At 39.6% G+C, this 144,179-nt stretch overlaps 2 protein-coding genes across 13 annotated transcripts in view; both read left to right on the top strand.

The window, feature by feature from the left end:
* Positions 1-25,344, top strand: part of BICD1 (BICD cargo adaptor 1) — a 169,841-nt gene extending 144,497 nt beyond the window's left edge. For 2 of the 7 annotated variants that reach the window (XM_042051288.1, XM_042051292.1), the window contains 2 exons: positions 13,616-13,691; positions 19,639-19,740. In XM_042051288.1, the coding sequence (XP_041907222.1) occupies positions 13,616-13,691; positions 19,639-19,726 (164 nt within the window). In that variant the 3' untranslated portion in view covers positions 19,727-19,740. Of the gene's footprint in view, positions 1-13,605; positions 13,692-19,638 lie in introns of all 7 variants that reach the window. The other 5 variants (XM_042051290.1, XM_042051291.1, XM_042051287.1 and 2 more) reach the window with 3 other exon arrangements.
* Positions 25,345-35,602: 10,258 nt separating this feature from the next.
* FGD4 (FYVE, RhoGEF and PH domain containing 4) lies at positions 35,603-140,939 on the top strand. Of its 6 annotated transcripts, none has more exons than XM_042050606.1 (17): positions 35,603-35,816; positions 99,368-99,532; positions 108,312-108,483; positions 111,442-111,928; positions 117,437-117,526; positions 119,477-119,622; positions 122,886-123,042; positions 124,143-124,281; positions 125,206-125,264; positions 125,888-126,034; positions 127,289-127,461; positions 129,634-129,664; positions 129,835-129,930; positions 130,332-130,457; positions 132,447-132,587; positions 133,739-133,879; positions 134,058-140,939. In XM_042050606.1, the coding sequence occupies exons 1-17, from the start codon at positions 35,705-35,707 to the stop codon at positions 134,313-134,315; spliced, it is 2,640 nt and encodes an 879-aa protein (XP_041906540.1). In that variant the 5' UTR covers positions 35,603-35,704; the 3' UTR covers positions 134,316-140,939. The 6 variants fall into 6 exon arrangements, with proteins under 6 accessions (XP_041906540.1, XP_041906544.1, XP_041906542.1 ...); XM_042050610.1 differs by lacking the exon at positions 35,603-35,816 and adding an exon at positions 64,781-64,852; XM_042050608.1 differs by lacking the exon at positions 35,603-35,816 and adding an exon at positions 73,032-73,347.
* The last annotated feature ends 3,240 nt before the right edge of the window (positions 140,940-144,179 follow it).

The following is a 144,179-nucleotide window of genomic DNA, read 5'->3' as shown; positions in this document are numbered from 1 at the left end:
ATACAAATTGAGTCATGAAGTTTATCTGTGCAGGAAGCTTTTGCTCTTAATTTCCTGCCAAAATGTGGTATCTGCTTTGAACGAGGCGTAGAAAGGAAATGCAAACTGGAATGGCATTTCAAAGGTGTGATAGCTTTCTTCTCCTGAGAGACCAGCTAATAATTTCTTATCTTCTGCACCTGAGCAGAGCCTTTAGCCTTTAACTGTGCACAGTCTTGTCTGGTGGTAATTTTGTTCATTCCTTGTTTTGAAATATGTTATACACAAAAAGCATAAGTAGAAAATATGAAAGCTAATATCCATAAGAGTAGTTTTTGCTCAAGTAAATGTTTATTCTGGGAAGCTGAGCAGTACCCTGTTATAGGTTATATTTCTCACCTAGTGCCATCGGTGTCAGAGCTGCCTTTGAGTAGTGCCATGCAAGTAACACCCACTCAGAGGACAAGTGTAAAAACTGCAGAGAATCTGAAGACATTTTGCTAGGGTGTGTTGCAGTAAATAAATCGAAGAGCTGTCTCCTGAGGAGAAAAACATGGGAGTGGGGGAAAAGAAGCATCTGATATCTCATGGAACATCATGGATGGGTGGACCACAGATTGTGAAACACTGGCACAGTCTTTGTCCAGTAACAGACCAAAGGATGAAGCAGCCTGAAAGGTAGAATTGTCCAGAAAATTATGTTTGTCTGGAGCCTTGCCTGTCACTTCAGGTACATCTCTACATATTTAGAGTATAAGGGTCTTGAGACAGAGTCACTGATGTATGTTACAGTTGTCCTTATGAATCTACAACCATCTCAGCTTTCTGAATGCATTTGTCAGAATTTTATACCATCACATGGCATCACATCACTTTAGTCTCAGCCTGTGAGACTGACAGGTCCAAACCCGAGATTTTTTTGAGCATTCAGATTCCAGTGTTGGCAGGACCAGGTTAGAACCAGGCTGAGGATTAAGCAGGGAATTATTCATCATTGTTTTTACCAGTTTCTGGAAGATTTCTTACAGTTGTTAATAGATAAAAGGAATGATGCACTAAGTAGGATTTTTTTGCCATCTGTCTAATTATCTGTTTCCTAAAAGTAAGGAACAGCGAAGAATGTTATTCTGCTGCTTTTACTGAAAATGTTTAAAAGCCTTGTCTCACAAAGAGTTTCTGTTCTCAGAAGATTTGTGCAGTCAAGCAAAGCAGCAAGAAGTGTAGCAACCCACACCTGCTTCAGAGAGGGTGCAAAAAAGCAGCATCCAAAGTCAAACAGTATGGAATGAAGTGTAGCTTGGCTTGAGGCTAAGGCCTCAGGAGTGGAGTGAGAATGAATCAAACCTATATTGAATGGAAACACGTTTTGGTGTTAGGGTTTTTTTTTTTCCCCCCTCTCTTTTAAATTTGTGAACTATTTCCTTCACAAGAATTTTTCACCCATGTGATGTGAGAGCTTTCATTAGCTCCCAGGGATGTGGGGACTGGGAGGCTGTAACTGGGAATGTGTTTGATTGGAGATGGAGACCAAGAGCCAAAATAGCTGAACTTGGTGTCAGGAGAAACAGGACAGGTTCCTCTGCCCCATGAGCCCCATGCAGTAGCAAGCTGTGCCTCTGTTTCTCTTGCACCTTCCTCTGCACTTGGTGCTTGGCGGAAGAGGCTGCTTTTGCTTTGACTGTTGCCGCATACCTGGAGAGGGAAAGCCTGACTGTTTTTGGCAGCCTTCTTCAGAGGAAGGCCAGCTGAACTGAAGACCTCTGAAGCAAGAGATTGTCATTTCCTGCTCAATTGCCATTTGAATGCCCTCAGCTCTAGATCAGCATGCAGGCACCCCTGACAGGAAGCTGTGACAGCACGACTTGATCTGGGCTTTCTAATTGAACTAATAGCTCTTAACTGCCTGCAGGGTGCTTTTCCAAAGTATCATGTTCCATTGCTCCTAGGTACTGGTATGCATTTAGCTTTGTTGCTTGTTTCTTCTTTGCTTCTGTTCTGCTGACATGTATTTTTACACTTTCAAGTCTTTATTCTTCTGATAGACAGAAGCATCCAGTTTGTGCCCAGTGCAATTCCAGCCCACCTTTGGATGTGTTTGTGTTTGTTTTCCTAACTACATGAAAAGGTCAGGGCATATAGAAAGCCTACTGCTGGATTTGACAGTGTGTAAGACTGAAAAATGACCTTTCCTTTGCAGTTGTATTCTCCTCAAATATGAAGTCACTAGGTGCCTCTTAATATACCACAGTCCCAAATATGAAATATGGTTCTCTCAACCTCTTCAAGGAAAAAACAAGACTAAAAAGGTCTCCTGTAGTATCTGCCTTGACAGCACTCTTTTCTCTGCTGATGCCTAGAGGTGGCCACCTAAAAACAGAGGCTAGAAAAAAATAAAGAGAATAAAAGTAGGTATTTATTTGAAGAGCCTTCAAAGGTACACCCTGGACAGTCAAAAGGCTACACCCAAGATGGATGCTGAGTCATGAGTTCTTCACACTTCAATAAGTTTGGTTCATTTGCATATCAGGGTTAACTCTCCAATTATAGCCTCAGTTGATGATGTGATTGCCCCAAGTTTGCTGCCTGCCCCCCCCTTCTCTAGGCTTTAGTTTACACATTTTGGGGCCTGCTGTCCTTGAACAGCAAACCTAGAGAGGCTTGTTATGTCTAACCAGCATGAGAGAACAGTAGTTAATAGGCCACACGAAACTTCAGAGTTACCCACTAAGCAGTGCAGGATTTGAAAAATACAAAAGTTAAAACCTAAGGCATCACTGTCAGATACTTTAACATGGAAATTCCAGAAGCTGAATATCAAGTTCTGCTATTTTAGCTTAAAATTAAATCAAGATCCTTGTGTAGAAGATGTACCTGAAGTAAAAGGTTTCCCAACAGGTTATGAGAAGGACAGTAATCAATCAATGGCTGCAGTGTTCTCACTCAAACAGAGTCAACAACAGACCACCTGAGAGTCTCCTTTGCAGGAGTGCCCTCCAAACAAAATGTGGTAGATGCTTCTTTCCCCTATTGTTTTTGCTTGGTATTTAAAATCCCACACAGGAAAACACTGTAAAAAGTATTTCATATTTTGAAGGAATACAGATCATAATGAGTAATCCTTTTCCTTTTCGAGAAATTTTTACAGTCATATCTATTTTATTGTATTACAATAGTAAAAGGAAGGTAGCAGCCTTAAATGTGACACATTTCTCTCAAATTCCAAGCCCAGCTGAGGTCAGATGTTTGGTTGACCCAAGCCGGGATAGACCGGATTTCAACAGAACTATACTAGTTTGCTTCAGTCCCAGATTTGTGTTCTTGTGGGATTTAGATTTAATTGTTCTTCGTTGTTACAAAGAACAATTAAATCCATTTCATAAAATAGCTCTTCTGAAAACCTGTAAAAAAAAACAAACAAAAAAACAAAACCAAACTTGCAAAATTAAGTAATTTTGTAGTGTTGCTCCTTTCTGAAAGCACACTAACCCTGAAAGCACACTTGCTTTTCAGCTGACTTTCAAGAGTGATTTACAGCCTGGCATTTAGTTCCCACAAGAAGATACTAATGTGGAAGATAAAGACAGCACAAAGAAAGCCACATAATAGTATAGCAACTGCTCAGGCACTAAGCTCACCACCTACGATATGTAATTAAGAGTATGTAATAGTTACTCTTACTAAAACATAATCCAAGATTTATTTCTGATGTACCCCTATGCTTACAGGCAAATCAAACATGAATCACAATATGATACAAATAACTAGCTCTTGTTTGTTGGTTTGCATTCTTACCATAAAATTTAACTTAATTTATAAAACCTCTGTCCCAAAGGAGATTCCTATAGTGTCACCAAGAACTAACTTACAGCTTCTGTAGGTGGAAAGTATTTTTTAAAGCTAACAAGGAAAATGAAAATAAAAAATCTCAATGACCCAAAGTTGAGGTCCTAGGGAGTCTTATAATTAAATCTTTAAGCTGGAACTCAAGGGAAGTTGCTTAAGAATTGTCTTTGCTACTTGCCTTTGCACTGAGAGTGGTTTAAAATGTGAAGAATAGGTAAGAAACCTGGGAATGCTTTGATCTGTTTGATGTAGCACAAACACAGTTTAGCACAACAAGGAGTAGAAGGTCTTCTGAGGAGGCTGGCTCTTAGTGTTATAGGGAATCAAGGGCTTTTGGTAGTCCGTGAGAGGTATCGAGTAACCCGTTTTGGCTCAAGGGTTGAAGAATACACTCTCATGCTATTTTAAAATTTTTTCTTTCTGGATTTTGAGCTTTTTTTTAAGTGCAGTGTTTTAGATATGACTTGAGAAATACTCTATAAAAGGTTATTCTCAGTGTAATCAGAAGCTCATGTTCCTTCTGTATTTTTCTTTAAATAACCTTAAAGTGGAACTTGGCATGTGGGGCAAGATTGTTGGTTTTGGCTCCTCCTTCTTGCTTCTTCATCTTGTTTAGGTAGTGTGAAGATATGGGAAATCATCTTCAAAAGGTGTGTTGTGAGTAGAAGCTGCCTTGCCCTACCCTGTTGAATGCAGGGGTTGGGAAGCTGAGCAGAGGTTTTCAGGCTGACACCACTCTGCACAGAGGAGGCTGTCTGGAGAGGTGTGCCTGTGTAAAGGTCAGGGAAATACATTTTTGACAGCAGGTTTGTGTCTGCTTTCTTTGTGTCATGAAAAGGGTTTCTGTTCAAGGTCTTTAATTGTGCACGTTTTTTGTTTGTTTAGGAATATTTTGCCAAAAACAGTTTCAGCTTTGCTTTTGAGCTGAAGTTCCAATGTTAGAAAGCTGCTTACAAATTTTTTAGCCTGGCTGCTATAGGCATTACTTTAGTATCTCAACTTTGCTTCTTTATGTACTTCTCAATTTTGAAACAGCAGGACTGTTAGAAATCTGAGCACAGAAGAAAGCACAGCTTCTTTTGAAAATGGTTGTGGAAGAAGTCCTTTGAGGAACGCCATCAGCTCAGAAATGAATTTTGCAGGAGGGTGCTTTGTAGATCTTTGTGATTGCTCAGGTCACACAGTGAAGAGTTTTAAATATTTCTCATTTCTCCTTTGTGGACAAATTTTATAGACTGATGAAGAGGAAAATCAACATGACTAGGATCTAGATACCTCTATCTGTGCTGATTTTAACTTAGATAATTTTATACTGAGTTCTGAACAATGTGGATTTTTCTGTACATTAAGTGAAAGAATTTATTCTTGAAAAGCAGGACAGGTGGCTAACCAAGCCACCACTATTATACAAGATCTGCAGCCATATAATATTTAATTAGTCAGGCTAGTCTACTCTGAATTGTTCCCTCAGGAAAGTTTGATTTGCTTCGTCCAAGCAATCCAAAGCATGTAAGTTCTTCAGAATCATTATTTCTTTAAAAAAACCTGCAACTTTATTCTGGCAACACAAATTTAGTCTGAGTACAAATTGCCCTTTGCTTCATTAGAGATCCATGGATGATTCTTCTGAGAAGGCATGGTATATTTTTATCTGCTGGGAATTTGCTTGTGTTGATGATGATCCTGTACCTGCAAGGTGTCTCTGAGCTTGTGCAATCAGACAGGCTACTGGCTGTTGTAAGACTCATGCAATATTGGTCTAATCTGTCTCTGCTCTTCATGAAAAATGGATTTTATATGTTTTTAGTAGGCTTTTTAAAAACAAAAATCATGTGTAAGGGTTTTTTGATGCTCTTCACAAAAAGGATAATTCAGTCATTATTTACTTATTATCTGTGTTCTCTCTTTTTGTTCTGCATTGTCCTATTTTCTGTGGGTTCTGTAAACATGCCATGTTTGTGTCTGTATGTGTTCATTGTTTGATGAGTGGTATCAGTGCATATATACAGATACATGTATATATCTTCCTGCTCTCAGGGCCATGTCCTGCATCTGATATGCTCATATAGCTCAGCTTGATGAGCATTGCATATTTATGCCATTTCAAGCATGGTGTGTTGTCCTTGTGGAGGCCGTTTTGAATTTGAAGAACCGTGTCCTTGCCAAGGACATTGGTTGGCTGTAACTGATGAAGAAGTCAGCTGGCTAAATGTACTTTTACCTCTTGGTGCCACTGTGAACAGGACCTTTTCACTCTGTGCTTTTCCTCTCTTGCATTTAGCTTTACAGTTGCCACTGATGAGACCAAACCCATACATTTCATGCTGATCAATGTAATTTAGCTACTTCAATATGCTTTAGCTATTGTGGCATGAATTCACTGCAGTTCTACAAGTTTAATTTATTTTTTATTTATGTTTTTTGACTATATGAAGAAAAAATCCTGAAATAAAATCTGTTTTTAATAGAAGCCCTAATTTGATTGATAAAACATAAAAAAAAAAAAAAGATTGCAGTGAAATCCATGCCTTACTGCTGTATATTTTCATTAAAAGGTTATTGACATTTTTTTCTCTGTATCTAAGCTATGACATCATTGCTGGATGGAATGGTTTACATTAGCATCATTTGTTGAAGTTCTCCAGTAAAGTCTTATTTAGACTTATTTTTCTAGCTAAACAGGTATACAGGTGACACATCAAGTCTTTAAGGCATATTACCAGATATTTGTTGCTTTCTATGAAAATTTTTGGGCTTTGGAATCCAGTCCTACCAATTAACTAAAACAGAGATTGAAATATCTTTACAATGTTGGTAACAAAAGCCATCCCTCTCTATCTTCTTTTATGACAAGGTTTAATGTGGTTTCATGACTTGCTGATTTTTGCCCTCAAATACACAGGAGTATTCAATATTGTGCTTTTTGCCTCATAAAATAGGCAAAATGGAACTGAGTCTCTGTTTAAATTAGACATGCTGATATTTTAGCTCTCTAATCGAGCAGTTCCTTGGGTTGTTGTGGTGTGTGGAGTAAGCTCACAGCAATTCTTTAAACAAGACTAGTGTCCTTGGTTGTAAGTATCTCCCTGTCTGCATTTTTTAGGGGCCTAGAACCTTATAATTGTAACTTACGTTGTTTCTTCCAAAGCCTACTAAAGTTACTCTTCCCACTGACTTCAAGTTTTGGATCAGGCCCTTCTTTATCCATATAATAGTGCAAGTATTTTTGCTCTGGATGATTTTGTGACCTGAAATGTATCCTTGTTATGTTTCCATGGTAAACAACAAGATCAAAGTGTGATGTTTTCTGTAATTTTAAGACCTTTCTTTTCCTCTTTTGAAATGTTTAAAATGTGTGTCTTTTAGTGAGTGTTTCATGAATCATCAGACCTTTCTAAATGTGCTTTTTATGAAATGTATATAAAAGAAAGGAACTGAAGATAATTTTTTCAGCTTATGCCATTTCCATTTCTGTTGTACTAACCCATTATTTAGCTTCTCAGTAGATTTAATGAGGAATTATTTAAAGCATTCACAGAAACCATTCAAGAAATAATATAATGTTGTGATATAGAAAGTGCGAAAAAGGCTACAGAGCTGACAAGAAACCTCTTAATGTTCTGAGCCTGTAACTGAAGAAAAATACATTTCACTAATTTTGTTAATGACAAGATATTATTTCTGTTTTAAAAGCTATTCTTAATGTGAACTACAGGAAAAGGCAAGGCTGGGATATAGCTTTATCACGCTACTTGGAGCTAGCAGGCACATCACCACTGAAACACATGGACTGATGGGGGAACAGCTCTCTAGATTTGGGATAACTCATGTCTAAAAAGAAAATACAAGTGAAGTCATGCAGAAGAAGGAAATTAAGGGTAAAAGCACTCCATGTAGTGTAGCTGTTGTATAGTGTAGCTGTTGTATAGATGAAAGAACTCACTAGGACATACCCAAGAAACCTGACATGCTTTGGAAAGCCTCTGAATCAGTGACCTACTAAACCATGGCTGTCTGTGCTGTGTGCCAGGCAGTGCATGAAGTTGTTAGTGATGCTCCATGAGTGCGTTTGTGGAAATCACCAAGATAGATAGCATTTCCCTAAATGCCATAAGAAAATAGCAGTTAAACTCCATACCTGCTCTTACTCTTGAGAAGCATTTAGCAGCAAGCCCTCTGTTAGGTTAACTCTGTCTGACCTTGTCCTAAAGTGCTCAGAGGAGGAGCAGAAGGAGGGCCTGTGTCAGGAGCTTGTGATTATTGTAGTGACAGTGGGACATTCCTGGGCCTGCTTTGCAAGAGAAAAGAGCATGGGCATGGGGAGATAGCAGCTGATGAGGATTTTAGATGTATCCTACAGCTGGCCTACTGCATTTTAGGGCAATATATGGATACTGGTACTTAATGGGAGGTCAGCAGCATGCTCACATCTCTTATTCTTCAAACAGTTTTTAAGAAGACTAAGAAATAAGTAGGGGAAGAATTAATTGTTGTTGTAACTTCTCCAATCAAAAGTAATCTGAGCTATTAAGGTTCTTGAATAGCAAGCTTAAAATGTGAGTTACCTGTGTACTTGCACTCTCAACACAGGAATTTCATAGTAGATTACCTTGACCGTGTAGAAAGCTGAAAATGATAGTTGGTTGACACATTTCTCTATCTCCTATCAATGATCCACTGTTCAGTGGATAGAAGAGAGGTAAAATTCAGACAGTGGGAAATCCCAGCTAATGTGGCTGCTGGAAAATGTGCAGGAGCTAAATTGCACTGTGTGCTGCTGTGCCAGGATGGGGCTGGCAGTCACGGAGTGGTAGAATGTATCAGCACAAGGGCCAGTCCTCCTACACTGCTCCTTCTGCTCACAGGCCAGGACAATCTGAATCAATCCTGCTCTGAGCAAGCTGGGGTTAATTAGGCCAGCCAGGATCCACATGGAACCCCAGTGGCTGCTCCACCATAGCCCTCTCATTCCAGGGCAGCTTGCAGAAACATGGAACTGTGTCCAGTTTTCAGTTGAGAGACTGATCTGCTGGGCTGTGTGTGTAGGGCAGAGGTAACTGTGTAATTTACAGACTCAAACTGACCCTGGAAGCAGGAGAAGGGAGAGACTCTTCTAATCTTTGACCTGTACCATTGTTTGTGGCTCTTTCCGAAGGTAAGTCACAGCTGTCCTCTCACCAGCTGTTCTTTGTGATAACTGTTACCTCTTAAAGTTCCTTTTGGCCTTGAGGAAGGTCAAAGTTTTCTTGGCATTTGTTAGAAAAATGAAGATAAATTATAAGTAAACCAGCTGTCAGCTGTATAAACTTATGTCCTCATCACCCCTGTATATAAACAGTTTGGGGACTTTTCTCATCCTGTCAGATTGCAGCTTGAAAGCATCTCTATAAATCTCAGCAAGGAGGGCAAGCATCTTAGCACCCTCTGCCCCATTCTCCTTGACATCTCACATTTGTCTTTTGGTTTGGAAATTTTCCTTGTTCTTCACCTTTGAGCAGAGAGGATTGATTTATTATCTTTATAGGTCTTGCTCTGTGATATAACACGTTTTTACATCTGGACAACCAGGAGGCTACTGATCTGTTCTTTGCCCAATACTTTCAAGTCATGCTATTAACCATTCATTCTTTCCCATTAAATTGACATTTCAGGGATGAAAACAATTCATTACCATATTAATGGAGACAGCTTCTCTTTTCAAGTAAATTGTCAATTAACAGCTTCATAGACACGTTACCAAATTCCTCAGACTTGGTGGAACAAGTTCCATTGACATTGGGTAGCATAACACAAAGTCAGATAGCCTGAAAAGTTTTAACTAGCAAAGAAGGAGTGTCTGTTGGCCTGAAGTGATCAGTGAGATGCCAGGGAAGCTTTGTTTTAACAGGCTGAAAAAGCCTCAGTCATATTATTTTATTATTTATTTGGTCATAAACATTTACTGACAGCTTTTCATCTATCAAGAACAGATTTTTCCCAATGTTTGCATATCAGAAATGACAAATCTGTAACAGTACCTGTGGATCAGTTTGCTGTTTGACTCTCAATTTTACCCTTTCAGATAAAGGGGGAAAATTTTTTTTTCATTGATTAACTGAACTAAATGCAGTTAAAAGTATGTTATGCTTATCTTGGGATTCTGAGTAGTCTCGGTATTTGAGAGCGCTGTGTGGAGATTAGGAATTTACTGAGAGTCAAAATGTGCTGAAATGTTCATTGCAGTGTGCTGAGTCCTGAGCAGGTGGGACTGGAAATTCTTGCATGTAGGTTTTTCAGTGAGGACATTGCTGATGTCAACAGAAGGCAAGCCCATCTCAGACACAAATAACCCAGTAAAGCAGACCTGTGTTGATTAGTCACCCAGTTCATGGACTGGAGGGCAGAGCACATCTTGTGACACAAGGGAAACGTGTTGTTTTTGTGGCTGAGCCAAAGGGAAGCATAGGAAAATACTCTTTTTTTTGGTGATATTTGCTCCCAGCAGATAATTTACAGCAGCACATTCAGTGCTCATGTGAGCAGATGTAGTTTCTCTGAGCCTGGGTATTTTTTTAATGCTCTTACATCAGGAGCTGATTAGCTTGATTAGGACTAGGCCTTAGGTTCCAAAGGAAAATCAGCAGTGGCTAATCTGTGAGAGAGAAAATCTCTGAGCCCTTTACATCATCATTGTGCAAGTGGCTAAAATGTCAGGAACTGAAAAATTGAAACAAAACTAACATATAGCAAGAATCAAGCCTCAATTCCAATGGAGCCAGTGGTAAGTGCTGTTGGATATTATCACAAGGCTCTGCAGGCACAACTCCTGCTGAATTCAGTGAAAACTGGCATGTGAATTTCTGCGTCCAGTAGCTCCTCTTTGCCATCTGTGGTTGAAATGATCACTAAAATTCCTTTCTTTGTTATAGGTTCATAGAATTGTAAAAGGACTTGAGATCAACCAGCTCATCCCCTGCCCCAAAGTGATTTATTTCCTCACAGCAAGTGAAGATGATGGAGGAATAAGATAGTCTGTATTTAATAACTTTATTCATGATTTCCTTGGTGGTAGTCTTAGAAGACACACCAAAAAGTGTAATCTGTGTCTGTACCCCAAGTACCTTCTTCATAAATGACAGGATGTCCTTTTGCTCTGTAGCTTGACTGACAGGCCCTCAGATTTGGAAAATACAGGTAACAGGCTTCTTCCAATGTGATTTTAAAATATATTTTTACTTTTTTTAGTAAAAGAGAGCATGTCTTTCTTACCTCGTCTTCATGGCATGTGACATTGACCACAGAATTAGTAAAGACTTTTTTGAGACTTTTAACCTTCAGCAGAGTATTTCAGAAAGAAACAAACATTTACTTGATACAGGCAGGAGTGCCTTACTAGAAAGAAGTCATTTTATAATTGTCATGACATTAGAGAAGGGTGTTACAAATCTTCCAAAATACTTAAAAGGATTAAATATAGAAGGAATAAAGTTAGCTCTCGCACAGCTACTTGGACATAAGTAGATAAGAAGGTTCTTTGAATTTGAAATGTGTCTATGTAAGCCATATGCATTCTGCTTAGCTCTTTCCTAGCATAATCCTCAGAAACTTCACTCCTGGAGGATGTAGGAGGACGATTCAGTCATCTTAAGACATGTGGATCACTAGATCTGCTCCTGATGCAAACGTGAGCCGCATTGCATGAGCTTTGCTGACACCAGCTAGAATTGTGTTTCACACAAAGTCAAGGGAGTGTGCTCACACTGAAATAGTTATTACCCAGCTTGCATAATCCTCCCAGAATCTGGCTCACTGTTCGTGCACTCTGCCAAATGTAGCAGATCAAGATGCATCATAAAATATTTGCACTGTGTTTGAGATATTAGAATAGGATCATAAATTGGGCATTTGTGTTGTTCTGGAAAAGCCTGTCAGAACAATTTCTTCTGTATTAATGAAACCTGTCTGCACCTTTTCATCACACAGCATTCTGTTCTGTATTTCTTTCCTCACTGACTACCTTGTATAACCTGTGGGGCATGACTTTGTTTTGGACTTCTGCAAGCTATTTTGTTTAGAATAAAGCATTAATTAAAAAAATTTTTTTTGCTATCATTTTCTGCCTGAAGTTATCCTGATCTGTCTGTTCCTCAGACACCTCTTGTTTTAGTTGAACTTTGTGCTGAAATGACAGACCCTTCTATTCATGACTCAAATACATTGCCAATTCTTGTACTGCTCTGCTAGAAGATGCACTGAGGGCTATAGTGACAGTCCTGGTAAATGAGAGTGGCAGAGTATCCTTTCTTACTCCATTTCTGCTTCTGGACACAATGGTGCCAGCACAAACTGTGCATGTATTTTTCTAACCTGTGTACTAGAAAATAGGTCCAAACCCTTCTCCTCTTTGCTGAAGCAGGAAGAAACCAGTGATTTGGGTGTACTTGCTTCTTACCCACTGGAGGTCAGCACAGATCTTCACAGGAACTAGGGAGAGGCCCTGTGGGCTGGTATGCAAGGGAAATGTTGTAATAGTGGATATGATGCTCAGTGTTGCTATGAAGGTGTGTTGCTCTGCAGTACCTGATGTCATCTCAACACTCTTGACAGCGAATTACTTGCATGTTCTTCCATTGATTGAGACAAATAATAGAAGGGGGTTTTGAGAAACGTCTGCATTGTAAAGAAAAAGTATTACTCGTGTTGAGCTTTAAGTAGCAACCAGTTGAAGAAAAAACAAAAAAGAAATTCTTTCCAACTACGTGAAGTTCCCTTGTCTCATTTTTAAGGTTTAGGGGAAAATAACCCCATTCCACCAAAGAGGCTGAGAATCAGATTGAAGCAGTCAGGAAGGTCTGCAGGTCTTACTGGAGACAAAAGGTAATCTCCAGTAGTTTTTCATAAGATCAGAATTTCACCCATAGATTCTAATGTTTGAAAAGATCCTGATGACTCTGTTGTGTGACAGTCTGAATCACACAGACAGTGGAGTGAAAAGGCCAGAATGCCGCAGGGAAAACGCGCAAATCTGGAGATCTGGAAATCTCAGTAGACACTAGTGACTTAGAAAGCAGGGTTGTCTTGTTCCACTACTTTCATGAAGCCCCACAAGTATTATCCAGTTTAAAGCTGTCTTCATATTTTGAATGTCACAGGAAAACATAAAAATGAAGGATTATTTGGCTTTACTGTTATTTAATAAATTAAGAACCATAATACAGCTTTGCAAGTGATTAATGTGGAAACTCCTTTGGCAGGGAATTGATAAAATAATCTAGACAGAACAGTGAAACTGACTGTATCAAGTTTTCCCTTTTTCCTACAAAAACCCCAATCTCACAAGCACTGTTCAGAAACTATAAAGACTTTCTTACGAGCTTTTTCTTGTATGTTGTAATGAGATGACATAATTGTTTTTATATGGATATAAGTTCCTTGGATAAACTTTGAGTAGCTTTATTGGCCCTTTTCATATTAGATGTGAGCAAAACAACTTCATGTTGAGCAGAAGAATGAGAAGTATAAGGTTTTAACCCAGGTCCTGAATACAGCCCATTATTGTTGTCTGTTTAAACAAAAGTTTGCCAGTGCTAAGGGAAAACAAACAAAAACGTTTCCAGTGCTTCTTCTGAAAAGGCGAAAAAGGCAATAGCCAATGTCACTGCAATCAGAAAAAAGGTGTTTCTGTCAGATAAGGCACCAAGAGCACATTCCTCACTAAATCTCTCCCTGAGATGCATAGCCTGTGTACTGCCATTACTAACCCCTTGCTCTGTAGTCTCTCTGTATATATGTCTAATTTATCAGTTTCTTGTAGATTGTCAGCAGCCTGCTGCCTCCATACCGCCACACGGCTCACAACTAGCCAGGGGGCCAGATTGCCAGACTGTCAGGTAAACTCTGCTAACTCTCTTCTCTTTGCACATAGCTGCATGCACGCCTGCCACCCCCCTCCTCTTCCTCACACAGAAGCTCTTCACTTTTCTATAACAGCAAACTTTTAACAGCTTGAGGTACAGTGGTAATTTTTGCAGTGACAGTACAAACATGAGTCACAGCATTCGTGTGCTTGTTTCCCTGTAAAAATATGGAAAAAATGCAAAGCTGGATCTTGCAGCCCTCATTAGATATTTTTATGCAGTTTCTAAATGATGCCAAAATAGTAATGATTTTAGTTTGTTGCTAGAAAGATTTACTTAAATGGGAGACTTTTAATTTCAGGGGTAGGTGTAGGCTTCCCTTTTGTAAGGTGGCATTTTAAAGACATTTTTGAGATTTTAGCGGACACTTTCAAGTTCTCCCTGATTGGAAACTCAGACCCAACAGAATCAGTTTTTAATCTTGTTTTTAAAAGTAAACTCCTGGTGTCCTTGCTCACAGGTGGAACAAAGGCCAAGTTATGCTTCTGGGATGGCTGAGTTAATCAAGGCACAACCTCAAACCTAAGCAAAGCAAAATGACATTACAATAATTTTCTTTATCTGTTCATGGTACATTCTGTGCAGATATTTATTTATGTCTGTGCTCTCATTTGAAATAGGTTACATTTTTAGGCCTTTGCTTGAACTGTAGTGACCAAGTTAGTGCCTCTCTTTTATTGCCTACAAAATGGAAGTATTATTATCTTCTTTACTATGTAAGAGTAATATGAAAATTTTACTGAGAAGTTGGTGTAAACTCATTATAACTGAAAAGTGTCATTTGCTGATTTGCAGTTTAGATTTTTACAGCTCACTGAAAAAAAATTGCAAGTTACATTTAAAATCCTTAAAATGCCAGTAAAGTGATGCTGCTGTATTTTAGATGTTACAGCAATTTGAGATTATCATTAAGTGCTTTGGATCAACGAGTCTTACTTTAACCCCTTTTAATTTACTGTCACAAACTAAAGTCTATTCTGTTCCTTCCAGAGCGACTCTCTTAGTGGAGAATATGCTCTACTACCATCCCTTTCTAAATTCTAACAAACAATTGCTTCTGTAATTTTAAAACTTCTTCTCAGAATGGAAAACCTACCTGATTTGCTACTGGTGTACGTTTATTTATCTGCAAGCATTACCTTCTTCTAATAATTAAAAATATGGTTAATATTTTAAAAACTTCAGGTCAGTCATCCTACAAACAACACACACCTTACACACTAAGGTGAAAAATTTACTTTCAGATAGCTGTTGTTTTTACCACTAAATTGATACTTGTCTGGTGAAGTCAAAACAACACTGTTTTTGATATATTCACACTGCTGCCTTGCTTGCCTCAGCCACATTACCTGCCCAGCCTTGTAAAGCCGTGAAGTGGAACAATAGATTTAAACCTAATCAGCACAATGGCACAAGTTGTTGAGTTCTTTAAATAAGGTAATTGGAATCTGGACTAAAATTTGAGGGCATTTAAGGAACCAGTTGGACTTACTGAGGTTTGGATTTTCTAAATGCAGCAGAGAAGGAAAACAGGAGCTTGTCCCACCCTTCCTTGTCCTCTGACTGTCCCTATTGGGATGGCACATATGATTTACACCACAGGGTGATGCCAAATGAGGCTAATGAAAGCTCTGCCCAGCCCTGAAGTCACCCATTTTAGGAGAGAGCTGGGCTTATTTTTTAAAGTCTCCAATGCAATTCTTGCAGTAATGTGACCTCTCAGTGGCACTTCGCTCAGGACTAAACAAGAGCTTGTTAAGGCTTGTGGTTCACACAGATGTTTTCCACATCCTGCGATGTCTAATCGTGCTCAAACCAGTTAATATGCCTGACCATAAGGCAGGTAGATTCACAGATTTCCCTCATTCATTATCTATACTATGGTTTTTAAGTGGGACTTGTATAACTCTGGCCTTTTTGTAATTGTGGTTCCAGTGCATAGGCTTTGGTAAATCTCACTAGATAAGCTACGCAGTTTCAAGCCAAATGAGACTCCAGGGCAGATCTAGTCAATTTGTTTTAGCTGTACATTGGTCTTTTTGCTTGAATCTGCATGTTTCAACTGAAACTTGGTTGGAGAACTTGCCTTAAGAGATCTTTTTAAGTAAACTGATGCAACAATGCGTGAAAATCTTGCTCTGCCTTCCACTCATCACCTCAGTTTCTAGGTCCAGGGATATGGGGCAAGCAACCAAATCCAGGCCTGCCCGGAAAATTACTGGGTGCTGTTCCCCCTTCCCAGCACCTGTAGCTCTACCTGTCTAATACCTGGACAAGACTAAAATATTGCCATTATCCAATATTAAAAAGAGTGTGTCTGTCTTTGGATTGTATTCAGGTTTCTGTTGAATACAGTGAAAACCTTACTTTCATTATCAGAGGCCAAAACTCTAGACCCAAATTATCTATTAATAAAAAAACAAACCACAACTCCCCAATGCCTCAAAATAAATTAATATTGCCTTTTAATATGAAATAATGCTTTTATTTATATAAAGTAGGAAATAAATTTAAAATAAGGTAAAATATGCAACCTAATGCATGCAAAACTTTTGCAATCTGAAGATATCATCGGTCTGTTAATGTTTTCCTTTGCTGATTTGTTACAGTTACAATCAATGCCACACAATGTTGCATGTAAATGACATTTTTAAGACAGAACAGAGTGCTTACAAACACTGAAGGGCTTTGCACACTATTTTCCAGGAAATTTTAGAAATACATGATTAGCATTTTGAGTGCTAGGGAAAAAAATAAAAGAGCTGCATGAAGCCAGACAATAATACTAACACAAAAAATTGCACAGGCTTTATTCATCAATTGAATGAATTCATCCCCAAATGATACAGGCATTTAAAGAGATGTTTACAAAAATGTCTGTGAAAACCAAGTGTGTTAAAAAGTACACATATCCCATGGGGTGATTGTGACAATGTTCTTCCTTTTTCTCTGTTTATAGTCAAAAACTCAGGTCCTTCCATGTCTCTCTCTTGCTTTGTGTTATTAATCTCCCCTGCCATCCTCTGCTGTCTGTGACTGTCAGTGTGTCTGATAGCTCAGCTCCAGGACCTGCTGCCACCAGCACCTCTACTGCCATAAAAAGCACATTGAATGCCGTGTGTCACTGCTGATTCTGGTGTATTTTTAGTTTATGTATTGCTACAGTAATCTGCATTAATGAACTGGATGAATTGTGTTTCTGAGGAGAGGAAGGTAAAACAGCAGAGTTTTAGAAAAAAATTTAAATCTATTGGAGCTGCAGGTGATGTGGTTATATATGTTGCTATAAAGGTGCCTGATAGCCTTGCAATTTTATTTTCCTCTTCCTAATGCCCCTAATAGTTATTATTTGTTGAAAAAGAAACAATAAAACAAATTTTTCTTTTTCTTCTGTGCACAGAAGTGTGCTTGTATTTCAAAGTAAGAAGCAATGCAGAATTACCAGGAAGAGAAAATTAATATAATTCTAATCTGAGCATAGCCTGGGATAATTTGTATTAGTCTTTACTGTCATGGCTGTCTTTGTACTGAAGGTCATGCCATAATGTTATTATAATTGTTTCTATTTGTGTAGAGGAGAATCTTATGTGTCTCAAAGAGGTTCTTGCAGGCCACTGCTGTACGTAACTCATTGTAACTACAGCCATTTCCTCACCAGCTCTCTCCCTCAGAGTATGAGCATCTTTTGTTGCTTATTTTTAAAGTTAGGAAGGAAGCCCCAAAAGACAAACACATCTCTGCTAACAAGCAAGGAATGTGTGTGTTGAGTTTCTGTTCCTCTCTGGCAATTATAGGAGTCCCATTTAAAAAGAAACAAGGCAGCAAGGGAGAAGAGTAAGCCAGTCTTTGTAGGGTCATGTAATTACCTCCTTGTTTATCTTCCCCAAATGTGATGGTAAGATTCTAATTCAGTTTTCTGTCTCTGAAGGAATTAAGGCTAGGGCTTCTCCTAAGCCTGTCTTGAAAACTTAGGAGGTGCTGAAGCCAGGAGCTGGGTCTTGATGAGTGGATAAGTTTGAGAGTAAATACAGACCTTTTGGGTCAATCTGCAGTCCCTCCTGTTCATTGGTGTGGAGCAGGCAAAGATCTCAATAAGATCTCTCTGTGGATGCTGTATCTGCATCTGCATGTGGCAGAATATGGCAGAGGGAAAGGATAGATATGGCCATGGAAAGAATTACTTAGAGAAGGAAGGTTTGATGTGTTGTCAGGGTGTTTGATTAAACAAGTCCAGCTACTAAAGCTTCAAGAAAATATTTTAGATTAAATATTTTAGATTAAATATTTATGCCTAGGTGCTTAGATTTAGACTAAATCAATATATAAACTGAGGTGTCATAGTCCATAACACTACACACTTTGAGACTGAGCTATTAAACAGCTGAGCACAAAACAAAACTTGTGAGATCCTGAGCTTCTATAGCCCCCTTCACCACCCATTTTTCAATCAAGAAACTCATCTTCAGGAGCATTAATAGGAAACAGAATCTAACTTAAGACATGCAATTCTATGATCTTCAAATAAGCCCAGAGCTGCTCCTGCTGAATACTTGTGTATTTGTGGTCAAAACCTCCCAGATTTCTCTGATTTGGAAATGTAGACATTGCCATCAAGTTACTTAATGGTGGTGGTGCACACTCCTTTCTTTCTTCAGTCAAACACAACGTCATCCCTTTGTTTCCTTAAGTAAATGCTATATGTGGAGACTAAAGACATTTTCAGTACCACTGGCATTTCCAGTAGCAGTTTTCCAAATACCTCTGGCATTTCAAATTGATTCATTTCCAGCAACAGGCTAATTGCATTCCTTCAGCCAGTACTCCAATAGTCTGTGCTGCAGAGATAATATGTAAAAGCACGGTTTCTAAAGAAGGAAAACAGAAAAGGCAAATTCTCTTGAAGACAGAGACATAAATGATGGTGCTTTATCATATATCACTCTGTTGAGCTTGGAATAACTTCAACGCTGTAGAACATTTGAAGCATTAGGAAAAAAACCTCTTCCCAGACTCATTAAAGAACTGGGATTTGTGGTATTTTTTTCCTTTTTTTTTTTCCCCTCTCTTTATAAACAACATTTTCTTGCATTTTGTTTTGGTATCTTGTTTTTCTACGGCTCTTCACCAAGAAGTGGGGTGTGTTTGTGTTAGTTACCCCTTTTCTTTGCTTCTACTCCAGCCCCTGGAAGCTGGTTCAGACCTCTCTGTGCTATATGCCAGTGAATGCTATAAATGCACTTTAGAGTCTTAACAGGTGAATGCTGTTATCAGACATATTGTGCATGAAAAACGGTCAAATGACAGAAGTATATGAGGGAATGAAGAGAATTCAAACAGCACAAACCCCAAAAGAAAACAAAACATTAGAAATCCCCACACTTTGGGAGTGTAAATTATAAAATATGTAGTGGTTAAGGGGCCTGATGAAGAAAACTACACTGTATTTGTACAAAAGGACTAGTAAATAGGTCAAGATCAGTAAGACATCATATTTTCACAAAGCTATGAAACCTGATTTCCAGCCTGGCATTGTCCTTCATTTCAAACAGTGAATCAGCTGCATATAGAAAATCTTTAATACTCACGTAAAGATGGCACCTGCATCTTGTCCTTCAAATTCACTCCCCCATTTCACAGATGCATTTTTTCTCCACACAGCCTTTGTCATCCCAGCATGCAAACAGCAGTTTTGTACAGGAACTGTGAAGTGGGATATCTGGGCCACGTCACAAATGCATCCAAGTGTCCCTGACTTGCTGTGCACTGAGAGTTTTCTTTGTGTATACTGTGTGTCTGAGGATATGGATTTAGAGATGAGGCTTCATCCCCTTTAAAAGTTTGTTTCCAGCCCTGTACTATTTACATGCTTGTAAAAAGTTTGCCTTGTATTTTAAGCACTTTTTCTCTTTTTAATTTTCAGTCCTAATGCTCTTCCAGAAGAGCAGCCACATTCCAGCTCTCAGTGTGCCCCTCTCAACTGTCTCTCTAAGCCTCCTCCTTACCCCTAATCTTCATATGCAACGTAAGAGAAAATGCAAACAGAGTGGAGTTCATGCAACAAAGGTTGGGATTGTTCCCAGCAAGCGGGTAGACAATCCTGCCTTGTTGCTGCATTGGCAAGTCTGGATTCATATCCCCTGCTCTGGCAACTGAGGGAAGGTTGAGAAGAAGAACACAAAGCACAGAGCCCAACCTATCAAGAAGACTTTTTATGGTTCCTCTGGTTGTACTCAAACTGTGCTATCACAACTGAAGTGTAGTGAAATTTAGCATCTCGACAAAAATGTTCCTCCCAGCTGCTTGGCTTTACCTCTGAAATGATGAGAGACTTAAGCCAATGTTAAAAAAATATGTTACAAAAATCCTACCCTCACATCCTCTAAGTTCAGCCATAGGAATCAGTTCAAATTTCCTTTTGTCTTCAAAGGTGTGATATTTATTTCTTACTTTATTTGCACCAGAATTTTGTGTTTATAAAATATGGTCCTTTTTTTTTTTTTGTGAGAGTTGTATTTAACTAATTTTATTTTTTAAATCCAAGCAGAAATAGCTTCAGAGAAGAATGACTGTGTTAATATTAAAAAGAGGCTTGTTGCATTGGCCAGCACATGGCCAATTCTTATTGCACAAAAATGTTGGAAATGGGTTGAATTGGAATGTTAACAATGACTGTATATTTTGCTGCTGCACTGATATTGTTTATGCACTTGTTTTTTCAATTCCTATTACACTAGCTTCTGGTTTTGTTCTAGCTCTTCACTGAAAGATAATTATTAAGCCTAAGAAGGAGATGAAAGGATAATGTACTGATTTGTTTTCAGTTGTTTGCTTGCATTGTAATTATACTTTTCGCATCATGAATTGGTGCTGTTTTTTGGGATTACTTTCTATTTGGTATCTGAGAAAGAAAATCTAAAATAAGTAAAATGCTGTGTGCTAATTAAAAACATTCTTTCCTCCCGCTCCCATATTCAGGATCCTAGCTCGAGGCCTTACCAGGAAAGGCTAGTATGAATGGGGAAGTCGTGTGCATTTCGTGTGAAGTATTCTGTGGTGAAAGGACTCATGCAGGTAGGGTTGATGGTGTGGATCAAAGTCAGCAGGACTTTACTGTAGTGCATTTTTTCCTTGCCAAAAATCAACAGACACAGAACCTTAGCTCATGTCAGTTTATGACAAATACTCAGGTGATCAACACTACGCAGACTCTATCGCAACAGTGCACAGTGTTCCTAGTTAAAGATTCTTTCCTGTAAAAGCTGAGTAAGCCTGTTTTTTCTTAAAAGCAGTGAGTTTCAGAACAGAGTCAAGGATAGAGCAATTTATTTTGCACAGTACCTGTCAACAAGGCAAGCACCTATGGTTTCCCACCTGGTCATCAGCTAGAGAAACAAGTCTGCAATGCTGCCTACCTGCCTACTTGTTGGTAACTAGCAGGCTCCTTGTTTTGTTAGGTGGCCTTAATTTATTTACAGAAGAGAGGCTTAGATATTTCCACGTCTTTATTCCTTCTCTGCAGCACATCCATGACCTACGAGTGGGAAACACAGTACAGCCTAAGGTATGGGGCAGCTGGGGAAAAAAAAATTGCTGCAGGTGTGGCTGGAACAATATTTTCAAATTCTGCCTGAATCTGAGAAAATGAAGTCAGTTTTGTTAGTAACAGTGCTTACCAAATGTTACAATTCACAAAACATCAGCAGAGGAAAGAATCGGTGACCACTCAGTGTGCCTAACAAAACATTACTACCATAGTACCAAGAACAAAGGTGCTGTAAATAGAAATATTTTATGTCATCAACAGCGTCTGTCGTGTAACCTTGGCAAAGCAGCTAAGCTATTGTAACAAAACACAGAGATAGAGAAAATAGGAACAAACTGATACCCAGTCCTGATCAGATCAAACAGATAACACTCAGCAGTGTTTTGACTTTGGTTTCCATGGGGTTCACGTGATTCTTCTCATATACCTTTACATCGCTATTCAGTATCATATTTAACCTGCCTGTTGTCTTGTCACAGAAGGGTCAAGTGAAACCCTGTTCAGCTCTATCATGATGTCTGACACTGAGTTTAGCTGCTATTTTGATTTTAAAAAAAAACAAACCCACAGTATTTTCTCTGAGGCAAACTCAGCTTTCAAAAAGCATCTCCAGATTCCTGATCTTGTCCGATTGGTGTATGGATATCTGCATCCAACAAAGACAGCTACTGTATATTGTTAATAAGAGAAGGAATTTGCATAGCACTTTGAATACAGTTACCACTGACTGCACTTGGAATAGTTTTTCCTATTTTCATATCTAAATCAAAGGCATTTTCCAAAAATTTAGTTAAACAGTCATTCAGTGAAATACGTTTCCTTTCTGTATAGATACAAATTTATTGGGGGGGGGGGGAAAAATGGTATCAAGACAGTTTAGAAACATATGCATGCCCACGTGGATCAAGAGTTATAAAAGAACATTCAGTGGTATAGAAGTTGTGGCCCTGTTTTATAGAAATACATTATTTTATTCTCTTAAGTTTTAAATTTTTAATTTCTAAGTTTTCAATTTACATTTTTTTATATGTAATAAAATGTAAGTGTTGGAAATGTAAGAGAACTAGAAACAAACCAACTTCAATGTGCAAACGGTTGTAGTTATTGCATTGTAAGTTACAAAACTATGTGGGACAATTTTTGTCAGTTAAGCACTATAAAATAAAATAAAATACATACCTTGAACTTAAGATGAAAACCTCTTCTTTGTTATATACTGATTGATAACATAAAATTTTGTGAGAGATTTTGTAGGAAATATTTACATGCAGACAAAACCAGAAGCAAAAGCCTGGGATTTTTTTAAGGGTTGCAAAAGATTACATTTTTCCCATTTAAACATAGCTTATGTTGTGTTGATATCTACTCTGATTTTTAAGGATTAATAAAAAATTATACATATATTTGTAATGGTTGAGTATACTTCGAAACACTACTATGTGTTCTGCTCATTAAGGAAGAAATTCAAATTCTGCTCTGACTTTTGTGTCTGAAACACAGCTTTTTTTTCTGTTTGATGGCCTTGAAATTTCTTTGGATTTGAAGTAGCCTACTCAAAATAGGGTCATTTAGGTCAAAATAGGGGCATTTTGGTTTGGCTTTTATTTTCTGATGTAGTGAAAAATTATTCCTTGTTCAGTGAATGACCTGCTTCTGGAAATGAAGTTTATAGGAAATGTGTGAGGAAAAAAAGAATAGGTAAAAAAATCAAAGGGAGAAAAACATGAAAAATAAATTGTAAAATGTAATAGTATGGAAAAATATATTTTCTATCAGTCAGAACATATATGGAGGTTTTACAGAAAGAGGACATATAACCATTTTTCATGCTAATTGTATAGAATTTTCTAAATGGAGGCAACAGTGATATTCTTTCTGATTGATCTGATTGACAGGTTGGCATCTCTGTGCTTTCTCTATCCACATTTTTCACAGTAAATTCATGTAATCATAGCTATACTGCAGAGTTCATAGAATGAAACTCTAATTAACGCTGCAAGTTTTGATGCCAAGTTGATTTTCAGTTTGTTTTTTATTTTAAAGAGATTATGAAGTTGTTTAAGTCATTTGCCATATTAATGTGTGTACATAAAGGAGATTATGTTATGAAATATAACCTCAGTTATGAAATATGACCTCACCTATGAAGGCTGCTCACCATACTTATGCTGGACATACTTAAGTAAGCTGTTAGTAAAATCTGACCCAGTCCTTATCCCACTGGGAATGACACCCGGAGTCTGGGCCCTAATTTTGGTACCAACCTTGTCGTTCATCCTGCGATGCCAAAGTCAATAGCTGTGCTGCCAACTCCACTTAAAGCTGGATTGATCATCATCATAAGGTGTAGATTACATCAGCCTTTCTGAGGTCTGTTCCTTTCTTTGGCAGAAGATGCATATCCACTGAGGTTACAGTAAATTTCTTTCTTTTCTTCCTCGGAAATCTTCGTTTGAGAATGGCAGGGACTGATGTTTTACCTTTGAAGTATGATAATTGCTATAGTTACCTCTTTAAAAATTCCAGTCATCACTTATTCTTCAGTTTTCATTTGCTGTGTATGCAGTGAGTCTGAAAGGGATATATACTATTCAGATGTTTTTTAACCATTAAGGGTTTTTTTTAGTGTAATTAAGCATCCTGAGGAAAAGAAATAAAAAGCAATTGCCTTTCGCCTTCAGTCACAAATGCATCAAAATATGCAATGGAAAATGTGTGCATGACATTGTTAACATTGTGTAGCTTCTCCATATCTGTAACTAAGCTAGAAAATTCTTATTTCTTGTGTGATATGCATATTCCTCTTGCTAGAAGGGCAAGAGAACTATCACAGAGAGTCTGTATCTTTCATTTGGAGGTGCACAGCTTAAATCCTTATTGGTTTTTAATCTGTTTCCTGTGGAGTTCTTGAAAATCCCTTTTGTAAAATGTAATGCTAACCAAATGACAAACTGACAGAGGAAAAATCCAATATTTCATTACTGGAGTTAATGTGCGGGCAGACTCTGGGTGATAGAGCCTTGTATTTCAAAAATGTCTTTCTACAAAGCTTTCTATTTGTTTTGTTTATCATGATCTGCTGTACAAGAGTGGATAAGAGTGTATGTTTTTTCTCAGTGTTATATTAATCTGAGTTTTTATTGAATATGTGGTTACTTGATTTCAAAAATATTTTGGAAAATCAATAAACAGAAGCATTTGATAAAAGTTTCAAGTAGACTGGCTTGCTAGCTAGTTGGTATTTTAACAGCTATGAACAAGAAATAGGAGTAATCTAGCTTATTTTATTATTATTTCTCCTGTTCACAGATACGGCTATGTGTGCTATGCCAGTGGTTAAATTAAGTCCATTTTATTACTTATTGCCCTATTGATTTTCAGCCCTGTGGTTTGACTGTTAAAGGGTTAATTAACTTGATCCTTTGTAAACAATTAAAAAAAAAAAGAAAACCGATGTTTTGTGACTTTTGTAATCTATTGAATGTTTCCATTTGCATGATGTTCTGTATTTAATGAACCATACAGATTGCTGTGTTCCTTTCAAAAGAGTTTTAGCATTGGTGGAGTTTGTGACAAACACAAATTTGTATACTGTATGTTTACTGCTGTAATAACTCAGCTACTCCTATGTTGAATTGACATTATGTTGTCCTGCCTTCTTGGGGTTAAATGATGAAGTGTTTCTAGGTGGTGAAGAATATAAAAGTATATATGTTCATTTGCTAAAGACTGAGTATTGGAAACTCTTCTTGTTGTTACTTTATGCTAAAAGCAAAAAAGTTAAATAATTCTTGTTTCCAAAAATGCATCATTTATTTTTAAAATCGAAGTAATTCCCATGTTAACTTTTCCTTGTCCTTGTAGACAATCCTAGATTAATACCTTGTGAGGGATTCATAAAGTCTGTGCTTGTACATGTGTAATATGATCATGCAGTCAAATGGTTGGGAAAAACACTCTAGTGCTGAAGAAAATAATTAAACGAAGCCGATATACGATTCTTACATCTTTATGTTCCAATTAAAATTACAGTGTAATGCATAACTGTTCCAGTGAATAAACTGGCCATTTTTGTTCATTTAACACCATTCTGTCTGGTCTACTTCTATTCACAGCAGTTTGCAGTGCTTTGACTTGGCTTAGACTTTCACAATTATTTAATTCTTCGAGATCAATGATTGTAAGTTTAAAAGGTATCAAGCAGGGAAATCAACATTAAAGGAAAAGGGAATCAGAATTAAAGCCAAGGTGCTTCCCCTGTTTTCTGAGTTTGAGGCAGATACTAAAATACTGATTCCCCATACAGTGTTTCCAGCAGATTTGAGTGATCTCTGAAATGCTGCTATACCTGCATAAACTTTCAGGACAAGAATTCTCTGTAAGATGCAAATCTCCATCCTCAGGGGATGTGGAAGCAAAAGAAGAGCTGAAGTCAGTATAAAATTGGTTTGGGAATGCTGGACCATACCTGCTTTTTTACAGTAAGAAACATCCTCTTCCCTTGTGGAAGAACCGTGCTCTGAAAGCAAAGAGGTGAAAATCCCCCCACAAGGATCCAGGAGCTCAGCCCTGGCAGGAAGGTGGCTGCTGCAGCTCCTCCAGTGAACCTTGTTGTTCACAGGTCCCTGAGGGGTAGAAAATGTCCAGCTTTTAGAAATGGCCCAGGAAGATTCTGGAGGAAGGATTGCATCTCCAAGCCTGCTGTGATATTTGACTCAATGGAAACTGTTGGACAGCTGGGTTGGTTTTTGGCTGGCTGGGGGGGTGCTTTGGCTAGTAACATGAATTGTGCATGGTGACAGAAATGGAGTCCAAGAGCTGTTATTTGTCTAGGTTCTTCCCACTTGTCTCTTTTCTTCCTTTTTCTCACCTAGCAGGGGTTGTTCTCCCAGGTTATCTCTGCTCATTGCAGAAATGCCTTGGGGCAACAGTTTTCCATAATCATTTAGCAGAAGTGTGATTGCTAGAAGTTTTTACACTGAAAGATCTTCTCCTTTAATTTTGAATTGAGAGTTTCTGTGAGTTGAAAAAGAAGGGGAAAGCAGACTTCTCATCTTCAGCTAGTTTGAAAGCAGTTTCACAGAGGACTACCCCTCGTGAGAATGTTCTCATTTCAAAGTTGATGTGAGAAGCTTCTAACCGGTATTGCTCCTTCCCCTTCCTCTGTGTCATCCCTTCAACTGGTCCTGTGCAGCACTCTGAGAGGAAATGGTATGAGTAAAGTCACGGAAATAGTCTGGGGTAAAAACAACCCTAACTATCCAAACAAAACCCCCCCTCAAAAATACAGCTTTTGTTAAAGAAAGTATCTGTGTAATTTCTGCCTTGGGAAGAACCACTACTCCATATTCTGGAGCAGCAGGTAACTTCTAACCATTGAACGGTTGGTTTTCTGCTATATATACACCAGATTTTAATGGAAAAGATCCTGAAGCTAAAGTTTACAGTGACTGTCACAGCAAATCTTCATTTCTGGATACTTCCCTTAGTAAATCCTGTGGTGGTGCATAAAGAAATGCAGAGGGCTCCCAGTTGTGCCTAAAGGCAGCAGGAGCCATGGTTTGACTCTCCTAACACTATAAAACACTGTCAGGGCACTGGCAAGTGAGGTATGCAGGAAAAAATTACTGCATAATTTTGAACATGTTGAAACTTAGGTTTCATTTGACCAATAATAAGAACAGAGATACTAATTATGAAGAGGCCCTGACAGCCATGTCTTCTAGCAGCCTGTGAATGACAAACATAGAAGATTTTATATATAGAATGAGATAGAGGGGGAAGATGGAGCTAAAATAGTCATAATTATGTGCATCCTGGGAAAAATTATTTGGAGTAAAGCCAGTTCTCATCTATTTGTTTATGGTAAAGGCACAGGCACAACTGCTTTCTTCTCAGTAGAAGGTTTGAGTGATTGCCTGAATGGAAGAAGAATATCTAAACTTTGCACAAAAGTAAGTGCTCAGTGCTATATAGACAACTCAGCAGAAGCTTAATAACCCAGTAAAAAATACTGACCTTTGCAAGAATGATTCCTTCTTGACTAGAGTGGTATATTAGAAAACACATATTTCCTTCATTATTATTTATAAATTCTCTTGTATCATAGTGGAAGTATCCAACTTCAGGAATATGATTGCTTGGCTGGTTTTAGAGGAAAAAAAAGTTTAATTTATTGTAATAACAATTTATGATTGAGAAAATGTTATTTGTGAGAAAGCTCCATATGAGGGGGGGAAAGAAGGACTTTCATATCCCTTAAGTGAGTTATCAGGAAACTTTGGAAATAAATCATGAGGCAGTTGTATCCATTTAAATTAATTCATAGGATTCCCTATCTGGGGAGGGCTTTCATCTTTTTAAGCATTGATTATGTCTCTCAAGGAAATTGATTTTTGCTATTCAGTGCTGTCATATTGGTTAAGTTATTAAAAAACTGAAGCTGTTTACTCAGATTGGAAACATGATATGGAAAGTGACATGAGTGCAGAGCTTCCTTGAAGAGCAAATTGTGAATGTAGAGAATGTGGGCCCAATATTTGGTGACCAGTTTGTGATTTAACTTCAGCCTTGCAAACCATAAAATTAGAACTTATGTAAAATGCACTCAATACAAATACCAACAATCTCGAAGTCCTACACTACTTAAAAAGAAAATGCCTCTGGGAAGCCACCATGGCTTTCAAAGGTTTTTGTTATCTTAGACAAAAGCAGACTAACTCTTTTTATCTTCAGAGCACTCTATGCATATTAATTCTTTCCCAAAACATCTTTGCAAATTGGGTGCTGTTATCGCTCACCTACAGATAGGCAAATTGAGTGTTGTGATGGGAAAACATCAACACTCAATAAAGTGATTATGTGTAATCCTTCACCTCTCCACACACCTCACCCTGCACACACTGAAATACCAAAGTGGTTTTAGATGTGGCCAGGCAGGTGAGTTATTTACTCCATGTGGTACATACACTGCTCCAGAACCTGCATTGCTCAAGTGCTGGAGTTGGTTCAGAGCCTGTTCCCTATTTCCACAGTGCTTGGTATTAATAGAGCCTCACTATAAATAGCTGGAGTTGAACATCCTCTTTCTGGTTTTAATTTCTGTAGACCTGTGCCCTCCTTCTGACTGTCTGCCAGGCTTGTAAACCAAAATGGCAATTTGACTCACCAGACCCAAGACAAAAATAATGCCTAAACATGGAAAAACTTTTCTTTCCCCAATAATGTTAGCTCAGTAAAATATAGATGTTCTTATTCTGGTAAAGAACTTGAATTTCCTTCTAAGTGACTACAATCTGTTAAAAGGGTGTTCAAAACCATGAATATAAATCTGTGACAAAGGACGAATTAAGATTCTGGAGGTTCTGAAGTTTCAGACCCCTCACCTGTGCAGTTATGCTTAGTTTATCTCTGCTGGAATATAAACACATGGCACATTTCAGTATGGAAAGGTACAGCCATTTGCAGTGCATAAAGCACTATAAAGATTGTTTGAAGTACTAAGTTCCAAATTTAGACAATGTTAGATCTCTAGGGGTAAAAATAAGTTTTAAAAACTACAAGTATGAATAGAATGTTGTTTTTTTAGATTCACGATAAAACAGCAAATTTAAGTGGAATACAAGTCGCATTTATGTCCTTTTCACAGTCATAATAATAACATTTCATCCCAGAAACATCCAAGGGAGTCTGTGGAATGCAGAACAGAATGGAGGAAAACAAGGGAGAAAAACTTAAGAGGAGTCTGCAAATGCAGCAACAGCTTTGAAGTCTCTCTGTTTTAAGTCACCATAAATTATTAAGAAGCATGTTGAAACTCCAGTGCATGTACCATATGCCTTGTTAGAAGGAATATGAAGTACCTGACAGGTGGGTTTTTACAACAAGGGAAAAAAAAAAGTTAAGGCAGTATTGCAATATTGAGACTGGAATATTTTCTTCCAGAGCTGGAAGTTATAATTAGGCCTTTATTTTCATATCATGCTTTATCAGCCATTTGCTCTTCCTGTGTTGATTTGCTAAGCAGAGAACCAAAACATTTTGCTTTACTGTTTAGGTAGGCCTTCACAGAGGGACAGTGGTTAATGTTTAATGTATACAGCACCTTAGCAGTGCATGACTCTTCAAACAAAGCACCTCTCCTATGGAGACAGGCAGAGGAAGTTGGGGTTGTTCAGCCTGGAGGAGAGAAGGTTCCGGGGAGACCTTAAAGCCCCTTCCATTGCCTAAAGGAGGCCTACAAGAGATTTGGGGAGGGACTTTTTACAAGGGCATGCAGGGATAGGGCAAGGGGGAATGGCTATAAACTGAAAGAGAGTGGGTTTAGATTAGCTATTAGGAGGAAATTCTTTGCTGTGGGGGTGGTGAGGCTCTGGAACAGGTTGCCCATGGAAATTGTGGACGCCCCATCCCTGGAAATGTTCAAGGCCAGGTTGGATGGGGCTCTGAGCAACGTGATTTAGTGAAAGGTGTCCCTTCCCATGGCAGGGATGTTGGAACTGGACGATCTTTATGGTCCCTTCCAACCCAAACCATTCTATTATTCTGTGATTCTACAATCCCATACATCATATCCTCAGTGAAAGACAGCAGAGTTTGGGAATAAAAGCAAAGGAGTAGCAAAGAGCACTTAATTTCATGGTCACCCATTTGCAGGAGGACAGAGCCCCTGCTCCCAGCTGCAGCTCATCCCAGAGCTTGTGAACCCCTCAGAGGGAACATGCCAGAGGAACAACTCATAGCAGCCACCAGCTCCTTCCACACAACATGTCATCTTTTTTCCAGGAGTCACTACCAAGTGTGCCATCACCTAACTAGGCATGGGCCCTTCTGGGAAAAGGGAGAAGTTGCAGGGCTTCCCAGGAGAAGAGATGGTGGATAGGAGCTGGCTGCTGCTGCTGCCGCCATCCACAGATTAGCACAGCCCACCACCAGCTCCACAGCCACCTTTGGGGAAAACACTCCCAGGATCTTGCTGGCATGTATTTTCCTTCACAGGGAACTGCTGGGCCATATAATTAGCTTTCCCTAATTTGTTAATTCACAGTTTTCAATGGTGAATTTAACCTGATCTGGTAAAAAGCTAGATTTTGGATGTGGGGTACGCCTAAAAGAGTTGTCACTCGTGCCGTGGGAATCAAGGCATAATGGGCATAATGCCCACTAAAATGTCTCAAATGACCATTCCTTTTTATTATTTTTTTTTTAAGGTTGTCACTGCAGAATGAAAGAAGAAATAGGAGAGTGTAGAGCATTTTCTCCACCACAGCTTGCTTTCTCTCTCCTTTCTGCTTACATCACCTTATGGAAGTTTGTTTTCACCTGTCGTTAATGCAAATCAAAGCTAAAGCACTGTTGCTAATGGTATCTAAATGTCTGACACCAATTGGATAGCGAGACACATTTCATTAATCCGTGGTGATGATAATGAAGAATATTCTAACTTCTGAAAGCAATCAGTCTCTGTTAAATGAGTGCTGTTCTGCAAGACTTACTTAACAAAACTGATTAGAAGGAGCAATTACTCCCTCTAAGCAGCAATCCTTCAATAAAACTAAGGGATATGTTTGATACCTTTATCTCAACGTGTTTTCCATAAATTCCAAAAATTTGCTTGCAATAGATAAAATGCTTCTGTGCTGCAAAAAGAGGGGTGAGACAAAATTAACAAGGCAATATGTAGGAGGGATGCTTCTTCCTTTAATTATCATATTGCTGTTCTTGCAAAGCTACGTGTTAGCAGCCATCTGTGTGATAGAGGAAGAAACCCTGGCTCTAGGGGGATATAAATAGGATTCTTTATTACAGTGGCTGGAAGTGGACAAAACCTGCTGCTGGTTAGTCCCCATCATTATCTTCAATGGGGCCAAAACTGACAACAGGGAGAAACAGATTAAACACAACATTGTTCCCTCTTACACAGTCAAGCAAGGCAGAGCAGAGATTTGTATTATATCATATTAGAAGCATTGTTTGGATGAAAGAAACCTGCCATGGATTTTCGTCTGAGGGCTATCTACCCATCCAGTTTTGTTCCAGCAGTTAATACTTAGGATTTGTCTGACCCCTCTTAGATTGCTTGTCATGGGTTACTTCTGATGTTTAATTCCAATTCCCACTGTTGACCTTGCAGCTCCTTCTCATGGGGAAGTAAAGCCATTCCTAAGATATGGCAGCAAGTAACAAAACAGCCCAAGTGCATTTTTTGGTGGAAACCAGCATAATGCCACACATTCAGGCTCCCCACCCTGTTCTGACACTCACACGGGGTGCTGGGCAGGGAACAAGCACCAGACCTGTGTCTCCTCTTTGTAAGCCACTCCCCAGGCTAAGAAGCAGAGCCTGCAGCCTCAGGCTGAAAGTCACATTGCCTTTGAGTGCTGGGTCCTGTGTTTGCCTGCATCAGGATTTAAGGGAGGTTGAGTATCTGCCTCGAATTTGCTTGCTTAGTCTGTGTATCAGTTTCACACACTGCAGTGGCTTTGTGCATTGTAACTGCTGCTGCTGTTGGAAGAGACTTTTCATCTGGAATGTGCATGAGGGTCTGAGATGAGTGAAATTCTTCTCTTATTAGTATCCTACTCAATCTTTTGCTCTACCGGTTCTTGTTCTTCATTATACTTCCCTGCTGGCAGAACTGGTTTTGGCTTAAATGCGGTTCACAGAAGATTCAAAATGATTGATGTGTTATGCAATAACTTAGGCAGGACTTGGCTTGGTTACCTATGTATTTAATATGGATTTTCTGTATTATAGCCTACATTTTATTTCAATTTTTATTTGGAGTTTCATACCTAGCAGAAAGGCAGTTTTCTCTCAGACCTCTGAGAAGGTACTATCCAAATCAGTGCTAAAGACACTACTCTAAACAAGTTGATGTTTTTAATGTTTAGAAAGTTTTATAAATGTTCTTCTCTTAGGTGCTGAGTTCATGCATCTTCTTTCTCAGGGTCCTGTGGACTAATGCTCTACAAGTATGTTACTGTACAGATTTGCTGTGGGGTACAGCACAAGACAGTACTCAGAGAAATCACAGCTAGAGGCCTTGAACTGAATCCTGGAACAGATTTATAGTGCAACTATGGAGAAAATAATGCTAAATTCCAGCAGAAATAAAGAATCTTGACCAATGGCAACAACAGAAACAGTCTCACTCAAGGAGTTAGTCAAAACTGAGTTTTCTGAAGGTTGATTCCATTAGTAAAAGGTTAATCCAAAGAGGTTCACTGGAGGAACAATGGAAAGTGAAGCATTTATTTTCTCACAAACTAAGCAAAGATTGCCTGTAAAGTCCTGTTTCCCTGAATGCTTTGGGTCTTTAGCAGCACGAGATGACTGCTTCCAAGACTTCCATACACCTGAAATACTCTTTCAACTTTTTCTTGAGGCTATAGCTTGCCAGCTGTCCTTGCTTTCTTTCTCCACCTCTGTGTGCTTCCGCAGGTTTCCTGTTTTTCCTCCCACATGCAAATAAGGTACAGTTAAATCAAGTCTCCACCACTGCATTTCTCACCTCTCCCACAGAAAGCCTTGGAGCCAGATGGCCCAGCTATTGCCCATGCTGGGTTGGCTGTGGCTCACTGGTGACCAGGCAGCAGAGGGGTGTGTAACTCCTCCTGCACTTTGCCTGAGGTGGGAGGTGTGCTGCAAGGCTCTTAGCCAAGCAGTGCCATTTTCTGACCTTGATATATTTTAAGCAGTACTGGCAGTACTGTCTACATGTAAGCTTATTTTTCTGTTCTCAGATCCCTTCTCCAGTTATTACACTAATCTTTTAATCATTTAGGGTGATGTTTTCCAAGATAATACCTATCTCTGATTGACCTTTTATACTTGAAATGTTTTTCCTCTTGCTGACGTTGCCAAAGGACTCTGTGTCTGTGCCCGGAGATGGAGAACAAGAGGGATTGAGAGTTTATAGAAAAGGAGGAAGGTCGTGCCAGAAGGGGCGGAAGTTTTTTCCCCTGTCCAAGCAGGCGGAACAGAGCAGCTGCTGGTGTACAGCAGCTCGGAGCCAGCTTGAACCAGCTGCTCCAGGTCTGTGTGTAACTAATTGGAAAGAGAGACAGTAAGCTACTCTGGGAACCCTGCACCACACTGCAGTGTACAAATGCTCCGCAATTACCGTGAACTTACTGTCTGCCTGAATTCCTTCTATCACAGGCTGTCACCTCACTGCTTTAAATATGTCAGCGTGCTTCAGGAGGATTTTCTCAAGGAAAGGAGCTTTTCTGACCAGTTTTCCGATTCCACAGAGTTGGCATGATTCTCTTTTCTTAGGTGACCTTTATTTTCCAGTGACACTGTAAAAACCTACCACTCACTGATATCTCAGAGAGCCATTTCCAGTTCCTATCATTTGGGTAACATTTGTAGGGTGTGTTTGCCCTTGCTTCCTTAGCTGCTTTTCTTCCAGGAGCAAAGCTCTGTGTTTAAAGAGGTAAGTACAAAGTTCAGTAGTAAGTGATATATGCATCTCCATGTGCCCAGCCCTAGTCAGGTGGCTGAAGTCAGGACATAAATCAGTCTTTTATCTCTGAGTCACTGCTTTTTTGTACATTTACAAAAGTAAAACCTAGTGTGTGTGCAATTGCAAGAAGACAAAAAGGACCCAGGAGGTGATCTGGCTGCTTCATTTTTATTGGGAACTGAAGGGGGTGGCTGTAAGATATCAACCCTCTTCTGGCAGAGAATGATTATAGAGACCGAAAGAGTGAGATCATTGGCACATGGTGGCAGATGTCCCAGCTGCACCAGTTCTTCCCCCCTGCTCACCGCTGACCTGCTCTCTGACCCTGAAAGCAGAAGACCCACTCATTTGGCTTCCGCCTCGTGGTCCTTCTGACTGCAACATGAGTGGTATGGGAAGAACCACCATGTCCTCTCTCCTGCTGTGCCTCCCAGGGGTCAGACTCTGTTGGTGCTTCACACAGTGGTCCCCTGACATCAGCAGGCAGTGTGTTACTGAACTGCATGCCAAGAAAGCCTGCTGGAAAAGACTCAGCAGGAGTCTCACCCTGTAGCACAGGACTTTGGAGGAAGCTGATGCCCCATCATGTAATTCCCCCCTGCAGATGTGTCTGTGTTGTATGCATGGCTCTGTGGGCGCTGACAAAAGTATCCTTGTCCCTTGGGAGTCAAGGAAGTTGTGAAGTCAGCAGCTTGCCTGAACAGTCCATAAAATCTTTTTATGGTATGTGTAAAGCCTAAGAATGGCTGTTATGTGTCAAATGAAAGGTCTTGCCCACTTCCCATCTCTGACAGTGGCCAAAAGGAGATGTAAGAGCAGGGTAAGTACAGAGGGGTACTTCCCCAGAGTATTCTTCCAAGCCCCAGCAATTCACGTGTTTCGTGGCAATTAAAGGCTGTGCTGGACCACTGCCAAAGGGATACCATCCCTGGAATGTAGCTGACTGCACTCCTCTTTTGTGAAGAAACCTTTCAACTACAGCTGATGGCAAATGAGGTAGCATGTTCCAAAACAGGAGGCCACCTTTAAGAAACTCCTTAAACCTTGGGTTTCCAAAGCCCAGGAAATCCCTGTGTAATGGGAGCACTGCTTCTTAACTTGTTTGCCTCAAAATGCACCACATCAAACTTCCTGACAGACTTCAAAGCTCTTAACAGACTGCCCTCACAATGGCACAGGTGGAGATGTTCTGGTGTTTTGGTTAACCAGGTAAACAGGTGCTTTCAGACACTGATGCTGTAGAAGTGATGGTAATCTCAAAGCAGCATAGCCTGCTGATTGCCTTTCTCATTGATGAAAATTTAGACTCTTTGGCAAAGGGCGAAGAGCTTTGGCCTTGGTGGAATTATTATTGATGGAAGTATTGCAGCTCCATCCCTGGCATCAAAACTCACGTTTAAGTGCTGGGACTCAGAGATGCCTTTCAGAATGTTCTCGTCGGACACGAGGGATGGCGTTACGGCCAGCTTGATGTTCCTGCCACGTCTGACAGGAGTTGGGCCTCTCCTCGGAGGGCAGGCATTGCGGAGGTGATCGGAGGGAGAGCGCGGCCGGCCCACGGCGGCTCTCCCGCAGCCGCCCACGGGAACGGGGCCGGGGTCTCCCGGCGAGGCTCCGGGAGGAAGCAGAGCAGTTGCGGTGCCCGCGGGGGGAACTTGCGCTGCGGGCGCCCGGCTCGGGGAAGTCGTCGAGCATCGACAGGACGGGCGCGGAGGGCTGCGCTCGCCATGCAGGCGGGGAGCCTCGCCCCGGGCCGGCGGCCGCTGAGCAGGTAGCGAGGGCAGGGCTGCGGGAGGCGGTGCCCGGCCAGGTGCCGGCGAGGGAAGGCGGGGCGGGCAGCGGCGGCAGGTGAGGGGCCAAGCGATGCAGGCGGGCGGCGAGGGAGGCGCTGCCCTCGGGGCAGTGCGGGGGGCGCTGCGGACCCCCCGGCCTCTCCCTCAATCTGCCTTCCTCCGTTTCTCCGCCGCCCCGAGGATGAGCGGAGCCGAGGGCACGCACTTCAGGAGGGTGGCGATCCGCAGGAAATCCGGCGCCGCTCCCGATGCCGGCGGAGCAGCGCCCAGCGGCCCCGCGGGAGCCCCCGCAGGTAACAGCGCATCGCTGCCGGCGGGAGCGGGGAGCATCGCTCTGGCCGCGGGCTGGGTGCGGGCTGGCGCCCAGGGGCTTCCTCCGCCTGCCGGGTACTGATAGAAAGTGCTGGTCCCTCGCCAAAGCCGGGGGACGTTCGCGTATCAGCTTCTGCCGTGCGGGGCTTGCGGCTGGGGTGGCTGCGGGGCTGCTGCTCGCAGGGGCTGGACTCGGGGGCTTAGGAGGAGAACGTCCCCCGGGCCTTTGGAGCCGCGGGCAGCTCGGCTCATACACACCTTCAGCGGGAAATGTACTTAAGGTGTACTTTGTTTTCATATCTATGTTTGTTACATTGTTGTGCATTAGAATATTATATGTTTATTTATATTTTTATATATAAGACTTTTGTACTAACAGTTCTTAGGATGGCAGGAAAGGAATGTTCCCCCTCTGACAGACCATGTCTTGCATCTGCCCCTCCCTACTGCCTCTCACTTTTCCCCCTTCAGCAACAACCTGTGCTAGACTTGTTTGACATGTTACACTTCAGAAGGTAGCCGCGACAACATTCATGCATAATGTTGAAAGGGACAGTCAGCTCAGGCTGGTTACCTCTGTTACCTTGGCCACCCTGAAGAAGTACACTGTTGTAAAGTCTGAACTTTGGAAAGTTGTCCTCTATCAACAAGTTAACACACATACATGCCCACATTTCTAGGTCGGAACTCTGTGATGTGACAGTAAGCGTGACATGGTGCTCTCGTGCTTGCAGTGTCATGGCATCTTGGTTTTATGGGTGTGTGAGGGCAAAGTGGGTGAAATAAAGCTTGAAATCTCTGACATATGCTTGTTATAATGTCGGGAATTATGACATGTCAAATACCAGGATGGGATATTTTGCTTGGGGACAGTCTTTCCATGACTTCCTGGTGAAGAGGGCTGCTTAATTTAACAATGAATATGCACAGAAAAGAACAGACAATCACAATGCTGTTCACAGAATCCTTTATTTTAGCTTTAATGTGTAGTGACTTTGGATTTGTGCATGAAACCACAATTTTATTATTTGTGGTGGGATTTTTTTCCCCAAGGCTTTATGTGTTTGTTTATATTGGGAAAGAGGAATTGGTAATTGTGTCTGCAGTATGTAGACTTGGATTGTTAATCTCTAATAGAGGCGTACTTAAAACCAGGACCCTGTGTTTTCTGTTAGTTTGTAATTTAGTTTCTTTAGTCTTCTGCAGTTGCTTACTTTAACCATAGACTCCTGGGTAGTGTATTTATACTCATCTGCAATCTATTTATTGTTGCTCTTTTCATCTGTGCACACACCAAGTCCACCAGGTGATTTATTTACTAAACATTTGTGCAAGGTGTAGCTTTTCAGTGTGACCACTCTTGCTGGCTTTTGGATTGCAGGAAGGTTGTGAGGGCTATGACAGGAACAACATCCTGCTAATCAAATGTCCCTGCACTGCAATAACCAAACTCACAGTAGTTTCTTGTATGGTGACTTCTAAGTATGGAAACCTCACAAATTATGATAAGGAAATGAATCCCAAATATGTGGGAAATAAAAGGGAGATTTGGTCATGATTTCTCCATGTAAGTGCATAAAGCATGTCTTTTTTTTCCCATTCATAATCAATTTCTCCCAGAAAATGAGATGAAGAAACCTTCTGAATATGACTTCTGTTGTTATAGTGGGACTTTGGCTCCCTGTCTGCTCTTCCTGTTGCAGAGGCCACTGGAGCAAGTTCTTCAGCATCCAATAATCCCAGGACAGATTTGTAGTTTCCCTCTCTGTGGCCAGAATGTGACTGCACTTGCTTCTGTGGCTGACAAAAGCTGACCAGACTGCCTTGGTCCTGAAATAAATTTATTTCGCAGTTGCAATATGAAGCTGGATGTGTTCTTTCTTCTATTAAAAAACTCAAAAACCAAAAAACCAGGTGTTTACACATTTCTGGCTTATAAAACACTAACTGGATCTGAAAGGGATTTTCTAATGCAGCAATATGCCTTTTGACCTGCTTGAAAATCTTACAGGAAAGGGGTTAGTGTAGCCCATCTCCAATCCTTGTCTCTGCCAAGTGTTGTGCAGTATGAGAGTTACTGACATTACTGCCTGGGAGACAGGACTCAGGCAATAATTGTCTCAGAACCTTATCTGGAAAGGAACTCGAGAAAGTAGATCTGTTTCATGAGCTGTAAATGCATTTGAAACAATTCTGGATGATGCATATGGCAAACATATCAGAACTCTTCTCAAACTAGTAAATTGTGTGTTAATTAGTGCAAAGACTTAATAAAGACTATTTTAACTCCTGTACACTCAATAGTTGCCTCACAGCCTTTGACACTGGATTGATGAAGGAGGGAATGTTGCAGCTTTTCTGTGCCGGAGACAGAACATCAAGGAGTGTTTCCATTCTTGGTGTTGCTTACAAACATTGCTGATGCTGAGATGAGCTACTTAAGATTTCTGTTACAGCTTCAGCCTTTTGTTGTGCATTGCAATCAAAGTGTCTGATACGTAACAGAAAAATCTTTCTGCTCTTCCACACATTACAGCCCTTCACCTTCATTGTCATGTGCAAAGTGGCATTTATATTTTATTAACATGTGAGTTTGAAAAAGCTGGGTGTGTTTAACTACCTACAGGACAAAGCAAAATTTCTCTCTCATTACAAGTTGACATTAATTTAAAAGTTTAGACAAAAGAGTACTTGAGTTTTCAGAGATGCTTTGAAAGGGATGGGAAATGTCAAACCTGGTACCTGGAGATGGTTTAGAGAAGGGCATTATGTGGAGTAATGTGATTAACAATCTGTTTTTGGAGGGAGTACCTGCTGTGGATTTGGCGTCTTTTTTTTTTTTTTCCTGCTGAATTAGAATTCAGAGTTTGTGCGAACTTGAGTGAATCTTTACTTCAAAAGTGTGTGTATGCATGTTAACTCAAAATTAGCTTCCTGCCAAGAAACAGGTGTAGGCCACAGCTTGCTTGTTCAGCACTTCCACAAGCCAAGAGCTCTGCAAGGTGTGAGTGTGGCACCACTTGGATTCTGCAGAGGATCAAGCTGCCCTAGGAGGTTCTATCTCCATGTAGTCAACTTCATTAAGGTCTGAAGCCATCACTCAGAATACAGGGACACAGTAACTCACTTTCATGGCAAGAAATAGCTTACTCCTGTCATCAGCACAGTCACCTCTGGCCTTGCTGCACATAAACTAGATTAGCTTCTGTGGCATTCAAATTTTGCACTGCTTCCCTGCCTTTGCGCACCGAAGCGCAAATTTTCACCCTTTCTGGAATGTTTTCTTCTGACCACCGACTTCCTAAATGTACACCTGCTGGCACTGTGCTGTCTGTTGGCAGTCTCAGACATTGCAGATTGCCTCGTGGGGAGCTGAGGCAATTTGCATTCAGGACAGCACTCACTGCAGCAAGGTGTCTTCTAACACTGTCAGGAAAAAAAATAGTTCCTCGCTGCTGCTGTTGTATCTCTGCCTGTAAATGGATATGATTTGATGGGATTATGTTAAAGAAACTCCAGTAATCTTTGGGTTTCCACCTTGCAGTAGGAGATAACTGAGACTCTAATAGCATGCGGCTCTAGTCTTTGAAAAATGTCTTTGTTGTTTATTTTTTAAAAGCTAGAAGGACAATTGTGCCCTGCCTGACAGTTTCTCATTGTCATTGTTTTACCTTTGAAAATAAAGTAATGAACATTGGACTTTTATTCTCCTTGTTCCTGGCTTTGTATAACACTGCATTTTTTGCATTTTGACTGGTCTATAGTGATTGAAAATTTTTTGTATAGTGTATTCAGGGAAAACCTATACAATCATTAGGACTAGTCTTAGCAGTGGTTTGCATCTCTAGGTGCATTAGAGACCATGACAAAGGGAAATAGCTGCATTACATGCCTTCCTGGGGGTTGGAGGCTTTCTGACATTTTTCTAAAGTTGAGCTTTATCAAGGAGTGTTGATACTTTAAAATGTTGAGAGAGGAAGGTGAATATGAGGAAGCTGCTTCTAAATATTCCTCTCCCTTCAAAAATGAGGGAAAGTAAAACATAAAAAATTGCTTTATGCAGAACTTGCATGAAAATACATTTTCCTGTCATTAGAGCGCTTCCTCTTTCTGTGGAGCAAATTAATTACCCTTGCCTTCTATTGAAGCAAATGTGGGGAAGTGCCAAGAAATGGAACATTGCTTTTATCCTTTCTTCCCCCACTTCTTCTCCAAACATTTAGGATCAAAACAATCCCCTTAAAGCCAGTAAGAGTGTACTGTTTAGTTCATAGACTATCCAGTCATGTATATGTGTATTTTGGGTTGGCTTGATGTGTCTATTTAGCTCTTGCCTGACAATGTCTACTTTACCCAATAATTGTTGTTGGCCTTATAATATTGACTTCCTGTTGATCTGGATGTTGATTTCATTAAATAAGTTAGAATTTTTATTCACTGATTGACTTTCTAGTGACAATACACAAAAGATTTCAAAGGAGAGTTGCAATTTGACATGGTTTTGCTGAAAATTAAGTCTGCTCCTTGCTCTAGAGACTGCTATTAAATACACCCTGAGAGGCCAAAACCACTGAGGTTCTGGTAAGTACCATTGCTGAAATGCTTCTAGGCATTGCTGAAATTGGGAAAGTAATAATTTGCACACCCAGTACAAATTAGTTTGTTGTACAGAATCATAGGAGTAGGTTTCTCTTGTAGATAAATTAACAGATGTGATTGGGAGATTTCTGGATTGGAAAAGGAGAGCTTATTCAAGAAATGTGTACTTTTGGGTAACAAGTAAAATTGAACATTGACAAAGGAAGCTGTTAATTAAAAAAAAAGTTGTGATTTACCCTTGGCTATTATTTTGCTCCTTTTCTGTCAACACCCCTGCTGCTTAAAGCTGCAGTTATCAGACTTTTCCCCCACTTCATAACTCCTAGTGAGGAACTATCTCATCTCCCAGCATTCCAGCCAAAATCCTGTTCATAACTGGCATTTGGTATTTGGCACTGTTTGTCAGTATGTCTTGGGTACAGTGAGATCTGTGATAAAGCACTCCAGCTGCTGGTTTTGCAGTGTTGTGTCTTAAAGTAGTGTTATGCATTTGATGTATAAGATATCTTCCCAGGATGAAGGATTTGTCGGACGGACAGGAAAAATATGAAGCAAGAAAATTTTAAAGTGAGACACTTGTGGGCTTTTTCCTCTAGTTCTCTTAATATTGGGTAGATTTTCTTCAGAACATTTCTGTCAATTCAGTATTTTAATGAAATTGCTCACTGTGAATTTTGTAGCTGAAACTCTTTCTATGAGGGGGGAAAAATGGCTTTTTGTTCCAGAATGGGATATTAGCTCTTCTGAATATAAGGCAATCCATGATGAATATTTACACTTAGATGATCAGAATGATTCTTTCCATCGTGTTAAATCTGTGAATAAACTTTGCCTCCAGCTATTGATGGTCAAAACATTTTAATCAAATGTGTAGCAGAGGACAGCTCAATATATTTAGGCCATTGTCAACAAACTCCTGTACTTCTGACAAGGAGAGAGAGAATGCTGCTTAGGGAGTGTATCCCCAGAGCACCAGGTTATGTAAATAACCTGAGCATAAAGGAGAAAACTGAAAGAAGAATTCTTAATGGTTTCTTCAACTAGCTGCCTTCGAAATAGCATTTTAACAGAGATAAGCCTTCAGCAGAAGAAAAGACTTTTGAAGTAAACGTAGGGAAGGGAGGATGGGGTTCTGTTGAAATGTTGGCAAGCCATGTAGAAATCAGATGTGGCCCTGGTGTGCAGATACACAGCAGTAAGGTGGTATCAGAATGTATAGAGAGTTGAGTGAAAACAGGAGAGAAGAAAAATTAACTGCTACAGTAGTCTGCAAAACTAGACATGTAAAGAAATGTATTTCTAATGAGTTTCAGAGCAATTTGACACCGCTGATTGCACTGAAACTCAGTAAAGTGGAGCATAAAATGTGTTAAAATTGGAGGCAAAAGACACTGAATGGAAGGTAGAACAGAGCAATGAAATAGCGTTCATTATAAGTATTAATGTTAAGTATGTCAGATGTTAATGTAAAACAAGTTAAATAGCTTGGAAAGAAGGAAAAATGTGGTGGAATTGTAGTGTGACATGAAATTCTGTGATCTGTTAATGACTTTTGAACAAATGTCTTGCAGCACAGGCAATAATGTAGCTTAGACATGCAGCCTTCCTCTCATGGGTAACTGCAGGCATTTCCCTCCCTCTCACATAGATGCTGGTGTAGCCAGAAGTAGATGAGGCTAGGAGAGAGACAATGGTGAACAATGATTAAAAATCACTGACTGATTCAGTGGCTGAATTTCTTCTGGCCTTTTTAAGGGTTTGGCTTTTTATTAGTTGAGCATGTGATGTTCTGTGCCAGGCTTTTGGCTCTGCTGGTCACCACTGGGGACTTTGTGGCACTTGGGAAGTGCACAAAGAAGTCAACAGAGAAGTTTCTAACTCCATCTTCGGTTTGTCTTCTGTTTCTGTGAAGCACGAAAGGCCTCAACCTGGAAAACTTGAGTGCAGACCCCCTACCCATTCCTGGTGGCTTAGAAGGTGTAGGGAGAGAGTGCAGAGCTCCCTGGCACTGCCTCTGCTTCTGGCTGAGCATCCTTGTCCCCACCAGTCACTGGTCCTTGTGGGGACTGTCCAGTCTTTAAGCTCCAGATAGAAAGCTGGGGTAGGGAGACTTTTTATTTATTTACTTAAGGGTTTATCTTCCTACCAGGCTGAGACATTTGGTTGCTTAAACTCAGCAGTCTGTCGTATGCCACGTAACTTTCTTGAATGCTGTAGTGTTGGCAGCCCACAGGAGACCAGGCTCCTAATTTCTCTTCTACCATGAAACAGGTATTCTAAATCAAAAATCAAAGTTAGTGTCTACAGCAGGCTGAAAAAACCCCAAACTCTGTAAATTCCCTGAACTGTAAAATTGTTAAAGCAAATAGTATTTGAAGACAGATTGCTTTTTCAGTATTTTGTCTTCTATCACAAGAGCTTGATGACAACTTGTTACAGTGAGTTATTATAACGTTTTTCCTCTTTGCCATCTTACCACCTTACTATCCTCTTTGCCTACTTACCACCTTTCACTATCTTGTCTGTGATACTTCACTTCTTTAATTGAATACTAGTATATATGCATTATTTATATTAACATCAGTAACTGAGTTAGGAAATTAAACTTACTGGCTAATTAGGTCTCTCTTCAGAACTGGTGAGTTACGAATCAATGCAAAGTCACTGATACAGAAAAAGTAAATTGTTTTTGATAGAATTGAAATTTTTTTCAGTTTTATGCCATTATACTGCTATCAGCCTTTTCTTCAACTGACTCTTGCCAAAATGTCCCTGTCTTAATACAAATATACTGTACATTCCTCTTTATTCAGTCTGACACTAACTCTCCTTATTCGGTGGTTGCAATTCATCTGTGAGGGCAGACTTCTTTTGTACTTCAATTATTCTCCTATGGGTTAGCAGTACTACAGCATTCAAGAAAGTTATGTGAGATGAGACACCTGGGGATGGCTTTCAAAAGCCTGAAAATTCTTAATTCTTAAAACTTTAAAAGAATGCTTTTATGTATTTAAAAAAAGCTTGGAAATTCTTGTGTAAAATGTGGCTCTTGGGAAGACTTTGCAAAACACCTGATTTTTGTGGTATGTACAATGAAATCAGAATTCCTATCAGTGCATAAAATTATTCAGCATTTGTGTTTTGGCTTATTTTAATTCTAAATATAGAGCAATGTGAATTTTATTAAGATGTACTTCAAATTTCAGAGCAAGTTGCACCAATTTACTACTAAAAAACATTGTCCACTTTAGAAAGCAGAGTGGCTGTAGTGCAGCATCTTAAGTTGACCATATTCTGGTAATCTGACCTGACTGTTGCTCTGTAATTACTTTCATGTGCTCTTGAGTTATGCATGATGATGCAGTAAACAGTGTTCTTCGTAATTTATTAATCTATAACTGATCCAGGGAACAAACAGGCTCACCAGACCTACAAGTGAAGGGCATGCAGGTGCCTGAGCTGGTTCTTAAGGTGCTCTTTAAGCCTGCCAAGGTAGGTGAGGCAGCAGGGTGTAATTGCCATGGGTTTTGTGTTTGTGGAAGGGTGTAAGCAAGTCAAAACACAATAACCCAAGAGGTGGGTTGTGCACATGCTTCTAAACTCCCTTACATCCTTTCCCTGTCCTGGATCAAGCAAAGAGGGTGTCTTTAGGACAGCATTCCAGACATGCAGTCAAGGGGTGAGAGAAATATCTAACTGCTGTGGACAGCCAGCAGGAGTCCTGGCTTGTGCTGGTGGGGGCTGCCCTTGGTCTTCAACTTCACTGTGGAGAATTACCCCTTTAACTGTTTATTTATTTTCTGTATAAGGGCTGCTTGTGTATGGGATATATGAAAAGCTTTTTGCTCACAGAAATGAGAACAATATTAACTTTGTGTGTGTTAATAAGGAATTTAAAGGAACTTCAAAACCCAAGAGAGTTACCTCTTCAAAGGATTTTCATAAGGCTTAAACAAACAAGTGTCTGTTCATCATAACTGTGGAGAATTATTACTTCCGGGTTTTAACAACTGTTACCTTTTACCACTGTTCTGGTTGCTTTTCCAAGGTGGCCAATGCCAACTATACAGTTCACTGCTTTTATATGTGATTTTTCGGGGCTGTTGTCACCAAATGCAGTTGAGCTGCTGGAGAAAAGTAGGCTTACCATTTAAAAACCTGAGTAATGTCAGGCTGTTGTAACGTGCTATGTATCATGTACCTTATCTCTGTGAATATTGTGACCCCTTTGCTAGGTCCCCAGTGCCATTTAGCTGCTGTGTGGGACTGGATCCTCATTAAAATGAATCTTAATTGAGTTTTGTGCCTCATGTAGCTTACAGGAAATGTTGAGATAGGACAGTGGTAGGTTCTAAATGAAAAACAGATTAAGTAGTTTCACTGTGCATGTCTTATGATTTGTTGATTTAAAGATTCACATCATATAGAAAACAGGAGTGTTTTAGGGGCGTTGCATGCATCTCAAATTGTCACATTACTTTTTCCCCCCACAGGGATAAACAGTTGATTAAAGGCATCTGCCAAGGCCCTTATTGATTGCTTATGTTCTGCTGGGGTCAAGGCATCTGTGTTCAGCATTCATCTGAAATAGCATGCAGTCTTTGACAATGGTGAGCAGGACCAAAATTCTCTTAGAGGAGACATCAGAAAGCCTTCATAGTCTTCTAAAATGTCTTTGATCCACATAATTCAGACTCTTATTCTCTAAAAACTCATTACTTTCACTATGGATTTCTGAGAAAATATTAATGTAGTCCTTTCAAATAACAAAGAGGTTTTAAATGTGACAGATAAAAATGACTGGTGTCTAGAAGTCTGGCTTGAGAATGCCACTGACATAACTGCATGGAGAACAGCTCCAGGGCACAACAGTTTAGAACTCTTTTCCAGTTCATTTGTTTAGGTGTGATATATGGAATACTCAAATATGGTGAAATTACAGAATCCAAACCCTCACTTGCAGAGAGGTAACTCTAGAGCAGTGCAAGTGACAACTCCAGGTACAGGGCTCAGACCCACAAAGTGTCACAAGTGTTCCTTTGCAGCACCAGGCTTTCCAGTTGTTTCCTTTTGCCTAGAGGTGGAGGTATTTGATAGATCAGGAAAAAAAATTACAGAAATTCTCTGTCAGAGTGTTTTTTTGGAAAGAGTTTTCGGCAGAAAAGAGAATTCCGTTCCCTCTGCTGCCCTGTGGCATACAGTGCTATTGCTCACACCATTTCTGGCTTAATTGAAAAAAACAAGATCTTTCACTCTTTCCTTCCTCTCACTGCAGGGAAGGAGATTAGAGACCTGGGCAGAAGTAGATGAATTGTTCTCTGTGGAGACCATGAGAATGCATATATTTAGTAATCATTTATTTTCCACAGTGCTCCTCTGAGCACCGTTTGCTCATACAGAAGTACTTATGGAAGAAAAGAGCCACTCCTTCCCCTCTCTGCTTCCCATATGTTCATTCTCAGGTGGTTCTTTTTGCCCCTGTACCACCCTGAATCTATAGTTTGGGATGGAAATGGAGGAATGGCTCCAAGTACTTTTCCTCCTTCATGAAATCAAACAAAGTAGCTGCTTGCTGTCAAATTTTAGCTTCAGTTTCAGGAAGGAAAAATGGTTTTTAAATATGAGAAGTGAGACTATAATATCCTTCTGAGAATGACAAGGACTACACGTATAGTCAGTGAGCTGACAGGCAACACTAAATGTGGGTGAGGCTAGCAGAGCTGGAAACTGAAATACACAGAGCTGGGGGATCTTAAGTTGTGCAGTAGGATTTTTTTTTTTTTTTTTTTTTTTTTTTTGCCATGTGTGGAAGAGCAGGTTGTTTGAAGTTAAAATACACTGTTTGCTGTGGCTCAGGGTATAGAAGCCGGATCAGCTTCCTGATAAGGCTTTTTTTTCAGGTATAGTACACAAGGGATTAGAAAAGCAGAAGCTATTCAGTAACTAAGGAGAGGACAGCATGGTGCTGAAAGGACCCTATTCCTAAGGATTTTTTTAAATTTATTTTTTATTTTTCTTTATTTTTTTTCTTGGTGCATGGGCTTACATTGAAAGAAGGAAGGAGAATTCTGATAATTGGTAAGCATGTTAAACTCTAAATGAAAGCTTCTGAACTGCATTACAGCAGCTGCTAACAAGCCACATAAAACTAGACAATAAAACTGTGATCATGAAGAAGAACCTCCATTTTTACCATAAGCTCTCAAAAGACATCCATTCAAGAACAGAACCAAATTTTGTGTGGAATGTATGCTTCTCCCTCTATATATTTTTTATTTTTTTTGCTATGTGGATGTTATAACATTGAACAATCTGCATTTAAATTATGATTCTGTAATTAATTCTTTGGTGAGTGTGGAAAACGAACTCTTCTACTCTCTTCTACTTATTAACTTGGAAGGTGTGGGATTTTGGGTTTGTGGAGTGGGTTTTTTTTGTTTGTTGTTTTTAAATACTATTCTGTTCCCTAATTAGATCTTAGCAGATACATTTAGGAATGTACAGGCAAAATAACCTTCGGAAAAGTTGCAAAATGTTTCCTGATTAGTGGATTGTGGGGAATGTCTGAATGTTCTCTGTGATTCATTTATTTGATATTAAATAGGAAGCAGGTGTGAATTCTTTCTATTAATTCTAGTTTAGGTGTTTGGATTTAAAAAAAAGGCACACCTGTATTTTACAACTCCTCAGAGATTAAAAGGAAGTTAACTTTTACAACATTATATGTATGAGAAGAATCTGAGTTTTGAACTCTAAAGCAGAATTTTATTCAACTTCAGTTAAGGTAATTTTAATATAAAGTTAATAAGGTAATTTATATTTAAGTAACTTTGTTCTACTTCAGCATCTTTTAAAACATTGCTCACGCTGGTTTGTGCACAGAATTGTACCTTGTGTTGAAAATGTGAACATGCAGTACTAGTACGTGATACCTATGTAAACTTCAGGTATGAGCAGCTGCATATTGCTCTTTATTGACAAATATCAATAAAACAACACGTAGTCAAGTCTTGACAGATGAATATTTAACTCCATGTTTGTACACAGAGTTAAGTAGGGATCCTGCACTTATTAGGCTCAGAACAGGCAGGCAAAGTAAATGCAGAATTTTTTTTTTTTTTACATTGTAATTGAATTTAAAACCTTGTTTCCCTCATGCCATCTCTCTGAATTCTCCACCAACTTTCCTTTAAAATAGAATAATAAATCGCTTCTGTGCTGGAAGCAGGAAGGGAAGGCTGCAGCATGTTCACCACAGCAGCTATGGACACAGAGCAGTGGGGATGGCAGGATTTAGAGGTTGGACTGTTGAAGTTTTCCAGCTCCTGCTGCTGCCCGTGGGCCATGGCAGTGCTGTGCTCTGACAGCAGGGGCTACTGCTGAATTTCCAGCTGGCTGTGGCTCAGCTAAGCTTGTCTGGTTTTCCTTCCTGGACTGGCGGTTATGGGCTCGGGCTGTGTTTTGATTTAACAGTGTTTAAGGGTATAATATGAAACTCCTTAGAGGTTCTGAGCTTTTCATGTTCAGGGAAAAAAAAGGCAAACTGATAACAGCATTAGTTATATATGCTTTCCTCTATCTTCATTTATATTTATCTTCACATGGAGCTCCTCACTTTGGCATAGTTTGTAAAAAACCAGCAAACTGACTTACATGGAAGAGAACTTAATACACAAGCTGATAGTGATAGGGCAAGGGGGAGAAATTTTAAACTAAAAAAGGGAGATATTTAGATTAGATGTTAGGAACACATTTTTTATTTTTAGGGTGGTGAGGCGCAGGTTGCCTGGAACACTTTTGTTCAAGGCCAGGTTGGTTTGGGCTCTGAGCAACCTGGTCTGGTGGAATCTGTACCTGCCTGTGGTGGGGGGTGTGGGGAGTTGGAATTAGATGATCTTTAAGGTCCCTTCCAACCCAAACAATTCTATGGCTTAATGGATGCTCATACATTGAACTTTGAACTCTTTGAAAGTCTTGAATACTGACCTACAGCCACTAAATCAACCTACTAAATCAGGTTTAGTTTCTCTAAGGTTTAGTTTAACTGTGAATTGTTTGCAAATATGCTGTGCCTGATTATGCTGTAATTCAATAGAAATGGTTGTGCTGAGTAAATTGGCCATGTGATATGAAAGGTGAGGGGATTTCTGACCTGTCTGCTGCACATTTATATAAAATCAGACCTGGTCTTTTTTATGATCAGGTGAAAGAAATATGACCACGTAGAACATAGATTTGTTTCCCACAGACGTCATTCAAAGGTCTCTTGTTCACAGATTAATCTATGATTAATTGTAAAATGGTTACATTTGGGAGTAGCTCAGCATGATAGGTTTCTATCTTTATTTCAAAGTCTAGTATGAAAGCAGAGCAATTTACCTGCATATTTCTTTCTTTGAGAGTGGCTAAGTGTGAGCTGGAGATCAATGATGAAAATTTGGAATTGAGGATAAATTGCCTATGGAAATGGATAAAAGGTTAAATACTCTTAACCTTTTAGTGGTTTTGCTGTAACTCCTGCACTATGCTTTTCAGATCCTCAGTGTGGTTACTTATGCTGGATAGGGAAACCTTTCTAAAACTCAGTTTTGCTTTCTGCTTCCATGGCAATAGATGGCCTTTAAAGAAAAAAAGTTAGTGCTGATGCACTTCTTGTTTTCCCAGTGTCTGCACAACTTAACACTTCCCCTTCAGAGACTGCTCGAGGAGCTTATTGAATCCCCCTCTGAATCCCTTAGTGGCTCTGCTGATGGCTGGCAAAATTTGTCTCAGCAACTTTTTTTCCTGAGCAGCATGATAAGAAATGACATACAAGTTATTTGCTGTAGTTTTTTCGACATGTGAAGCAGAGGTACTTGTCAAGTGTGCTTCCATCTAAATAAGAACATATGATTTCTGGACTGTTTTGTCAAATTGTAGGTCAAAACACTGGATCCTGTAATATATTGTGTCCCAAATTAGTAAAAACCATCTGAGCCATAGTTTTGACTTAAGTGTGCTGCTATATTAAAACCAGTTAAATGTCAGACCTCATTTATCCCAAGTATGCCTTGTTGCCCACTTCAAATCTTTGACCTGACTGGGAAGGTCAGTCCTGGTTTTATTAAATTAACCACACTGAGTGATCAGCAGTAGCCCTCAGTGCAGTGACAATGACACTCAAGATGACATGGATCAATCTGAGATCAATGGCACCATGAGCTGATCATTTCACAAGACAAATCTATTTGCCTGCAGTTGGAGGTTGTCTGGCTGATGTTAGATTTCTGGGTTTTTAGGTGAGAACCATGAGATATTTTTCATGTGAAATGGAAAACCAGTATTTTTTTGTCTCATTAAAATAGAAGTCTTGTTATTGCAAACAGATTTTTTTTCATTGTTTAATTCTTTAAAAAACAAAGTGCTATATTGTAGATATCCAAGATTTTGATCAGATGCCAGGCCTGTGTTGCTAATATAATATCTACATTTTTATTTTATTTTCAAGCAGCCCTGTGTAGCAAGTAATTGAAAGGATTGAGGCTCTTTACAACCTATTTCTTCAAATCCATTATGGTTTTCTTTTCATTTGTAACATTCATTTGTAACGTTCTCATTTGTATATGTATTTTTCATCTCAGGAGCAAATCATCAGCCTTCAAAGGTTTTGCAAGTATTTCCGTTGATAAAATATTTTTGACCTATTTATCTTAGTCTGTGTGATAAGTATAGTTTTACCTTTAGAATTGTCTTCTCTGCAAAAGAAATTTTAAAGGATCTGAATTCCATTTCCCTTCAAAAAGAGGAGGCAGCTGCTATGTTTCATTTGATTTATATCTCTATCTTATTGGACAAATAATTATTAAAGCTTCATATTGCTGTATAAACCACTGGAAAGAACTATGGAACAGAAGATTGCAGGTGATGCTTCTATATTTTTAGGGTGTTTTTACACCATAGACTATTAAAGTAGAGAAACAGGAACTACTTATCTGATTATTGCTTTTGGCCTGCTCTGCTGATACCGAGACTGCTTCAAGAGCAGTGTTGTGAGGAGACATCCTTCAAAACATTGACCCAGTGTGAAATGAATACAGGATGTTTCAGCTGCAGGACTATCCCAAAACTGGTTTATATGAGCTCATTACTATACTTGTGAAACTGAGAAGAAATTGCTGGAAGCTGAGCTTTCTTTGTGTCCTGGATCTCAAAAGAAAAAATAAAAAAAGCTTCTTCCTTCTGCCAAATAGCTGGAATAAGATGAAATGTATTTATGATGAACTCGTAAGTATTTTCAGTGTTGATGCCTTGATGCCTCGTTTTACAGATAAAGTAGCAAGGATCTGAAAAAGACATGGCTCTTGGGTATGGGTGACAAAAATCCCACTTTCTATTGATGTCAGCTCACTCTTTCCTGTGGGAAGGATAGGGAATGCTCAGCAGGCAATGATACTGCTCTGCAGGGAATAATGAAGAGCAGTCTAACAATATATTCTTCTGGTAGCCGCAGTACCGTGCTTTCCATTTGTCTGGATAGAGTTTTACTGTTCACTGAAGTATCTGCTTTCTGGAGTAGGTTATGCATGCAGGGAAACAGTAAGCATGAAGTAGAGGTGTTCTGAGCTTGTGTGGGGTCTTGCCATCTTTCTCTGCATTCACAGATAAGAGCAAAAAGTAAGAATAAAGCTCTTGCTTTAAAAAACATTTTCACATATTCATAAAGTAACTGAAAAGTGCAATATTCTGGTGGAAAAAGGAGCTGTCCCTCTCATTTTGGCCTTGAAAACCGCAAAAGGAAGTGAAAGAGACAGCAAGCCCTTCAGTGGGTAGGTTGTGCACTTGGGTGGTGGCTCAGAGGATATAGCAGGAAGTCAGCCTGGTGTAGAAAGAATCTCTTTTGACCTAAGGAGAAAAAGTGAATCCTTAATTTCTTACCAAATGCTCATAGATGTCTTCACTGGTAAGTAAATAAATTCCTGTATATAGACAAGATTCCTTCAGAAAAATAGGGTAGGGTATGGATGTCATAATTTTCCATAGAGATTCTTTCCTTAAGGCAAATATTTAATGCGGCAAATATTTAAGCGAAAAAGTAATCAGGGATTTGTTTACTGAGAAACAAGAAGGACAAAAAAGGAAGGGTGGGAAAAAAAACCCAAAAGCAGTATTCTATTCTGCTGGCAATGTGATTCAGAATTAAATACCTGCCTGCAGTTAATTAGGATTGATTGTCTGTTTCTAAATTATGCATAGGAAAAGCAAAGTTATTACTCAGTGGGGTTAATCAGAGAGTTATGAGAGCAAGTTTGCAGTTTTCCATTCTGCAGCCAAGATTTTACATACAAATGTAACAGCTAAATATTCTGTTTTTCTGAGGTACTGAGTTTGAGCTCTTCTGAAAATTGCTTCATTAATTTACTAGTCTGAATATTGGATTTTTATTTCTAACTTTAGGCATGTAAATTAACAGATTCAGGTATATAATTTGGTAGATTAATGTCAGTAAGTACATTTCTAGGTATTTGAACTGTTTTTGGAAATGCAGAAGTTCCTATGTATAAAAAATGGTTTCTGCCCCTTTTCAGCATGAGAAATTGTCAGTAAAAGCTAAATGTGAGCTGAGTAAATGGCGTCTGTGGACAGCTGAGGTTTGTGCTGCAGTGAAAATGTGAGGTCTAGAATGCAGTAATTAGAGAGGGTAGTCAATACTTGTTAATGAAGGCAGTGCTTGTGATCTGTCTTTGAAGGGGGAGCAGAGCAGTGCTGCCCTTCCTGCAGTGCCTTACTGACCTGCTACAGCAGCCACTCTCTGCTTGCACGGCTCAGCCTGGAATAATGGACATGCTTTCTTTAAGAATAAATAACCTATTTTCCAAAAGTGCTGGAAACAGTTCAAGAAAAGTGCTTGATGCTTGGGACTGCAAGGTGTGTGGGTACATAATGCGTGTGTGCAGTTACAAGGGGTTTTGGTAGGATTTACAAGCTCCAATAGTGGCATTTTCAGACCAATTTCCTCATTTTTGTTAATATAACTTTAATTTTTGTTAGATAGATAAGTCTAAAGGATTTATGCATAACTGGAATAAGGGAAATTTAGTCTGTGAACTACTTGCTGCTGTGAAAGGATAATAAATGAAATATGAGCTGTTTGGCAGGCAGGCTTCAGAAATATTTCAGTGATTTACTTCTCTGGGAAATACTGCTGCCACGTAATTCCATTAACTGTATGACATGGCTATGCAGTAGCCAGGCGTGTCACTGCCCTTGAATTTCCATTTTGTCCACTCCTTTATTTGTGCTGTTCCCATGAACTGTTTTTCTGCCTCTTTCCTGGGGTGCCAGCTTCTCAGAGGTGATCAGAATAGTTGGCTTGTGGTGGTGACCTCTTCTTTATTGTGGCTGTCAGAGCGAGTTTGCAGGGATCAAAGATGGAGGAAGGGGGTTCTGTTAGAAAATGAGTCTTTGCATGGCATTTCTTTCAAGGCTATTCGGACTCTGGCTTAAGATGAAGAACGTGCCACTGAGATCTCTGCTATGCTTTTTAGTTCCACAATTACAGAAGAAAGTACTAAAGATGGAGAGCTGCTCATTTTCCCATGAAAAGGGAAAACTACCACTTATTTCCTTTTGGAGCAAGGTAAATGAAAGAGAGAACTTTTGGGAATTCTCCTATGAAATATTAGGAAATTGTTTTACCGGTTTTATTCAGTGTAGGCATGTTGCCATGAGCAGGAAAAACAAGTACAACCCCCCCCAAATTGTGCTTCTTCAATTTATCATGCTTTTTATGCTTATTAACATGATTTGGTAGTGATCAAGGCTGTTCTCAGAAAGCTCTTACAGCACTCTACAAACATGCTGGATAAAATCCTGGTATCTCACAGTACTCAGAGCTGCATTGCATAAAGTAAAACATTCCTTCCTTCCTTCTGCTGACTCCTGGGCTCACAATGTTCATGATTCCCGAATCTATCCCTTGGAAGCCTGTGCTGACCTATATGGATTGGCTTATTTTCTTCTTTAAAAATGCTTCAGGTATTGAAAATACGTTATTTCTCAATTAATACTGGGAACAATGAACACTTAATATCCTACTAGTGTTGTAATGGAAAAGAGTTTTTGGAAGTGACTTCTGTCAGGACTGCTCTAACTTAACAGTTGTAGGATGGTCAGTGCCAGACTGCTGGTAATGGGCTTTGGATTGCCATCCTAATCCAATGGACATTTAAAAAACTTCTTGCAATGCTGTTTGCAAGATGGCTGCATAAACCTGGGTTGGGTTGACCTGGTGGTATATTGAAACCACTTGTTGATCTATTTATCAGTGGTTTTCTTTGTAGATGATTTATGTTCTGGTGTTTACAGTCCTTTACATTTTCTTCACTAAACTCAGTGTGGTGGGATCTGAACATGGAGTCCACTTCAAATATCACTTCTGTGCTCAAAGGTAGAGGAATAGGATTTCAGCCAGGCCAGAGCCGTAGGAAAGGCAGTGTCTTTTACTCTGGTACATGTGGGGAGAGTGAAAAGGGTAGGAAGTCAAGTTTCTGAGTACACTGAACATCACCAAAATTTAATACTGCTTTTCAGACTTATTTTTCCACTTGTTCTCTTTTTGGTAAATCTGCTCACTGTACTTGCAGTGTAGATGTGATCTTGTTTGGGAAAGCATAACCTCAAAGCACAAATCTTGTATTACTAAAGAATGAGCTACATTGCTCTATCTCTACTTTTTGACAGATGAAAAGCCTTATTTAGATTTAGGTATTTCCTCTCTGCTGTCTTGCTGGAACCATGAAGTCCTCTTTCCAAGGGGCCGTGTGTGATTTGAAGCAAGGAGGGAAGAAAATGATGCCTTAAACAAGGCTTTTGTGCCATTGTAGGAGTTCTGGGAAAGCAGCATAAAGAACTGATGTTCTGTGTATGAAATACCATTTTCAATGGAAAATGTTTGCTTTCAAGAACGTATATTAAAGTAATGTTGCTCATTTCAGTTCTGTAAATTTTACAGAAGCCAGGCTGGGGTAGGAGAGTTCCATTTTGGTTTTGTAAATCCAAAACAACAAAGCGCAGGTGACTGACACATTTACTGTTTCTAGATGAAGTGTTTGTCACACATTTGAAAAAAAAACAACCTTCCCATCTTCCTAAGCTGCTTCTTGTATGTTCAAAGTAACCAGGACCAACCAAGCCAACCACAGTCAGAAAATTGTAATTTACACATGGTGGGGATATATGACAACTTCGTCTCGGTTTAGGCTCACTATCTTTCAGTTCCATGCTCGGCCTCAGCTGTTGCTGAGCCCTTCCTCAGCAGGGGAGGCTGATGTAGAAGGTGTGAAGGCAGCCAGCTGCTCCTTCTGTGCAGCCAATATCTCTCAGGTTCTCCCAGAGACACCTTTTCTGGAAAGTTCAGTCTGCCTAGGTAGTTCTGTCATGAGCTCTTATTTTGCTTTTTTACTGTTATTTCTTCTTCACTTCTGGTTTCTTTAATGATCTGGTTCAGAGCTTGCCATACGTGGCTTTGTACAAGGTGCTTTCTGGCTCAAGAGTTTCTATTCTCCCCTGGTCTCTGGGGGGACTCTTGGAAGTCCTTTTATATTTGAGATATCTGCCATAGTTCAAGAAGACCTAGCCCTGTACTCTTTTGCCTACTGCCTTGATAAGTGATCTTCCTGTGAAGTTTTGTCTTTAGGATCCTGGCACTGCCTAGAAATAGCTCATGGTAGTTCTATTTTATTTTTTTAAATCAGACTGCACTATAACTGTAAGATATGTGGAACATAAAGGATACACAGCTCTGTAACTGCAGTGAGAATCAGATTTGATGAAATACAGTCCTTATGTAGTGAAGGTTCCCAGTGATCACCCAGATATCTCAGAGAATAGCTTGGGTTTTTTTGTGAAACTTGTGTCCACTTTAAAACAAAAAATAAAAAAATAAAAGTAAGCATTCCTCATTAGTACTTTATGTCTCTAAAATAGTCGAAATGAAACTGGTGAGACAGTAGCAGTGTCTACAATTAGGTTTATTTTTAAAACTTCTGTCTTTCTCTTGAATGTATTCCAGATATGTATTCTTATCTTCACACCTCCAGAAGATACCGTGAGTATCTGATAGATGATTGTAAACTTGATAAACTTTGCACTTTTACACATCTTGACACCTGAACTTTTAAATATTTTTGTTGTATACATATTAGTACAGCAGAAAGGATGGGCTAAGAAACACATCTGTTGTTAAGAAGGCACTTTTTAACTGACTTTTGCAGTGTGAATGTTAATTTTATTTTATTTTTTAAAATTTCTCTTGAATGTAGTCAATCCACTCTGTACCTATGGAAATCATCTTTAGTGCCCTATTCTGTCTTTAGTTTTTCTCTCTCCTTCTGTGTTGCTTGATAAGACTTTTGAGGCTGAAGTAGGATTTTGAGGTTCCTGTTTCATGGACCAGTTTGTTCCGTAAATGGAAAGGTAAGTGTTTGGCTGGCTACTTTTTCATCAGGAAGTTTATACTGCCTCAGAGATTTATCTGTCACTGGAAGAAACATCCATGCTGATTCCTCTGAAACAGCAGTGAAATACAATAACCATGATTGAATTGCTGCTGTTGGGATAATGGTGGAGGGGAATACTGTAAAATAATGAACTGTCAGGTAGCAGTGGAATTCTGCCCTTTGTTTAGTATAATGTTTGTGGTTTCCAGTGGCTTTTACTTCTTGTCATGCTTGCTACATAGGTATTTAATCTTTTATAACAATATCTGATGATAGTCATCCAGTCTTCTGGCAGATTATTACTTTCAGTTCCAAGTAGCTCCCCACACACATTGGGTAATACCCTTGTTACTACAGAGGAGCAAAGTTGCATCTGCCTCTTCCCTCAAAAATGGCAAAATTTAGGTCATTCGGTTGCTTCTGATTCAAGAGAAAGGGTAGCAGAATTTCTGGATAAAAGTTTGCAATCTGGAGTAAATGTTTCCTGGTTGTCTTGAGTGGTTAAAATAAATGTCAGATGATTCTGGGGGTGTTAAAGGACATGACACTGTGCTTATGGATCTGGTTTTCTCCTGCACCTGTCTTTGGTATGCTTTTCCCAGCTGATACTATATGTGATATATTTGAAACCTAAGTGCAGATGTTATATAATGAATCACTTTTTTTGTTGGTTTGGGCACTTTTGCATCATTTCTTCCTTCATCACCTGTTTGAGGAGGTTTCTGTTAAACTCTCAGAAATATCACAAAGGTGGTTTGATCATCCTTCATGTCTCTTGATATCAGTGCTATGCCATACAGACAGGTTTTTCTCTTAAAAATAGTTAATCTGAAAAAAGTAGTTTAGTTCCAAGCACAGTGTTATATGAGGAAAACCTTGCTTTGGTTGGTTTTTTTACTAGATTTAGCTGTTTTAAGTCCTAAAATACTTGTAAGCTTATCAGCAGTGCTTCTCTAAAATATCAACAAATAGTATTGCTGAGAGCCCTGTACATGAATAATCTTAAAATACTGAGAGAAATGTTATATCTGCTGTCTTCCCAGAAGCCCCGTCCATCACCCAGTAAAAATAGATTAGAGATGATATAGTAGTAGCAACATTCTCAGTCTAGAAGTTGTTCTCTTTGGAGTGGGATGTGCAGAACTAAATCCAGACAGGCACATGGGAGACTGGCAACTCTGTGGGTAGGGATGTGAGCGGGAAAAAAGCAACACTGGTTGCATTTTTGGAATAGCTCTTTTGATGCTGAACCTGGGAAATCATGAGATGACTTTTAACAAAATTCCTGGGATCCTGGAAATTCGCTGTCTTCTCAGTGGAATTTTTCCATACAAGGTCAGTATTTAAACTCCCTAGTGGCATTTTTCAAATATACTTTTAGAACAGCTAACTCTTTAAACTTGGCAGAGACAAGCAGCTGCAGCCCTAAAATGATCCTTGGCAGTTGATTACCGCTTTCCCCAGCTGGCAAGTTTTCCTGTTGTTTTCCTCTTCCCTTTTGTGTCAGGCAGTTGGTGATAATTGTTTGTCCTCTAATGGGAAAGCAGTTTCCTTTATCCCATATTAGAACAAAGTCTGATTTTTATTTTGATTCCTGAGTCCCTTTTTTTTTTCCCCCTCTCCTGTATGACTGCCTAAAAACACCATGGGTGCCGTCAAGAACTGCATGTTCATTTTTCCTGCCTTATAAATATCTGCACAGCCTCAAGTAATTAATGATTGTTTCCTCCTCCTGTGTTCATAGTCAGTGGGATTATTAATGCTGGGGTTATGCACACAGAAGTCTGTGCAGAGAATTGAGGGATGTGTTGAGGACAAAAAATTCATGGTAGAGACAAAGATTTTGAACTTCGATTTCTTGAAGCAATTCAGTAGCTTACCATAGGAATTTTTATGTTTTAAGTTCCCCACACAGGATATCATATTCAATCGTTGTTTCCTGTTTAGATTACAATATATCCCATATTAGTAGTTTTGTCTTTGTTTGTGTTTGGTTTTCTTTTCCTTTTTTTTTTTCTTTTCTTTTCTTTCAAAGCACCTCTGTGACAAATGCAGATATCTGTAAACTGGTTTTGCGCTTGAATGTGAGAAGGACACAGTAGTGAGAGAGAATTCTCTTCTTTGAAAAGGAGTAACATGTCCTAGTTTCTAATGGAGCTCATTTATCTCATAGAAGGTGAAGCCACCTTTCTGAATGGAAAGGTTCATTAAACTAACTTTACATGTTTTCTATGATGTGTTCCTGATAATCTATGATCTCTTGTCTAAACTTAATCTCTCATCTAAACTTGATCTCTCTATTGTCCCAGAGTACTCCTGCAAGCTATTCCTCTCTACCCTAAATAAACTGTGCAAGATTTAGTAGTCAGCCAAAAGTAAAAATTCTAGATGAGTGAAAAAGAGCCAAATTAGGTTTTTTTCCATGGTATGAACATCATTGTTTGAAGGGATATTTTAGCAGCTGTGAGTGTTAGTTTCTAAATTCCCTGGGGCACCACATGTGTCACCAGTTGGCAGATGAGTTTTAGCTAAGGTCCAAGGTGGTGCTGCACTTCACCTATGGAAATTGTCTGCAAAATATTCTCTGTGAACAATGATAAATTTATATTGCTATTATGCTTTCCTGCCTTTTCCTAATCCCTGCCCCTCTCTGAATAAAAGCCAAAGAACCCAAACCTAACATGTTACTCTGACATTCATTATGTCCATTTATTTTTATACAAATAGTTGTGCCATGCCTTCATACACCAAAAACGCAAACATTCTTTCCATTCTATGAAGTTACTGAACTCAAAAGCTCTTCAAAGGACCCTTGGGAAAGAAACCCACCAGAACAACTTTCAAAGTTCTTCTTGTCTCTTTCTTTGTTTATGTTTTCTTTCTGTCATGTACACAAACAGTTCAGGACAGGGAAGAACTTAAAACACTTGAAACTTGGATACAGATGGATACAGATGATGACTAACAGCTACTGATGAGGTTCTTGTAGTTCAAATTATACTCTAAGTAAAGCAATTTGCCCGGAGGTAAACTGGTGTTTGAGCATAGAGGAGGAGCCACTTTATGCTGTTGTACTTACATTTATGGAATGTTGCCCTTTGGGTATGGACAACATGGTCAGGCAGTGATTCTGAAGGTGGCTTCGGCTCCCAAAGCACTTTTAGTACTCCTTTGGAGGACACTGGTCAGTTGATGGGCCAGACAAATGGCAGCTATTTCCTGGCAGACAGGGAAAGAGAAGGAATTCCTTTTTCCTGGGTTAACACTGACATTGATACAGTTCCACACTGCTGTTAACTAGCTGGACAACAGGAAGCAGGATATCTTCAGCAAGTTTGGGGATGATATTACATGGAGAGGGAGCAGTTGATGTGGGATGGGAAGGGATGCTTTTCAGAAGGGCTTTGTCAGACTGGAAAAATGGATTGAAATTGCCTACTGTTCCTTATGGGCAAAATAAAGTTTTAGTGCCCCTGTTGGAAAAATCTCTGTGCAATAGCAGAAGCTGGTGCTTGGAGAACAATGCAGATATGGGGAGGTAATGAGTCAATAATGTGCCTCTGTGCACCAACTGTATTGGGTGTTGGAAAGTGAGCCCGTTAGTGGTCAGACTACATCTGGAGTATTGTTTCCAGTTTAGGTGGATAATAAGAGGAAGGTCTTTACTGTGAATGTGGTGAGACACTGGAAAAAGTTGCACAGAGAACTTGTGGATGCCCCATCCCTGGGAAGTGTCCAAGGGCAGGTTGGATGGGGCTCTGATCAAGCTGGTGTAGTGGAAGGTGTCCCTGCCCATGGCAGGGGGGCTGAAACCAGGTGATTTTTAAGGTTTCTTCCAACCCAAACCTTTCTATGATTCCTTTAAAACTAAATTACTGTATGAGTTGAGGCAGCAGGTAGTGCAGCTTAAACCAGAGAGGGTCTGACAACACTTGTTAAATTGCCTGTTGTGGTCTGCAAATATTCCTGTAAGAGTGTAGATGCCTGGCTGTTTAACTGGGAATATAAATGGCCCAAAGCACGGGCCTGCTGAAATAATCTTTGTTGTCGGTTGCAGTTCTTTGTAAGGCACCTAAAGTAGTTGTTTTGCCTCCTAAAGGAGAAAAATATGCATAAACTCCTTTGTCTTGGATAGCAAAATAAACCATGCAGAGTGTTGTGGTGATGATTGATGCTTCCTCTAGTTCAGCACCATAGCTGCAAGAACTTAAGTTATATTCTCACTGAATATATCATATAATATGTGATATCATATCTTGAGACATCTTCCTTGTTTTTTTAGTTACTGTGGGCTTCTGTCCTGAAGGACCTGTAGATTTAAGAGAGAATTTATTCTTGAATAGTAATTTTTCATTTTTCCTTCTAAGAGTCCAAGTACATAATAAAATAACAGATAAGGTGATAATGAGCTCCAGGATCCAAATCTTGCAGAGATGTAATCCTCAAGGTGGAGCAGCAAATACGAGCCTGTTGTAGCTGGGTATTTATTTCCTTGATTTTGAATTGATTTCCCAGGTTCATGCATCTGCTTTGAAAGTCTTATGAGAAGATCATCATTCAGATAAATAGTTTCAGTTCTGGAAGAGGTAAAAAGTCATCACTGCCAATCCCTCCCCCACTCCCTCCCCACAGTCTCGTGTCAGTCATACATGGTTGACAGAAAGGCTTAACAAAATACTCTGACAAATGCCTCAGACACGTTGCAAGACAATAAAGATGTTCAAGCCCAGTACAGAAGAGACCAAAGAAATTCTTGGAGAAGAAAAAACTGAACAGTTTTTTCAGTTGATGGTGGTGAAGCTTTTTTTTTTTTTTTTTTTTTTTTTTTTGGTTTTTATAATTTTTTTTTTTTTTTTTTTTTTTTTTGTGGTTTGTATACACTTTCGTTATTTTTGGTTTTTAAAGGTGTAAGTGTATACCACAGAGCTGTTCTGGCTGCAGTAGGTCTTTCTGTGTGCAACTAATTTCAGAGTCTTAATGAGGATTCCCTAAATCATAAAAAGATTAGGAAGCAACTAAAGGATAAGTAGCAGTGTTTGCAGTCTAAAATGGTGAGTCAGAGTCATGGGTGCATGTCGCCATGGACTTGGCAAAATGCTGGGCAGCTGTGCAGAATCTTCAGTAAAGGGAGAGGGACCCAAATTAAAGTGGGTGTCTTTTTTGTGTGTGTAGGGGTGCTTTCCTTTTTTTGTTTTTCTTTTATGGCATTGCTCTTAGATGATAGCAACACTTCTTTATTGAAAAGCAAATTTAGAAAAAAAGTTCCAGTGTGCATTGGCTGAATAATAATATAGATAACATGAAGATTTTGGCACAAAGCAAACTCAGAGTAAAGAGCTTTTGTTCTTGTTTGGCTCTGTGAGTAATTTCCACTTTATTTGACTCTTGCTGCATGAAAATATCTTGTGTGCTGCCACTGCTGATTAATATTTTACCATTTTAATTCAGAGGGACACGTACAGAATGTACAAGTGTAAGGGCAATCAGATGTTGACAACCTGACGTGATTTGATCATGATTAATAATAACTCTGCAGGGCCTGGCTTGTTTATAGACTTCAAACCAACCAGCCAAACAGTCTCACCACCAGCACACCGCCCCTCCATATTCTCACCTTCTCTGATATTAAAAATCTTCTGCGCTTATGTGCATGCCAGTGTTCTCTAGCAGGTCCTCTTTTGCTTTCTTGCTTTCAAATCTGAGCCAAATGATGGATTGGACTGGAGGACCTTCAGTTTTTGTTATCAAATTTTTCTGTTTCAAGGAGTTAGCTCTTTTTTTTTCCAGTTGGCTGCTCTACTGAAGCTGGATATTGAGTAGACGAGTGTAAAATTCTGCTAAGCTACTGTTCCCAGAATGTCTGAAGCTTTGTCCCTTTTGCTGTGATGTAACATATGAGCAACCTAACACCAAAGTACTCACTAATTTTGGTTGTTTATTTAAAAGTGTTTTGAATATAATCAAACATAACTATTGTTTTGTTATACTCCTGGAAATGGGAGAGACCATAGTGGGGACACAGAAACATTCCTCTGAATACACATAACACTTTTGCTTATTTTGAGTTAGAGGTTGGTAGCCTTCCTAAATTAGCATTCCGTGGAGATCCTTGCTGTCAAAGAGGAGAGAAAAAAAGCAAGAAATGTTTACTATCATGTATTGTGCTTAATACACAGGCTTCCTGTATAACCCAAAAGAACTTCTCCAATCTTTCTGCTTCCAAATCTAAGCATCATAATCCCTCAGATCTCCAGAGAGATTACTGAGGAAGACAGTAAGGCTTCTTATGGTTCACAGTGTCCTCATAGTCTAAATAATTGTGATTAGAATTTCTTACAGCTACGTCTTTAGTGTTTCTTGAGCTCTTTGTGAAAACAAAAGGGATGAATTTTCCTTTTTAAAAGAAAATGTTGAGCAGTCTCTCCATTGAATAGGCGACATAGGTGTTTCTATCTGCCAGCTGCTGCTTTAGAGGGAGGTGGCAGACTACAGGATGTGTGTTGTGTTCAGAGGAATGTACTCGAGGTCAGTTTGGCAATCATCCACTGCTGCTGTGCTGTGTTGAGTCAGCTGGAGTATTTACATCCCTTTTTAGCATCACTTCTGATAAATCACAAATGTAGATGTCTTTGCTGTGACAAACACGTGTCTTAAATTTGAATGTGATAGATTTCTTCTGAGTTGGGGAGTGGATGCATTTTGGAGATCGGTTGTTTTGGATCATGTAGGACTGAACAGAAAATCTTTTCTGGGGTGCTCTGTCTTCATTCTGTAGCTTCCAGGTATGAATGTCACAACTTATTAAAGTTTCTACTTGTTATGGAATAGAGGGACTAATTAACAGCTGAATCTGAAACCTTTTAGACTACAGATTTTACTATATTGTGTCCCATGATAGTGTAGGATTGCCTTAAAATTAGATATTAGATTACAATTTACTGAAGCAATGGAAACAGACTATTTCAAGAGCCAAAAAAAAAAAAAAAAAAATTACCTGTTTTACAATGTAAGCTTAATCACTTGTCATAAAAAGCTTAATGGAAGCTTAAATAAAATAACATACATTTAAATAAATGACAATGTAATATATGATATGATATTACTGAATTCTAAGTATTTGGTAGTCCAGATGAGTACGTGCTCTTTGCAGACTATTGGATGCAGGTGTTTTCCTGTTGATGACAGCAGTCACTCCTAATGGTTATAGTGCTGAAGTCAAAGGTAACTCTGCAAAGTGAAAACCACAATTTTTCTTTCATTAATTTCTGTTCAGCTATTACTTCCTTCTACAACCTGAAATTTCAAGAAGAAAGAGCGTGGAAATTTAATGTTTCTGCTGTTAAGGTTGCAGGAGGTTGCTAGAAGTAATATGACCAAAAAGATCATTATAATTCATACTGAGCTTTCAAATTATAGATTTAGAGCTTGAAGGAAAGGGTCAGAAGGGTTTCTGGGTGAAATAAGAGACAGTATTGAGAGATGATGATGTTTAAACTCCATTTTTTCATGGGAATGCTGAGGATCTTTGCCCTGCTGGTATTTAGGAGAAAATGAGAGAGTGGTTGATTTACACATTATAGCATCAGGTAGCTTTCTCCTGAAGAACCATTAAAAAGAACTGTATTCTTCTTTCTCTTCTATTAAGCTGAGTTAGGTATAATGTATGCTTTTGATGATGTAGTTTTCTCATATTTATCTCCCCAGGATGGATTAGATATGCCAATTATGGTTCAGGGCTGGGTGTTGGACTATGTAGTCTCCTATTATGTCTTCTGTTTGTGTATTTACGGAACTCTTATTGATCATTAAATATCAATTTTCTGATGTATGAGTTCTCACATTTAATGAAGCAGTAGTACAGTAGACACATACTCCCCTTTTTGTTAGAACTCTTGGTTCCTCCTGTTGTAAAACATATCATTTAGAGGAATGGACTTCTACAGAAGCTGCATGTAGTGGGTGGTGAGACAGGTGAGTGTCCAGCTGTCTAGAAAGCTGCTGGCATCATCCATGCCTAGTGCTACGGGATTTTATCTAAGAGTTTGTTTGCTTTTATTGAAGCGTGGTGGAAGTTGTCAAGTCTTTTTATTCTGCCTGAAAATTCTCTAGTAGCATTTCAATAATATTACAGTCAATGCAGAAAAGAGTCAGGAGCTTTTGGCAGTCAGGGCATGCTTGTTTCTGTGCTGAATTTTGCATGGTGCAAATATGTAGCAGTAGAAGGGTTGGAGGCCTGCTGCTGAAGTTGGGTATAAAAAGCAAAAGGATGAGAAGCAAAAATGGAGGAACAAATTACATGACCTGTCTTGTTTACAAGTTTCCTGCTGCAGGAAAATAATAACTCACTACTAGACAGTTTATTACTGTGAAAAAATAGTGAGGCTACAAGTGGAAGTAACTTATAGAAAGCCTTTCTGTGAATTTATTCATGTGTTTTTAGTTCTTCACAAACTAAAATACAGGACTGCTCTTCTGCACTGAGTGACAGACATTCTGCACTGCCAGAGCTGCTCATTATTTTCTTAAGGAGTGAGGGTTCCTAAAAGGCCTTAAAGGTGAGACAAGAATATAGCTTCCATAATGTGAAATAGAAAATAGCTATTCTTGACGGTGCTGAGACAAGCAAATCCTGATGTGTAAGGATTTTTTTTTCCTTTTAAAGAAATATTTTAAAGATACATTTCCTTTGACATAGGTGCCCACTCACACAATCTGCTGTTAGTATGTGTTGAAATACTTTTCGTTGCTTATTTCCTGAGCTATGTCACTAAGTTATGAAATTCAGAACTTCCTTTTACATAGAAAGAGTTGATAATGCTCATTCTTTGTCCAGTTTAAGGATTGCCTCCTAGATAAGTAGGCTTACTTGCACAAAATCACTGGAATGTAAGGATTTCTGCTTGTGGCACTGGCATTCCTATATAAGGCATGGGTAGCTGTAAGTAAGTGTCTTTTGTTTTTGTGGTTTTTTGGGGTTTTGTTTGGGTTTTTTTTTTGGGGGGGGGGGGTTTAAATTTTCCTTTAATAGTTTACTGGTTTTTAAGTAAATATATATTCTCTGGGAGAGTCTCAGAAATATTTGAAAATCAAGATCTGCATAGTTTTTCTCATCCTGGCCTGTAGCTGATACGTGTATAGATCTCTCTTAAAGAATTAGAAATCAGCAGGAGGCCAATAATTCTCTGATAGCCTGTGACCAAACTTTTCTGTGCAGGAGTGGATCTGTGGTCTAGATCTCGTTTTTCTGCTGATATCAAAAAGAAAGGTTGTTTCTTGCTGTTGTTGAGGACCAAATCATCTGCCAATGTCCAAGGGCAGTTGCACTAAACCGAATTCTCATGGCTTGGATAAGCAGCAGCAGAAGCAGAACAATAATGTGTTGATTCAAGGCAGTTACCCCTACAAAGAGAAATAGAGGCTTGTGACCTTTGTCATTGCACACCATGGACTTGTCTTCGAATTTGAACTTAGTTTCTGACGCTTTCCTGACCTTTCCTTCCTATTTTTCTGTCACATGCAGTCTGAGAATAGTGATGATCTTTGAAATTATGGATGGAGACAAGGGGTGAGTGTCACTATGGCCCCCCCACATCATTACCTTGCAGTGCATTGCCAAAAGTTTTGTTTGCCTGAAAGCAAGGTTTAGGTAATACTTACATTTACTAGAGTGCTGTTTAAATATATAAACATGTATTTATAGATATATTTATATACATCAAAATACAAAATATATCCTAGCTGTTTAAAATGAAAGTACAGGCAGACTGGATGGAAAATATTTCATTGGAGTGCATATATACACTATATGTACAAATTTGCACTATATTGTATTCCTCGAGGAATACTGAAATGCAGTTAAGTATCCATCCCTGTTGGTACTGCATTCTTTTGACTCATTTTTCTCACCAGTGCAAAGACAATCAAAACTTCAAAAGTGTCTCTGGATTTTTCTTTTAGCGAGCAAGATCAGTTTATTAGTTCTGTTTGGTGCACATGTGTCAGTCTTGCTCATTTCTCAGAATGTGTGGAGTCTTTCTTTGTAGGTATGTCTTGATTTATGCTGTTTTATTTTTTTTCCCTTATCCTTAGGTGTAGTAAGTGCAATTAAAGGCAAGCTATGGAAAGCCGAGGCCTTTCAAGGTACTGCAGTGACTCACGTGCTAATATTCTCTTCTGTTTCCTTGTAGCAAAATAATAAAATTCTTGCAAGATCCCCCTTTTTTGCATTATATGTTAGTAGCAGTAATAATACAAGCCTTCACGAGGTGCTTTCTGCCAGTAATATTGTACAGCAATAGGCTGTACTAGGCTGATTACTGTTACTGAAAATAATCTGAAATAGAGATAATAACCTGCTGTATGCCTCTAGTGCCATATGTCTGTCATGAGTCCACCTGGAAGCCCTAACTGGGACCAAGACCCCCAGTATTCATCAGAATTTTCTAAACAGTTTCTGGCAAAACCTCTTTTTCCTTTTTTTCTTTCTCCCCACCCTCCCCACCATCCCCCCAGATGTGAAACTGGTTGCTTATTCTTGTGGGAGGAGGTAGACTGCAAAGAACTCTCTGAGCCATTGAGATATAAATAAAAATAAAACCCAGGAGTATTTTGGGTGGCTCCAGTGGAACACATGGCTACTGTTGGCTTAAGTGGCCCTGTAAATTTGGGTTGTGAAAAAGCTAACTCTCTTGTGTGAGCTAGCATGGGAGGTAGGTGGAATTTTGAAGTTTTGTTGGTGTAGTCTTGTCAGCTACCAGCAAATCCCGTGATGCTGCTTTTCCTTCCTCTTGTCAGTAGAGCTGTCAGCTGTGGACATGGAAGGAGCATGCTCCAGGTTTGCCTTATCAAATACTCTCCAAAATGAGGTTTCTTTAGATGGCTTCCTGCTCTGCTGACCTTCTGGCTAGAGAAAAGCAAGGTGTATTGTAAAATGAATGTGTTGTTCTGAAAACTGGTACCGACTGCCCAGAAAAGTGCTTGTTTGTGTTGGATCTGGCACAGATGTCTCCAGAACTCTGAAACCTCTGGCAAAGCGGTGCTTGATGAGTTTGGAGAGGAATTTAAATCAAAGCAATGTGTGTTATATGAGTGGATCTGCTAAATGCATTTTAAGAATTTTTTCTGCGTTCTTTGCCACTAATAAGTTATCCACCTGCAGTGGGCTAAAGCATGAGAATGCTGATGTAATAGTACTGCTCAAATAGCACTGCTCCTGCTGTACCTCAGATTACCTCTGCAAAGCCTAACTTCAAGTTCTGGAGTTATAACAACCTTTTGTCTTTGCAAGTTTGATTGATGAAGTATGAGAGCTTCCTGTATCTGCACAGAGGAGACAAGCACACTGAATACTGTAATGTCGTGAGTTACTTCATTGTGGTAGCATCGGTTTCTCTGCGTTTCCTTACTCTCCTACTGTTGTTGGTCTTTACTGTGGGATAATTTATAGAGGAGGGAATGTACAGGCCATTCTTCTCCCAGAGATAGCATTTCTATCTTTGTTTTGCCAGTTCTGCCCAAGAGCAGTCCTTCAGTTCCTATACAGACTTTTCGGAATTCATTAGTGAAGCCTAAGGAGAAAGGAAAGCCCCGTGGCCACAGTTCCCACCCATGTGCTGCTCTGATGTCTGTTCTGCTTTCACTGGGAACTTAACTGGTAAATAAAAAGCACAGCACAGAACCCCTGGGGTTGGGCTCTTCCCCAGAGCTGGATTTACTCTTGCATTGCTCAGAACCACGTCCAAAGAGCTGTCTGTGATCTCTCTTTGAGCCTTGTGAGTCTGAGCTTTGGCTGGCTCAGCTGTCAGACGCTGAATGTCAAACCTAGGAGGCTGCTGCTTTTCCATGGAAACACTCTGTGAGATTGCAGAAATAATCAGGCATGTCTGGTGGTTGCTGTGCCCTATTGTTGAGTGCTTCCAGACAGTGAACTGAATTGTCCTACCTTGACACACTGAGTTTTCAGCTGAAATCTGCTCTACTTTTGTCATCCCTCTTGCTTTTTTTTTTTTTTCTTGATTGAATGCATTAGTGGGACAGCTTATTCTGTTGTTGTGAGGCAAGCCTCTTGATGTTGGCTTTCCATTTCTCTCTGTTCATGCACAACTTGCGAAACCAAATCCATCCCTCTTGCTTCTGGGTAGGTACCATCAGTGTGAGCTCTCTCATGCCTCGGATGTGCAAGGCCTGAGCTGCAGTGTGCTCTTGAGGGAGCCTGTGCAATCACAGATTCTCCTAAGTAATCCTTCTGTGCACTACATTTTGCTGCTGACATAAAAATAATTCTGTGTTTACAATATAAAATTCTGTTAATTAGCTGTGTCTTTATTATCAGACGTTTCCAAGAGTATTTTCTTTACTAGAGGAAGGGGCTCAAATCTAGAGCCTTTGGATGGGTGGATTTTCTTGAAATTAGATTTTACATCATTTTCTTTCCATAATACTTGAACATTATATTTATCAATGTGCCTGGATAACTCTAGACATGCTTTAGTATTGGCTTTATGATGAAATGATGTCTTTGCTACAGGCATTACTAACTGGAAGGCCCTATTGATGCAGCTCAGTGGGAGAGGAGCCGTAAACTGCTCGGAAACTAAAGCAATTCTGGTTTATGGAATGTGTTCCAGTGTATTGGGCTGGTGCTGTGCCTGATCTGAAAATAACTATCTTTGGAGAAATAGCAGTAAATGTCTTGTTTCTTACATTTCTATAAGGCATTCATTTTCATAACTTGAAAGTTATTCTGGAGGACTGCCTATGAAGGAAGGGTAACTTTCAGGCCTGTGCACCAAGCAGGTCACTAAGATGGCCTAGTACAACTTCTATCCGTGTTTCTTTGTTGTCCTTTAATGATAGTTGCCAAAAATAAATGTCCACAGGAACAGCTGTTGTAACATTGGAAGAAGGATTGCTGCAGTGGATGGAGACAGTGTCATTGAGCTGGTGAGAAGGAGAGAGCTCATCTCCCTGCTGCAAATCCCCCTTCTGTAAACAGTAGCAGTTTGGAAGGGAAAGGTTCATCACTTGAAACGCTGACATCATGTGAATCAAACACTGCCTGTAAGAACAAAAGCAAAACAGCTGCCCTTTCTTCCATGCCCAGCACACATCTCCTCTCAGGACACCCTGTGAAAGAAAAATAAATGCCATAGTCTTGTTTCTTGTGACACTGAGGAGCACGTGCCGGTGTGAAACTGTGAGGCCTGAAATCGCTGGGGAAGTAACGGGAGTGCAGCTTGCCAGGCCTGAGGTCTCCTCAGCTGCTGCTGAGGAATCATTTGCTGTCTGCAGGGCTCAATTCATTGCTTTCCTTCTGCAAAGCACCATGGTTTTTAGGAAAACAACCAGTTGAGGTAAGGCAGAAGAGGCAGTGGAAGTGTGGAAGCCTTGGCCCTTCTGCGCTTATCACAAAAAATGCTAAATCTTGGGATTTTGGGAAAGTAAGAGGGAATTTTGCAAATTTCAGCCTTTATACTTGCTTAAAATAAAAAAAAAAATATGTAATTCTTAAAAATGTAGACGTCCTGCTTCCCTTAAGGTGAACTTCTTCAGTACTAGATGGTTTGGAGCTAAATGGAATACATGACCATTTTGTCCCCTGTGTTTGGCACTGGTAAGGCTGCACCTTGAATCCCGTGCTCGGTTTGGGGCCTCTCAACTATAAGAAAGACATTGAGGAGCTGGAGTGTGTCCAGAGAAGGCAGTGGAGCTGGTAAAGGGTCTGGAGCACAAGTCCTATGAGGAGCAGCTGAGGGAGCTGGGGGTGTTTAGCCTGGAGAAAAGGAGGCTCAGGGGACACCTTATTGCTCTCTACAACTCCCTGAAAGGAGGGTGTAGCAAGGTGGGAGTTGGGATCTTCTCCCCGGTAACAAGTGACTGGACAAGAGGAAATGGCTTCAGTTTGCACCAGGGGCGGTTTAAATTGGATATTAGGAAAAAATTCTTCACTGAAAGGGTTATCAAGCATTGGAACAGGGGAGTTCTGGAATCAGCATCACTGGAAGTGTTCAAAAAATGCTTTTGAACAATGGATGTGACACTTGGGGACATAGTTTTGTGTTGAATACAGTGATGCTGGGTTAACAGCTGAACTCCATGCTCTTGGAGATCTTTTCCACCCTAAACAATTCTATGAGTCTGTATTTGTACTGAAGTTGATTTCTCTGTATAAACAAAGGTGACACTATCATAGAGAGCAGATCAATGTTCTATTGTTTTACTTTGTCTGGCAGTAAACGTTGCAACTGTCAGGAATTACAAGCCTGTTTTAGTAGAACTCTAAAAAATGGTATGACAAATGGGCAACAACTTGAAAACATTCATGTCTGAGGCCTGACATGTCACTTAGTTGGTTTTAGTTGCAGCTTTCAAATCTTATGCAGACAATGGTGACTAACTGCTGTCTGTATGCCTCATTCTGATCTCACATAACTTGGTTTGGCTGAATAGATTTTTAAGTGGTCATTACCAAAAAGACCTCTCCCTTACCCAATTTGAAAAACATACATTTCTAAAACCCAGTTTCAGACTTCATCAACCTGAATAAAATGCCAAAATCTTGGTCTATCAGATAGCAGCTGGGACTGGAGAAGCTGAAGCACATGGTGTCATTGTTGTGAAAGACAGTCCTTTCAATGAAATCAATTCAGGACACAGGATGTTTATATGTTCTTTATTTTTCATTCATATCTTCCAGCTAAAACCAGTTTATTCCTAAACTTCCAGCTCTCTCTTAGCCAAACGAGAAGGGGAGATGACTAAATTTTCTTTTCTTTGTCCACTCCTCCTCAAAATCATTTTGAATGTGCTGTTTTCCTCTGTCCTTTTCAAGTAGTTTGAATAAAACTTTTGTCATATGTACGGAGGATAATTTTTTTAGTGTTGCTCCATATATGGTACCTACTGCTTCTGCCAAAGACTGTTGTGTGTCACATTGTCCCTTCCTTTGTGTGATGGCTGCTCCATGTAATTTATTTTTTTTTCCATTGTATCTGTGTAAAATCAGACCTAATAATGAAAGAAATTCCAAGTAAGAAGCTGAAATGGATTCTGACTGCTGTTGCCCTTCATTCTGCTAGCAATCCTCCTATAATGAGTACAGTTAGTTCTTGTTCAAGAACAGATGGTCTAAGGGTTTTTATGGTGCATGGAACAGGTTTTCCAATACCAAGATTGCTTATAATATTTCAGTAAACAACTTAATTTTTAAATACAAAGTTAGAATTAACATAAATCTAGAAAGTTGTTTTGTAGGAGGTGTCCCTTTCATGATGAAAAAAAGACTGAAACTGAAGTTGAATCCCTATAATTTGGAAGTCAATTTGCTAAGAAGTGTAATTGCTCCATTTTTTAACCCTGGAAATGCATAAACACATAAAAATCTATAAATACATCAAAACTAATTTCTGAGTCACAGTCTTTATTTTTAAGAGGAAAAAGGAAATGCTACTGGTGCCTTCCATGACTCTTTAATGCTGAAAACTTTTTATTATTAACAATTGGCAAGTCAAATAAGATATTTGAAAATATCTTAAAGTCTTCCTGACTTTATTTTACTGTTGTTGCTGATGGATAATTAGGTTTGGTGTCCATATAAGCTTAAGAATTTTTTGATGATGTAAAGATTACTTACTTAGAGGAAGAAAATGGATTGAAATTAGCAGCATGAGTCAGAATGATCTACTAGTCCTGGAGGGCAAGTTGGCAGACCTGGGCTTGGTCCTACGCCTGTCACCAGTATCCACAGTGCCCTTGTGAGCTCTGTGAGTTCCTTCTGAAATCTGGGTCCTCTTCAGCTTTCTGTGGTGGGGACTTTGGTGTGGATTACAGATACTCTTGTACTGTCAGCAGGGATGGAAAGGCTTCCAATGGTAATGCACCAGCAGTTTAACAGTGGTGTCTCTTACCAATGTGGACTTCATTGGGCTTGCTGCGAAACAAAATAAACATCCTTGTGCAGTGAGGACAAGGAAAACTGAAAATTTGGGTGGGAGGAGAGACAAAAGAGCTCCGTGCCTGAAACCACTTGCAGAAGAAGACGTGTTTTTGTGATGGTGGGGTCCAGCTCAGGGTTTTTCAGTCTTTTAAAGGAACAAAAAGCTGTTCTGCAGGACCAGCTAGAAAATTAAAAGTGCCATTAAAGGAGAAAGGAAACCATTTTCCCTTCCTCAAAAGAATAGTTTGCTATTAGTTAGCATGCAGGAACCTGAGGTCCAAATTTGGCTCAGCTTTAAGTAAAATTACCCACAGGTTTTTTGACACGCCATTAGTCATAAGTGCTGAGTGGTTTTGACAGTGAGGGAGAGAAAGTTTGAGTGAGTCAAGGCTATTGTATATTCAGTATTCCAAACCATAAATACTTTGAGACTGTGCAACTCATCAGTATTTAAAGCCTTAATATGTTCTTTTAAAGCCCTTTTATTTTGCAGAGAAGATCGTTATCAGTTGGATGTGAAAAGCCACTTCCCTTTTCCCTGCAGACAGCATCAGTGGGAATTCTCTGAGCTGGTGCACACACCTTTGCTGTAGGTGTGGAGCTGTGCAGGGTCTGGCCCGGTGAGAGCAGAGGTTTCAGGCACACCTTTGATATATTAAAAAAAAGGCTTTTCCAGACACGCCTCTCCTGGCAGTGCAGCAGAGAGACAGGGCAGTTTTGCCTGCTGCTGAATCAGCATTGATCTCGGCAGATGCAGAGGAGATAAGCCTGGCAGCAGCCCTGAGACCAAAACAGAGGGTCTGTGCAGTTCGTGTTGAGCAATAGATTACGGTATCTTCAGGGGAGCAATTTCAAAGTCCGGGAGATAGAGATCAGGCAGCAAATGTTTCCATCGTGCTGAAATCAAACCCATTCAGGGGAAATAAGCCTGCCTAAAGAAAATCATTTTGTCAGGGGAAAAACAGATCCCAGCTAATTTCTCTGAGCGCTCTGTTTTAATAGCAAATAGCACTCCCGCTTAGCTTCACCTCCATCTCAGTGGGTGTTTTACCCCCTTTACTCCCCGCACACCGCGGGGAGCAGGCAGAGTCAAGGTTAAACCTGGTCACAGCTTTTGTTCAGGTGTCGTGCCTGCCTGCGAAGGCAGGTCACCTGCCAGGCATGCCCAGTCAGCCCTAGAGCCGGCTGTGCCTGCGCTCAGGCTTTGCGAGGCTGGAGCACAAAGAGCGCTTGTTGCCCCGGTCCCCGGGAGTCTCCCAGTGCTACCACTAGCTGGGGAGGACTGGTTACCATGGAGGCTGCCATCTGTTCACTCCCTGCTGGAATGTGATTATCCTCGCTGGGTTGGGAACCAGCAAAAGCAGGGGAGCGTGTGCTGTCGGCAATTATCTGCAATGGAGTGCGTTAATGGAAGGCTGGAATTAGCTAGCTGGAGGAGCACATAAAAGGATTTTACCAAAACTGTTAATGATTTCTAGCCAAGAGGAGCAAGCTTTTTGCAAGGTCGGTGCTAAATGCATTTTGTATGTAGGTAATTTTTAATTGATGTAGTGGCTTTAAGATTTGAGGATGGCAGCACCACGGAAATAATGCTTATTGTTGGGAGGGTGTGGGGGGATTGTATTTTAAGGATCTTTGTTTGTCTGTTGCAGTTCAAGCAGTTTAATCTGGGGTAGTTAAAGTAGTAAGTCAGAACAATAACTGGCAGAACTGACACAAATGGAGCAATTCATATCTCTTGTCCTTATGAAGTGCTGTTTGCTGCCAGATCTGTTTGATTTACATGTCTTTTCACGCTGATTGCTTTTTGTCTGAGTGATTTCTTTTTGGATGTGAAACGTGTTTGGTTTTCGTACTGGCACGAAGGGTGAGACGAGAGGGAAATGTTCGAGCAGAGCTGCTGATACAATGGATGTTTAGGGTGTTTTATGCAGTTTGCCCAGAGGAAGCAGCGTAAGGGAGGCAGAATGCAGGAGCAGGTTTTCCACTCCTCGTTCCCACCCTCTGTCCCTCTTTCTAACTCACCAACTGACCAAACATTTTGGACTATTTCTCTATAGAGCTTAATTGTACAGAGACTTAACATGAGTTTTCAGGATTCTCTGTTTTGATTTTCAGGATTCTCTGTTTTCATTTAAAGGGGAAAATAAAATTAGAGGTATATCCTTGTAAGGTTTTCTTGTCCTACAAAATACTTTTTTTGCTGTGTTGTAGGAGCTAGGAGTATTAAATTTTTTCAAAATATATGCATGGTGAACATTTTAGTGCAATTCAGATTGCTGACTTAAACGAGGGACATTAAAATTTTGCACCCCAAAAATGCAAAATGTTACTTCAGCAGATGTTCTTAGTGGCATATGGGCTTTCCCTTTTCAAATAAAGGTCTTAAGCTGCATTCCTCTTGCCAGAACTGCCATTTTTATTTGGTGCAGGGGAGAACACTACTAGAGGCTTTTAATTGTGTCAGTGCTAATTCAACCTCTCTGTCCTCTGCTTTTATCCACTGAAAATGTCAGTGCATTGGAGTCTGGATGGAAAGTTACTGATAGAGTTAATAAGTCATGATTACAACATATTTGACTAAGATAAATTTTTAACCTACAAGATGCTTTTCAAGTCTTGGTGCCTAACAAAAGTGTGTGTGGGAGGTTGAGAGGGTTTTTATTTCTTTGAGTACTTTAACTGTTTGTGGTGAATGAGCTTTTCTTGTGCTTGTGGGAGGCTGGTATATGTGCCTGAAGTCCTTTCAGACAGCATGTAACACTCTCATGTTGGTGGAACTGGGCAAGCACTCTTAAAGGAAGCTGCATCAACTTGTAATTAAAAAAAAAACCTTTTAAAAATTCCCTTCCTTCCCCAGAATTTAAATATTGCATTGCCTTTGAAGTTGGTGATTTATGCAAAACTTGCTCTTAATGGGCTGCAGTGGACTTGTTCCCACGTGCGAGTCTCACAGGTCTGTAATTGCATTGTCAGAAGGAAAGGGGCAGATTGGCTTTGGTGCTTGGCAAGAGATTAGACTTTCACCCTTCAGGTGTTATCGTGGGCCTGCCGGGAGTGAAGGGCAGCCCTCCCAAGGTTATGCTGCTGTGGGATGTGTTTCTGCTCCCTGCTCTGCTTCGAGGAAGGCACACAGGATTCACTGTCACCGCGTGTGAATTATTGTCTCGTTGGCAAGTCTTCACGGAGAGCAGCAATCCTGTGGGCAGGAAGGTAATGGCTTGTGTACCCTTTCCGGAGGTGATTTCTCCTGATTGCTAACTGGGGCTGTGCTGAGGAGCCTGCTTTCCCACTGCCTCTGCTAAACATGTGTCAAGGATAAATAGGGGACTTTACATTCTGCACTCTCCAGCTCTTATATTCTCTGATGAGCACCATGTAAACATCCAAACAGTCTCAAGCTGAGAAATTTTTTGAATTTCTCTCTTGATTGGTCTATATGTGTCTGCTGGATACTTTTTAATTATTAAATTTTACTTTAGGTCACTAGGTCAGTGTTGATTTGTCGATACAGGATTTAAAGGCTAGACACTGTTTAATCCATTTGAGCATCTGGCCTTTCATGGTAGACATCCCATTTCCATGTAAGAGAGGAACTGTTAAATGTCTGTTGGAAACTAATGATTTTTTTTTTTTAAAGGCTTTTTTTTTTTTTTAAATCTTTGGTAGATCATTACAAGTGGCTCTGATGTTTATGCTTAATGCAAACAAATGATTGCCAGTGTAATCTGCTACATGATCTCTTCCAGGAGATTTATTCTAAAATATGGGCTTTGGGGGCCAGCAGAGATGATGGGTCATCCTGAGTAGCGATTTAATTTGGGTTATTTTAAGAGGGTAAGCTAAACTTAGGTACATTATCTCCCAATAAAAGGGCATTTTGAATGAACTCTCAACTAAATAGTGTCTAGAAATAAAACCTAGTATATAATGGGGTCATAATAATCTTGTTTATAGTGTCTGTACTCACTAAGCTTTCAGGAAACGTGCCATTAAATGGTAAAATCCTGAGTCAATATATAAGAAAGTGGCTTGAGCATAAACGATCACAATTGTTTTCTTCAAACAGACAAATCTTTCTGCTTTTCTCTTGACACATGACTGTGGAATGCTGTTTGACATGACTTGCATTTATTTATACATTGTGTCCGGGCTGCTGCCTGGTGGAGGTTTTAAACACGCTTAGTTTTCAATACACTTTGTTTTTGCTGTTTACTGGGGTATGGTGAACATTAAAACAAAAAACCCAAAAAAGCCCAGGCTCCTCACTGTCTCCTTACAGCAGCACGGCTGTTTCAAGGTTAAAGCCTGCAGCTCCCTCTGAAAGGCCAGCTGTTTTGGAAACTCCTGGTGCCTGTTTACAAACTGTTCTCTTTGCAAGTCCCATGGAATAATGGAGTTCTCCAGACGCTGGATGTGGGAGGATAAACCTGCTGACACAGGCACTGCTGCTGTTGGTCTGTTTGCTGGGCCTTAGTAATGTAAACTTGCTGGTGCCTCTTATGCTTTGTATGGGTGGGGTCAAAATGCAGGCATTAACACTTTTTTTCTCCACGATGCTGGAAAGCGCTGTACCAGATTTTAGAAAACATCAAATTGGTTGAATTCGTTCTAAAGCAGATCACCATCCTAAACCTGTGCAGTGAGATGATGAGTAACTAAATGGGAAAGACTGGCAGATGAATTACATGTCTGTGAATTGTGGTAGGGTTTTTTTGTCTTTTCCTGAGGGGCTTGCATTTAGTCCAGAAGTACTTTTGTCCTTTCTTGAGGTTCCACCTTGTTAAGGTGTCTAATTGAAGGACCTGAAGACTCAGAGCTGTTCTGCAAATAGTTTCAGAAAATATTCCTCCCAGGTAATTGTTATTCAAAGTTGGAAGAAGAACAGGATGGGAAGAAATGACTGCATGCCAGCAACAGAATATCTTGAAGTGGAATTATTCCTTTTTTTTCCCCCCGCAGTTCATCCAGTTGCTCTTACCATATAATTAGCTGCTCATTTTAAGTATAAAAATACTACTTGGACTTATAAGAGCCATGGGAATTGTTTACTTTTTGATGAATATCTCAGCAAAGTAAGTCCTTGAGTGCATTTGGGAATGTGGAGATCAGGACTGGAAGGAGCCATTTGGTCCTGAGGGGTTTTTGTATGGGATTTCCCCACTGCCAGCCTCAGTCACAGGTAGCCATATAACTTACCTGTCATTTAGATGCTCAGCAGGCTTTTCTTCTGGCATACTGTGAATCACAGACTCTTACTGGCTATAGGAAGCAAACATTAAAGAGAGCTTTCAACTCTGCTAAATGATGAGTAGCCAGTGTTACCCTGTGCTTCGGAAAATGAACAGGAAAGGTTGAACTCATTGCCAGTGTCATGAGATCCCTGTCAGTAGAAAACTCGAGCAGGCACTTCGAGAAATGAATTCTGCTATCAGGATGATGCTTTCTGGGCTCAAGCCAGTCTCCAGTGCTTCAGAAGAATGGTAACCCAGGGCAGCCAGATTTTGAATCGGAGGGAAGAATAGCCTTCCAGTCCTGGCAGATGGCTAGCAGAAGTGCTTTTCAAGTAGAACTGCTTTTCCAGCTGCTGACTTTGGAGAAACCTTCATGGCAGTTTTTGTGTACCTCTTCTTGACTATCTGTAGACATTTTCTGGCTTGTGCCTTCTTCAGACTCTACTTTTTTGCTGTGGTTTTTCCACTACCACAGATGCACTTTACCTTCATGGAGAGGGTGTAGCTGCAGCTAGCCCTGATATTAAACGGTGTTGTAACTTGTCTGTTCCACTTCTACTTGTAGTAACACTTACCAAAAGACGAAACAAAATCCACATTCAGCTACCCAATTAGGTGTTGCTGTGGTTATAGTTCTGAGTACCTGTTTTAAATTTGTTAGCTAAGACTGAAACAAAGGTTTATGCAAATCTTTTCAGCAAAGGCTTATGAACTGGCGATTGAGGCTGCAGAAGACCTGAATTACAGACTTTTCTACAACCAAGGGTTTTGTTTTGAAGGCATTAAGTAGTGCCATGGCTTGTGTGGTGTATTCCCTGGAGAGGTGTTGAACATAGCTGCTGTTTGAGTAGTAGAAGGAAAATTAGCTCAAGAGATTGTAATAGTACTTTAAAGAACAACTTGATTCTGTAATGAGTCATTGCTGCAGGGCAGGACCTGAACTTCTCACCTGGAATTTTTCTTCATCGTATCTTCTCCTCAGTATCAGCATCCTTTGTGTTCTCCTACACTGCTGTCCTATTTTCTAATGGGACACAAGCTAATATTTATTTTATTTTTTTATTCTCTTTCTTAAGGAGGTCACTGATGCTTAGGAAGATGAGTGAAAGCATGAAGTGTCTTTCTTGTGATTCAAAATAGTTTTATGGCTTCCCATACCATGCTTCTAGCAGCTACACTGAGATTGAGACATGGAATAAATAATGCATGCTCATTTTACTTGTTCAGCGTGGTTGAGTATTGTTCAGCTCTCTAAAATATCAAAAGGCTTCATAGGTTATATAAGAGATTACCTGTTGCCTTTCTTTAAAGATCCTGTGACACTTTTCTCTACAGCTGAAATAGTTCTCTGGCAGCTCTGTGTGTCAAGGCAGTTTCCAGGATGAATTCTGATGTCTGTTCTCTTCAGTAGCTCTTGTTCACGCCATTGCTTGGAGCCTTATGTTGCTGTTATGACTTGGCCACCCACTATAATGTAACTGGCAAGTGTTTCAGTCCCTTGGCTTGTCAAGATTTCTGTGTGTAAGTCAGTTTCAACTGTGGAAGCTGCTACAAACACTCTTAAAGATAGCTGCTATCAGCCAAAATAAATTCAAAGGCTCAGTGATGGAATAAGAGCTTTGCCTAAGAACTGAGACACAACAGTTAAAATCTAACATGATTAAATACTCACAGTTAGCAGTGTGAGCTCTGCTTGCCCGCAGTGAAGTCAGCAATGCTGCACCCCTCTGTTGTCTGCTAGCATCTTGTTATTTTGGGGAAATGCTCATTTTCAAATCTTAGTCTGGAACACTGTAGATGAAGAGCCTTGCCCATATTACCACTTGTTCTGCAAGCTGTGGCCTGGTTAGGCCGTAAGAGACTGAACATTTGTGTGTGTGTGTTCATAAAGCTGATCTGATTGATTGTAAAATAATAGTCTTTCTAAACAATTGAATTAAATTTTCCAGACTTGTCATTGATTTTACTGGTCTTATTCCTAGTGTTTCCCTGGTTTACCTGAAAGTATTTCAAATATTTCAAAATTTTCCCACTGTTGAAATATTCTGAAAACTGTAGAATGCTTTTTTAGTTGCTGCTTAACACAGGAGCAGAACTCCAGTTGGCAGCGGAGGTGTTTTTTGTGTATGTGTGTCTTCCATGGAGTGTCCTCAGCTTGTGTGAGCAGAAATGTGATAGTCCCTCAATCTGATACTAAACACTTTCAGTTCAAAACAATGCCCAGGACACAGTCATGATGAGAGGGAAAAGCCTCTCAGTCAGATGTGATCTACTTACTGTTCTTTGATACTCTAGTCTGTTCATCATGTTTTAATGGATTAAGATTTTCTTTGCACTGCTTTAATCCTGTTTATCACAAAATCAGGTGGTGTTCTAGAATTTCCTTCCATAAGAAACACAACAATGAAACCTGACTGTGTCTGTTTTATAGCTGGCATCTTCTCTGATTGCAGGTTTTTAGAGTTCAGAGATAGCAGTAAAGGAATTGTGGGGAAAAGCTTATTGATTGCTTTTGTGTTGAAATAAATGGTGAAAAGTTATTACTGGCTGGCTGATGAGGTCTGGTGTGTGGATGGCAATAATTTAAAGGAAATTACAGTTTCATTAGTGTGGATGTGGTCTCAAAGGCTATGTTTAACTATCAGCATCACTTCACTATATAAAAACAGTCACAGCTCTCTCTGATCTTAGACCCTTACTGCTCTAAAAGCTGAAATACACTTCTACATTCTCTTCTTTGTCACCACTGTCTGTATTTTTACCTTCCTTTTTTGAATGAATTTGGTTTGTTGAATTCCTTGTGGTCACTTTTCTCTGAACACTTGAGGTACACAAGGCTGGATGGACTACAAAAAAATCAGCACTATGTATTAATGGCAGGGAAGAAAAAACCCTGCAAAGAAGGGCCCAATTTGCTGACTGTCCTGTAAATACCAGATTAAATTGGCCCTAGCAGGACAAAGTAAGGAGACTACAGCTGTACGTATATTTGAGGCTGAAGGAAATAGCTGTGAACAGATAGTGACATTTTTTGTCCTAAAACCAATCTGGTGAATGATGTCCTTGCCCATGGAGGAGGGCTAGACTGCCTGGCCTCCAAAGGTCCCTTCCCACGCAAACCATTCCACACTTCCGTGGTTTTTAGGAGCTGATGTGTTCTGGACAAAGCTCATCTGATACTTTCTATAAGGTGACAGGGAGGACAGAGCAAGGTGGAAGGAGAAATGTCTTGTGCTTTCAAGTTTCTCCTCCTCAGAAGGCATGGAGTCAGAGCTAAGGTGGAGCAGGTTAAAAATGCCTGTACTGCTGCATATTCTGTTTAAGAAATGCAAATGGGATTACCAGGGAAAGACTAAGCAAATTCATGGTGAACATGGCTTTCAGCATCTGGTAAAATACAGCTGCACAAATGCATCTGCTGACATGGGTGATCTATAAACTGATGCTGTAAGCCATGGGGCTTGTGTGTTTGATGCCTTCTGCAGTGGGTTACCCAAACATTTGCTACTGCTTCTTGTCAGATAAAGAATATCTGATTATTTTTTTAATCCTTTTTTTTCCTCTGATCATATTTTGTGTACTCTTATCTACCCCAGAAGTGTATTAATGCATTCCACTCTGCTGTTTGTTGTGAATCCCCCATGCAGGTTTTATTAATTCAAACTAAGAATAATTTGTACTTTATTTTTAGTATCTAGCACTGCCTTAATTTGATTTTTATATGGAAGTGAAATCATGGTCACTGCAATCTGATCTGCTTCATTTGTGAGTCTGTTGTTTGGATTTTTAATGTGGAAGGGGTAATTTTAAAGTTATGAATTCAGCCTTTCACTGTACTGCTGAATCTAAGGAGAATTCTGTATGGTGGTCTTCCTGGCCTGGGTCACAGCCTTTTTTGGTGGGGTGCACGTGTGCTTTGTGTGTTTGTGTGTGACCAAAAGCTACCTTAACTGCAAAATGAGTCTATACTATTCTGCAAATATGTTAAATGATGTTTCATCTGTGAAGGTGAGTAAAAATGGATGGCACAAGAATTTTAGGGTAGACCACAGGCTTTTTCCTTCTCCCTTTTTTCTCCCCCTTCCTTAAAGGAGGATATGGGTTTCTGTGGTACCAGCTACGTCATGACCTCAAGCCGTCAAGGTACCAGAGATGCCCTTCTGACTCTGCTGGTCTGGCTGTGTGTCCTGGCTGCAGGAAGGTGCAGTGGCAGGCAGGGACATCACCATCAGAGGTAATGCAGTCACTGGGGACAAGGCAGCAGCTGTGTGGGAGACAGGAGGCCTGAGGAAGGCATGGGAAGGACAAAGCAATGAATATGCCATGAGAAAAAGCAGAGTCTCAGGATGTCTTCTCTTTGCTAACTCTTCTATTTGCTAGCTCTGTGTAGTGAAATAGAATGGATAACACTATAAATAGTAATTTCTGCTTCCTAAATCATAAACCACAGGCTTTCCCTTTGGGGCATATAATACAGCTGAGCTGGAAGAAAAGAAAAAAAGGATGGAAAAATACTCATATTTACTTTCCAATTATGGCATGGTAATTGTTCATCACATCTACCTTGAGATTACTTTTCTTGCAGCTCCTTGCATGTGAACCAGGAGAGCTAGGGAGGAGAGTGATAGATATTCCTGATTTTCACAAGTGGGAAGGGAAAATGTCCTTTCATCAAATGGATTTATTTCTGTTTGGGCTGCAGATCCAGTATCCCTTAGTATTTCTTACCTTGTTGAGGGTCAGTTACCCATCTTTTTAAAGCTGTTGTTGCTTTTCCTTGTTGCGGGAGTCCTGAATACCCATTCCTAAACTTCCTTCTTGCCCAGCCCACTTCTGTGTGGACTTTCCCCTCCTCCCTCCTTTTCCTGGTGATCACTGGTTTCTGTAGGTCACTTCCTTAATATAGAATTTCTTCCCATCCTTTTATTCATTATATGCCTGCAAATCTTGAGTTGTGATATGGCTGTTTCTTCCTTCCTCACGTGCCTGTGGGGCAAAGCTTGCAGGATGCAGTTGAACAAGACAGCAGTATTAAATAAGTTGTGTGCTTTGGGTTTTTTTCAATATTTTTTTTTAAGCCATCCAGGCTTCCACACAAAATTACTTGTTACTGATTTTAGACTATCCCAAGAGTCATGAAAAGGACAGCATGTGGAAGGTCTGACAGAAGTGAGGGTCACTTTGGGACCCGGGTGTGTGGTGTCCTGTAGCTGATCCCATTTCCCTAAGAATAGCTGGGAGCCAAGCTGAACCCCTCTGAAGGCTACTGCCCAGCTCGTGAGAGGGGCTTTTCATAGCACCTCAGGAACTATTTGGGGATGACAACAAAGCATGCTTTTATTTCTGTCCATGCCCCAAATGCTGTGATTTTGAAGTACTGGGGTGTAATTGAGAAGAGAAAGGGGAGGTCAGTGTGAGTCAACCACAGCTATTTATGGGAGCCCTGTGAAAGGGGCCTTTCCCTCTTGGACTCATTGAGATGTCTATAGATCTTTGACATGGAAAAAGAAAGTTGGGAGGTGTTTCCATATTGAAATTCAGAAGTTCTCCTCCTGAATTCTGTGTCAGGGTGCAGGTGGGTTATGGATCCTTTGGCTGGGACAAAACTCCCTCTCCATCACTGACTGACACAACCTGTGCATCATGTTCTGATGCATCATTCTCAGCAAACCTTTTCAAACACTTTGTGCCTGAAGTGAGTCTGCAGTAAGGAGGAGAGAAGCAGAAGACAGCCATGTTGAGTACTGGACTGTGATTCACTGTCACATGAGCCAGCTTGGTTTTGGGGGCTGTATGTCACAGGGACATGCTGCTCATGTAGCTCTTTAATATTTAGTTCAGCTTTCCAGGTTTCCTAACAGTACTCATGTGACTTCCTTCTCAGCTTCATCACATTAAGAATATTCAAATGAGTTATGTACACAGTTTGAGTCCCCTTGTCTGCAAAATGGGGAAAGTACTGAGAAAAAGCTGCTGTTGTTTAGCCTGAGAAATGCATACTGTGTTTATCTGTGTAGTTATTCTGGTTATACTAAATGACAGCAACTTCTTATCTTGGTAGTATGACTTTAATGACACACTTATGAGAATGTTTTACTTAACTAGTTGTTCTCCATGCCTCCTCATCTGCCTTTTAGAGAAAATTAATAAAATGAACCTTGTTTTTAAATTAACTTTTCTTTAAAGTTCCTAGGCATGTTTAGGTGACAGGGAAGACACAGCTGCACTTCTTGGTGATGAATTTTCAACTAATACTTGCATTGTGCAATTTGCATGTTTCTGCTTTTCGAGTAAGCAAAGTTGGGCGTAGAACACTTGTGAAACCAGGGTAATAGGTTAATGAGATATTACCCTTCTAGCAGTTTAATCTCTTCCAAATCCCCTTATCTGCTAACTAATCAAATAGATATGGAACAATGAACATATTACCTTTTTTTAAAAAAGGAGGAGTTAAATGTGTATTTCAAAGATGGGCACTGGTGACATTTTTATACCTGTTTTAATGTTTCTACTTCTGAAATGAAATAGGATCCCCGGTTTCCTTCATGTGTGTAAAATTCCTTCTTCCTGAGTGGTAGCAGAGCTGCAGTGACTCCTGTCTGGCCCCTGCTTTTCCCTGTGTGACCCCTTCTCTTCTCTTTGCTTGCAGTGGTCAGTGACCATTTATGTAGCTGCTTATCTAGAATACTTGCTTCTAAAAATAATTATTTTTTAGCTATTTGTCTTATTGTTTTCTAACCTACTATATTGTTTGTATGAAAGTTGAAAGCTATATTGCTGATCCAATCTGAATTTAAAATCTGGCATGTACTTGTATGATCAGCATTATCAGTGGTTTTCCTGGGTTGGAAAGAGTAGATCTGGCTGAAGAAAGGCTGGCAAAGCCCTCACTGGCAGATGGACAAACCAGACTCATGGGGAAAGTGGTTTGCTCCAAATGTGGGAAACTGAGCAGAAAATTTATCTTCTCAACAAAGGCTTTTCTGGAGAGATGAGGTGTTCTGTTATAAAGGTACTTCATGTGCAAGCCCAAGCAACCGGGACAAGCTTTGAACTCCTGGAGATGAAATTCCAAAATACAAATACAACTTACGCATTGGAGTTCTTTTGGTTTGATTATGAAACCCAGTTAATGCTATTTTTTATTTTAATGATGCATTGAAGATCTGGGTGAATAAAATTGGTATGTCTCTTTAAGGAGCCTGGGATTACTTGCTAGAGTATCAGGGATGAGGAAACGCAACTTCCTAGCTCAGCAGTTTAAAATAAATGCTCAAAACAGAAAGAAAACTTGTAAATCTTGGCCAAGGTGCTAAAAATGTGTTCCATTTAGGTGTCAAATCCATACGCACCGAGCTTGCATCTGCTCATCTCAACACGAAAAATGCACCAAAGTGTTAAAATAACTGGAGGAAAGTTTGTTTTTTTTTTTTTTTTTTGCTGGTCTTGGCACTATCCCCCTGCCGTTCAACATGTGTAATAGAAAGGAAACAATTAGCTGCCCCTTCCAGAGGGCTGTCCCCTCAGTGACAAACAGATACTTACGGATTGTTTTGCAAGCGTGCTCCCCGTAACCCTTGGTGCTCAGCCCTCCAAGCAGCTCTGCAGAGCTGTCAGCGTGGGGACTGCGAGGCTGGAGATGGAAGGGGCTGCAGGGAGCTGTGGTTTGGAGCAGTGCAGTGCTTGAAAATGACCTCAGCTGCCTGCAATATTCTGATTCATGTTATCCGAATTGACAGGGCTGGATTTAAATCCCAGTTTTTTCTCCTGCTGAGATGAAAGGATCACATGGTGTGGGAGCTCTGAACAATAAAAGAAAGTTACTTCCCTTTCCAGTTAATCATTTTGCTTTTTGAAACTCTGTATTTCCTCAGTTCATAATTCACTCTAATATCTTTGTATTGTACCCTGGAGCACAATATGTAGTTTATGTCATTTAAAAATTGATTTTAAATTGTTCTAATCAATTTTAATCTATGCTGAATAAACTAATGTTTTCATAACAATTCTTTAACGTAGACTCTTTTGGTCAGTGCTCTGGTATCCTGTGTGTCATATGTGCTTCATTCTTGGCATATCTCTAAAGAGAGATTAGGAAATGCAGAAGATGATTTGAAATGAGCACCATGCAATATGGGAGAACAAAGAACCAAACAGAAAAATGTACTAACTTGTCCTTTAACCTTGATGCCGCTTTAATTTCGAACAGCAACGCAATTAATAGTGACAAAACTTTCTTAGTGGCTGAGGTATTCGACAAAACAACTTACAGTAGTCCCTCCTTCTCCTCCTCCTCCTTCTTTCTCCAGCAGTTGGTACGTTACATAAGCTGATTTCTTTGTTTTTCCTCTTTCCTCGTGAGCAGACTTCACTCTCTTCTCTGAGCAGACTGGTTTGCGTAGCTTATGCTTCTCTCAGCACGGGCTGGCCCTCCAAGAGGAGGAGGAGGAGGAGCATCGTGTGACTGAGAGACCCAGCGTGTAAACTGTCAGCACATACGGAGCACCTGGGGAGAAATCCTTTCTGGCAACTTGTAGGGCTTGTAAATGGGATAAATGTGAGCCTCTCATAGGGTTTTTACCAGTGCAAAATCAGTTCCTCGTGCAGTGGTACTGGATTACATTTGCAAACAATGTCTTCTGAACCAGGTAAGGCTGACCGGGATGCTTCTGTTAAACTTTAAACTCTTCAAGACTCGGGGTGTGTTTGTGTCCAGAGACACCAAGAGTTAAAACTTTTTAGTCTGAGGCAAATAAACCGGTGAACATCAGCTGCCTTGTGATGCAATACATCTGGAATGCTCTGGTGGCTTTTTCCTCCTATTCTCAGTAAATGAGCTTGAAGTAAATGAGCTCCTGAACTGATTGCCTGATACGTCTGCCACACCAATAACCCCTTCACTTTTGGCTTGTTTTGCTGCTGCTTTCACCAGCTCTGGACTTTCTTAAAAGGAAATTTAGTTTTGTGATGTTTGTAAGTGGTTTCAGTTCCTGGCTTATTTGCCGGGTTCACTGAGCTCTGCTCATAGCTGTAAGGTTTCTATCGAGCATATCTGTGAGAAAGCATTGCCTCAAAGATTTATATCCTGCATAAGATTTATATCCTTGTTTAGGAAGTAGGTGTACACTTGTGACTTATACCCAGCTTTTCATGTATAATGTTGCAATAATCCATTTAACTGATGCTTATGCTACACTTAATGTACAGGATTGCCTTCCAGAATTATAAAAAAAAATCTTTTATTGCACCCTCCAGTGAAAGGTTTGGATTTTTTCCATTGTATGCTTGTAAATGAGTTTTAAAGAATACTACTGAAAATAGTGCTTTACTTCTAAGTGAGTGCATTTTTCAGTTCTGAGAAAAATTCATCTTGGGATAAGTTCAATCAAAAGGCATACCCAACCCTAACACTTAATGTAAGACAGCAAATATTCTGAATTAGGTTTTATACAGAGAGATGGGTGAAGCTGATCCATGGAAGGTTTGGGTTATTATGCCAGTCTGCCTCTCTGGAAAGCCCTCTGAGACTAAAGAGAGGGAAGGGAGTCACTGGCAGAGTGAGTTTGAGATTTGCTAGAGAAGCTTTGAGTAGACGTATGCAAATACCCAGTTCTCCTGGTTTCAGTCCTTGTGGGCATCTGCTTTTTTTTTTGGGGGGGGGGGGGGCACCACAAAGAATACTTGTTTTAAAAAAATTATATTGGTTCCTTATCTGTTTTATGAGCAAGTTTGAAATTGCCCTTTTCCCTCTAGCTTTTAAAAATCAACCAGAGGGATGGGAATCACACCTTTCCTCCCACTCCTTACATACCATTTTGTTGTATCCTGAGAAGAACTGACATGTGGATGTAGGAAACTTTTTTCACAGATTTCTCTCTCAAGAGCCGTTTTCTAGGATATGTAATGCCTGCCCTTTTCCTGTAAATGTGATGTGAACCCTTATGGATTTTCAGGAAGGATCATGTGTTATAACTACTATTTCCTCTTACCCCTTGGCTTACTTTCAGTTTGCAAAGGCCAAAGCCTACAGAATTCTTACATGTAACAGTGGCAGTCTGAATGTCAAATAGAGTGCTGAAGCTGTGATATTTGATTGGGTTTTTGACATTAACTATGTGATGTACAAATAAATTTGTACATGCCTAAAGGTGACATAGATTATACTATCAGGTGTAGAAGACCTATGGATATAGATAGTGCACAGAGAAAGGGTGACAGCAAGTAATTCCAGTCTGTGTGGGTTTTAAATCAAGTGGACAGATATCCCTGGACCCCAGTAAACAGTATCAGAGAAGCAGTGAGTCTCTCGCTGAAGCTCTGGATGCCTCCAGTCTGAAACAGAAAGAAATCCTTCCAGTGCTGACTGCTGGGACTGGGTGAGAGGGCAAAAGGAGGGACAGGACTTATAGGGAGTATAAATTCCCATAGCAGTTCATTCATCCCTGTCACTATGGGCAGTTGAGTGTGTCCAGCTACCTGAGCAAAGGAGTTTTTCCAAGTACTAAAGGCCCACAACATGTAGAATGCACCTACACAGTATGTAGAATGTATCTTTCCTGGAGCATTGATGTTTTTGAAGATTCAAACTTTATAGATTTATATTCTTTTAGTAGTAGTATTCACTATAAAGGAAAAAACTGATTTCAAGCAATGTCTTTTCAAAGGCTCTTGGATACCATGGCCCAGAAGTCAACAGGGACTCCAGTGTTTTCATTAGTGCCGCCATTATGCCTTTCTTTGTGACTACAGCACTGGGTCTTATGTTAGTCTTCTATGTGGTAGGTGCTATGTAAACAGAAAATGTCTGTTGGTTTACATCAGTGCTTGTAAACCCAGTGAATTTGTTGAGTCTTTACTAAAAATTGAAAATATTTATGTAATTCTCCTCTTCTCTATCTCTCCCCTTCTGCCCTGAGTTTATAATTATTATAAAAAAAAGGATTAAATTTCTTGTGAAAATATCCCTGCAGTCATGACCTGACACTATAAAAAAGGAAACAAAAAGAAGAGGAGGCAACAGCTGGCTTATGTCATGTGAGGTGGAGAGGGATTGGAGTATGGCCAAACCTTGTATTAGAAAAGAAATTAAATGCTTAACCTTAAACAAACGTTATTTTTAAGAGTAATTTCGTAGAGTTTATTTGCTCTCTGTTTTGGAAAACTTTCTTCCCCATCATGCAAGCCATCCACTTTTTTTAGTGAATATTTCAGTGCTCTTTCTTCTGATGCCAAGAGCTGAGGCTCTAAGGAAAACTTTAAATATTACATAGGAGTCAGCAACATTCTGTTGGGCTGCAGTTTTGTGAGCAGCTCAAGTGATTCAGTGGGCAGTTGCTGCCAGGAGGCTGCCAGGTCCCTCCCTGGGCCTCTTGGGCTCATCCACAAGCCAGCTCAGCTGCCACAGCACAAAACTCTGGGGGTAAAACGGGTGTCCACTTATCCGGGAGCTGTGCAGGGTTACGCTGACCTGGAGAGAAACCGAGCGAGCCCTGGAGCTGGTAAGAAGTGAGCAGTGGGAATTACAGGGATGTGGAGGGATGGAAAGGATGGAACTTCTCATCGTCTCACTCTGGGGTAGCTGCAGTTTGGGCGGGAACAGCCTTTTTCTGGTCTGTCCTTGGGCCTTCAAACATTTGCTTTTCAAAACTTTTGCAAAGTGAAAGGTGGCATGCCCTTCGTATGTGTTGGACAAAACTTCAGCCAGTTCAAAATTATTTCTCTTCTTGAAGTGTAGTTGGGTTTAATTACTTTTACAGTACATTACTTTTTTTTAGAAATAGTATTTCCTATCCATTTGCACACTCAAAGATAAATATTCATAGGAGGATTAAACTTTTTGGAACGGTATGATAAATTTTCAAGTTTGCATAGAAAAAAGATATTTGAATTCTCTAGCTTCATAGGTTTTAAGGAATGACATTCAAAATTCATCATACAGTTGTTATTTTCCTTTTTTTTTTTTAACAGTAGATCTTAAAGGGAGATCTAGAAAAGAAAGGAGAGAGAACTAAACCACAGAGTACTTCTGAATTTGAATCTCTCAGCCTGTTCAGAGCATGAAGTGTAAAGCTGTTTCAATCTGTATAATGTTCAAGAGGCAACTGCCTTCATGTGCAGGTCTGTTAACCTGGACTGAATTCTTTGGACAGCACAAAGAGTGGTCATCTCTGGCAATTAAGGGCTACGGGATTTTTCCCCATTTGGATTCCAGGCATTTGGCTTCCTTACATAAGGATGATTATGGACCAGTGGGTTAGTGTGAAATGGTCACTGGTTTCTTGTTCCTTATGGAAAAGAGGCAATGTAAAAGCTGACATAATTGTGGTGGGCTTTAAAGGAACTGGACAAGGAAGGTCCTTCCGGAATGATTTCACAGGAAGGCTCTAAATGCACTTAAACGAGGCTTTTTGTGTCTATTCTTCACTTTTTTTTCCCTCAACCAGGTCAAAAGCAGGAAGCACTTGAATTCTTGTGAAGTGTCCAGCTTTGGGTTCTTTATATTTCTGGTTTAGTGCAGTGAGCATTCCCAGGGAGCTGCTTGTTTCGCAGCGTTTCGTAGCTGATGGTTGTTAATTACTTGGCAGGGAGACTGACGTGCCTGGGGAGCCTGAGAGCGCCGGCCTTGGGGGAGGAAGGCACTGGCCACGGGGCAGCCGTGGTGCCGCACAACTGTGCTGCTGGAGCCACTCTGGAGGGGCGACAGGGTTTCTCTCCATCCCCACCTTCCTCTTTATCATAAAGTTCACGAGTTTACATTTACTTGTAACCTTTCTTGTAACAGGAAGCAGTGCCTGGTAGCCTGCTGTAATGCTATTGTGCAGTTAATACCCTGCTGCCTGTTCTATAATTAGGATGTATTTCAAGCCATCCCTTTTTAGATAATGTTTGTTTTTATTATTTTTTCCCTTTCTGTTCCTACTGTTTGTTCCAACCCCACTGCGATATGATTCAATAAAATCAATATTATCTAGTGGCTACTCACATCTGGAAAGGGAATCTTGTCTTCCTTTCCCTATCAATAAATTTGCATCTTTGCCCAAGCTCCAGTGTGTCTAAGGTGAATGAATGCATGAAAATGGCTGCTTTGTTTTTTGGTGGGGTTACATTTCTGATGGCTTATCTTTCCCAGACCGCATCCTGAGGCTAGATGGGTGCCAACACTGGTGCACACAAAGTGGTGGGAGCAGGCAGCCAGGAGGAGGGGAGGGAAGTGGGTGGAACAACTTGTGTCTGTGACAGCTGGCTTCTGGATGAGCTCTGAGTTGTCAGATGCTGGCAGGACACATGGACTGCCTCAGCAGTTGGATCAGGGAAACAGTTTCCATCTATCAGTGATAATTTTATTGACTTGTATTGAGTAATTGACTTCTTTCTGGATCTTTGGCTGTTCTGCATTTTGGATATACTATATTTTGCATTTATTTCTTTAAATAACTTGAACGTGCATGTATTTTGCAGCTTCTGCTCAGATCTGCTGAAATATTAAATCGGTTACAGTTTCAACCTTCTGTAATTAGATACTTTATTTTTTTTCCCCTTTGGGTCTGTAGGGGCTTTTTGCTTTGGGTTGTTTAGCATCCTGTTTCTAAAAATGCTTTCTTTTAGTCCTTTTATCTACAGAAATAGCTGATTTCATGTCTCAAAGCATATGGATAGTTTCCAAAATAGCTCTGAGTTGAGATGAAATAACTGCACAGATAACTGGGCAGAGAACAAGTTTGAAGTGCCAGTGACTTGTTAGAGAAGTTCAGAAGCAATGAATACTGAGCAAAATTGTGAAATTTATAGTTAGATAAAATTTCTCTAAGCACACTCGTATTTTATAATGGCTTATGAATTATAGAAGAGGAGGCCTTTCTGTCATTGTCTGAGTAATCCCTGCATTTGCCTGGTAAGTAAATGCTAATGAATCCTTTTGAATTATTCCAGTGATTTGTACGAGGTAGTCAGCTGCATTTTTCCTTCAGTTGATCCCAGTATTACAGGTGCTTTCCTTAATAAATTGGACTGCCCAACATGGTGTCATATTGTTTGTCTGACATATGATAAAAGGAAGAAGAAAATAAATAATCTTAAAACTTGACAAATAAAGTGAAAGAAGCACCAGGCTCAATGCAACAACCCTTGCCCAGACAGATTCTTCTGCGATCAGTAAATCTGTTTTTACAAATGAGGTATCTTGTTTAGTAAATAAGAGCTTGGGGCCCTTAGAAAGTGATGATAGCCATCTGTGCAGAATATGCTGGTGACAATTAAAAACTTAGTGAAAAATTTCAGTGCTGCATAGAACAACGGTTGAGGGGACATTGCTCACCTCACACAGCCCTGCGGAGAAAACTAAAATGAAAAAATAATTTTGGGCAAACACGGTGGAGGTGTATTCTGTCAATCTTTTCTTTTGGTAGGGCTTGTAATCAAAATGACTGTTAATGAAGTAGGAACTCAAGAAAGCCACACGAAACTTTCTCAACTCCTCCCTTCATCGAACAAGTAGGAAGCTGTAAAGAGATCATGGGATTGGGAGGGGAGGAAATGCCCCCCAGATACAGAACTCACCAGTGTTCCCATTACCACAATGTAGTCAGGATGCTCCTTCAACTTTGTGAAATGCAGTCATGTGAGAGGCAGCTCTTGAGCTGAAAGTTGCCATCATGAGTTATGGCACTGGTAAAAGGCAGTGCTGACAAGGAGGGAGGAGTTACCTGGAGTTACCTGGTGCAGAAATGAGACAGTAACAGCAGGGCAGATGACTTGGGCTACAGGGTCAGCTTGCCCTGCCTAATCCTGGAGCGATGGAGCTGCTGCTTCTTATTGTACCCATTTTCTTTCTTGGTATTTTTGTTTTGTGGCTTTGAATCCTGTGGTTCTTAGCTACATGAAGCTCATGGTACATGGCAGTAGGGTCAGGAACTGCAGTCACTTGTAAGTCTTGTAGTCGTAATAAAAGCACAGAAAAAATATTGTCCAAATCTGCTGAAAGATTTTGACATTATTTTATGAAACACAAGCCACGAAAAGTTTCTACAAGTAAAAGAATACTTTTGCATATTTTCTCTTTAGATTTTGGGCTTGATAACACATGTTCAAAGACCAAAGCGAAAACAAAGCTTTGAGGGAACATATTGTAATACAGGAACTAAATATGTGGAAGAGGAGTACTTTATTCCTGTAAACAGAACTCATACTTGCAGCTCTCCCTTCAGTCATGTCTTTCTGGAGATGTGGTTTGAACATTTCCTTTCTCTGTGTATTTAAGAAACCTCCTTTATTCATTAAATAGTTATGAGCTATTCCACCATCAGCAAAGCCATCGTCGCAGTGCGTACAAGTGGAGGTGAGTGATAAAAACCGTAGTGAAGAAATGCTGTGGTTTTGGCAGAGGACCTCAGTCATAAGCTACTACTTTCAAACTACAATCATTTGAAGTCCTGTACAGTGCTTTTTATTTTATTGGAGCAGCATCAGCAATGCATGTTAAAGTATCGTGCTAATCCAAAATTGAAACAAATGTTGAAAGCTAATCCCATTAATTTTTGACTCATTTTAATAAGAGTCACAGCAGATGTGCAGGTTTGCCTGCAAGGAAACGACTATCAGAGCCAAAAGAACAAAGATCACAGCCAGACAGGACAACAGATGAAGCACACTGAGTCTGCCTGCTGTAGCCAGCATTGGCAGGACATTTGTAGTGGATGTGTAATTCACCATTCAGTTCCTTCCTTTGCGTGACTTACTGTATGCTGAGACTGAGATCAGGGGATTACTGATCAATCTTATTTAGTTAATGTTTTGGTGCTTTCTGTTAAAGCTTGGACTTTATCATCTTGAATTTGTTACGTTAAATATTTATCCTACTTAAATGTGGTGGCTTCCATTGCAACTCCATCTTTTTAACAGAAATTACTGAAAGCTGTATTTCAGTCTAGAAATGCAAGTTACCATCAGAAAGAGGAATGATTTCTTCCAACCAAAACAACTGTAATGCTTGGCAAAACATGGGAAAAGCAGCATGGAATGCTCAAGTCTCATGAATACCTACAAACCAAACCAATGCAGTAATGTCTCATCTTAGACCAAGCAGATATGGGAGCATTTAATATTGGTTTCTGTCACTGATGCTCTGCATAACCTGCCTCATTTATTAAAAATGAAACAATTTCAAAAGTAATTTCTTCTTTTAGAATATTTTGTGTGTAGTGCACAGTTAAACTTGCTGAAGTTTCTTTCAATTTTCCTTCTGTATTGCTGCTCTGTCTATTTGTTGCCAGTGGTTCACATACTGTTGTGCATACCACAATCTGGAAAACTCTGCTCTCTGTTACTAAGTAAGGTACCATTATCTACCAAGAAGTTAAATATTTTCTGGCTCTTGGCAAGTATTGTGTAGCAAGTGTTTGGCCTGACAGTTTGAAATTCAGTAATGTTTCCTGTTTAACTTCACCATCACATCTTGTGAGTGCATTCACATGGGTCATTGAACTGAAAGAGCAGTATTTATCTACTTTTTGCAATCTGCAGTTTATACCTACCATATTCACTTGAAGATTTATTTACTCCATGCAGAAAATGCTATGAAAGGGGGGTAATATTAGTTTGGTAGTTCTAGTAATATTCATGTGCAGTGAGAAATAATAGTTCTGTATACTTTACATCTTTATTACTCCCAGAAAATGGCCTACCTTCTTCTGTTGAACTTAGAATATTTTTGCCTGTGTCTGGGGAATAGCTCTGCAAGAAAAAAACCCCCTACATGTTAGCATTTTGTCAGTATACTCATCTGAAGTAATCCTTTAATAGAACCTGATCTGTCCCCTATACTTTGCCAAGATTCCATTTTTCAAAGATAATTCTAAACTGTCTGTTATTTGCTATTTATTTTTCTGGCCAGCACCTTCTTGCAGAAAGAAAACTAATTTATTTGGGGAGACAGGCCTCCTGACTTCAGCAAAAGCTATTTTCTTTCTCTTTTTGCAGTGTTTGGTTATCAGCTATTTACAGCATTCAGCAGTGGCTCACCACAGTAAAGGCTGGCCTGATGTTTAACCTTTAGAACTCATCTGCACAGAGCAGAATATCAATATGGAGTTTTTTTCACTATTCTGCAGCTGCAAAACATTCACAGTTCTATCACCACTGCAGTGGGAGGGGTGAGGATGTATCAAAGCACAACTGTGTAATCAACTTGGAAGGATGGCTTTTAATAGAAATTGGAGGAAGTGTTTTTTTTTTTTTTTTTTTGTTTGTGAGAGAAACATTGACTTCCAGACTTCATACTCTCCTCCTTCACACTCATAATTCTCAGATAATTTGAGCTTAGGCCAGTTGTTATTGACATGTGTTTGGGTATGCATCAGCAGTATAAGCCTCTGAGGAGCATGTCAGCTCCTCTCGCAAAAAGGATAAATCTGTGTAGGGGAGGTAAAAAGTTACTTGAAACTCAGTTTTGAGGCCAGGTTTGGACACAAGTGTGGGCAAAATCTATGACCTCATGTACTGGATGTGTGGCTCAGGCCTCAACATGTGGTGGTATATCTGAGAAGCCACTTTTCTGCCTTCTTGGTTGTGATCAGGAAGCTGCTGCTTGCTCTTGTTCTGTCCTTGCCAGAGCTCCTGTAGTGTTGGGTGAGTAAGTGGATGGGTTGAAGTAGTCTCTGGTAGTGTCAGTGCTACTTAGCACTGAGCTGGTCAGGAGAATGTATGGTTTGGTTACTGTGCCTGAGCCAGTGCCGTGGCAGGGTCTACTTGCTGAACACCCACTTCTGTGCAGGGCTGGGTAGGAAGTGTGAAGATTTGCATTGATGTTACATGAAAAGATCCAGCAGTAGAGCAGCAAGAGCAGAGCCATTGTGGGTAGGTGTTCTTGGGACTTAATACACGAGACATTCATGACTATATAATTTAAGAGAAGTAATTTTGATCCTTTAGTTTTGTCTCTTGTCACAAGAGACTAATACTCTTCCCATAGATTTTGTTTACATCCAAGAAACACTGCATTTCTTTCATTCATTAAGTATGAACAAGAGTGGGATCACAGTGGCAGTAAAAATTGGACAGCGCTGCAGCAGTAGAGAAGGACTATGGGCTTGCAAGTGGGAATGAAAATGAATACAACAGGACACTTAATGGTGTTGAGATTGGCTTATGGAACTGCTGATGGAGGACCTATCCAGTACTAAGACATTAGTGTAATCTTTGTGGATATAAATAAGCCATTTTTTAAATCTTACTGGCATTTCAAGCTGGCTGATGGTTTGTCTAAATGTTCATGGATCCAAGTTATTTCTAATTAAAACGCTCTGAAAAAATAGATAATGCATCACCTAGCTTCAAACATACTTGCAGATGCAAGCATGTTTGCAAGCATTCTAGCTTCTCATTTCCTTGCAGATGATAAGCAAAATAATTAAATGCTTATCAAATTTTCACTGTTTATTTCTCTTTTCTAGTAGTTATTATTACCTCTTTCTCCCTTACATTTCTTAAATCTTTCCCCACCTTCCTCTCCTCTTCAGTGTATTTAATCACTCCTGATTATAAGAGGGGGTATTAATCATGTGCCAGTAAACACAGTAACTGGCTGGTAGTATTTTGTTGTGCATGGCATTTCTGACTTCGGGTAAAATTTCTCAGTTTTTATAAAGCATAGGAGCAACAGAAGTGTGCAAGTGTTTCTTTAATCAGGTCAGAAATAATCATGATGGGGTTCTACTTCAGCCCCGTAAAAGCTGCAGGTTTTTGCAGCATGTCTGCCTTTTTGCATATCTAATGTGATTGTATGTTGTATCTACAGGGCAACAACTGTGTTTTGAAAAGGCAGACTGTGTTACTGCTTACTTAAGAAAACCTAGGAATTGAGCAGTCCTACTGAAATGCATGCTGCTGATTGTGGAGCAAGTATTTGGGCTGAATGTTGTGTGTTTTGGGCTTTTGTTATAACAAAATGTATTATTATATCACAATAGACTTGCATGCAATACACTAGATACAGAAATTTTCACCACAAGTTTGTGTTTCTGCCACAATTTTCTTGTCTGCATCACCTGGAAGGTGGTATTGTTCACTGGGGCTCAGATTTCCACAGATATTAGATGCTTTTTCCCAGAGAATTTGACTACTCAGTTTTGTACAGAAGTATGCTGTGGGTATGTTTCTGTTACCTTTTACCATTCCAGCTTTACATGGCTTGAGGATGTGACATGATTAACAGAATCACTAGTTCGAAGTATAGGTTAAATGTCTGCAGCACGTCCATCTCAGGCAAATACAGCTTCCAGAGAGGATGGAGAATTTGTTTAATGGCTTGTACAACAACAACGAATTTGAAGTTGTTCTGTTTCCCCACACTCCCATGTGCTGAGTTGTTGGTGTGAAGCCAGAATACCTCTTGGAGCTTTTGTTTCATGTAAGCAGTTGCAAAAATCCCATTATAGAGAAGCACTCTTTTCTGTTGCTTGTGTTACTGTTGTGTATTACAGTGGATGGCTTTTGTCCACTGAATACAACTAATACTTGCCGATGTAGTGAGGGGCATGTGATGCTGACAACAAAATTGATTCTTAAGGCCACCTAATGTTCCTGCATTAAAGATTTGTTTTCAGCTGTTGCTGGTTTTGCTAGACTTTGTATTAAGGCTGTGTGTGTGCATGTGTAAACCAAATAGAATGAAAGTCTGAACAGCTGCCTGAGGAACTGGGGTTGTGTTTGAATGATCTCATCAGGCAGGTCTAAGGAAGGGCTGCTGCTGCTGAGAGGAGCTGTCCTGTCCCCTTCCAGCCCTATTCCCAGCTGTTCCTTTGTGCAAGCAGCAGTGCTGGGGTGGCCATGAGGTCAAACTGATCCAAAATGTACTCCAGCTTCCGCCTGCCATGTTTCTGCTGCTCATCTCACGGTGCAGTGCAACAAGAGCTGGTGCTGGCCCAGGGGAAGGAGCAGCCAGAAGCAGAAGCTGGAGCTGAAGGTGGCGAGGAGGGGCGACCATGGCCGACCACAGAGCAGCTCTATTCTCAGCAGCAGTCTGTATTTGGCTCAGCTCTATGTGATTGTGAGCGATAACCTTCAACAGGCGTGAGCGCCTTGATAAAGCTGTGTGTGCAGAATAAGTTCCTAGTCTGACCACAGCAGAACCTTGTTTTCTCAGGAAATCCTTTTAATGAATAAGGTACCATTTCGATGGAGATTTTTAGCCTTGGCCTGAACAGTTGACACAGCAATGCCCCTTAGTGAGCTGCACTCCGGGAGCTGTGGATTTTGGAGCACATTGGCCAACAGATCTGCAAGCTAATTAGTTTTCAGAAAGGTTTAAAGCTTCACACTTTGAGCCACATTGCAAACTTATAATTGATCTGAATACAGATTTATAAATTGTGTGCAATTGCCTACCCAGTTTGTGCAACCTACTGATCCCACAGGAGTTACTCTTCTTAAATTTGTTTCTGAATTTAGGATTGCCCAATTAGTGTGTAAACTGCTACAGTATTGTATGGGATTCTGTAGGAAAGGGAAATTCAGCCTGTCGACTCTTTTGGTGGAGACAAGGAAAACTTGCTGTTACAACTCCCTGTACCATCAGCTTGGTCTTTCAAAGAGGTTTCAGTACTCACACCCCCATGGAAGAGACAGAGATGGCACTTAAAGTCCCTTGTTAGGCTATGGAATGATGTGGGACAGAGCTCCCACTGCTGTAGTACAACACAACTTTTTGTGGATGGAAGTGATACCAAAGGAAACAGAGTCAAGGAATCTCTGCCTGGGATTGCAGGTGTCTGAGAAGCTTCTTAGGTTGTGGGCCTTGTTAGATTATCCTCATCACTCTGGAACAGCCACTTTTATGTTCTTGGGAGATCCCTTGCTACTTGGATGAACTGGAAGAGGGAAAAATGCTGCTGTGGGTGTTGTGCATGCATTGTCACTTGAGTACTGGGAGTTTGGTAGCACAGATTGTTGATCTCACCATGGACCTCTGCAGGAATCCGTGTTTGTAGAGGCAGCCTCGGGGTGTAAGGCTAACTCAGTGTTTAATAGGAAAAACAGGCTTCTAGGAAATAAAGAATAAATACTTGAAATTGTTGTTGGAATACAGAAAATGCTGAAGAATCATTAAGCAGCATAGAGCAATAGTTGTAGCATCCCTTTCCATTGCTGTTCTGAGAGCAGGCTTGGCTGTTGCTAGGAGTGGCTTGATGTGGTGGATTTTGCAGTGGGAGAGGGTGGCGGATCAGAGCAGAGGGTCCAGACTCTGCAGGCCAGCTGTTGTTCAGAAGACATGAAAAGATCACCTTATGAAATGATTGAGTGGGATTTGGATTTGCTTTTTATGGAAACATGCAAGGAAAGACCCAGGAAAGGCAAGCAAAAGGAAAAGGGTGGCAAACAATAACAATAAATAGAGGTGTAGAAACTCTACCCTAATATTTTTTTTAAATGAAAATAATTATGACAACAGTGCAATAAGTGATAAATGGGATTTCCTCCTTTTCCTTGCTCCTCCCACAAAAATGTTGTGGATTTTTTTGATTCAGAGGTAAATGAATATTGACCTTAGTGACATCTCAAAGTCCTTCATATTATTCTTTCAAGTTTTTTATTGTGTTTAGGGAACCAAGTGCTTTTGCACCCCAAAACAAGAGTGCATGGTTTTGGCTTCTGTAATCACAGTCTGCTAAGTGTTTTTTTACAGTTTCCATTGTTTGAATATGTTTTACTTTATATTTTCTTCCAGGTTTCTTATCAATAGCAGCATATTGATCCTATTAATGAGCTTAAATTCCATTCTGCTAAGAAAGAGTCAGCTGGCTTTGTGCTGTGCTCTTTTTTTTTTTTTTTTTTTTTTTTAATACTTCTAATAGGGCCCATTCCTACCAAAAAAGACACAAATAATTTAGCTGACTCTGGCACCCTACCATCAGCAATGAAATAAATGTTCTGTATATATAGCATTTTGTACACACTTTGAATACAGAAATAGAACAGCTGTACAAAATTGCTGTTTTTTCTACAGTCCTGTTGAACAAGCAACAATTCAAATAGGAAAAAAGTCTTGGAAATTGCCATGCTCCCATAGAAGAGCTTAGCCTAGTCATGGTGGAAGTATATTTTTAGTATCCAACTCTTCAAGGTTTAAACAACACAATAAATTTCAGTGAGAGGCAAAGAGTGTTTTTAGGATGAGACACTCTTAAATATTCTAATATTCTCTGTAGAGAATTGTTAGCCCTCTAATAAATGTGCTTGTAGTCCTTCTACCTTATATTTAGTCCTGTTTCTTACTCTTGTATGCATTTATTTTTCAGGCAGCAGCATCTGTCCAAAGCCCTTAATACTGTCTAGAGCTTGTACAGCGAGTGCCACCGGCAGGCTTGTGGAGCAGAATGTACGCAATGAAGCGGCTCAGGGAATAAATGGAAGTGTGCCACTCAAACAGTCCCCACGTTCAGCTGCAAGTCCAAAGCCACAAGGTAAATACTCTCAAATATTGTTCTTAGGGAAGCTGTTCTTTATCTCAGACTTCTGAGAGAAATAGAGCACCTTGAGAGACCTGTGTTTGGAAGAGAGAAACCCAAGGGGCATAAGCTTGCTACTGGAATACAAATGTTCTGTAAATGCCTTATGATTCTGTAATTTCTGACTTACTTTTCAACAGTATTGCTGTATTTGAGCTGGGAGGTTTGAACACTATTACACTATTTTTGAACTGGAGTTTTTGACATTCTGGCTTCGAGGCAGGGGTGGTGGGGAAGATATGCAGGGCCTTTGGAGTTCTAGCAGAGATCGAGGGGAGCCCTCCTGCAGGAGTGTGTGGAAAGATGGGAACTTCATATTTGTGCCCTAAAAGCTGACCAGTAATGCACACAGACTAGAATTTAGATTTCCCTTCTTTCTGTCTCTGTCCATAAATAGTATCTTCACTTTTAAAAGCTAAATAGATCAATGTGTGTGTATATATATACATACAGTTTATATATACACACTTTGTATGTATATATGTATAAATACGTATGTATAATTTATACATCCATAAAATCAATATATATATTATATTTTATATATATATATAGACTCAAACCATCTTTTTTGTGGTATTCTCAGTAATATTTTTGATTCTGCTGTAGTTGATCACAGCAAAGAGTTGCTACATTCCAGAAATCTTGAATTCAAATCAAATCTGGACTGAGGTCTTTTAGAGGTGACATTGAATAGGAACTTTTATGCAGATAAATGATCTGACGTGCAGATAATTTTAAAAGTTAAAAAAAAAATGAGCGAGTTTAGAAGACACACATCATGATGCTGCTTAATGAATTGGATTCTGAGACAGTGCTGACAAGACAGAAATGAGAATTACTTACAGAAAACTAGATGTGGAGGGCTGACCCTGGATGGATGCCAGGTACCCACCAAAGCTGCTCTATCACTCCCTTCTGCAAATGGACAGGGGAGAGAAAATATAACAAAAGGCTCCTGAGTTAAGGACAGAGGGAGATCACAAACTGATTACTGTCATGGGAAAAAAGTTGAATTTATTATTAACCAAAATCAGAACAGGATAATGATAAGTAAAATCTTAAAAACACCTTCGTCTGCCCCATCCTCATTCCCAGGCTCTGTGTCCTTCCCCCAGTGGTGGAGGGAGATGGGAATGGGTGTCATGGTCAGCTCAGCACAGGTTGCTTCTTCTACTGCTCAGGCACAGGAGTCCTTCCCTTGCTCTAGTGTGGATTCCCTCCCACAGGAGACAGTTCTCCATGAGATTCTGCAAGATGTGTCCTTCTATGTGCTACAGTTCTTCATGAACTGCTCTAACATGGGTCCCCTTCCACAGGGTGCAGTCCTTCAGGCACATCCTGCTCCAGTGTGGGTCCCCCGCAGGGTCACAAATCCTGCCAGCAAACCTGCTCCAGAGTGGGCTTCTCTCTCTCCAGCTCTGCAAGTCCCTGCTGGGACCCTGCTCCAGTGCAGGCTTCCTGTGGGTTCCCAGCCTCCTCTCAGGCATCCCCCTGCTCTGGTGTGAGGCTCCTCCAAGGGCTGTGGATGGATCTCTGTGTCCCCGTGATCCTCCATGAGCTGCACCAGGGGCTGCAGGGGAATCCCAGTGCTGGTGCCTGGAGCACCTCCTGCCCCTCCTTCTCCAATGACCTTGGAGTCTGCAGAATTGTTCCTCTCACATATTCTCACTCCTCTCTTCTCTGAGCATGACCATGTCTGTGGAGTAATTTATTTTTCCTTCTCAAATATGTTATCAGAGGTGTTACTCCCTTCTCTGACCGGCTCAGCCTAGGCCAGTGGTGGATCCATCCTGGAGCTGGCTGGTATTGGCTCTGTTGGACATGGAGGAAGCTTCTGGCAGCTTCTCGCAGAAGCCACTCCTGTAGTCCCCCCAGCTACCAAAACCTGGCCAGACAAGCCCAATACACTAGAGCACATCTGAATCAAGTGTGGAAACTAGAATCGCACAGAGTCATCATGTTGTGGAGTCAACAATCTCTGTATTACTTAATGGGAAAATGCATCTTGAAGAATTTTGCATCAGTCCTGAGTTCACCTCAGAGTTAAGGGCAGGAAGAAATTTTTTGGAGTGTCAAGAAAGTTTTATTTACTTCTGGAGAATGAGAGCAAAATAAAGCAGTTGGTTTTATTTTGTTTGGTTTGGTTTGGTTTTTTTGTATGGTTACTTTTTATAGAAGTTTTGCCAATATTGTTAACTAAACTAAGTTTTTGCCAGTCATATGTAAACATTACTTATCTTAGCCTTTCTGCACCATTTCCTAGGTCTTTGGAATCAATTCTCTACAGCAAAGTTGAAAAGAGAACATGTGTTCTTCCTAAAACAAAAATTTTAGAAATCGTTAATGGATAAAGAGAAATGTGCTATCAATAAAAAGATTTTAAGCCTTTCAAAAACAAAGCCAACACGCTTATTATAAAATTTTAGCTATTAGATAAATTAGGAGTTGTATGTTATTGGACCTCATTCATTCAAGTAGTTACACAGCTGTTGTTGCTCTTTCCTAGCCATGTTTCTTTTTGTTTGTCAATATTGTGTGCTCCAAAATGTGCCAGAGCCAGGAATAGCATTAGTCTAAGAAATGCAGCTGTGTAGATGAAATTCAATAATACTGTTGTAAATAGTATTTTGTGTCTCCTTTGTTCATGGGTCCCTCTCCATTTATTTCTATTAAATATGTGCATCAGATTGAAGTTTTATAGTATATCTTTTGTTTGGCTTTTTGTTGAATTGAAGCAAAACAAACCAGAATTAACGAGAGAAGCATTTGGGAGTCTAAATGTTCTAAGCACACTAGATTGCCCTAATTTATTGGTTTAAAAGTGGCCACTGTTTTTTAAAAAAGCTTTTCATGTAGAGGTACAGAAATGTTTTTGGTTTATAGCAGCAGGAAACATTTTTCCAAATGGTTGTTCTAGTCATGCAAACACTAGTGTCCTTTCATAGTGAAAGGAAACAAGATGACACACCTTTGTCAGATTGCAATGCTGATGTATTTGGTTGTGGAGGAACCTACTGTAAAATGACCTTCATCTAACCTACCAAAATAATTAAAATGAGAGACATAAACATGACTTTGAGATTGCATTGCAAGTGTGGTACAGCCATTTCCAGTAAATTCTGCTTTACTAAGGGAAATAGAGCTTTAATATAGAGGAAAAATGTTCAAAATATTGCACTTCAAGTAAACCCTGTACTTTTGTCTGTACTTGGTCTCTGAGAAGTAGTTTAAGTATTTGGAAACAGTTCACTCAGGGTAGCTAGGTCAAGTGAATAAATTTCTGCATGCAATCCAATATAAAATTCTTTCTTTTCATTTTCGCTTTTCCCCCCTGGCCTTTCAAGGAGGAAAAAATCTGTCTGATACACTGTCAGTAAAAGCAAAATTTTTGTTCTCCAGTAATTCCTTCCATCAATTTTTGTTCCCCAGTAATTCCTTCTATCAACAATTTAGCAATTCATGTGTCAGATCTCTGTCTGGAGCAGATTTTGATTCATGAAAATCTTTGCAAATTTGGAACAAAGCCTGAGACTGGCTGAAAGCCGATGAAGGAGTTAAGCAAAGGAATTGGGGCTGCGGAGCAAAGCAGTTGCAGTCTGTAGGTCTGTCCTGCTGTGAGACGTGGTGCTTTGCCTTTGCACCAGTGCAGGGCATTCCCTGATAAAGTGCACTCATCCAGACTGGAGGCAGTCAGTGGAAATAGCAAAACGTGCTACCAAGTTCCAATACAACAAATATGATCCATAAGAGAGGAAGAAAATTGTCAAATGATTTGAAATTTGCCCTTACCTACAAATATTTGGGCAGTGATCTGAACCTGGCAATAGCAGAATTCATGTAGAGTGACATGTAAAAATTGACTTTTTCTAGTTTCTTCTATTCCTTGCTCTTTGACCCTCTTGCATGAGTTTTTTTACGATGTCAAATTGCTAAATGCTGGGCACTGGAACTGCTGTCTGTACCAGGCAGTTTTATTGTAGGATGCAAAATATGTGGAAATGCCAACACTTCTTCAAAGCAGTGAAGTGCCTTGTCAGTTCAAGACTGTGCATCAGTTGCTCATTTAAATTTTTCTAATGAGAGCCTAGGAGTACTTATGAATCTCCTGCTGAGGCTGAAGAGGCATTTTTGTTTGGGTTGGAGATGAAATTCAACTCCAAAAGATGGCCTGGTTTGTGCTACTGTGAAATGATAAGGATGTGACAGATTCAACATTTAGACTTCAGCAATCTATTTTAGCTGTCTGCCTGCTGTTTAGCATGAATCCTGTCTTCCTTTCTCAGTTAGTTATATAGTCTGTGGTTAAAAGTTTTCAGTGGCCTGGGCCTAAAAAACCTGAGAGACCTCTTAATGGTCTGAGATGTAGATTGTACTTCTCTGGCAAGTGAAACTTGTACAGTTAAAGGTGAATGGAACTAAAACTGACAGCTGTGCTAGGTAGGCTTCTCCAGTCTTGGTGGTACTTCAAAAAATCTGCTACAGTGTCTCTTTTATCAACAAAACTGACAAATCCCCAAATTATCTCTGTGAAGAAGACAAAAGAGACAACAAATCACATCTGATTATTATTGGTCTTCTCTCCTAATATACTAGTGAAAGATTCTTCTTGTGGTGTGAAGTAAAAATGTGGAAATGCGCATCTCAAAGAGAAGATGACTTTTCTCTCTTTCTGCTGAGTTTAGGTTACTGGTTATTTCATATTGTTCTTAAGAGTATCAATTGTTAGCATCTATTCAGCAGTGCTCATTTGATATTCCTGAAGGTGATGGAGCATGCAGGGAGGTGATGATGGATGACTCAGCCAGCAGAGCTGTAGTTGCTTACCACAGGAACTTTTAACTTCATTTTCATCGAGTCAAGGCATAGCAGCATTTTTAACCATTGAACACATTATACTTTCTAAGACAAGAGATAAATGACCTTAGCTGATATGCTTTGGAGTCTGCAAGGTGCTTGCACCTTTTGAGCCGCTTATATAGTGCTAGCTGACATTTCCTTATGTATATATGCAAAACTGAATGCGCAACTAGGCACTGCAGCATAAATCTTGATTTTGGCTAGTGGTGTACGGTATGAGGTATCTGAGTATATGGAAGGGTTTTCTTTGGGCAGAATAAGCAGTTCATATGTCCTAATGAGCTCAAAATTCTATATAGTACAGAGACAAGAGTATTTATAGACTCCAACAGAGCTCTGTATTATGCAGGTTACTACAATAGGCCAGTCTTTTCTCTTTTTTTCCCCCTTAAGATCCTTGCTCTGTGCACACTGAAAAATAATCTGATTAAAACAAAACACTACAGAAGTACATTGAGAAGAGAATTAATGGAATTTGCTCTCCATAATCCCTGTTAACAAGGCTGACCTTACAGGAAGGTTTTGAGGGTTGTGGGTTGGTTTTTTTTTTTTTTTTACACTACTGATTCTTTTCTTTCCATTAATCTTGTGACTATTCTTTTTTCATTGCACTGTTTCTGAACCACACAGTAGCTACAGCAGCAGCTGGTAGGGGAAGTGCTGTCTGCTAGATGCTGATAGGGAGTAAGGAATAAAATATTTTGCGTAAGTGGATTGGCTGTTTGGTTCTCTTCTGGAGATATTACAGGGATTTTCAGTAAATGGGAGTTGTCCTGTTTGACCAGAGGTTCCTCACTGCTTGTCGTACATAAATGCTGCTTAGCTGTGGTTTTTCAGTAACAGCTGCAAAAGTGTGTGACACTTCCACAGAATGTCCTAGAATTTGTTTTTTGTCCCAGTGGATCCAGTATAAAAATAGCTACCAACTAATTCCTTCTGCTTTATCAGTAGACATTAATTCCCTCAAGTTTAGTAGTTTTAATATATCCTTGTGAGCTTACTAACATTTCATGAGATGTACAGAAGACTTGAAGAGATGTACAAGTCCATTACATATGAGAATTCACAGGACTGGGGGTTATACAAAGTCCATTGCAAGAGCAAGAACTGTTTCTACAAACTACTGGGGTGCTGGTCAGCAAATCCACTCCGTGTCCCCTTTGCTGTCCATCTCCTCCCCGAGGGGATGGCGGTGCTTATGATCAATTATGCGTCCTGCTTTTCCCCAGCCTGCTTGTGTCGCCTTTTTTCAGCTGTCCCGTGGCTTTGTCAGCACAGCGAGCTATTCAGAGCTTGGACAATTATCTGATGCTCGCTGGCCTAATTCTGCCAGGCCTTCCCTGAACTCCCTGAGAAAAAGGGAATACAGGGAAAGCCGTTCCACTGCACTGCAGCTGCAGCCGAGCAGCTGCACGGCACTTCTCAGGAGGGACTGCAGTTACTGCAGCCTCTGAAACAGTTGCACACTTTAAAAATCTGCTCGTTTCAGGGTTGCAAAGTAACTATTTCAATAGAGCAGCATTCTGAGTCATATTTCTGTACTGCATCCTTCCCCAAACTTGTTTTTTTGCATGTGTTAATAAATGTAAAGCTTCCAAGGACCAAGAGTGCACATATATACAGTAAAAGCATCTGGTCTACAGTAACTGTCTTCCTTCTCCCTCTGATTATTTCATTTACCACCCTTTGTAGTTGATATGATTGACGTCTAAAGCTTTTTGTGGTAAATTCATTTCTGCACAGTCTTTCACGGTACTTTTCAGACTGCAGCGATCACTGCAATCCCACTTAAGTGCAATTAGGTTGTTGGAAACACAGACAAATATTACCTCCTGTATTACCTATAAATTTAATGTAGGGAAGAAATGGAAAATTGCCCTTAATTGAGTGTTTCTTCAAGTTTATCACCATCTATGATTAGCATATTTGCAGGAATTTTTTCAACACCCCTTTGAAATGGCAGTTGATAAGATTTAAGATCGTTTGTGCATAGGTTTTCCAGGGTAAGTTAGGACGATATTCTAAAGTCAGCATTATGAAGAACATGGCTTTTCCATCCATCTATTGTGTATCCTGCACTATAGCTTTTTTTCCCTACTACAAGAGTGGCATGTGATTCCTGAAGCCCATTCTTGTCCTCCTTCCCTTCATGGTTGCTCACTGGCTGGTCTCTTTAGTTGCTGGAGGGCCGGTGCCTGTACCCCACTGGAATGTGGTGCCTGTGGAGCAGTGCCTGAGCCCCTGGGCCACTGGTTCCACTGGCAGGGCATTGCTTACTCCTGCAAATTTATGCCTGCATTTCAAGAACTCTTTTTCCAATTTCATATCAAACACTTTCTCTTCTCCCACAATATGTTGTGGGAATGAACAGAGTTGTACTTTCCAGAATTAAGGTCCTTTTCCATTAAGTCTCTCCTTTTGATGGGGCTGGACGTTCATTGCTCCAATGTGGAATGCTTTTGGGCCCAGTCTGTGACCTGCTTTTGCTGCCCACAAATGCTGCATGGCTACTTAAAGATTTTAGTGCTGTGAATTTGGTTGCTTTATGTGTCACCTGGTCTTTTGTGTTCTAGTCATTGCTGTATTAAGCAGTGGCTGATCATTAACAATCTAATTAGAAGGACTTATGGTAAGGATGGAGAAAAAGCAAGAATAATAAAAAATATTTTCAGGGGGGAAGGTTTTCAGCAGTATAATTAGAAAAAGCTTCAGTGAGTAAGGGAAGTTTAAAGCTGAAGGCAAATACCTTTTCTGCTGATGATTATTATTGAGGTCGCAAGGGATAAGGTAAAGAATGAGAGCACCAGAGTTTGGGGCAGCAATTTAAATCTCTCTCTCTTGAGCTCCACAGTATGGCTCTTTCCTTTGTGCTTAATTCTTTTTTATTACAAAACCTGCAAGTATAAACCTCACGTATGTATTTTTTACAGAACACTATAAAAACAAATGAACAGGCAAGAAAACTCCCTGATTTTCTAGCTTGCTGAGGTAGCATATGGTTCAGCTTTTAGTCAAGTAATGTAACAAGATCCTTAATACCAAACAGTGCATGAAGAACTATATGAAGTCCCTGTATTTGTAAAGCAACTTTAAGGTTAGTTAAAGCCAAAAGTATGTATTTTTCATTGCTACAATAAGTTCTTTATGCAAAAATCCCATTTGTGAGCGTAGCCTGGTCTAGTAGAAGGTGTCTCTGCTCATGGCAGGGGGTTTGGAGCTAGATGATCTTTAAGGTCCTGTGGATGGCTGTGAGCTCTTGGTACAAGAGCCCTCTGCACTCCCTTGGAGGAGAGAGGCCTGAGGCCAAAAAAGACTCTCTCTAGAGATAAGCAACCTTCCTCGGGTCATGGTGATGAAGTGAACCACCCCAGCATGCCTCGTTTCTATATGGCAATAGCCTGTACCCAGTTGGCTAGTTGGTTTCTACCCCATCCCCTGCCTTTCCCATAAAAAGCCCCTGTTTCTGCCCCTGAGGAGGGAGCCTTTGTCCCTGGCCTTCCCTTCACAGGGGCTGCTGGACAGTAAAGGCTACCTCTGGAATTGCCAAACGAGGCTCCTGTCTCTCAGTCCCCGAGTTCGCCTTGGGTGATTTCACAAAGGGCTGAATGAGGTGAGCTGGAATCACTTGTAGCAGAGAAGTTGCTACACTTGCTGGAATCCCCTGCTGCCCAGGGAGGCCTGCCACCACCCCTGGAAGAGTTGATCTGTGCAGGATGCTCTCTCTAGGAAGGTCGTGGCACACCGGTGCTGACCAGCATCGGAGCCCCTGCGATAAAGTCCCTTCCAACCTAAACCATTTTATGATTCTGTATTCTGGCAGCTCAAGGAAATACGAGTGATTGATTTTTGTTGTTGTTGTTGCTGTCGTTTGCAGTGCCTCCAAAGCCAATTCATCTGCAGAAGGCAACATACCAAACCCCTAGGCATAAAGCTTTAAAAACTCAGAAACCAAGAATGGAGGAAGAGACACCCGCTGCTGTTTCTAGTGTCACAAAGGAAAAGTCTAGCAAAGTGTCAGATCTCATCAACCGGTTTGAGGGAGGCAGGTATGTAACAGAAGTTGAACTGGTTTGTAACTCTGTTCTGTGGGAATTGTTGGAACTTGAACTTGTGAGGAAGAATGTTGGTACTGTGGTAGGGCTCACTCCTATCTCTGCCAGAGGGCTTGGTGGCAAAACTGCATGTGTTTTGAAATTGTGGGAGCAAATTGTATATTTGGCTTTACAAGGTGTGCTTTCTCATAAGGTGTTAGTCCTAATTTTCCTTTTTTTAGGAAAAGAAACTTGTAGGATTTTAAGAACATCCTGAAAAATGTCAGCAATTTGAAATAAATTTAATATTGAAGCTAATATTAAATACTTTTGTTCTTGCAGAAGAAAAAATACTTTTATAAGCAAATAGAAAAACCTGAAATACTGGTTTTCATCTTATACTATCTTAACTTCTTAAATCATTCATGTGAAGAGGGTGAACTCTACAAGTTATTTGTAATGGTATGGGATGCACTCCCTAAATGGTCTGCTTTATAGTGCTTGGTGATTTTAGTAGAAAAGCTCAGTGTTCTTGAGTTTTGATTCTGTGGTTTATGGGAAACATTTGGAACTTTGGGGAAAATGAACCACAGTGAACACTGCTTTCACAAAATGGTGTTACTTGTGTGTCTTTAATTAGATGCACATGATGCATCTCTAAGTAGATGCATTATAAGCTCTGAAACAGAAGTTTCAAATATATCTGCTCTGTACAAAGAGAGCAACTTTCCTGAAAGCCCATGGGAGAGGAACAGCTCAAGAAACAGTTGAGCATTGCAAGTTTTGGACATGGTTTTTTCATATTTCCTTGGGACACTGGAGTTCTGAAGGGATGCCCCCTGTGGGAATGAATGCATGATGTACTACAGAGCATGACCTTCCATGGAGCCAGAGTATTAGGGCTTTCATTGAAAGAATTTCCCCTCAAGATGAGTGAAATTTAATCCTTTCTATGGAAGCAGCTGAGCATTGCAAAAGTGTGTTTGTCCAGTGGAACAGAAATAATTTTAGAGCTTCATCTGCAAGAAACTTCTGTCATTAGGCAGATACTTAATTGCACTTGGTCATGACAGCTGCTCCGAGATTGGGAAAAGAGATTACTGCAGCACTGGAGGTCCTGTGAATTCTTTTAGTACAGGTTTCTAATCCTGTTATCACTTTATTTCCTAGTCTTCCTCCAAAGCATCGCCCATCTATTAAACAGTGCAGTATCCTTAGGAAAAAAAAAATATTTCTGAAATAAAATTTCTTTATTTCTGAAAAAATTTTCTTTCTGAAAGAAAACTCCTCAGGTTCATTGTGACTTACACCACTGAGCCCTACATTTCTTCCTCCTAGACCTGCCTGCTGCATTGTGCAGGAGCTTCTTCCATATTACGCAATCAAAGGAAACTATAATGAAAGAAAGAAAACTTTCTTGTTCATAGACCTTTAAAAGTAGGGACATTTTGTGGACTATGGGAAGCTGAGTTGCTTTTGGGCAACATCATTCATTAGGTACACCCAGTAATATCTGTCCAATGACTAAATTATACTCAAGTCTATGATCTCTGCTTATGAGAACCTTCCATGATTAGCATGCTGAGTTCTGGATTATCCTGCTTTGGCAGTGGAGGTAATTCCTGTTTTTTGAATGAGCTCAACTCACAAAATGTGTCTTCTGTGAACCTGAACTTCACTTTTAATTAGTGATCTTGAAATGGCTAGGTAGCATGTTCATGAAATGCAAACTGTGATTGTTAACTAAAATAACTTATTTTCATTAGTCTGTACAGCCCACAAGCATGTAGGCATGGCAGAAAGTTAATTAAACCTATTTACTCTGTGCAGGCAATTGAAAAATATATATTAATTTTATCCTGGAGTTAAGCTTATTTAATAAAAAAAAGGTATAATCTTTACATGACTAAAGAAAAAGTGACTAAATTTTTTTTTGTTCTATGATGGAAGAAGATAAAGCTAGTGTAAGTTATTTTTGATCTGTGTGCACAAAAGTGCAGAATACGTTTGCAATATTTGTGTAAAGTATCCTATCAATAAGGAGTAAAAATACACTTTGTAAGCAGTTTTCATCCTTTCAGAAGATGGAGTTCCATACTAGGAACAGTTAGAGGACAGTCAGGAACAAGAGATAATGTGTTTAAAGCAGAGATAAATTTTGGAGGAAAAAGATCTTCAGAAAAGATGCAGCATGACAAAGGGACATTGCTAAATAAGGGAACAGGAGAAGAAATGGGATAAAAATTTAAAGGTCTTCCTGTAATCTTCTGAACAAAGGACAGGGATGCTAAATGTTCTTGGATGTGTTTGATTAATTTTTTTATAATTAAGGAGCTGTTAGGGAATAGCCTACTTGTTAGTTTAAGCAGTGGACTAGGACTTGGGAAGCCATGAGTCTTGCTCCATTTCTGCCAATAATCTTCTGTGACCCTTTGGGCAAGTTGCTTCATCTACCAGTTTCTTGGTTTCTGTTTCTTGGCTCTGTTACACGGAGCTAAGAATAGAAAAATTTAGGTTGCAAAAGATCATTGAATCCAACTGTTAGCACTGTCAAATCCACCACTAAACCACGTCCTCAAATGCCACATCTTCACATCTTTTAAATACCTCCAAGGATGGTGGCTCAAAGTCTTTCCTGGGCACCCTGTTCCAATGCCTGATGATGCTTTCAGTGGAGAAATTTTTCCTAATGTCCAATTTAAATCTCCCATACACATGAGATTTGAGACACATAGGGAGGCAATGGCTCCATATAGACAGAGCTCTGAGTTTCTAGTAAGAGAAACATGTTTGTAAGTGTTTTAATGCATTCCAGGTCTCAATGTCCTGAACTTCCTAATATTAGCACAGGAAAGAAATGGTTTGGGAGGAGTTGGTTATATGGTGTAACTCTTTTATTTCCCATATCAGGATTTTCTGTAAGCCCATGTTAACTCTTCTCTCATCAATGTTTTGTTTGCTTGGTGTTTTTAGCTCACTGAATCCTAGCGATCTGAAGAAAGATTCCTCCGTTCTCCACATTACTAAATCTCAAGGAAGATATGGGTCCGCACCATCACCTCAGCCAAAACTCCCCTCCCAGCACTCACTACAGAAACAGGGAACCAGTGACACTGACAAAACTCAGGTTGCACAGCTGCACACGGCCAATGGAGTGGTAGCACAAGACCAGCCAGAAGATGAGGACCGGAGATTGCCGGACCGCGGCTCTGCCGTGTCCACCCCAGTCCCAGACGATGCCATCGACAGCAGCTTGATAAATGGGGAAGGAGAAAGCACTCGCAGAGAGTCACTACAGAGTGTGACTGCCTGTGAGGAGCAGATGCTCAACAGCTGCCACAGGACTCTGAGCAGCGACACGCTGCTCCCAGCTGAAAATGAAACTCTAGACATTAATACTAATGTGAAGGAAGAACGAGCTGAGGAAAGCAGTAAGCAAGATCAACCTGTAGAAACAAAGGTAAAGAGAGAAATTGTTTCATTCCTGGTATATCACTACTTTTTGTGTTTTCTCTAGGTTTTTATTTACAAAAATAGGCTTCCAGGAGCAGGTCAGAAATTGAAAATATTTTGGTTGTTTTTCCTCTGAAAAAAGATGAGAAAAAAATTCTGCTTGCCTCTTCCTACCCTCTCCTCCTTTGCTCTTCTCCTCATCCCTTTGGCTCTTTCCCCATCAGTTATCTGAGGTTTAAAAAAAGTGAAGCTCAAATATGTGTGCCTCTTTAGCACCATGCTTCAGCTGTGCCAGACTACAAGGGACACATGTTAGTGGTGTATGTGAAATAACATTCTATGTGTAGGAAACTGTAATGACAGGGCTTCAGGGAGAAGTGTCGTGTGAATCCCTAACTTGGATGTAGGTGTCAAGTCAAAGTGGGAAAGGCAGTGGCAGTCTGCTAGTGATCAGATAGACACAATGTTCAGGGTATCCTAAATATGTGCCTTTTTAGCAAGGTGAACTTATATCATTATGAACTTGAGCTCCCTTGCAAGGAAGGTTTTAAATATTTAAGCAAAGTAAGTGGGTGGAAGAAAATCTGTCTTGGGAAATTAATTGCTGAAAAATAGTGCATATTTTTCACTTGTAAAAGTTTACTTATGCAGTTTGCCTACTTGTACCAAAGAAGTAAATCTGATTAACAGTTCTGGTCCAGCAGTCCCCTGTGTGGCAGGGGGAGCTTGGCAGACCCTCCCAGCCTTCCTCTTCACCACAGAGCCAAACAACTGATGCTGAAAAAGCTCCTCACTGCTGGTCATGAGTGCACCCACACCAGTTCACTGCAGACCTTGAGTTTGGTTAGCTGGGAGTCACATATATACACACTTGGAGGTAAATTCTGTGAGTGGGAAAGGTGGCTCTCAAGTTCTCATGTAGTAGAGGATGAAATATTCTAGGTAAGGACAAGAAAGTGTTGGCTTGTGTGGGTTTTCTTGTTTGTTTTAGGGTTTGTTTTGGGTTTTTTTCCCAGGAATGAATAGATCTTATGATCCCCATCTAAACATAAGCCTGGGTACAGTCTAAGGCACTTTGGCCTGCCACACCTGTCATTATATTTCTGTCTCCTGTTGGGTAATGCCTGTTTCCCCTCTCTGTGCCTATAAAGTGCTGAATTCTCAGTGGGCAATGATGTTAATCTTGAATCCAAGTCACGCAGTAAGGTGCTGGCAGCATTTTCAGGAAAAAGCTGAAAAGGGAAGCAGTTCTCTTTTAAAGTTCAGGAAGGAACTGGGCAAATGGTAATGGCAGCAATCTCATTAAAATCTGTCTGAGCTGCTGGAACCAGCACGTGTGGTCTGTCTTATATTCACAATGAGTCAGCTTGTACGGTGTAATGTGACTGTAACTAGATGTATATTATTCACTGGTGCTTGGAGGGTAAAAAACCAAACCAAACCCATGCAGGATGACTTTTAAGCTTGCATTGGTGTAGAACTGAATCTGTAAAACTGAACTGGGTCACAGCAGCCCTTCCTGAGATATCTTGTGCAACCAGGACTTCCCCTTTAGTCTCGTGAGGTTAAGAAGTGCGTCCACCCTTTATGGAATGAAACACTGATTTAGTTTGGATTAATGCAACCTGGAGATGGAAATCAGCCCTGTGGTGGTCTAAGTAGCTGCTGCCGTGCTGTCTGGATTAGGGGAAGGATGATGAGCAACAGGAAAGTTCTGGTGGAGCTTTAAGCTGTTTCTGTGTTCAGGCAGGCACTGGTAAGAAGTAAGAGCATTAGACAATCTGTGATTTTGCTAAATGCCTACTTATTATAGAATATTAAAACTGGGATGCATTCCAGTTTAAGTTGCATAGCACAGGATAACAGCACTCTCCTTCCCTTTTGATTTAAAATGTAGGTACAATTGAATAAAAGCAAAAGGAGCAGATCCATGTGAGTCATAGTCAAACTTTATATTATGCATCTGATATGTGTATTTTGATGTTGATGCAAAGTATCTTGTCTCTTGCATGCCATGTTTCTTAGATCAGGAAAGAGCAGAAAGTGATGCTCTCTTTCTTTGTAGGTGTGTACCTGTACAGCAGAAGTAATCCTAAGTCCACTGCTGGAAGGAGTGAATTAAACTGGGGACTGGTGCAAAAATTACTTTTTGGGCTTGGAAAGGAAGGCTTGTTTCGAAATAGTGTTGCTCTTACCATTATTTCCACACCCCGCCCCCCCCCCCCCCAAATCACTGTAGATCTGACTAAAGAGAGATTATTGCAGGTTCTGGAAAAATTGAGCAAAACTTATTAAATTTGGCAGTGATCTGAAACAATTTCCCCAAACAACCAGAGCAGAGTATCCTTTATTTCTCTTATTTACTGAATTTAGTTTGAAAGTAATGATACAGAATCATAACAAGCAAAAAGACAATTAAAAATGAAAAGTTTCCTGCCTTGCAGCAGAAACACCTCCTGTCATAAAACTTAGTTTGTCTAAACTGCGGAGGCTGAATAGTACAAGAACATCTCAATCAATTAACTTCCTGAATAACATCATGTGGGGAATCTGCTGCTACAGCTAACTGAAGACAAGAGGACAAATGTGTCAGTGTTTCTTGTGAGACTGGCAGGAGATAGGGATATAGACTGCCTGCGTGCCACAGATGGGGACGAATCCATGGAACATTTTTAATAAAGTCCTTATATGATGTCTTCTTTTAATGACAGTGTTGAGGGCTCTGAAGTTTTAGATGCAAACCTGGTGGAGATACTGGATTTCTAAATGTAGGGCAACATTTCAATTTAACCATGGTAAAATTTTTGGTTTTGCAAAGTTAATTTTCTGCCAAGAAATGTTTTGCTGTTGAAACACTTGAGAGGTTCTGGCAGCTTCTTGATGCTACAATTTTTTGGTTTTCTTTAGGAACAGCAATGGGAATAAAGCTGTGTATCTTCAGCAACCAATATATAAATGCATAAATCTTCTTGTGAATAGTCACTTCTTCGGGGATACCAGGATCTTTACTGCTTTCTTGGTTGCTGTGCAAGCAACAAGCACAGAGTAATTTAAATTATATTTGTTCATACTCTACTTCTCTCACCCTGTCTGTGTTGTTTAATGTATTCCTTCAAGCCCTTGGGGCAATGGCTATGCCTGAGTAAGAGTGAATCATATACACCATCACTGTCATGTTGGCAGGTATGTTTTCTTGACAGGAGATGGCTCCTGTTTGGTTTGGATAATAAGAAAATTCATACTTTCACCAGCATTTTTCATACCTCTTCTTAATTTCAGAGTTCAAAATTACTTATTTTAATTTCCTAAGCATCCATAGTAATGTAATTATTCTAAGGATGCGCAGATTTGTACTAATGAACTAGATCCAGCTGAAACATTTACTGTAAGCATTGGAATAGAGCTTCAGGTTTGCAGTCCATCCTGGTGGAACTCCTGGTCTCTCACACTCCTGATATTTTGGTCAGCAGGTGAAATAATGTACCTGTGTAACATAAGTGTTCTCTATGTAGCACATCAGCCATTTCTGCTTGGTTTTATATGTTGAGTTGCCATGTGTTATGGATTGTCACAGAAGTTTGAAATGTTCCCTGAAATATATGTTCCCTGAAGTTACCTTCTGATCCCCTCAACAACACCCCCTGCTCCCCCCTGAGGATGTGCTGAAGGAAAAGCAGCAGTACAGTTTTCTGTTCTTTTTGCACTGATCTAACCCTGTAGGTGGGTGTTCTTATGCTGGAATGAGAACATGCCACAGTGATTAAAAGATAACTCATCCATGGTGTGCATTTTTCCCCCACATAGAACATCCCTCTGTCAGGTCATGCAATTGATGTAGAAAGGAGATGCAGGTTTGAGAATTAAGAAAATGTGTAAGGTTGATACTGAGAGGGTTGGAAAGCTGGGCTCAGCTCATTTTATATGATATTTTTGTGTTTGTTATGTGTGATTTTCCCTCTCTTAATTAGTTCAAGTAATCGTCTAAAAACTGTGGCTTGGTTCTATAGCACTGCTTCAGGGAGTAAGTGGGATTCTGGGGTGAGAAAAAAAATAAAATTAAATTGCTGAGGAGCCAGCAACCTCCGTGGTTTTGTGTCTCAAGTCCACATGTGAGATCCTTTGTAAATGGCTGCACTAAACAGCAAGCTGTATCTGTAACAGCTAATCCTCCAGCTCCCTGCAATGTCTCTTGACAGCACTTAAAACGCAGTTCTGTAGGTTACTGTGGTTGCTATGCTGATTTAAACAGATTTAATCAACAGCTTTGAAGTCACTATTGAAAGCCTGTTTTTAGGGAGGAGGTTTGCCATGTAGCAGTGCAACTGTGAACACTGGAGATTAGAACTGAAATATGTTGAAAACTGGAATACTTATTGAATACCAAAATGGGGAAAAAAACCCACTGAAGTCCTTTAAATATAAGACTGTACTTTAATATTTGGTATCCTTCAAACCATTTTTGTAAAAGTACTTGCAAATGTTTATCCTACTCTTGTGGAAAGCAGTGTGCAGTTTGAAATCAGAAACTACTACTCTCTCAAGCTCTCCTCTTTGTTTTTATGAAGAATTTTTATGGTTTGTCTAGCAATTACCAGTTTCCCATAAGCACTGTGATAATACTGCCATTTTTTTAGGGAAGACTCTGATGTCATTAGATGTGAACAGACTGTCTCTAGATCTGGAGAAAGAATCTTGTAGTGGAAGTGTCAGTTTGTTGAGCCTGACACTTGCAAGCCTGAGGCAGTTCCCTAATGTTTTGATATTGTAGAAGGCTGTGATTTCATTGTTTGTTTTGAAATAATTTTGCCCAGCAACTTGTAATTATATATTCTAACATATTTAGTTTAATATTGAAAATTGAGTGAATGTTTTAAGTTTCTGTTCAGCAGAAGAATGTATTTTGTGGAATAAAAGACTTTAAAATGAAAACGTCCCTTAAAATGCAAAAATGCCTTCCATAAAGACTTAATGAAGGAGCCCTCTAATTGCAGTCAACAATTATTCAGCAATGAGTGTATTGGTGAACATAAACCATTCTGTATGGTATTTTTCAATAATTTTGTTGTGCAAAGAACATGCAGTTCAAATAACTTCTGAAAGGGGGTGGGGGCGAACACTGACTGCTCCCATCTGTTCCCTCTTACTCTGCAAATCAATTCTTCCAGCTCTGAAAGGTCAGTGATACTCGATTACCAGGATGTGAGCTGATCTGTTGAGTAGGGAGTTGGTGCTTTGGCAAAGATCCCTATACAAACTGGGAAATACTAAATCTTTTAGGCTCTGAATTTTGCTCTGCAATTTGACTGATTTTTAACATTCTCTGACTTTTTTATATGTTAATTAAGCTGTGGGAAATCATGTATTTTTCAAAGTTGGTGTTTATTACTCAATGTTAACTTTGTATTTCAGTTGCTTTTCGGACCATAAGGTAGTCATAAGGATTTTCAGAAGTTTTTTATTATTATTAAGTTATGTTTTCCTCACTGTCCTAAGAGCTGCTCTTATTTTCCTCCAGGAGACAGATGAGCAGAAACGTCACAAAATTGCCAACGAGCTTCTGCAAACAGAAAAAGCCTATGTTAGCCGACTTGACCTCCTAGATGGGGTACAGTTTTTTTGAATTTGCTTTTATTGTGTTGCCTTGAATTCACTCAAATGGCTATGAGTAAATGTGGATATAAATTACATGAGATGTGGTATGTTTTTCACATTTTACTGATTTTCCAGTCAGTCATTTTCTGTTGCCACATGGCTTTGCCTATGCTTCTATTTTAAGAATGCCGTTTTTAATAAGGTTTAGAATTTTGTGGCTATTAATGCAATATGTTCTGGGTATGGAGATGTCACTGTAAGCAATAGCATTGCATGCTGGTAGCTGACAAGAAGGATGGATAACCATGTCTTGGCTTCCAGTGAATTGGAGTGAATGCTGCAATCACCCACTCATTAGAAAATTACTAAATCATTCTAATTTGAACCACCCAATTGGAATTTTTCTTTAGCTCCAAAGAACTAGACATTGCCCATTCCAAAAAGTATATCCTCTATTTTCCCATTATATATTTAGAAGCAGAAATTAGTGTTTCTGCAAGGAAAGGGTTGGACTCTCATGCTTGCAGAATCTAACTGATAATTCTTATATGTAAGAAGTTTGAACTCGAATATTTTCCTTCCTAAGTCTTGTTTACTTTCCACATAACACATGTATCTCTAGCTTTGCATTGCCTTGCTACAGGATATTTTTTCTCAGACTCCACTGTTTAAATTGCTCAGGTCCAGTGCAGAAGTTTTGTACAAAGCTTTGATGAAAAGTAAAAAGTCTCAACTGATACAGTAACTGTTCATGCTGCTTGGGGAGCTCAGTAACTGTCCTCCTGAAAGTGGATTTACACAGCAGATCCAGATTGTGATGGATATATGATGACTTTTAAAAGCCAGAGTATTGCAGGAAAAAAAATATTTACAGAAGTTTAAAAATTTAAAAAAAAATGTTTACTTCCTTCACAGATTTTTCTGATGGGTAATGTACAATTATTTTCCTTGATGCCTTCATAAGTGCATTAGTGCTGTGTCTGTTTTCCAAATATTAACTGGAGAGGATTCTGAAAAATGACTTTCAAACACAGCTGCTCAACTGCTGCTAATGAGAGGAAAGCAGAAGACTGGGAAAGGACTGTTATATTTCTAAACTTGGTTGAAAAGTTGTGTAACTGTCTCTTTAGTAAAAAAAGTAACTTCAAAGTAACTAACTGTCCTGTTGGCAGTGCAGCAAACTGGGCATGTTTTATGTGGCAGCATATGGCTTTTTTCCTTTTAAGACACTTCTGCTGTCTCAGTTGGGGTGATCAAAGTTCCTATCTTCAGACTCTTTTCTTCTTTTGCAAGTCCTTACCCAGATTTCTGAAGCCCTTTTAGGGACATGTAATCTGTTCAAGCATGGGAGAGGGTGGCAGAGGGACGATAGCTCTCCAAAACCACTTATTTTGCGATGTGCATATTAACAAATGCACATTTTGTAGCTGCATGTAATCAGGTAGAGCCCACTGATGAAGAAAGAATATATTTATTTTTAAAAGAGACTGTGGTCCAATCAGAACTGGGCTCCCTCTGTGCTTTAAATAGTATGTGGGGACTGCTCATAGCCTGAAAATTACTTTGATTTCAAAAGGATAAGGGGATAAGGCATTCAAGGAAAGTGGTGGGGCTAATGGTGATCAGACATCATGCTAATTGCAAAGAACAGAAGAGTGGAAAATACAACTGGAAGGCTGGGAAAGCTGAGATGCTCTGGCTGTTAAAACAGGCAGGATGTCTGGAGCTGATCCAAAATGGCACTGCTTCAGTTTGGCTTTCCTTATGTCAGCTCTGCCTGCAGTGCTCTCCTGGCTCATGAGAAAGAAAGTGGGGTATAAGGGGAGGAGAAGCTTTTCACTTCTAGTGAGGGAAAGACAATGAATGAGTTCATCACTACCTATCTATGGTATTGAAATATTAATCTTGCCTTGGTTAAATATAACAGGCTGACAGGTTTGGGGCTCTTTTTCCTGTATTGCAGGTATTCTACTCCAGACTCCTTGAGGAAGCCAACAGAGGTTCATTTCCACCTGAAGTGATTAATAAGATCTTTTCTAACATTTCTTCAATAAATGCCTTCCACAGTAAATTCTTACTTCCAGAACTTGAAAAAAGAATGCAAGAATGGTAAGAGGCACTTCACTGGTTAATATACTCCTAAAACTGTGTCTGTAGAAACTCTCTTGCAGGCTTGAGGTAGGGAAAGTATCTTCTCAGTTAAGCTCTCCAGGCCCAGGAACTCCTGTGAGTAAGAGAGCATCTGCTCTTCCACTCTTCCTCAGGAGCTGACTCAGCACAGGACTTGCATCATTTGCTCAAAATAAAGGACATGGATCTCACTGAAGCCAGGGAGATTACTCATGATCAAATGTCTTGCTAAATTAGGGGTTCAGACTCAAATTATGTGCTGCCTGGTGAATTCATTGTATAGAATACAAAGTTGAGGTAAAGAACATGTACGTGGTTTATGACAATGCTGAAGTAGAGTAAACTTTGTTGTTACTGCTTTCTCTAATAAGGTGGGACACATTCTTCTTCTAGGTTTTGGTTTTCTGTTTGAAATTAAAATCCATGTCAGATATATTTAAGGGCCATTTTCCCCTCAGCTTTTCTTGACCTCTATTTGGAGCCAGCAAGGATAGAAGAGGTGTAAATATACTCTGTAATAATAATGTAGAGATGTAGTATCTTTATCCTGCCTTGGTGTGTGTGATTCTGGATATATTAAAACATAGCCATGCATTTTTGGTCTCTTCGATGTAATTGAAAAAAAAAAAGTCTCAAAACACTTCTGCTTCCCTACCTTCTTTGGGAAAAAGGTTAACCTCATTTAAAAAGAAATTACAAATACAGCTTCATCCAGTTGTTCCACCTCAGCACTTGTTTGGCTCCTATATTCTATGATATCTGGAATTTATTATGAGGAATTCAAGTGTTTGTCCATGCATAATTTCCAGTTACACTATCATACAACCCCTTTATTATCAAAAAACACACCATAAATGAGAAGAAAAATGCTTTTTTGGTGACATATATGAAAATCTTAGACCATACAGGAGTGCTTTAGCCAGCAGCTATGTATCTTCTGACTCTGTAAGATGATACCCCTTTAAATGACGATTCTTTAAAATAGAATACTTACCATGCACAAACACATGGTACCTCTGTGTAGTTTATAATGCAAGAAAGTCAATAAAATGTAAGCACTGTGAAATATAAGAAAGCTTACACCTTAAGTTCCCAGCAGAGTGACTTGAGTAAGGTAAAGCTCCCTGTTTCTTTTAACAAAAGTTGAAAAAATCTGATAGGAAATATGAATGCCTGGGTTACAATAGAGTGCATGTTCATGAGAAGTGGAGTTTAGATGTTAAAAAAACAGCTCACACTACATTATGTCAGTGCTGTATCATTTGAAATGAAATTCACGATGTAATCTTAAAATTCTGCTCTAGACGCGTTACAGAGCACAGAAGATGGGTTGCCTTACTTTACATATTTGCAAAATGCTAAACTGCTCACTACTACTGTGTGTATAACTGTATTTTTTCAAAGGTTGAAAAGTGCTTCTGTTGATAAGCTTTGACTCTTGGTGCAGAGCTAATAAATTGCATCACAAAGATATTATCTTTTCCACATTGCTTGAAAACAACCTTTGTGCTGTACCTGAGACAGCCTATTAAAAATGTCCTTGAAACATTGTTCTTTTGGGAGGAGTTAAAAAAAAAGGGTGTAGTTGAAGACATCTCTTTTTGATCATTGCTGAAAGAAAAATCTGGGGTAATTTTCTCTCCCCATCACTGGTCTCTGAAATTGTCTGGCACAATAGCTTCTGCCAGATACAGTCTTTTCTCAGCAGCTCCTCTCATTAGACACAAGAAATTGAGTATGTTCTGGGGGTAGGTTTATGTGCTTCAATTATTCTTTATCTTCCAACAAAAAAGCTGGATAAAAATTTCTGACTCTTTCCTTGAGTTGTGGTTTGAATTGAAAACTTAGAGTAAAAATACGTAATTGTGTGACTGGGAAAGCAGATCAAAAGCAAATCCCTCTCTTTTGGAAGAAAAAGCAGTGTGAATCTAAACTTACCAAGTGAAAATGAAATTGTCTGCTAGCTGCAGTTTGAATGAGTTGAGCAACAGCTGGAGCTGAGTATCTCTTACAACACATGGCTTGAAAACACTGGAAACAGCCTTGTTGCAATGTATTTCCCACGGAAAATGTGTAACAGAACGTAACAGAGCATAACAGTGATCCCATGCCATAGAATCATAGAACAGTTTGGCTTGGAACAGACCTTAAAGATCATCTGATTGCAACTGCCCTTCCATGGGCAGGGATACCTTCCACTGGACTATCAAACAAACTAACAAGATAGAATACCCTGAGTCTTCTGTACCCAAGGACAACCAGTAGCAGATACTTGGGAATATTCTAAGAGCACAGCATGATTGCAGAGACCAGCTTCCTACCCTGCCTTGTCCCCTCATTGCCAACCCCAGTCCTCTGCCAGGTGTTACACAGCAACTCTCTGCGCTCGCAGAGGCAGCTGGGGCTGGACCAGTTTTTGACAGTCCTGCAATATTCAGTATCCAAGTATAACTTTTCCCTTCTGCACAGCTTTTCTCTCATAGAAGTGGTGTGTTGGAGTGGACTGTAGAAGTAATTGCAGTAGATTTCTTCACTTTAGACCACTATGAGAACATTGATTTCAGACTTTGAGAAATTCAGAGAGCCTGGCCTTGAAAATGAGACATGAAATGTGCTTCCTATGGTAGTTCTTGGAGATGCCTGTGTGCTTTGGGAGTGCAGCTTCTCTCAGCCTCTCCATCTGTTACTTTACTATTCTGTTTTATCTGAAGATACCTTTAGGAATTGGGAAAAATGCAGAAAGTTCTCACGAAAGACTGGAATCCAAGGGATTATCTTTCCTTCATATGCTTCTTTAGATAAATAGTAATTAAAAAAAAAAAGTTAATACATATATTTATAGAAGGCACAGAGGGGAAGATGTACAGTATGGGTTTAGCCCTCAAACCAAATCACAGGTTAGATATTTCAAAGGTTAAATTATGGTCAAAAGAAGATAATACAGTTTTAAGGAATTGCAGATAAAATAAATTAGGCTATGTTTTGTAAATAAAACCTTTCAAGTCTTCAATTTCTAGCTTTTCTTATTTTAGTCCTCTACATGACCTATAGTGCTTATACATCATCAAAGGGGATGCAAACACTCTTTCCATGTGAATTCCGATTTACTGGTTACGTTGGAACTCCACGTGAGGTGATCCCAAGCAGAAGGATTTTCTATTAAACGCTTGAAACCTTTTATAACCTTGTGTGACTTTTTTTCTTCCCTGTTTGCTCTGAGATTCCACCCTCTTACTTTGCAGGACTACCACCCCTAGGATTGGAGATATTCTGCAAAAGTTGGCTCCTTTCCTTAAGATGTACGGAGAATACGTGAAGAATTTTGACAATGCAATGGAATTGGTGAAAACGTGGACTGAACGGTCACCTCAGTTCAAATTCATTATTCAAGACATTCAGGTAATGGTGAGAATAACGTAGATCCTCAAGTAACACAAGCAATATATAACAATACAAAGGTTTGTGGATAAAGAAATGATTAAAGAGAAGATTAAATAACAAATCCCTCAGAATGAAGGTTGTTGTTTTTATCCACTTCACACTGCGTTTTTCCCTTCTCCTTCCAGCGTATGTGCGCAACCCACCCACAAAAATCCAGATTTTTCTCCTGCAAAATGGAGGAGCAAATTGTAAAGGCTGAAACATCTGAAGACTAAAAAAATAGTGCATTTTTTTGTAAATACCAGAAGTAAACACCACTGTAGGATAAAGTGACATAGCAGTGCAACTCTAGATCCCTGCACTGCCTCCTTAAACACTGTGTCTGCTCACAGTAATGCTGAGCACAGAAAGCTTCAGAGCCCCGGGATGCCAGTCCTTTCCAAAGGCTCATTTCACACCCTCTGGTGCTCCCTGTGGGTGTCTCTGGGAATCGGCAGGTGTGTCCCCTACTGCAGTCTGAGCACTTACAAATAGGAAAAAGTATTTCTACTTAAATTTTACTGCTCTGTGGGGTCTTGTGGTTGTAAGCCAGGGAAGAAAACAATTTAATGTAATTCTTGTTTTTCTAATCTAATTGCATCTAAGATTATGGAAATGAATGTACATCTTAACATTTGAGGGAGGGACATTGCTGAGGGAGTTGACATTATAAATGAAACTCAAAGCATTCCCTCCTCGGATAGGTAAAATATACCTTTGTAGCCCATTTAGGTGATTGTTTATAATATGTGGTCATGAACTGTTCTTATTAATTCAGAAGTATTTCTCTTGTCTGTTATCACAAACCTCATTTAAAATGCACTGGAGTTTAAAAGATTTTTTTTCGTAAGACTTTTTGCTAAGACTGTCAAATACTTAGAAAAGCTTTTTTTTACAGTTATTTTTTGGGAAGATTTTCTAATTATCTGGTTTGGTAAAATAGTTCTGTTTTCTTTCAGAAGGTCTGTCATGCACATTTCAAAATACATTGTTTACGTTTCATCAATCATGACTTTTATTTTACGATAGAGTAATGACATTCTTGCCTGCTTCATTGAAATATGTTTACAATTTTTTAGAAGGAAAAAGTGTGTGGAAATTTGACATTGCAACATCACATGCTAGAACCAGTCCAACGCATTCCACGCTACGAGATGCTTCTAAAGGACTACCTAAGGAAATTGCCTCAGGATTCCCTAGACTGGAAAGATGCTGAAAGTAAATATCTTCAGGCCATTAAAGGAGCTGTAATAAGATATTAGTAAGAGCATACTGTAAATTAGAGACATTTTCAGGAAAGATCAAGTGAAGAATTACCCATGAAAAGAATGATAGGATTTCTTCAGTGGAAACATAAGATTCTTTGAAAAAAAATCTGTTTGAATTGAAGTTAATTTAAAAACCATAAAGCCTTTAGTATTCTCTTGGAGCACATAAGTTTTGCTTTAGTTTTGAAATAGCACACAGGTTTTGATTTGTTTGCTTTGCAGGTGATCAGGGCTTGTGGTGGCTTTTTTTTTGTTGTTTTTGTTTTTTGTGTGTGTTGTTGGCATTTTGGTTTGCTTTGTGCACATTTGGAATGTGTGACTGTTACTTGTAAAACAGTGAAGTTAGACTCCTTGTATTTATAAGCTTCTGCAGGGAAAAAGCACAGCCAACTTTTAAATTTCTTCCTCTCTGCATTTACACAAGAACAGTTCAAGATATTTGCCTGGAGTTTTCAAAATCACTTGCCAGATAATTCTTTTAAATATTTCATTTTTAGTACCAATACAGTAAACACTTGTAAGATGAGCTGTTTCAACTGGAAAATATAGTTTGACTTTCTGAATTACTTTGAGAAAAGGAGGGAGAGAACCATGACTGTTCTTGTCACAGAAAAATGTGATTCTAAGCGCTGAAGTGCTACAGTAATCTGCAATAATTCTCTTCTGATCTTTCCATATTATAATTTCTATTTGGTAGCTGACTTTTTTATGCTTTCCACTTTCTTTTTATTGGTAACGGAAGAAATTTATTGTACTTTGTAATTTACATAAAAAACCAAACATGTTTATAGAATTAGGGCCCCCCCCCCCCCTTTTTTTTTAATGTGAAAATGCAACTTACTGGTTTTACTTATTTTCTTTTTCTTCTGTCTAGAATCCCTGGAAATTATATCCACTGCAGCAAGTCACTCGAACAGTGCAATAAGAAAGATGGTAAATGATCCTTATTTTCCTGATCACTTTTCAGTATATTATATTTCAATATTTGGTGAAGCTAGGAGAGTGAATTGCAGATCTTCCTTAAAATGGCAAGAATTGGTTTCAATTGGGTCAGATTGTTCCTACTTAGTGTATTTATACAGCTCCTGGAAATGATAGACAAAATCTGTCATTGCAGCTAATTCTCTCAAGTGGGAAATGGGACAGATTTAGTTATTCTCCTGGCTCAAATCACTGACACTGCACTGAACTCTTAACCTTGGTTCATCTGTATCTGTCAGTGCAGGATAATGTTTGTAAAGAGCGGTGACTGTTTCTCTGCCAGATTGGGCTGGGATGGAAGGAACTTAATTGAAATGTGAGATATTTTGGGCAAGAAATTATGCAGACTGTACATATAACCGTGTTTTAAAAATTACCAAGGATATAACATTTCTAAAAGTACTTCTTTCTTTATCAACAAAGTTAATCAGTCAGAGCACACATACTGGGGATAAATATGTTTTTAAAAGCTAAGAGTCCCCAGATTTATGCATGCTCCCATTATTTCATTTAAACACGCATAAAGATCTGTGCTTTCAATTAATAAGTTTTGTAACTATATTTTCACTGTAAAGGAGAATCTAAAGAAGTTGTTAGAGATATATGAGATGCTGGGAGAAGAGGAGGACATCGTGAACCCTTCAAATGAGCTGATAAAAGAAGGACAGATCCTTAAACTCGCTGCTCGCAACACATCTGCTCAAGAGCGGTATCTTTTCCTGGTGAGTAGGGTGGCTGCTGATAACAGATGCACACCCTAGAGCACGAGAATTTTGAAATTCTCATTAAACTGAAACGTAAAAGCTTAGGGTATTTGTCCTGATACACTGTGTGTTGAGGTCCCAGTAAGTCTCGTGGTTGTGTGGGAGCTTTTTATCGCAGCAGGTCATCCTCTCAGCAGGAATTCAAAAAGTATGGCCATGGTCCCTTACAACTCCCTTGGAAAAGGTTTGGTGTAGTTTGTTGCTTCCCATGCATTGAAAATTGCTGATATATTTTTGCTCATGGGCCTCTGGCACGGCCCACCCTCTGATTAATAAAGGGTAGTGAAGGGATGTTGAGGCACAGCTCCTGCTTATCTGTGGTTCAAACAAAAGGAGAAATCATTGAATAGTAAGACCTCAGTTGGAGCTAGGCAGCTGCTTTAAGTGATGCTCCCGTATATGAGAGGTGACAAGCTCAAATGTGCCTGTGATACAGACTAGGCAATAGTCTAGTTGGGGTTTCTATGAAATAGGATTTAACGGAAATGAGTTTTTCTTCTTAATATTTAATTTTGAGAAAAATGAGAGGGGAAAAATGTGAAAAAATTAAACACTTTATATCTGATTTAATAACTGAGCTTCTAGGCTGGGGCTTTAGACATTTAAAAATTATTTAAAGTTCTAACTTTAATAAAGGAATGTATCTTTGTCCTGCTCATGTACTATTTTTTCCCCCTGTGATATGGAGGGTTTCAGGGAATAAAAACTTTACGAAATGTTGTTTTGTCTTGGAGAAAAGACAAAAAATGTCTTCAAATAACATTGGTTGCAACAAGTACAAAACCAAATTATTTTGGTATAGGAGAAATATAAATGTATATACTGAAAGAAAGAGTCCTTATTCTGCAGTTTACAGTAGGTTTTGCAGAATTGGGGCACAAGAATGGGTGTCTTGTTAAAAAGCTTTACACTGGTAGAGAATATCTAGTTTGAGTACAGTTTGATAATAAATGCTATGAAGAGTGCTGCATATACAGAACAATTATTCTTACATTCACTGAAGCTGTCCCTGAATCCCATTTCTAAAGAAATAAGAAACAGAACTTGTCTTGCATTAGAGCTTTGGTCTTGTCATGTATGAACTGATCAGGAAAGGACCTGCTTTCTCACCCACCAAGTCTAGCTTTGTGATATTGTCCAGCTCTCAGTGGACAAACTGGCTTTAGCTGTGTTTTTCTTAGTGCAAAACCATGTGTTTATTTTTTTCCCCAGTTTAACAATATGTTGCTCTACTGCGTCCCCAAATTCAGCCTGGTAGGATCAAAGTTCTCTGTTCGAACCAGAGTTGGCATAGATGGCATGAAGATTATAGAAACTCATAATGAAGAATATCCACACACTTTCCAAGTGTCTGGAAAGGAGAGGACACTGGAGTTGCAGGCCAGGTAAGCAGACTTTTTAGCCAGTTTCTTGAGATCAAACATGTACACACAGAAGAGTGGATTAACAGATTTGAAGAAAGATGCAGTGGATTTCATCGTAATATTGGTGTTTTGAAAAATAGCCTAGGCTGCCAAAAAAACATGCATTGTCAGTCCAAGAACCTCTCTGAGTAGAAGATGCATCTAGGATTCATAGCACATTGCCTAACTTTGCAGAAAAGCCCAAGATAGCTGTGAATGGGCTGGCTGGGAAATCAAGAGCAGTGCCAAGGCAGCCTGTCTGACTGAAGTGTTTTAGGACACTGAGTGTGTTTAGGACACAGAGGTGCCTCTGGGATCTGAGCTGCCTTGGTACCAATGAGTCTGTTCGCCTCAGGGCACAGAGCTCAACAAAGCTCTCCCCCCTGGTGGGTTTATCTCCACAGAACAGAGTTTTCTGAAGCAGCAGGTGGGCATCTGCTTTCCTCTGTTCCTCAGGCCCATTTCCCATCTACTTGTTTTCTTCCAGTCCCAAGTATCAACCTGCTCCTGGAAGGCAAGGTCTCCTTTTAGTTCTTGGGTCCTTTTCCTCCAGCTGCACTCTTCTGACTGGCACTTTTTCTGCTTTCCTTATCAGTCCTTGTATCCTCCTTTTGCTGAGTTACCTTCCCCTTACCTTTTTGCATTGCCTGGACTAAATCTTCCCTGTCTAGACTCAAATAAAGAGAGATGCTCCTCCTCTTCTTTTATGCCTGCTCAAAAGTCCCATTCTTAGCAGTCAGGATTTCATTGCAGAGAGGAGAGGACTAAATAAGCAGGAAAATGTCCATGGTGGGTCCAGTTCAGTGCTGGCACATTATATTTGGGGACAAACCATAGCTTGCTAGCCAATGAATTTGCAAGCTACTTTCCTTTATGGAAAACCTGTAATATTGAATGAGAGTTACAGCAGTGAATGTGCAAAGATAACAGCTGTTTACCTACACTTTCATTCAATTTGAAATTAAATATCTACTTCAAAAATGACACAAGAAAAGCTTTCCACTAAGATCTGCAAGACTTCTGGGATGTATTTTTGGCTATCAGTCACATCTACTGTAAATTACTGTATGATATCTTGCTAAGTATTAAGAAAATTGTTATGCCATATACCCATTTCAATGGTGAAAGGTGGTATCTGGCTATACCATTTCTGAGTCATGTTTGAATTGGGAGAAAATTGATACAACAAACTAAGTTTATTTTGTTAACTTTCCTACATTACCAGTAGGAGAAAGTTTATTGCATTAGCTTATTTTAGGTGTGAGAAGCACAGATTTTCATCTTTTGTTTTGTTTTGTGATCATTGTTAGAACGCATTAAAGTCTGTACAAAATTATGAAGGAATAAGTACCAACAAGCTCTTATTCAATTATATTAGAAAAATCTGCATTAATGTTTGAGTAGTGTATGTACCCTATGCCTTAACATCCTTAATTCATGAGCTTGTATAACACTGTAATAATTTTTCACTTACTCTCGGGGTGTTCTTTACTAGTAGGCTTATATTTATGTTTTCAAACTACTATTGGACTACATTTTCAATTACATTTTCAGTGTTTTTAAACAGCTGGTAGATGATTTCTTTGGAAGGTTGCTGGTCAGGTACTATGCTTAACAGCTCAGCTTTTGGGTTTTACTGTAAGCAGGTAGGAAGAATGATTTTGACTGCTTGGACAGGTTTCTTCTTCCTCATGCAGATGGTGTGTGGGAAGGGCAAACAGTTCTTTAGGATTCTGCTTGCTTAAAAGTTTTGCTGATACTGCAAAACAACACGTGGGGAGCTGTTTTAATCGACATGTTGTAAAGGTTCTCTTTTGCATCCTTCAGAGCAACCCACAGAAAAATTAAATTTTGTGTGACAGGTATTACATGGTGCAGCAGGTTTTTTTTCCCAACACGTTATCCAAGGAGGAGGCCACTTTTGGAGAGCCAGATACACCAAACTGTTAATTCTCATGTTTCTAACTTTTGTCTTCTGGTTTGGTTTGTTTAGTTTTTTGTTTTTTTTTTTTTCAAGTTGGACAGTTAACAATTAGTATTGTTTAAATTTTTGAGAATTAGTGCAGAATTACTTGGCTTTTGCAAGAAGCTGTTGATAGTGGGATAATGTTTCCTGAACTAGTCTCAAACTAATGTGTCAAATATTTCTTTTAGTTCTGAACAGGATAAAGAAGAATGGATAAAGGTAAATTCATCTACATTCTTTATTTTCTAAACACTTTTTCACTGAAGCAATCAGAAAAGTAATATTCATGTTTTCTGTCTGTACCTTCTCTGCTGATCAATAAGTGGTCAGAATGCAGAATCTGTTTTAAATTTTACCATGTCTGAGGAATTTCTCCACTGTTTCCTTAGGCACTTCAGAGTACTATTGAAGCTTTTCAGCAGAGGAATGAAACCTTCAGAAATGCTATTGCTAAAGAATATGAAGACATGCCTGTTGAAGTCTCTGTAAGCTGCTGTTATTTCTTTGTAACCCTCTTAATACCCACTGTGTTCTTCAATGAGTGGAAAAAGTTTGGCAGGAACTTTGCTTTCAAGCTCACCATTCTTATAGCAGAATAATTACAAAGCAGTCATCTTGTTAGTAATTGTTTTTCTTCATAATGCCAAATCTTGTAAACCAGTCTCTTTCTTTCTTGAGACATGTAACAGAGCACTCTTTCAGTGACGCACCATGGGTTCTTTGTTATTTCTTTTATAGATTTCAAAATGCATTTTGAGCTATGTTTTGTAATTTCCTTTCCAGAGGAAGAGAATAATTATTTTCCCTATTTCAAGTACTGTGCAACTTTTTACTAGCTTTTTTTATTCTTTGATCTTCCTCCTGCCCCCTTCCACCCCCCCTTCAGAACGCTGAGCTTGGGAAGAGAGCGCCGAGGTGGATCCGGGACAACGAAGTAACCATGTGCATGAAATGCAAGGAACCCTTCAATGCACTGACGAGGAGGAGGCACCACTGCCGAGCATGTGGACATGTAGGTGCAAACCCCAGTGCCTGTAGCTGCTCAGCAGGCCCAGGAATGTCTCCAAGCACCTGCTTGACTTCTCATGGCTCCTTGTCATCACAGAATCATAGAATGGCTTGGGTTGGAAGGGACCTTGAGCATCATCTAGTCCCAGCCCTGCTGCTGTGGGCAGGGACACCTTCCCCTAGACCAGGTTGCTCAGTGTCACATCCACCCTGGCCTTGAACACCTTCAGGGATGGGGCATCCACAGCTTCTCTGGGCAGCCTGTTCCAGTGCTGTGAAGTCTGTTGCTGCATTTGTAGCTGAAAGAAGCAGCTCTGCATACCACCAAGAACCCTCTGCCTGCTTCAGTTGGCCTGGTGAATTTGGAAGCCATTAGGAGCAGTGTACGTTTGTGTAAAATGTCCCAGGGCCCTGCACATAGTATACTGTTAGTTTTGAGACACCTCTACTAAGACGAAGAGTTTCAAGACCATGTTAAGATGGCATAATCCAGCATTATTTTAGGCAGTGTTGGCTGTCTCCTCTTCACCAGAAGGCCATGAAACCCTGCAGTTTTTCACTAGGTCAACTTGGAGCTGTTCCCAGCTGGGTTCAGTGTGTAACTGTGTGAACATGTGCAAAGCATCAGGGAAGGAGGGAGTGTGAGGGTGGGGAGAGAGTATTGCTGCTTGCTTTCCGTGTGGGATGCTGCAGTAACATATCCAACTTGGGAGCAACCACCAAACAGCGGTAGTGTGACTTGGGAGTGGTGAGAAGTTAACAGAAGAAGGGCAAACATACCGACTGTGCTTTCTCTTGCCACCCAGCAGCTCTGCCTTTCTCCACCAGATGGTGGTACAAGCTCAGCTTTAACATTTGCGGTACAGGGTGTGTTGCGTGATTTCTTTCGAATGTTTTTATGTGGCAGGAGGGCTTGCTGCATTCATAACGCTGCTTTTGTGCTTCCCAGGACACTAGAGACTTTTTCAGAAGCTGTGAATTACTGACTGTACCGTTTTCATATGAGGGTTTTACCCCCAGATCTTTCTGTCTTAAAATTCTGTTAATGTTAAAGCCACACCTTCTCCTTGCACTTTAAATTTAAAACACTTTTTCATGGGAGTTAATTTGGGCCAGCAGTGGTGGCTTCCTAGCAGTGACTAATTGGGAATACTTAACTAGCATTGTCTAGAGCTCCAAGCTGAAGGTGGTGATCTAGATTAGTACTGCAAAGCCTTGGTCTACAATAAAGCTTTGTTAGTGGTTCAAGTCCACTTATTTACCTTTCTTTCTTGAAAAAAACTACACTGACATTTTTTATTCAGGGCATCTTTTTTCATGTGAAATGAGAATTCTGTGGAGAAACATTTCTAATGAAACAACTCTCAGATCTCTCTTGCATTTCAGTTACATATATACTGAAAAGAGAAATCAGGAAAAATCAGTGTGATATTGGCTTATTTATTCTGTGTATTTATGATTGGATTTTGAAGTTGTGAATTTTATATATAGGTATATATACATTTAAACATGCTAATATTTATTAGCAAGTTTAAAAACCAGCAATTTCTGATTTTATCATACTTTATCATTAAAAGGTCATCTCAATTGTAGGCTTCATTCATTCACTTGACCTCATTTCTGAGGTGTTATATAGAAAGCCAGTTGGTAAATGTACCCTTTCAGATTGGAATGTGAAGAAACTACCAGCATGGCTTGTGCTATATTCTGATTCTATACCTAACTGTAAACTACAGATATCATGAAAAGCCTAATGTGATTTTATGCAAAGTACAAAATTTCCACCAGGTAAATAGGAAGAAGCACTTCTAGTCAAGAAGTAGTGGCACAAATTTGGAAAATCATTATTTTCAAGTAAGTTATTGTTGACATGTTATAAAGATATTATCTTGTATATAATTTAAAAATATACTACAAAATAGAATACTACTAATTTTTATTTATAGTTTAATAAACTTCTATAAATACTTAAATTTTTTTTTTTTTTTCTAAGGTGGTTTGCTGGAAATGTTCTGATTACAAAGCACATCTGGAATATGATGGCAATAAATTGAACAAAGTCTGTAAGGACTGCTATCATGTTATAATTGGTTGTACAGACAGTGAAGAAAAGAAGAGGAAGGGCATCTTGGAGGTATGCCATTCAAGAATGCTATATATGTATAGCTGCAATCATTTTGGCTCATCAGTAGGTGAAAAATGGTAGCGTTCTTGCAGGGTTTATTTCCTCTTTGAGAAATAGAAAGTGTTTGGCTCAATTTCATCCCATTCCATAGATTTGGGTTTCAGCACTCACCTTTGCAAAACTGCTTTGTTTCTTGCAACTTTTCATATTTTTTTAAGAGAATTATGAACCTTAGAACTTGCTTGCTTCTTTCAATTACATCAGCTCCTGTGACAAAATTTAGCCTTTCCTTGTAAAATTTCAGTTTTCTTCTTCTGCACTTAAGCTTTAATAGCAACAAACCCCACTGCTACCGCAGTGATTCTTGAAAATATACACCCAGACTGAAAGAACTGGGGATAGAAACAAGGAGAATGGGGGAGAAATTTGCTCTTCAGAGCCTGAGTAGTAAGATACTGGTTTTGATCCATGAATCAAATGGATCTTTAAGTTGTCAGGTTGCCCTCAGCTTTTGGCATCTGAAAAGTCAAGATCGATGGAAATTTTAACACATAATCATTTTGTGTTCTTTCTTATCATCTCAGGTTCATTATTTAACTTGAGTAGTGTGTTACTCCATCTACAGATTTTAAGTAATTAATCTAATCTTTTCTCTAGGATTAGTGCTTGTGTGATTATATGATTCTTAGAGATGTGTTTGAATTTGATTCCATCATAATATTTTGACTGCCAAAATAGATAAATTGTCATGTTGGATAGTTAGTGGCACTTCAGTGCCTAATATGGTGTTATTTTGGAAATCAGACGTTGTTGTAGGTGCTCAGATACAGAGAAAGGCTGGCTGTGGTGGCAAAATGAAAATGGGAGTGATATAGAAGTCTATAATCCAAAATTACTGATGAAAAAAGGAACAGATTACACATGCTAAGGGAATATGTTTTGTGATTGTATGTGTTTTTTATATATATTTATATATATATATATACATATTTTCTCCCTGAATCCACTCCTTCATGATCTTTCTTGGATATTTCCTGAAGCTCTTTTGCAGATACTATCCAAGATTTGATAGGAATGGTGATAAACTTATTGCTTTTCTGTTCTTACTCTTTATTGAAGGAAAGTTTATTTTCCTTTTTATGCTTTATACTATCTCCTAGATTGAATCTGCAGAAGTCTCTGGAAATAGTGTCATATGTAGCTTTCTTCAGTACATGGAGAAGTCCAAGCCCTGGCAGAAAGCATGGTGTGTCATACCCAAACAGGAGGCCCTTGTGCTCTACATGTACGGTGCTCCACAGGTATGTACAGGGGAAATGGAAACGATTTTAGTAATTATTGCCACTGATATTTGAGGAAGAGATGTCAAATAGCTTGGGAATGGAGGAAAGATCCAAGTGTTTTCACCAGCCTGTATAGCAAATGAGAGGTAATGGGCAATTAGTTGGCTGTTCTTAATAAAGAACTTCTTCTTCTCAGGATGTTAAAGCTCTGGCTACAATTCCTCTTCTGGGCTATACAGTGGATGACACTCCAAAAAGTGCTGACCTCCCCCACAGCTTCAAACTGACCCAGTCCAAGTCTGTGCACAGCTTTGCTGCAGACAATGAGGAACTGAAACAGAAGTGGCTAAAAGTTATTCATTTAGCTGTCAAAGGTGAGACACCAGAATGTCAAAATGAACTGCAAGTGAATTTAGAAGAGCAGCCTGAATCTTCTAAAAAATCTGAATGCTGAAGCTCAAGAACACGTGGCATTTTTAAAAGATTTCAATTGAAATTGTGGTTAACCTTTGTGTTAACCTTTCTCTGCTCAATCAAGGAAAAAAAAAAGGAAAAAAAAAAGAAAAAGAAGCTTCTTCCTACCATACACATCTTGGCACTTTATGTTTGGGAAAAAATTCTGGTCTTTTTAGGGATCTTTTTCTTATATTTATGTTCTGTCAATAAAAGTGGTGTACAGGTCCATTTCAGAGACTTTTTTAAAAAATGTGAATGCTATTAAAAATACTTACTAACTTTACTGTACTACTTATTTGTTGTAATGCAATGGTTTTTTTTTAATCCAGTTGCTCTTCAGTTAACATTTGCTACCTTCATTAAGAATGCAAATATTTGAAGCTTCCTACTTACATGTTAGGACTTGCAACAGGATAAAAGATATACCTCCACATTGCCAAAATAGATCTGTACTTAAATATGCAGGGACAGTTTGGTTTAATGTATGTAGTTTATAGGTTGATTTCCACAGTTCTGTACATATGTTGTATTCACTTGTATCTTTTTAATTAAAGTAATGCAAATTGCTTTCACAGGTATATTGGCTTTTAAGGTTTCAATTTATCAAGGAATCAATCTAATGATTTCCAATCTAGGAATAAATACCTAAAATATGAGAAAACTATATATAATATATGTACAGTATTAAAAATGTACAATACTTGATTATTGCTTTGATTTCATGATACTGAGTTCTTATTAGTGAATAATTTATTTTTTAAAAAAAGCATGTTTTCTATTTGAAATTAAACACAGTCCTAAATTGAAAAATACTGTTCAGTGATTTGTTTTAATAGCTGACACTTAATGATCTTGATACTTTTATGCATCAAAAAATTAGCAGTAATGTAAGTGGCATGCAATGAACAAATGAGTTCCAGTTGTGTTTAAACAAGTAGTGGCTTTTCTTCAGTGTCCTATCACTGTAGCTTTTAAGAGTGCAGTAGTTTGTTGCTCAAATGCAGTATGTGGTTTGAGAAAAGCAACAGATTCTAGCAACCTTCTGGGAACATGTATTTTTGCTATTATGGTTATTGGAACAAAACATTTTGAACTTAAGTTTTTTAATTTTTGTAGAAGATTAGGTATTGTAACGTTTATTTATGACAACAATCTTCAAGGATTATTGTCTTAAAGTAGAGCCTGCTTTATAAAAATTTAGTATGAAGTCTGAGCTTGCAAATTTGAAATTTTATTAACTATTTGTTTTCTGCTTCTGGGTATAAGGACTCACTGGCTTTACAATATTAAGTTCCTTATGAACTTCCATTCCTATTAGGGTTTTTATACACAGAGGCAAATGACCTCCCTAAAACTTTTACTGTAATATCCTTGAATGAAATATGGCAAACTCAGAGGTAGTGACTGACTATCAACTAAAATCATTGCTGTCTTTCCTTTTTTAAACCCTTAAAGGAAGGAAAATATGTAACTTCTACAATCAACTTGTCATAAGAACATTCAGGAGTCTCACTTAATAAATCTGCAATCTGTGTTTTAAATCATGTCAAGCTGAAGAGCTCAGGTTCAATTTTGTTAGTAGCATGACAACAGATTTAAATTGTTGGGGTTTTATAATGAGTTTGTCAAACAAACTATTCACTGAACTCCTACACCTTCTTTACTCTTTCTGCAACACTGCAGGGACCAAAACCCAACACATTTTGCATTTAGCAAGAGATTAATATCTGTTTGTAGTGTCAAGCATACATAAGCATGCAGTGTCCATCATTCCTTCATAAGAATGTTGTGTAAGTTAATGTCAGTGGGATGGATTTTGCTCTCACCTGCAGAGGTCCAAGATCTACAATAGCCTTTAGATTCCACAGCTTTACACCGGTGTTAATAGCAATCAGGACATGGTATGGCAGAGTACTAACTCTCCAGCTGACTTGGTGCATGTCAGTTCTGAATTCTCTTCCTTGGGTGCTCCCTGTGTCCAGATTATTCTGGATATAACCCTAGTATTAATTTTATCTGATGTGCAAGCTCTTCTGTAATTCTCTTAGAGATTTTAAATTACTTCTACTGGCAGCTGTGTTTACCTTTAGCAAGGGGCAGCTCAAGCCTGTTTTGGTTCATGTTGGTGAGTACCATCAGATCTTTTCCAAGGTCTCCCTAGCTAATACATCTTGCATATACCTTGGCAAGGGATGGGGGAACATTCAGGTAAGCTAGCAGAACTCTTGGTGGCAATCTTTCCTTCACGGCCATCTCCCAAAAGTGGCTATCTTCTACAAGAGCCTCAGGTGCAATTGTGGGATATGGAGAGTTGTCTTACCACATCCCAACGTATCAAAACAGTTTCCCATGGTCAAGTTGTTGAGCGTAAAGGAAGAAGTTGCTTTAAAGGAGTTCTCAGATAGGAAGGACTGAGCTGTACTGAACATATGATGGTATGACTGTAGTAAGAGAATTAATTAGGTTGGAAAAGGCCTCTTAGATCACTGGGTCCAACCATTGCCCAGCACTGCCAAGTCCACCACTAAACCGTGTCCCTAAGTGCCACATCTTTTAAATACCTTCAGGGATGGTGACTTAACCCTTTCCCTAGGCAGCCTGGTCCAATGCTTGACCTCCCCTTTGGTGACAAAATATTTTCTAAAATCCAGTCTAAACCTCCCCTGGCACAACTTGAGGCCACTTCCTCTTGTCCTATTGCTTGTTTCTCGGGAGCAGAGACTGATCCCCTCCTCGCCATCATCTCCTTTCAGGGAGTTGTAGAGAGCGATAAGGTCCCTCCTGAGCCTTCCTTTCTCCAGGCTGAACACCCCCAGCTCCCTCAGCCACTTCTCACAGGACTTGTGCTCCAGACCCTTCACCAGCTCTGTTGCCCTTCTCTGGGCCCACTGCAGCACTTCCATGTCCTTCTTATCATGTCTTTCACATCCCAGAACTGAACACGGCACTTGAGGTGCAGCTTTGCCCATGCCAAGTACAGGGGAACAGTCATTGCCCTGGTCCTGCTGGCCACACTATTGCTGATATAATAGTGTGTCTTGCCCATCTGGGCACACACTGGCTCATTCTCAGCTGCTGTCAACCAGCAATCCCAGGTCCTTTTCCACCAGGCAGCTTTCCAGCCTTTCTTCCCCAAGCCTGTAGCGCTGCAGGGGGTTGCTGTGACCCAGATGCAGGACCCAGCAACTGGCCTTGTTGAACCTCATGGAGCTGGCTTAACCCATTGATCCAGCCTGTCTGGATCTCACTGCAGAGCCTTCCTGCCCTCCAGCAGGTCAACATCCTATCCAACTTGGTGCTGTGTAGTACACTCTGTCTTCTAAGCTCCTGCAAACTTAATTCTAAGCCAGGTAGGAAGCCCCATTCCAGTTTAGTGATTAGAAGTAGGAATTTCTGTGCTGCTTTATTGTTATAATGGTATTGAGTAGTTGAAGCTACTTGAATGGTTGCAGCATCTCTCAGATGAAGCCCTGCATTTGGGCATAAGCAACTTGAAATGAAGTTAGCACTGGGAGTTGTTTGTTTGGATGTTAGCCTCATGTTTGCTTTCAGCCACTAAATTTTATATAGTACACGATATTTTATTTACCCTAGTGAAACCCCTTTTATGTTCTCATAATCAATTGCTTGGTTAGGATTGTTCCCTCTGAGTCAGAATGTGTTGGCACTCAAATATATGGTTCTGTGTGTATTTTGTGGGAAAAGTATGTATTACCACTATTCAAGCACATCAGAATATGGAGAAATTGCTTCTAAATTTAACCACCCCGTTGTCTTCATTCTTCACAGACAAGCCCTCCTACAGCATCCCAAACTTTAAATTGTAAATTAGGACTGCAGAGGAACAAATGCAAAGTCATAGCTGCTGTGGCTTAAGAACTATGACCAAAGCAGTGAAATGAAAACCATCATTCTAACAAGGTAGAAGCTGTTCCCATTTGAACTAAATTCTTAAATTCTTCAAGGAAAAGAAAAAAGGCATTAAATTTGTGAGCATAAAGCTCTGTGTGTAAGGAATAAACTGTAACTAAGCATTCATTCATAATGCATGAATGCATGTGAATGGCTCTGCTGAATTATTTAAATTTTGCAACTCTTGTGTTCAAGAAATACTTGTTTCTCACTTTAAAAGTGATCGGTCTTCTGTGCGATTTAAAGCAGATCAAAAGTTATTTTAGTGGTTTTATCTGTGTTCAACCAGAACAAGACTTAATTTTATCATTAATATTTTTGGATCATAGTAATATATTTTTTGAAATTACTTATTTTTCCCCCTACCATGGGAAAATAGTGTATCATAATATCTGCATGTCTGCACCATTCCTCCAGACCCTCTAAAAATTCTCTTTTGGTATCAGGTACTCCTGCTTGGTTGAAGAGCTGCTATAAAACCTGTATCATGTAGTATTTTCAAATCGCTTTATGCTGAGTAGTTTTGTTTATTCCAAAATGTATTTAACTTATATGTGCAAAATAGATATTGCGAGTACAAAACATTCTCTTCTATTTGGAGTAGAATATTAAACCACTTTAATTGCATGTATATATAGTAGCACCTTTTTATGCAAAACCATCTCAAAGTGCTTTACAAATCTCCTCAAAGAGTCTAACTTCCTTTCATAGAAAAGAGGATTTTTATTCTTCATGTTTTCAAATTATGGATGAAGACAAGGCACTGATTAAATATAGAGTAAATACACTACCACCTAAGTAAAATTTAGGTGAGATTATAGAAGTATGCTCTAGAGTGGAGTCATAGGGAAAAAAAAATACATATATTTAAAAAAGACAACAAGTGGGAAAGATGTGGAAACACTTGACAGGTTGTTTGGGTTCATCACCACATAGCTAGTATTAAAAAATCATCAGCTTTTAATGTCAAGGAAAGACTAAACAAAATTCACAGAGGGTAGTTATTTCTTATACTGAAGGAAAGACTTTCAGGAAAGAAATAAACATTCCATGTAGAAATAATCCTAAGCAATAAAAAAAGGTCTTTCTCCATATAGCTGCTCTAAACTAGTACAGGCCTGCTGGAGCTATTATACCTTCAGTGATTTAAATCCATGTGGAATCTGCCTTACATTATATAAGGACATTTGTGGAAGATGAAACTTCCACCAGTTTGGGAGCTGCTGAGATAGCATGTTTTCGTCTGGAGGTAATTGATGTAGGGGTGAATGTAAACAGCTGGAAATATATATCCAAAAGTAAGTGATTGGAGAGAAATAATTTTGTGGTAGAACTGACTATCCTTAAGATAAATCTGTTGGTGAAACGGGAATCATTCTTAGTCTCTGTGGTCTACTGTTATTTGAAATCTGAAATTAAATATGTGGGGTTAATGTTTTTTTCTCTAGTCTATGGCCCTGTTGGTGTGAGGAATTTATCTAGCTGGTTCTGACCCATGGAACTGTAAGTATGTTCCTCAGATAGGAGTTTTAATCTGCTAGCCAGATTGTTTCCTAAATCCTTTTCCTTTGACAGAACATAACATTAATTTAATGATTACATATGTGTGTGTATATACACATATGCATATGTGTGTGTGTATATGTATATAAGTGTATTTATGTATTTGAGACTATTATTCAGATGGCTTGTTTTCAAGCAGTATTTCACAATCAAAAAATACACTGTGCTGCATTCAAAATAGAATGTATAATGACTGTGTTGAGTATGCTTTCCAGAAAAGGGAGAAAGATTGAGGTAGATCTGCATGTTTACTATTTCAGCCTATAAAAACAAACACAAAAGCTCCCACAAACATGCTAATTCCAGTGAGGCATTTCAATCAGCTTTCTTTGAAATCTTGTGATTTAATCTTCCCAGAATCAACTCTGGCATTTTGTTTCACCCTTTCCTCTTCTTAGCACAAGTGAATGTAGCATGTGCTTTTTCTCAAAATCCTCAAGGAGATTTCTTTGAATAAAACATGTTTTCAGCCTCTGCATAACACCAGCCTACTTCTGTTTGTGGCTCATCCTCATAGATTCGTTAAGTATTTATGGTGGAAACATTCAGAAAAGAGGGAACTCTAGCAAAGCATTTTTGCATCTATGTGCCCTGGTATTTTTAAGCCAAATTTGTTGCATGTAGAGAACAGTTTGCGATAGAAATATTATTTTTTCTACCAGTGTATTTTCTAGTCTGCAGCCCTTAAGGCAGATTAATGCATTAATTTTAGTGGGAGCTGTATCAGCTGTAATTGATACATTCTAACTCAAACATTTTAATGTTTGACATCAGAATTACAGGCTATACATGTTAATTTCCCTTCATTATGGAAGCATTTCTGATTTTAATTGCAAAAATGTTTCTTAAAAAAAAAATAATTGGAAGAGGTGTAAATTTGTTTTGGTTTTGCAATAAAGTGAATAATATTAAAAAGGTGAAATAAAAATGCCATTGTAAGTTGTGCAAATGTAAGTCATCATTTTTATGGTTAAGAAATATATGAATGTAAAAAAAGTTGAAGATATTGTACATATTTTCTGTAATATATGTATATTTGATCCTAAGGTGGGTGGAGAATTGTAAAAATTAAGCACTTTAATTCATGTTGAGTACTTAAAAAGAAAAGAAATTTGTATCCTGTAAAATAAAAGCATCATTAAATAAGTATTGCTAGTTGACTCTCTTTTTTCATCCACCTACTGCTCATTTTGCTGATTAAACCTTTAAGCTGTGTTTCTTGTGTGCGACGGTGAGGAGCTGGTTTGGAACACTGGTATCTAATTTGCTGAAGTGCTGGTTACTCACAAGTGCTGCTAAGTTGGTGAAAGATGTATTCTGAGTTTATAAAGGGTTTATTTAATGCTATGACATCCTAGGTGGGAAAGAAAAAAGATGTGGTCTCTGCAATCCTGCACAGTTTCATCCAGATTTCTGTAATGGGAATGTTATGTGAGTGCTTTATGGACGTCTATATCGCCATCCCCGTAGAAAAGTGCAGAAATAAAGGAAAACATTCAGCATAGCCCCACATCTTTCTTAGTATTACTCAATACTAAGTGATCAGCATGATCAGAGTTAGTGGTGCTGCCAAGCAAAAAATGATCAGGTAATTATCTGGATGTGTCCTTTAACAGACAAAAACTGGTTGCAGTTGCCTCCAATTTCCATCCTCGGCACATGTTAAACCTGTTTTGACTGTATCTGATTTATTCTTGGTATTCTTCTGCAGGTGGGCACAATGTTGCAGAAAACACTTGCCTCAAAACAGAGGAAAAGTTACTGTAGCACTTGGCTCCTGTCTGGAAGGAGTTGCATACAAGAATTTTTGTTCCATTTCTACATCTTCTCTTTGCACACACCGTAAACAAATCAGTAGTTGAAATAAGCACTGATTAACCACAGAGAGTAATGCTTCCCTTTCTGTTTCTGTAACTTTCCCCACTAAATTTTCTGATTTTTTTTGCACTGTGGTTAACTCTGTTCCAAACCTCATTTTCCTCATTAAGCACAATGCAATGCCCTCTGCATGGAGACAAAAATAATATCATTTACCCTAAAAATGTGCTTCAATAAGAGAACACAATTATAAAACTCAAACTACAGGAAGCGCGTCACCGCAGCTCCTACTTAATTGCTTTAAATGAGCAGGGTTAAAAAGCACTGCTATTCTATGTGGTAGCCAATTGTCCAGAGCCCATCAAGTACAGGGTTGGTGAGGAAGTGGTAGGCGTTTCCTCCTCTGGCTTTCCCCAAGAGCCTGACTATCACTGCCTCATTACCACGGAATTGTTCTTGGCATTGCATGAACTTCCTGACCTTCGAGAAGTGGCAGGGCAGCCTTTGGCAAACACAGTGTTTGGAGCTTGTTTGTTTTAAATAAATTGCTCTGGAGGGTCCTGTGGTGTCTCTAATGGACAAGCAGAGGGATCCTTATGATTGTGACCATTTTGCTTGGCAGCTGTTTACCCCCTGCCTTCTTGGGGCCAGTGCACCAGGCAGCCATGGCAATATTTAACCTCACCAGAGCCTGTTCACGTGGTAAGTCAGGATGCACATCGTGGAGTTTGGTTCCTTGAGGAACACCACATCTGTGTTGCATGGTGCTCTTTCTGTCTCGAAAGCACAAAGCTCTGGTGTCATGAGCAGGATGTGCTGCCTGCCCCAGACAGAACTGACAAGACCTCCAACCATCAGGATCTTACCAAGAAAATTCATTAACAATTTCAGCTGCCAAATTTGAATATGTTCTTATTTGCTAAATGAAGGAAATTTCTGCTGTCAGAAGCATCTCCTTATGGAATAGATACTTAGCTGGGAATCTAAGGTAAAATGAGATTCTAGATCCCAAAACGTCTTCATATTAATTTTACTGAATACTACCTTATTTAACATATAGATTCCAAAGGTTTCTGAATTTGATTTATGCATTTGTAATATTAAAATAACCCATGGCTGCAGAAATGGAGATTGTCTTGGGAGCAGAATCTGGGATTACCCTCTCTTTGGCCTCCAGTTCATGTTCTCTTCTGCCCCTTCCTACTCCTGTCTGGGAGCCGGGCAGTCGCAGCACTCTTGCATGGAGAATGTGGAAATGAACTCTTTCTTGGGTCCACTGGACACTGAACTTGTATCTCTGACTCTGTGAGCTTGTGTTTGGAAACAAGGCTGGAGGTTTGTGCTCTCTTTTGAATATGTTTTAACGTCATATTCCCAACTCCCTTCTCCAAACTCTAAGTAAGGGTCCCTGCTTTGGGGAAATGGGTTTTAGATTCTGACTGCTACTGAATAGGGAAGCCTTCTCTCAGTGTGGATTTAAATTTATTACCCTGTGATGGAAGAAGATAAGATTTCATTGTAGTTCTGTTTAGACGTACTATGTAGCACATAGAACTACCTGCCTTACCTGTTTTGTCTTACTTGAATATTTCTTGCAAAGTAAATCCAATTCTTATAGCCTGAGGTTTTGGGACACAGCACTAGCAAAAGGCCTGCCTTATCTATGTTGTATTTTGGAATTTGATCTCAGACTAGCACTAAGTTAGTCCTATTAACTGAATGCTCTTTAGCTGCTGAAGTGCATCCTACAGTTGCATTTCACGTGGAAAGACCTGCATCCCTATGCCTCAAGACAACCGTGCAGTGCAAAGCAAAACATGGCAGGTGAGACATGAAGTGTCTGCTACCCTTAGTCTTATAAGCAGGTTGTGATGTTGTAAATCACGTATGCTCAATTGTTACATTTCCAATTTAAACTTAAAATTGTGCCAGTCATAAGGAGTGTGCACAAGAAAATGTGACTCATAAAAAATGCTCGTCTTGGTACTATTTTATCTTAAAAAGACTATAGGATATGGTCTTATTTAACTACTAGATCCAGGAGCAGAAGTTACAAGCTCAATTCCTCCTGCATTCCAGCAAGTTTTGGTTGAGGTAAGGTTTGGTTGGGGTAAGATTTTTCCTTTCCTACTGACTTCGTCTCAGTTGAATGCTAAGTGTGCCTTCTGTTTAGCAATAGAAGTTACTTTCTTGATAGCAGACGGGGGGTTATGGCTTTTATTCCTAAAACCTTGGTCCTTTAACATAAAAAGTCTTCACGTGAAAATTGAGCTGCAAACCACTGGGGTGGTGAAAATCTTTTACTGAAGCAACTGTTAAAATGTTGTTTTTGTTATTTTGAAAAGTGTGACCACCCCAGTTGCAGCAAGGAGGGAGCACTGCTGTGCAGGAATCCAGAAGGATACAGAGATTACTTTCATCTCCAACCTAAGTTTTTACCTCTATTGACCCTGTGAGAAAAGCTGATGTCTTCAAAATACTGGAGTGCTTGGGCCTTGTTACTGATTTATGAGGTTCGACTGCTGTGTTTGCCATGTGGCTCTTGACCTCTGCCTTTCCCTCCCTTAAC

The sequence above is a fragment of the Corvus kubaryi genome, unplaced genomic scaffold (genome assembly GCF_017639235.1).
Source record: "Corvus kubaryi isolate FWS band 111438036 unplaced genomic scaffold, C.kubaryi_AGA036_p1.0 74, whole genome shotgun sequence".
Lineage (NCBI taxonomy): Eukaryota > Metazoa > Chordata > Aves > Passeriformes > Corvidae > Corvus > Corvus kubaryi.
Note: the sequence above shows the minus strand (reverse complement) of the source record. Positions and strands in the feature narration are given on the sequence as shown.

Coding starts and splice junctions, on each gene's coding strand:
- FGD4 (XM_042050606.1), top strand. CDS start 35,705: ATGAGCGGAGCCGAGGGCACGCACTTCAGGAGGGTGGCGATCCGCAGG. Junction 108,484..111,441: donor AACCGGTTTGAGGGAGGCAG/GTATGTAACAGA, acceptor TGGTGTTTTTAG/CTCACTGAATCCTAGCGATC. Junction 126,035..127,288: donor AAGAGCGGTATCTTTTCCTG/GTGAGTAGGGTG, acceptor TTTTTTCCCCAG/TTTAACAATATGTTGCTCTA.